General features: G+C 44.6%; 1 protein-coding gene across 2 annotated transcripts; it reads right to left on the bottom strand.

Annotated features, from left to right (window-relative positions):
- Nucleotides 1-67,301: 67,301 nt before the first annotated feature.
- Nucleotides 67,302-122,044, bottom strand: LOC141264368 (leukocyte elastase inhibitor-like). Of its 2 annotated transcripts, XM_073676652.1 has the most exons (8): nucleotides 121,921-121,952; nucleotides 97,182-97,290; nucleotides 94,661-94,843; nucleotides 92,975-93,109; nucleotides 89,990-90,107; nucleotides 87,325-87,467; nucleotides 83,708-83,866; nucleotides 67,302-67,820 (listed from the first exon to the last, which is right to left on the bottom strand). In XM_073676652.1, exons 3-8 carry the CDS (start codon nucleotides 94,823-94,825, stop codon nucleotides 67,422-67,424), a joined length of 1,119 nt encoding a protein of 372 aa, XP_073532753.1. In that variant the 5' UTR covers nucleotides 94,826-94,843; nucleotides 97,182-97,290; nucleotides 121,921-121,952; the 3' UTR covers nucleotides 67,302-67,421. The 2 variants fall into 2 exon arrangements, with proteins under 2 accessions (XP_073532753.1, XP_073532751.1); XM_073676650.1 differs by lacking the exon at nucleotides 97,182-97,290 and having other exon boundaries at nucleotides 121,921-122,044.
- Nucleotides 122,045-144,179: the final 22,135 nt, after the last annotated feature.

Genomic DNA, 144,179 nt, shown 5'->3' with positions numbered 1-144,179 from the left:
GGAGGACCTCCAGTTGTGTTTAGAACCCTTCGGGGTGCCACCTGGTGGTGAATGGACAGAGACTTTCCTATTTCCTGTACCTGATACCTCGCCTGCTTCCTCCAGTGAGTCCGACCTAGTGTTCTCCGAAGCAGAAGTTACTCCCGAGTCTCTACACCCCTCCGACCAGGCGGAGGACCTCCAGTTGTGTTTAGAACCCTTCGGGGTGCCACCTGGTGGTGAATGGACAGAGACTTTCCTATTTCCTGTACCTGATACCTCGCCGGCTTCCTCCAGTGAGTCCGACCTAGTGTACTCTGAAGCAGATGTTTTCTCTGAGCCTCTGTACTCTTCTGACCCGGCGGAGGACCTCCAGTTGTTTCCTGAATCCTCCGGGGTACCATCAGATCACAAAGAGACAGTGACTTTTCCTCATTATGTACCTGATAACCCGTCTATTTTTTCCTGTGAGCTTGACAAGATGTACCTCGAAGCAGAGATTACCCTCAAGTCTCTGTCCCCCTCCAACCCAGTGAACGACTGGTCCTCGAATTCCCTGCGGAAGATTCTGGCAGGCCTGAAGAAGAGGGGGCGTAAGGGGGGAGGTACTGTAACATACCTGGCGGCGTCCTTGCATAGTGGTCCATCTCCCACTGTGCAGGAGCGCGCACTTGATCTCCTGTCCAGAATGTCTCTCTGGCTTCCCTCCATGCTGTCTGTTTGTGTCTGTCTCTGCTGCTTAAGGGCGGCGCCCGATCACTTCCTGCTTTTTGTACCTGCTGTGGGTCACACCCCTTGTGCGTCCTCAGCCTATTGCTGTCTGACACTTGGTATATAGCTCAGCAGCTCCCTTCTATCCCTGCCTTAGCATAAGTGTTTCCTTCAGTGTGTGCTTGCACTCTGAAGGTGCCAGGTCCCGTTCTTTGTTTCCTTGTCTGCCTTTCCTGGAGGCTGTATTTCCAGGCCTGTCTGAACTGAGTCCTGTATGTCTTCTGCTTTGCGGTTTCAGCTCCCGTGTCTGAACTGAGTCCTGTATGTTTCCTGCTTTGCGGTATCAGCTCCCGTGTCTGAACTGAGTCCTGTATGTCTCCTGCTTTTCGGTATTAGTTCCCGTGTCTGAACTGAGTCCTTTCTGTGTTCTCTTGTCTGTCCTGTCTGAACACTCTCCTAGCCTGTTCCTCCCGCCTTCTAGGGGCCGATTACCTAGACCCGCTCCTGTATCTTGTCTGTCCTGTCTGAACACGCTCCTTGCCTGTTCGTCCCGCCTCTCTGGGGGCAGTATTCCCAGACCCGCTCCTGTATCCCGCTGCAGTGTCGGTCTCCTCCGTACACTCAGTTCCAGTCTGAACTCTCTCCTATCCTTTACCTGTTTTTGCCTCTATGTCCGTTCCCTTCCTTTTTCTGCAGAGTCTGAACTCGTACCTAACTCCTGCCAGTTGTCTCTGTACTCCCGTTTGTGGTCCACTCGCTACTTCACTGCAAGTACCCTGTGGGTGTCTGGCTCTGCCTTTCCCTTCCTGTCTGTTCCGTGTGAACAGAGCCCTGTCCTCCCTGCTCAGCCTTGTCTGCACTCTAGCCGTGCTTGCCTGTACCCCTCTGCCTGTATTGTTCCTGAATCCCGGTGTGTACTGGGTCCTATCCCGCCTGTGTTCCTACCTGCTAGTGCCTCCCTGTCTGCACTCTAGCTGTGCTTGCCTTTACCCCCCTGCCTGCATACCCGCCTGCCTGCATACCAGTCGTGCCTGCCTATACCCTCCAGTCTGTGTGCCAGCCTACCAGCCTGTTCCTGTATTCCCCTGTGTGGGTCAACAGCCGTGTCCGGGGTCTGTCCTGGAGTAGCACCTGGTCCCTCTGCTCGGTTCCTCCTTGGTGCACTGGCGTCGTATGCCGTCGTGCGACCCTGGTCGGATCGGGTGAATACTTAGTCACGCCCCTCCAGGCATACACTCTCCGGCACGGTCCAGTGGAATCACTACCAATCACACGCACACGCCGCTTAGCCCGGGCGTGTGCATAACATACGCTTCCTCATTTCGGCTGTTTTTTACTCTTCTCCTTATCCTCAGCCTCCACCACCACTATACCACCAGGGTGACCATGGTCCGTGTGACGCGCCCCCTGGGACATATTCCTTTTTGAGGGGAATACCCGGCACCGGATCAGATGGGGGGTTGTAGTCTCCGAGCGGCTGTGACCCGGTCCCGTGCCCAGGGCGTCAAGCTAAGTGTTATGTGGCAGTCCTTACTGATGTTATAAGAGTTCTTTTGTGTCGACTACGCCACCCGTTGTGATGCGGTCACTGTGGCCGCCGCTGCAGCAGGGTCCGCTGAGGCTGATGATGGATGTGCAGCTTGGTGGGATAACCCCCAACGGGAGGGGTATAGCCTCAGAGGGGACAGGCGCAGAGGATGGGGGTTGTGGTGGTGCGGTGCAGCCGGCAATGAAGACAGACTCGGGTTGTGCAGTTAAGGGAGTTTACTTACTGCTGATGTTTCGGTCACTCCAGCTGCTAGTGACCACCCGAGCCGTGCTGCGTCCACCAGGTCCTGGATCCGGCCAACCCCCAAACAAGTCCGGAGCGTGGCCCTGAGCTCTCCCTCTGTCCTTTCTTCAGCCGTCCCCACCAGTGATTCACCTAGGTCCAGCTCCCTCGGGCCTTCTTTTGGGACACCCTTGGCCCTGGGTTCCCTGACCCTTCATGTGGTGTGCCTTCAGGGTGAATGTGGTGGGTGACCGTGACAGACACTGCCCACGGTCTCCGGTCTCTGGCTGGGGAATGTCTTTGCCCCCACCAGCTTGGGTTCCGGTACCCTCTTGCTGACTCCTCACCCGGTGCTCTAATTTGGGTTCTTGGGTCCCTTCAGTCTTCCCCCTCTGGGTCTTTCTCTGCTCCACTCTCTCTCTCTCCAGGGCTGCTGTTTCCTTCTCTCTCCTCTCCAACTGACTTGTTCTCAGCGTCTGACCCTGATCTAAGTTGATACCCTCCTTATATATCCCTCTATGTGTGAGCTCAGGTGACCAGCACCCAATGAGCTCCTATCACTACCCAGACTGCTCCCCCTATCTGCCCCTACACTACATGGGATGTACCACCCCCCCTCCCACTCCAGCCAGGAACAGGCTCGGTTGTACCTGCACATTTCTAAGTGGGAGTACCGTCGGCCTGCTCCTCTGGAATGGGATGTATGTAGTGCATGCAGTCTATCTGAGCTCAGTTCCACACTCCTTCCTTACCCGGGAGTGGAATATCACACCTCTGGGTTGAGGTGCAATACCCCTGTAGCAGCCGAATCCTCAGGGTGCTACATTCCCCCCTGGTAAATCACAGCACGTCCTCGGGCTGCAAGACATAAACACCAAAACATACAAAATTTTTCATATAAACATAATAAAACATATAAAACATTATATATATATAAAACTTTTTATATAAACATTCTCGTAGACTTCTCTTGTCTCTGGTTCCTCCTCCGGACACTGTGCAACGTGTGTCCGGGAAAAGTGCGACAGTCTCTTAGAAAAATCTGGTTTTCTTATAAAACCGGTAGGGGGCGCCTTAGAAAGCGCAACTATGTACAGGGGAATTTGGCCGTTCTCAGTCCCCGGCCAAGTAAAGGGAAAGGAATGGCTGCTCACAGTCCTCAGCCTGTAGGATGAAGGGGTTAACGGGTAAACAGTTCCCTGGTCCCAACGGGGACTATTTTAGCAGCAACAGTTTCAGTTTCTATATACCCCGATTGGGTAACTATTTACAGCTCCTGCTCTGCCGCACTCAACGGCGTCTTCCTCCTGCTCTTTCTTGATATGATGTTTCTTCAGACCCGTCCGGGTCCTCTGGCTCCTCCTCCCCGTACCGCAACTCCTCCTCCGTCAAGCGGTGTACGTGGAGGGCGTATGGTCCTTTGGCACACTTGTGCCGGGTGAAAGTGACCTCGTCTCCGACGTAGAGGTCACGGCCTTTGTGACCTTCCGGCAGGTGGGACTCGACGTCTCTGCGGGTCACAAAAACGTCACCGCGGTTGTTACGGTCCCGAATAAAGCCCCACCCATGCTGCGGGTTGAACTTTATCACTGTCCCGATGGTGCGGGGACAATGCGCTGCACGGGGGTTCCTCCTAGTCCGGCTCTTCTGCTCCGCGCTCTGGATTTGGGCCTGTTGTTCTCTGACCCGCCTCTCCTCCCGTTCTCTCTTAAACTCTGCCAGCTGTTGACGGCAACACTCTGTACGTTCAGCTGCGGCTGCCCGAGTTTCTCCGGTGAACCCCATCAAATCTTCTCCCGTGGGGTCCCACACGAATTGGGCTTCTGCTAGAGGAGGCGAGACCCGAGCCACGGGCTTCGGAGCCGGGATTAGGGGCTCACACAAGGGCCCTAGTCTTTGCTGCCGCTCCAGCTCAGGGTACCCTTCGGGCCAGATGAAGGGCCGCCCGTCCGGCCATGTGAGCTGGCCGAAGAGGTCCTCCCCCAGGTGTGGCACCCTAGGTATTGCGGGCGCGGGCGCGGTGGTGGTGGCGCCCGGGTTGCCCAGGCCTTGCGGCCAGGCCTGGGGCACCTGGAAGGTGAAGGGCACCGTTAGGACGGCGGCGCCCTGGGCTACCTGGCCTTGCGGCCAGGCCGGAGGCTCCGCGGAGGTAGGGGGCGCTGTTGGTGGTGCGGCGCCCGGAGGTACTAGGCCTTGCGACCAGGCTGGTGGTACTTCCTGCTTTGTCACGCTCCGGGTCGGGGCGCGTGACGTCACAGGGGTCGCTGCGGCGGCTTCCGGTCGGGGCCTAGTCCATGGCGGTGACCTGGCGGCTACGGGCACAGCAGGGGGACTTTCGGGCTCTGCGACGGGGAGCTGGGGCAGGTGAGCGGTGTCACGGCTTGGGGTATAGGCGTCCCCTTTACCTGCCTCCATGCGTTCGGCTCCCTCCTCGGCGCCGTCTCCGGCCTTGGGTCCTCCTGCGCCATCCTCAGAGGCGGTCTGCTTCCTCTTCCAGGGTAGCGTGCTCCGCTGACTGGTCTCTGCGTGCTGAGCCATCTCCCGGCTCCACTCCGCCAGTATCTCCCGCTGTACCCGGGCCATCCTCCGTGCGAGGCCCTCCAGGGCTGTTTGTGCACACTCCCGGTCTCGGGGGAGCTGCGCTAGGATCTCCGCTAGACCTAGCGGGGTTGTGGACTCCAGCAGGCTCCTGACCATCGGGTCGGTGCTGCTCTGCTCGGCTTCCGGCAGGCTCCTGGCCAGCGGGCCGGTGCTGCTCTGCCCTCCTTCCTCGGTCTCTAGCAGACTCCTGGCCAGCGGGCCGGTGCTGTTCTGCTCTCTGGACATCTCCGGGTGAGCTTTTCTGCTGCTCCTTTCCAGGCTTCCTGCCTCCGGGTGCGCTCGCTCTAGACTGCTCCAAGCGACACCCATCTTTTCTCTTCTCTTTCGTCTCCTCCCACTTCGAGGGCGGTCCCGGGGCAACTCGGTAACTGTCAGCTCCAGGGGGAGTTCTTTCACGCTGACAGACACCTCCAGCATCACAGTCTCTGTTGGTGGGGGCGGTTTCCACTTTTGGCGCCATTTTCTGTCCTGGCCCACGATGGGAGGTGGCCTCTTGCCCTCCTTTGGCACGCCCATAATGGCGTCCGCTGCTCTTCCAAGGCGGGAAATCTGCGGTTTTGGCGGGAATCGTCGCCCAGTGGCGGGAAACTCTGCAGATGGCGGGAACAAGCTGGAAATGGCGGACAATCGGCGGGAAACGACTGGTGATGGAGTCCGATGGCGTGGACCCTCCGGAACCGGCAGGAGTCTTCTTTCTGAGGTAAACTTGCACTTTTCTTCAGGCACGCAGTACCCGGGTGTTGCGGGCACGTAATCCTGCCGACTACGCCAAAGTTGACGCGCCCCCTGGGACATATTCCTTTTTGAGGGGAATACCCGGCACCGGATCAGATGGGGGGTTGTAGTCTCCGAGCGGCTGTGACCCGGTCCCGTGCCCAGGGCGTCAAGCTAAGTGTTATGTGGCAGTCCTTACTGATGTTATAAGAGTTCTTTTGTGTCGACTACGCCACCCGTTGTGATGCGGTCACTGTGGCCGCCGCTGCAGCAGGGTCCGCTGAGGCTGATGATGGATGTGCAGCTTGGTGGGATAACCCCCAACGGGAGGGGTATAGCCTCAGAGGGGACAGGCGCAGAGGATGGGGGTTGTGGTGGTGCGGTGCAGCCGGCAATGAAGACAGACTCGGGTTGTGCAGTTAAGGGAGTTTACTTACTGCTGATGTTTCGGTCACTCCAGCTGCTAGTGACCACCCGAGCCGTGCTGCGTCCACCAGGTCCTGGATCCGGCCAACCCCCAAACAAGTCCGGAGCGTGGCCCTGAGCTCTCCCTCTGTCCTTTCTTCAGCCGTCCCCACCAGTGATTCACCTAGGTCCAGCTCCCTCGGGCCTTCTTTTGGGACACCCTTGGCCCTGGGTTCCCTGACCCTTCATGTGGTGTGCCTTCAGGGTGAATGTGGTGGGTGACCGTGACAGACACTGCCCACGGTCTCCGGTCTCTGGCTGGGGAATGTCTTTGCCCCCACCAGCTTGGGTTCCGGTACCCTCTTGCTGACTCCTCACCCGGTGCTCTAATTTGGGTTCTTGGGTCCCTTCAGTCTTCCCCCTCTGGGTCTTTCTCTGCTCCACTCTCTCTCTCTCCAGGGCTGCTGTTTCCTTCTCTCTCCTCTCCAACTGACTTGTTCTCAGCGTCTGACCCTGATCTAAGTTGATACCCTCCTTATATATCCCTCTATGTGTGAGCTCAGGTGACCAGCACCCAATGAGCTCCTATCACTACCCAGACTGCTCCCCCTATCTGCCCCTACACTACATGGGATGTACCACCCCCCCTCCCACTCCAGCCAGGAACAGGCTCGGTTGTACCTGCACATTTCTAAGTGGGAGTACCGTCGGCCTGCTCCTCTGGAATGGGATGTATGTAGTGCATGCAGTCTATCTGAGCTCAGTTCCACACTCCTTCCTTACCCGGGAGTGGAATATCACACCTCTGGGTTGAGGTGCAATACCCCTGTAGCAGCCGAATCCTCAGGGTGCTACACGTGTTTCCAGCATTGCAAGTTCCTCCGTCCTAATTTTTGGCAGCTTTTGCTTGGAAGGTATAGGCAAAGACTATGGGAGACCCACTCCCCAATAATGGGAATAATGTTTTTAATATGCTGTACTGCATGGCTCTTGTAAGGGGCATTGCAAGTAGAGATGAGCGTTGTTCTACTCGAACTGTTCGCCAATCTCAAATTCGAGCTGTTTTGGGCGGTGTTCGAGCCGGTCGGCGAACACGAACAATTTGAGAAAAATTCGGCTGTTCGAGGTTATGTTCGATAACTGTTCGTGCACCAAAATCATAACTGGATTTTTTCTCAGTAATGATGAAAATTAATGTTAATACGCAGTTTGAGTGTACAGCGGGGCGGGGGGAGGGGCAGGGGATGGATCTCTGCAGGAACAATGAAGATCTCCATTTTTTTTTCTCTTTCCCGCATTTGCAGTGGGGAGGTGCAATCTGTCAGCCTATCAGCAGCGCACACACGGAGCGAAGTGCTTTTTTTCACACAAGCAAGGGCATGTGTGATTGGCAGTGTATGTCACATGTCCTTGCCCTATAAGACCAAGCCATTTTCCCCGTCGCCACCATTTTCTCACTGCTGCAGCTGCGTGTTAGACGGCACCGCTGTTGCTGTGTGCGCTATACCTTGTTAATTTCAAGCCAATTTTCGCACAAATATACAGATAGCTTGGGAGTAGGGAATAGTTGTGATTGCAGTCCTTTTAAGGACTAGGTTACAGCATTTCCTACGACTTTTATCAGGCAGGTCTGTGCTCTTAAATAGATAGATTGTGGGAGTAAAGACTAATTGTAATTGGAGTCCTTTTCAGGACTAGGTTACATCAGTTCCTATCAGTTTTTGCCAGGCAGGTCTGTGCCAGTGCTGTGCAAGTTTTTTTCACAGCATTTGGCTGAATCTAGCAAAGCTAATCCTTTTTGGCCTATTGCAGAGTGTGTTAGTCAGTGGAGTAGCCTATCTGTGTTGCAAGATATACCACCTGTGTATAGAATACCAATTTTTTTACTGCACCTAGTGAAGTAAAATCTTTTGGGCATAGCATCATTCTATTAGTCCATCTATACTGACCTCCATCAGGTTGCAAACTGAATATAATTTTTTTCTGCATCTAGCTCTGAAAAAATATTTGGGCTTCTAGCAGTGTGTGGGACTTGGTCTATTAGTCCATCTATACTGACCTCCATCAGGTTGCAAATTAAAAATAATTTTTTTCTTCATTTAGCTCTGAAAAAATATTTGGGCTTCTAGCAGTGTGTGGGACTTGTTCTATTAGTCCTTCTATACTGACCTCCAGCAGGTTGCAAATTGAATATAATTTTTTTCTGCATCTAGCTCTGAAAAAATATTTGGGCTTCTAGCGGTGTGTGGGACTTGGTCTATTAGTCCATCTATACTGACCTCCATCAGGTTGCAAATTAAAAATAATTTTTTTCTGCATCTAGCTCTGAAAAAATATTTGGGCTTCTAGCAGTGTGTGGGACTTGGTCTATTAGTCCATCTATACTGACCTCCATCAGGTTGCAAATTAAAAATAATTTTTTTCTTCATTTATCTCTGAAAAAATATTTGGGCTTCTAGCAGCGTGTGGGACTTGTTCTATTAGTCCATCTATACTGACCTCCATCAGGTTGCAAATTAAAAATAATTTTTTTCTGCATCTAGCTCTGAAAAAATATTTGGGCTTCTAGCAGTGTGTGGGACTTGGTCTATTAGTCCATCTATACTGACCTCCATCAGGTTGCAAATTAAAAATAATTTTTTTCTGCATCTAGCTCTGAAAAAATATTTGGGCTTCTAGCAGTGTGTGGGACTTGGTCTATTAGTCCATCTATACTGACCTCCATCAGGTTGCAAATTGAATAAAAAAATTTTCTGCATCTAGCTCTGAAAAAATATTTGGGCTTCTAGCGGTGTGTGGGACTTGGTCTATTAGTCCATCTATACTGACCTCCATCAGGTTGCAAATTAAAAATAATTTTTTTCTGCATCTAGCTCTGAAAAAATATTTGGGCTTCTAGCAGTGTGTGGGACTTGGTCTATTAGTCCATCTATACTGACCTCCATCAGGTTGCAAATTAAAAATAATTTTTTTCTTCATTTAGCTCTGAAAAAATATTTGGGCTTCTAGCAGTGTGTGGGACTTGTTCTATTAGTCCTTCTATACTGACGTCCAGCAGGTTGCAAATTGAATATAATTTTTTTCTGCATCTAGCTCTGAAAAAATATTTGGGCTTCTAGCGGTGTGTGGGACTTGGTCTATTAGTCCATCTATACTGACCTCCATCAGGTTGCAAATTAAAAATAATTTTTTTCTGCATCTAGCTCTGAAAAAATATTTGGGCTTCTAGCGGTGTGTGGGACTTGGTCTATTAGTCCATCTATACTGACCTCCATCAGGTTGCAAATTAAAAATAATTTTTTTCTGCATCTAACCCAGCCAATAGTTTTGGCCTAATACCACAGTTTGGCCACTCAGCTCTGCTCGGTTACCATCCATTGTTTTTTTGTGCAAACAACTCCAGAGTTGTGAATTAGTTAACCACCAAAATGAGTGGAAAAAGGCCTGCTGCTGGTGGAAAGGGGAATAGGCGTGTTGGGAAGGGGAAAAAAGGTTGTGTCCGTGGGGTAGGTGCAGAAGAAAGACCATCTTCCAGCCAAACTAAAATGTCTACTTCTTTTAGCGGACAATGTGATAAGATCCCTTTCTTACGGCCACGCCAATCGCTACAAATTCCAGATGAGGCACAAAAACAGCAGGTGCTTCAACGGATATCAAGTGCTCCTTTAAGTGGGCTCTCCTCCACATCAACTTCAACATCACAAATACTCCAGTCCTCAAAGGTGTCACCCAAATCGCACTTGCTTCCTCACAGCTCCCAAATCTCCAGCTGCCCGTCTGAGTATGAGGTAGAACAGATGGTTGAGTCTGCAGAGCTGTTTACTCATACTATAGCCTGGGAATCAGAGGTCGACTCCAGCGCTTCTGTGAATCCAGACGAGGAAATGATCTGCACTGATGCCCAGAATCTTTATGAGTCGGATCCAGGACCAGACGCAGAAGGTTCTGACCATAATGTAGACCCTCATTCCCAAACTGTAACTCCTGTTGGTGGAGACAATGAGGAAGACGATGATAAGACTCAAATACCTGATTGGAGCGACAACTTTAGTTTTTTGTCAGGGCAGGAACAGGTTGGCTCTGAGGACGACGGGTGTGATAACGCACAGGGTGATGATGATGAGGTCGGAGATCCCACTTACTGTCAACCCAGTCAGCCAAGAGATGAGGTCAGCAGAGGAGGTGGAGGAAGATGCTAGTGACGACGAGGTCAGGTTGCGCCTTCCTGGACAGAGACGTAGTACTGGAAGCACGTCAACAACTGCATCCTCAAACACAACTCTGCCTCTCACCACAAGTCGTGGTGGCTCTTCAGGTCGCATGGGTGCTAAGCCTTGCATAGCCTGGGCATTTTTTCAGATCGATAAAGATGACCCAACTCGTGTTATCTGTAACATTTGTCAGCAAAAGCTAAGTAGAGGCCAAAAAATACATAGTTTGAGTACTTCATGCATGAACCGGCACATGGACATGAAGCATAAGTTGCAGTGGGAAGCTCAGTGTGCTACAATGCGGTCTAGCCGGCCGGGCCAACCAACGTCTGCCATATCTTGTGCATCCGCGGCCTCTTCATCCTCTGTGACTGGGGGGACAGCAGTCACACCTGTTTTGGGGCGCAGACCTGCCACCTCTTTACCCGCAACAGCCAGCGTGATTGGCAGGTCATCATTTTCTTTGGAGGTGGTAACACCAGCTGGTCTTGAGCGCTGTCCGACATCGATAGCACCACCTTTGGATCAAGCCAACCTAACATGTCCGCCTGCATCTTCCTCACAGACCGGCAGTTTGCCGGGGACACCCTTATCAACCCCGTCTAAGCACAATAGCCAGCCCTCGGTCCCTCAGATGTGGACAAGTAAAAGACCATTTCCTCCTAGCCATGAGAAAGCTAAGAGGTTGAATTTCACCATCTGCAAGCTCTTGGCTACAGAAATGCTGCCTTTCCGCCTGGTGGACACAGAGGATTTTCGAGACCTTATGTCCGTCGCAGTGCCCCAGTACCAGATGCCCAGTCGGCACTACTTCTCAAAGAAAGGTGTGCCTGCGCTCCACCAGCATGTCGCACACAACATCACCGCTTCTTTGAGAAACTCTGTGTGTGACAGGGTGCATTTCACCACAGACACTTGGACGAGTAGGCATGGACAGGGGCGTTACATGTCGCTGACTGGGCACTGGGTAACTATGGTGACAGCAGGACAAGGGGCTGCTGTCCAAGTCTTGCAGTCCCCACGAGTTGTGCGTCAATCCTCTTTATGTCATTTTTCCTCCACTGCTTCTGCCTCCTCAACCTCCTCTCGGTCTTCCACCTGCACCCAAAGCCTGTCTGGTCATGCCACAAGCTTTCTAACTGCGCAGAAGGGATCCTGCACACCTCCTTACTATGCTGGCAGTAGGGCTCAACGTCATCAGGCGGTTTTTACATTGAAATGTCTGGGAAATGTGAGTCACACAGCTGAGGAGTTGTGGTCAGCTCTGGAGAACCAATTTCATGAATGGTTGTCTCCACTGGACCTGAAACCAGGGAAGGCCGTGTGCGACAATGCTGCAAACCTGGGTGCGGCCCTTCGCCGGGGCAATGTCACACACGTGCCTTGTATGGCTCACGTGTTGAACCTGGTTGTCCAGCAATTTTTAGCCCACTATCCCAGACTAGATGGCCTTCTGCAGAGGGCACGGTCGCTGTGTGCTCACTTCCGCCGTTCGCATCCCGCAGCTCAGCGACTTACATCTCTACAGAAGTCGTTGGGCCTGCCACTTCACCGGCTAAAATGCGATGTGCCTACCCGGTGGAATTCAACTCTGCACATGTTGCAGCGACTGTGGCAGCACCGACAAGCCCTGGTGCAATACGTTCTGACGTATAGCCTGGGCCAACGAGATTCAGAGGTGGGGCAAATCACGCTGGAGGAGTGGTCTCAGATCAGGGACCTATGCACCCTTCTGCACAGTTTTGAAATGGTGACGAAGATGTTTAGTGCTGACGATGCCATTATCAGCATGACTATTCCGGTGATTTACATGCTGGAGCACATGTTAAACAGAATTCGGAGTCAGGTGGTGGCACAAGAGGAGGTGGAGGAAGTAGAGGAGGAGGAGTTGTATGCGGAAGGGCTAACATCTGCAAGGTCCAGACGGTCGGCAGCACCAGGGCGGCAGGCATGTGAGGGTGGGGGAGATGATTTTACCAGGGCGCATGGTAGCAGCCAAACTAGTGAGGAAGGTGCAGGAGCCCAGGAAGAAGTGGAGGACGAACTGATGGAAGACTCATCAGATGAGGGAGACCTTGATCACATTTCTGTTGTGCGAGGTTGGGGGGAGAGGACAGAGGAAGGAAGCATGATTGTTACCTCGCCACCAACACAACAGGGACTTGGTGCTCCTGGATGCGCAACACACATGAGTGCCTTGTTGCTGCACTACCTGCAACATGACCCTCGAATTGTGAGAATTAGAAATAATCCTGACTACTGGGTTGCCACACTGTTAGATCCCCGGTACAAAAGTAAATTTGCAGAAATTATTCCTGCCATAGAAAGGGATGCACGCATGCAGGAGTATCAGCAGAGACTGTTGCAGAATCTTACATGTGCTTTTCCACAAAATACCAGTGGTGCACGTAGTGAATCTCACAGTTCCAACTTGCCAACCGTGGGACCGTCAAGCGTTCAGCACTCAAACCGTAACAGAACCACAGTATCTGCTGGTAACATCAATTTTGCGGAATCATTTCACCACTTTTTTAGCCCATCCTTTGCAAGGCCACAGGAGACAAGAAGTCTGACACATAGTCAACGCCTAGAGACGATGGTACAGGAGTATCTCCAAGTAAACATTGAAGCCACGACTGTGTCACTGGACCCTTGCTCTTTTTGGGCATCCAATCTGGATAAATGGCCGGAGCTAGCCACTTACGCCTTGGAGATCTTGTCATACCCCGCAGCCAGCGTTCTGTCTGAACGTGTGTTCAGCGCTGCTGGTGGTGTGCTGACAGATAAGCGCACGCGGCTCTCCACTGATAATGTAGACAGACTCACGTTCATAAAGATGAACAAATCATGGATCCGAAACGACTTTTCTACCCCTGTGTCATCCTGGGGAGAGTAAAAGCTTGATGATTGGTTAAAATCACCCTACCAACCGTTTTAAGCTTTCAAATTACTAATCATGTTTATCTGTATCTTGACTGGAAAATAATTTGGGCTTTGTAGCAGTGTGCAGCACTGATCCTATTAGGCCATCTATAATAAGCTTCACCAGATTTAAAATTAAAAATAATTTTTAGCTGCATCTAGCCCGGAAAATAATTTTGGGGCTCCGAGATGCGCAAGACACATAAGTGCCTTCTTGCTGCACTACCTGCAGCATGACCCTCATATTGTCAGAATTCGAAGTAATCATGACTACTGGGTTGCCACACTCTTAGATCCCCCAAACTTTTCGATCAACCTTTTCATTTTAATAAAGACCAAAAAAATGGTCATTTTTGAAATTATAAGCATTAGCAGGTTGTTAGAAACTGAAATCAAACAGTTTTCAACTCAAAACTTTATTCTAGGTGATGTTACATTTTCACATAGGACCCCTTGTTCGAAAGGAGCTTCTGAACTCTCTCGTCCATTGAATTTGTCAGGTTTTGGATGGTTTCTGCTTCAATTGTTTTGCATGAGGACAGAATACCCTCCCAGAGCTGTTGCTTAGATGTGAACTGCCTCCCGCCATCATAGACACTCCTTTTAATGATGCTCCAAAGGTTCTGAATGGGGTAGAGGTCAGGGGAGCATGGGGGTCACACCATAAGTTTGTCCCCTTTTATGCCCATATCAGCCAGAGATGCAGATGTTTTATGTGCAGCATGAGATGGTGCATTATCATGCAGAAAAATGATCTTGCTGTGAAATACACGGTTCTTCTTCTTGAACCATGGCAGGAAGTGCTGTTTGAGAAAATCCACATACATTATGGAGTTCATCTTTAGCGCCTTCAGGGATCCTAAAGGGGCCGACAATCTCTCTCCCCATGATTCCAGCCCAAAACATTACTCCACCTCCTCCTTGTTGGCGCTGTAGCCGTGTTTGCGTGGGGTGTCCATCAACCAGCCATCCTCCACTCCATTCATCTGGACCATCGAGCGCTGCACGGCACTCATCCGTGAACAAAACAGTTTTGAAATCAGTCTTCATGTAATGTTTGGCCCACTGGAGCCGTTTCTGCTTGTGTGAAGTGGATAGAGGAGGTCGACAGGATGGCGTATGCACAGCTGCAAACCTCTGAAGGACCCTGCATCTTGTTGTTCGGGGGACGTTGGAGGCACAAGCAGCTTCAAAAACTTGTCTGCTGCTATGACAAGGCTTTTTTGCCGCTGCTCTTTCAACCTGACGTAATTGCCTGTAGGAAAGAGTCCTCAATTTGCCCTTATCAGCACGCACACGTGTGTTCTGTGAATCAGCTACATACTTCTTGATTGCCAAGACACTTCATCCTGATCATCGCACAATGTTGATTGTAGTCATGCCTTGACCTAAACACTCCACAATTTGTTGCTTCTCAGCAGCCGACACATCCTTTTTCTTTCCCATTTTGGCAGAAATTGTAGGCTGCTTAATAATGTGAGAGAGCCTTCTTAAGTAGTCTTGCCTTTCATTGGACACACCTGCCAAACTAATTAGCACAGGTGTCTGCAATTGCTTACAGTGATATAAAGAGCCCTGACACACATCACCATCAATGAGTTTAACTGACAAACAAACAAATTCTTCCCTTATCACTCCTAAACACTTTTTGCATAATAATTTGGAACGCGGTGTACATGTGCTTTTCCACAAAACACCAGTGGTTCACGTAGTGAATCTTACAGTTCTAACTTGCCAACCGTGGTCTGTATGGAATTGTTCAATAAAGGGCCCAAAATTAAGATAACATAGATGGGAGAGGTCTCTATGAATAGGAATTCCTAAGTATTTGATACCCTGTGAGGGCCAGGCAAAGGGAAAGTTGGACTGGATGGAATCCTATATGGATTTAGGGAGGGAGACATCGAGGGCCTCAGACTTCGCTGCATTGATTTTAAAATTTTACCATGTAACAAAGTGATCTATTTCAGCCATAACAGCAGGGATGGATATATGTGATTGAGTGATATATACTAGGACATCATCAGCAAATAGAGAGCACTTGTACTCGGTGCCTCCCACCTCAATCCACCTAATATTGGGGTTATGGCGAATTGATGAGAGCAGGTGCTCCGTCACTAGGATGTATAAGAGAGGGGACAGAGGACATCCCTGCCTTGTCCCATTGGTGATTGTGAAAGGTGATGAAAATGTTCTGACGCACCCCCTGGGCCTTGGGACACCCGGAGCCGGACCCTTTTTGGTGGATGCTGGTGGTTGTAGTCTTCGTGGCGGCGATCCGGTTCCGTGGCTCAGGGCGGTCAAACCAGTGGCGGAACTATTTATGTGGTTTTGATGTTTAAATGTCCGACTACGCCACCCGTGGATTGCGGTCAGAGTGAACCGCCGCTACAGGGCAGACCGCTAAGGCTGGTGTTGTGGGTGCAGCAGAGCGTAGCATAACTCCCCACGGGAGGAGTATAGCCTCAGGGCAGTGTATGCGGAGGATGGGGGTGATGGTGCAGGGCAGCAGCAGTAACGACACGGAGTCAGTGATGCAGTTCAGGGCCTTTACTCACAGTTCTTATTATCCAGACCACGTCTGCAGGTAACGGCTGCCCACGTCGTACTGTGCTCACCAGGTGAGGGGCTCAGACAACTCCCAGATAACTTTGGAGCGCTTCACAGGACCCCCTTTGTGTGTCCTTTGTCTGGCCTTTCTTACCAACACTTCTGTCCGGCTGCCTCGGGCCTCCTCTTGGTAAACTTGGCGCCAGTTTCCCTGACCCTATGTGGTGCCTTCCTAGCGGGTGGAGCAAGGGGCTGCGCCACATAAAATGTCAGAGCCTCCGGTTTCTAGCTGAGGGTCATTTCCTGCCTCCACTAGTTCGGGGACCGGTCTCCCCCTTTGGCCTGACCCCTCCATGCAGGTGGATTCGGGCGTGCGGTGGCGACTCGCCCGTCCGCACCCCTGGGATCCCTTCATTCCTCGTTCCTGGAGCCTTCTCCGCTCCTCTTCCTTCCTTCTCCCTCTTGCAGGCCTGGGCCTCTGTTACTAGGCCCGCCTCCGGAGCAGAGCTCATGCAGAGCCCCTGCTCCCTGCCACTTCTGCTCAGACTTCTCTGCACTGAACTAAGATGGTGCCCACCTTTTATACTCCCTTCTCAATGCACCCAGGAACTGCTTCCTCCCTGCTCCTGCACTGCAGGGTTCCCCTTCCTCAGTGTTCCCTCCCCCCACTCCAGCCAGGGACAGGGACTGTCGTGCCCATCTCAGGGGCATATTGGTCGCCCTGCCCCACGGCAATGTGGTGTAATGCATGCAGGTGTCGGGTCCTGATCCACACTCCATCCTTATCTGAGAGTGAGATATCACACCTCTGGGTGAGGTGCAATACGTCTGTAGCAACCGAGCCCTCGGTGCTACAGTTCCATTCATCTTCAGCCTAGGTGACGTATTGTGATACAGGGCCGTGATTTTGGCTATAAAAGGGTCCCCTAGACCCCTACCCCAAGCTTTTTAAGAGAATCATATATGGCGTGCCAGGAGACTCTATGGAATGCTTTCTCAGCATCCAACGAGAGTATCTACTTACAAATTTTTAACTGCATCTAGCCCAGGAAATACTTTGTGCCTAGTAGCAGTGTCTGCTAGTCAGCGGATTATCCCGGCTGTTAAGCAAGCTACACCACCTGTAGTTTGGACACTTAATTTTTTCAAAGGAAATGCTTCGGGACCACGGGATACTTAGTGAAGAGCATCAGGAGGCACCCCAAGGCATAGGGGCTGGGACTGGCACTAGGATGCCTTGCGGTGGACAGCCGAGCTCGATCCTTATAAAAGCTTTTTAACTGCAGCAGCTTTAGTGGACGCTACTGGAGCTGGAATTACGCGGCTGCTGGCATGAGACTTGCCCTCCAATAGATCCTTGTAAATGGATTTAAAGTGTATTCATTCAAATTAGAGGGACAATTTAAATTAAAAAGCTTAGAGCTGCCTCCACCACAGGGGGGCTCTCTCGACCCACCAGCGGACAGGCACCAGTATTGGGAGAAGGGGGCTGGCCGTCAGGGTTCACCGCGGCTCTGGCACAAACCCGGCGACACGGAGGTGGCACGGGCAGGAGCGGACTGGCCGTCTCGGATTCTCACTTTTTGGATTTTAGAAGGGCATGACATGCCTATATCTGTGTCTCCCCCTCCTTTTACTCCTCCACCTCTTTTCTTTTCGCATGACTATATGTACTTGTCACTTTTCCATGTGTTAGTTGTGTCTTCTGAGCAGTTTGTCAGCTTTTGGACACCTTTGAAGGTGTTTTCTATGTGTTTCTATTTGTTTTTGTTTGCCTGCCATTGGTTTTAACGGTGTTCGAAGGTGTTCGACGAACAGTTCGACGAACAGTTCGGCGAACACACGGGTGTTCGACGAACCGAACCGAACTCGAACACTACGGGGGTGGCTCAACACTAATTGCAAGTTCCTCCGTCCTAATTTTTGGCAGCTTTTGCTTTGAAGGCATAGGCAAAGACTATGGGAGACCCACTCCCCAATAATGGGAATAATGTTTTTAATATGCTGTACTGCATGGCTCTTGTAAGGGGCATTAAAATCATCTTGTTAAGCTACTGTGACTTCCACATCTCTTCCAAGGGTCATTGTTATTGTCTTTTTATTCCACTGGGACCTCCACGTCTCTTCCAAGGGGCATTGATATTGTCTTTTTATTCCACTGTGACCTTCATGTCTTTTCCAAGGGACATTAAAACCGTCTTGTTAAACCACTCTGAACTCCACGTCTCTTCCAAGGGGCATTGAAATGTTGTTTTTAATTACCTCTAACCTCCACAAGTCTTCCAATGGGCATTGCATTTCCTCCTAATTTTAGTCAGCTTTTGCTTTTCAATGCATAGGCGAACACTAAGGGAGACCCACTCCCCAATAATGGGTTGAAGGTTTTTAGTACGCTGTAATCCACGTCTGTTTCAAGGCGCATTGCAGTTCCTCATAACTTTTGGAAAGCCTTCCATTCACTGCTTAGGCCAACAGTGTACAGAAGACCCAGTTGCTATAAATGGAAAAAACGGTTTAGTTAAGGCCCTCTGACCTCCATGTCACTTCCAAGGGGCATTGGAGTGCCTCAAAATTTTTGGTAGGCATTGCACTCACTGTATGCCCTATAACTGTGTAGCCGAACCGCTTCTTTTGGTACAGAAACATATCCTACAAGATATGTGTGGTTGACTGGCCTGATATTGATGTGAATGGTCCCTGTTCCTACTGCTCTTTCTCGTTTGCCACCACCTCATCCATCATTCATCACCTCAAGCTTTGTTTTAACGGGAGTCATAGAACTGGGATAGTAGCAGGAAAACATCCAGCAATCCTTGGAGGAGGTAGGATATGCGCTAAAACACTGACCACCTCAGGCCTAGCCGCCACTACATAAATGCGCTTGCATTCCAAGGAACAGAAAGCTAAAGAGATAGATGGCTTCATGATCATGAATAATTTACTCTTTGTATAGGAGGCCGACCACTGCTGCTGTCTACCTTCTGAACTTTGTGTTGAAGCCTGATTGACCCAGCAATCCTCTATGTCTGGAGGACGTGTTGCATCCCAGTGTCCAACTGTGTCCCAGCTTCCACAATATTAACCCAGTGTGAAGGCGTCAGTGAGATGGACCATCCCTGGCCACATTCACTTGTCCACGTGTTTGTGGTTAGGCTGTCCTTCCCACTAAATGCACTGGGGAGGGCACAGGTAATGTTTTGTTATACGCGCTTGTGAATAAGGCGTACCGGGACAAATAGAGGCGGCTGGGGACCGAGTATGCACACCCGGCCGCTCCCTGGCGGCTGTGGACCAAGCGTGGACACCCGGCTGCCGGGCGCCTGGGGACGCAGCCATGACGTGGTGGCCAGATTCCGCCTCCACATGCCTAAAAGGCCCAATTTCAAGTGCAAGCAAGCAAGCAGTATGGTATTACAGCCTGGGGGTGGGTGGGTGGAAGGCTGAATACTTGCGGTTGCATTGCAAGGAATGGGGGGGGTACAATTGAACACTGCCCTGGGACAAGGACTTGCACGGGGATAATTGCAAGTCTGCATCTTCTGATGCGGCAAGGATCACTTTTGATGGACACACTTTTAGGCAGTGACGTGGGTGTCAGAGATGCTTCCAGGGGTTCCATGCTGTTCCCATGTCTTTTCAGCACTGTATGCATGTGTCACACAGCACATGGCCAGATAAGGTTGTAAAATGTTAAAATTACATTTCCCTGTGAATGCATTTATCACTGTTGAAAGCAATACAAAAGTGCAAAAATGCATAAAAAATGCTACTTGTGAACATAGCCCAAGGTGTGGAGGAGTATTTTTGTTTTTGGTTATTTATTTTACCTTATACACAAGTCTTTACCCTGGAAAGGATGTTCCTTAACATATTTCACGGGAAAACAGTTTCAGTTTCGTTTTTGAACGTTTTATTGTGAGCCCGTAAAAGTGGCTTAATACCTCTGACCACGTTGTTGACAGCTGTGACCTGGGGGTCATAAATGCTTCCTGGGGCGATCCCCATGCTGTCCCCATGTCATTTGAGCACTGTCATTATCGTTTTGGGCACTTTTTAGGCTTTCTACAGACTGCCAGGGGTGCCACCGCAAAAATGCTTGGGTCTCCCATAGGCTAACATTGGGCTCGTTGCTCGGGTCGAGCACCGAAGTATCACGGTGAGCTCGTCCCGAGCTTCGAGCACCCGAGCATTTTAGTGCTCGATCAGCACTAATAGTTAGCACTGACACTGATTCACCTGAGCCTGCAGTATAGCTTGAATTTCTTCACAACTAGATTAGGGCTGCTTATCCACCATCTGGACTATCCTGTGTTGCAACCTTTTAAATCAATTTTTCTCTGCCATCCACGCCATCAAAATATAACTGCAATAATTTTCTGGATAAAATACTTCATTTTCTGGAACAATTTCAAGGGTGCCATCACATTCGTCCATGACTATATATCTATATATGTATATACATACATTCTGGTAGAGAGGCTTGCTCGGCTTTACACGGAGGTAGACACGGAAAACTGTCTCTTCAGGGTTCAGATTGGTTTATTAAAAATCTCATAAACCAACCTACAGTTCATAAAATAAACACAGCCCATTTGGCAAAACGGCAAAGCAAAATAAAAGGTACAGCACAGTCCGTATATTGGCCGGGGTCCGGCTACTCAGGGTTAACAATAGCACATGGTCCAGTTTAGCACAAAAACACAAGCTCCTCTCTATCAGGAGCTAGCATCTCCATACATTGAACAACACCTGATTCAAAAGGCTGGCTATTTATAGCCCAGACCACACCCTGGGGTGGGGATATGGTGGAGATATGGTGAATGGCGTCCCACTCGCACTATAGCCATTCACAAAAACCAAGCCCTTTTAAATATGGTTGATTAACCCTCTCTGCACCTATCATGCTGGAGAAGACATCCAGGTTTCACATTGCTATAGCTAATAGCCTCAATAAAACATATCGCCCCTCCAGCACTCTGTCTGTGACTTTGTCACAATATGCTGTATATATATATATATTGTGGAGAAAATAAGTATTTGCTGATTCTGATTTTCCCACCTATAAAGAATGGAGAGGTCTGCAATTTTTATCGTAGGTACACTTCAACTGTGAGAGACAGAATCTAAAAATAAAAAACAGAAAATCACATTGTATGGTTCTTAAATAATTAAATTGCATTTAAATGCATACAATAAGTATTTGATCACTTACCAACCAGCAAGAATTTTGGCTCTCACAGACTTGTTAGTTCTTCTTTAAAAAACCCTCCTACTCTGCACCCATTACCTGAATTAGTTTCACTTGTTTAAACTTGTTACCTTCATAAAAGACACCTGTCCACACACTTAATCAATCATACCCCGACCTCTCCACCATAGCCAAGACCAAAGAGCAGTCTAAGGACACTAGGGACAAAACTGTAGACCTACACAAGGCTGGGATGGGCTACAGGACAATAGAGAAACAGTTTGGTGAGAAGTAGTGATGAGCGAGCACTAAAATGCTCGGTTGCTCGTTGCTCAGGTTGAGAAAATCGTAATGCTCGGGTGTTCGACCCGAGCAACGAGCCAAATATAATGCCCACACGGAGGTATGCAGGGGGCCTAAAATTGCATTTATCAAACAGTGGGAACAGTGCTCAAATAACATGGGAACAGCATGGTGAAGACCCCTGGAAGCATCTCTGACTCCCAGGTCAATGTTGTTAGAGAATTACTCAATTTTTACGAACTGACAATAAAACATACAAAAACTAAACCAAAATAGATTTTCCTTGGAAAAATGTTAAGGAACATTCTTTCCAGGGTAATGACTTCCATATAAGGCAAAATAAATAACCCCCACAAAAAATGCTCCTCCACACCTTGGACTATGTTCAGATGTAGTGTTTTTGATGCGTTTTTGCACTTTAAAATTGTTTTCAACTGTGAAAAATACCCTCACCGGTAAATGTCATTTTAACATTTTACTACCTTATCTGCCCATGTGGTGTGTGAGACATGATCAGACACATCCTGTTTCATTTATGAAGGAGGGACTCAGAAAGTCACAAAGCCTATTTTAATAGGGCCATCAGGTGGCCCTTACTATTGTTAGAGGGCCATCAGCTGGCTATGCTCTCATTATTAAAGACTGGTTATCCTATAGTGGTAATGCCCATGCAGTGACTGTAAGGCCTGACCAAAATTTAGAAAAACCCCAATACACCTTTGAAGAGACATAGAGGGCCTGATTTAAAAAAAAAAAATTGCCATTATTAAGGAGCGGTCTCCTATATTGTTATAGCATATGCAATGATTATAAGGCCTGCCCAAAATTTAGAAAAACCCCAATACACCTTTGAAGAGACATAGAGGGCCTAATTTAAAAAAATAATTTCCCATTATTACAATGGATACGGAAAGTATTCAGACCCCTTTCAATTTTTCACTCTTTGTTTCATTACAGCCATTTGGTAAATTCTAAAAAGTTCATTTTTTTTTCTCATTAAAGTTCACTCTGCACCCCATCTTGACTGAAAAAAAACAGAACAGGTTGGATGGTGAACATTGGTGGACAGCCATTTTCAGGTCTCTCCAGACATGCTCAATTGGGTTTAGGTCAGGGCTCTGGCTGGGCCAGTCAAGAATGGTCACAGAGTTGTTCTGAAGCCACTACTTTGTTATTTTAGCTTGTTGGAAGGTGAACCTTCGGTCAAGTCTGAGGTCCAGAGCACTCTGGAAGAGGTTTTCATCCAGGATATCTCTGCACTTGGCCGCATTCATGTTTCCTTCAATTGCAACCAGTTGTCCTGTCCCTGCAGCTGAAAAATGCCCCCATAGCATGATGCTGCCACCACCATGTTTCACTGTTGGGATTGTATTGGGCAGGTGATGAGCAGTGCCGGATTTTCTCCACACATAACTCTTAGAATTATCACCCAAAAGTTCTATCTTCGTCTCATCAGACCAGAGAATCTTATTTCTCATAGTCTGGGAGTCCTTCATGTGTTTTTGAGCAAACTCTATGCAGGCTTTCATATGTCTTACACTGAGAAGAGGCTTCCGTCGGGCTACTCTGCCATAAAGGTCCGACTAGTGGAGGGCAGCAGTGATAGTTGACTTTGTGGAACTTTCTCCCATCTTCCTACTGCATCTCTGGAGCTCAGCCACAGTGATCTTGGGGTTCTTCTTTACCTCTCTCACCAAGGCTCTTCTCCCACGATTTCTCAGTTTGGCTGTACTGCCAGGTCTAGGAAGACTTCCGGTGGTCCCAAACTTCTTCCATTTAAGGATTATGGAGGCCACTGTGCTCTTAGGAGCCTTGAGTAATGCAGAAATTCTTTTGTAACCTTGGCCAGATCTGTGCCTTTCTACAATTCTGTCTCTGAGCTCCTTGGGCAGTTCTTTTGAGCTCATGATTATCATTTGGTCTAACATGCACTGTGAGCTGTGAGGTCTTATATAGACAGGTGTGTGCCTTTCTAAATCAAGTCCTATGAGTTTAATTAAACACAGCTGGACTCCAATGAAGGAGTAGAACCATCTCAAGGAGGATCACTAGGAAATGCACAGTATGTGACTTAAATATGAGTGTCTGAGCAAAGGGTCTGAATACTTATGACCATGCAATATTTCAGTTTTTCTTTTTTTAATAAATTTGCAAAAAAAATCTACATTTCTGTTTTTTTCTGCCAAGATGGGGTACAGAGTGTACTTTATTGAGAAAAAAAATGAACTTTTTAAAATTTACCAAATGGCTGCAATGAAACAGAGTGAAAAATTTAAAGGGGTCTGAATACTTTCCATACCCATTGTAAGGAGCGGGTCTCCTATACTGTTATAGCATATGCAGTGACTGGATGGCCTACACAAAATTTAGAACAACCCCAATACACCTTTGAAGAGACATAGAGGGTCTGATTTAAAAAAAATAATTTCCCATTCTTAACGAGCGGGTCTCCTCTACTGTTATAGCGTATGCAGTAACTGAAAGGCCTGCCCAAAATTTAGGAGAACCCCGATACATCTTTGAAGAGCCATAGAGGGCCTGATTTAAAAAAATGATTTCCCATTATAAAGGAGCGAGTCTCCTATACTGGTATAGCATATGCAGTAACTGTAACGCCTGCCCAAAATTTAGGAAAAACCCCAATACACCTTTGAAGACACATAGAGGGCCTGATTTAAAAATTTGTTTCCCATTATTAAGGGGCGGGTCTCCTATACTATAGCATATGCAGTACCTGTAGGACTGCCAAACGTTAGAACGCACTCCAATATCCCTTTGAATACACATAGAGGAGGGCCTCAGTAAAAAAAATGTTCCCATTATAAAGGAGTGGGTCCCCTATACTGCTATAGTGTATGCAGTACCTGTAAGGGCTGCCAAAAATTAGGACTCTCTCCAATACCCCTTTGAAGAGACATAGAGGAGGGCCTCAGTAAAAAAATGTTCCCATTATAAAGGAGTGGGTCTCCCATACTGTTATAGCATATGCAGTGACTGCAAGGGCTGCCAAAAATTAGGATGAACTCCAATACCCCTTTGAAGAGATGTAGAGGAGGTCCTCATTAAAAAAAATTGTTATTATTGTTAAGGAATGGGTCTCCTATACTGGTAATGCCGATGCAGTGACTGCAAGGGCTGGCCAAAAATTGAACGCACTTCAAGACCCCTTTGAAGAGACTTAGAGGAGGTCCTCATTAAAAAAATTGTTACCATTCTTAAGGAATGGGTCTCCTGTACTAGTAATGCCCATGCACTAAGTGCATGGGCTGAAAAACATTTATCCCTGGGGGGTATACATGAACAGAACATACTGTATCACTTACAGAATGTTAGAGGTAGGCCTCTAAAACAATTTTCTATGGGCATCATAAACTCCCTTGCAAAAAAATTATGTGGGTGTTGCACCAAGGTCACCCTGGTGATATGGTGGTGGAGGATGAGGAGAAGGAGAAGGAGGAGGACAACAGAAAATAGAAAAAATCATGAAGCATATATCCATGTCTGGGTGTGAAGAGGTACATGGGAATAGACCCCCCCAAAATATGCCACTGGATTTGACTTTATGTTTCGCTGATATAATTCGGTGATGTTGAAAAGTCTGGTCCAACCCAGCCCTTGTTCATTTTTCTAAGAGTCAGCCTGTCAGCATTTTCAGTTGACAGGCAGATGTGCCTAGCAGATATAATTCCCCCGGCGGCACTAAAAACCCGCGCTGACAAAACGCTAGCGGGAGGGCAGGCCAGGACCTCCAAAGCATAGAGAGACAGTTCTTGCCATGTGTCCAGCTTGTATACCCAATAATTATAAGGCACAGAGGAATCACGGAGGACGTTGGTAATGTCGGCAGGGTACTCCTTCAGCATCTTCAAAAACTTTTCCCTCCTTGTCAGAGTACCCCGCACATCAGGAACTGGGCACTGGGAGGGTCTGAGAAAACTGTACCACACCTTTGACAGTGTTCCCCTGCCTCTGCTGCATCGTATTTGTGTCTCCCTCGCCTGTACTCCTTGGTTGTCCAAGGAACTGTAACCTTTGCCCCCAGTGTTTTCAGATTGGAATTATTGTAATAATTCCGCAACAAAGGCCTTCTGGTACTGCAACATTATACTAGACCTCTCCGCCATGGGAAGGAGAGATAGAAAGTTCTCTTTGTAGCATTGGTCTAGAAGTGTGACCAAACAGTAATTACTGTTGGCCAAAATGCATACAAAGCGAGGGTCACGGGAAAGGCAGCAGTCAGCCATGTGTGTCAACTGCCAACAGCCAAGACTTCCCTGTCCTCACCAAGAGAAAGACTGTCCATGCCGTCCTCCTCCTCATTCTCCCTTTCTTCAGGCCATCCACGCTGAACAGACGGTATGAATGTAGTGTGGGTAGTACCATCTGCAGTGCAGGAAACCTGCTCCTGTTCTTCCTCCTCCTCATTAGCACCCAATCTGCATTGGGATGAGATGAGGATGGGCTGTGTGGCATCACCCTGTATGGTTCTTTGCTCGATCTCATTGTGCTGCTCCTGCAATACCTCCTCTTTAATTATGAGCAGCAGGCGTTTCAGAAGACAATGAAGCGGGATGGTGACGCTAATTAGGGAGTCATCGCCACTCACCATCTTGGTGGAGTCCTCAAAGTTTTGGAGGAAGACACAGATGTCTGACATCCATGCCCACTCCTCAGTTCTTATGTAACATAGTAACATAGTTTTTAAGGTTCAAGGAAGACTAAGTCCAACTCATAGCCTAACATGTTGATCCAGAGGAAGGCAAAAAAAACACATGTGGCAAACACTAAGCTCCACATTGGGGAAAAAAATTCCTCCCTGACTCCACATACGGCAATCAGACTAGTTCCCTGGATCAACGCCCTATCAAGGAATCTAGTATATATAACCTGTAATATTATACTTTTTAATAAAGGCATCCAGGCCCTTCTTAAATTTTAGTAGTGAATCTCTCATTACAACATCAAGCGGCAGAGAGTTCCATAGTCTCACTACTCTTACAGTAAAGAATCAGAGTCTGTGATTATGATTAAACCTTCTTTCCTCCAGATGTAGAAGATGCCCCCTTCTCAGGTCTCAGAGTAAAAAGATCAGTAGAAAGGTCTTTATACTGTCCCTTCATATATTTGTACATAGTAATAAGATTACCCCTAAGCCTTCGTTTTTCCAAACTAAATAACCCCAAGTGTAATAACCTGTCTTGGCATTGCAGACCCCCCCAGTCCTCTAATAACCTTGGTCGCTCTTCTCTTCACCTGCTCTAGTTCAGCTATGTCTTTCTTATACAACACAACTTTTATTACGAAAAAGATATATAAAATACCACTTACAACAAATATGGAGAGAGTCACCAGGCCAACCTGATAATTTCTAGAATTATGGAAGAGAGACCACCCCAATATATAAAAAAACAGTTTTCTGATCAACCCTGCAGTATGGAGACCAAAACAACTTATTTGGATATATTTCTATAGCAGAGGGACAGTAGAACAACAGGGCTCAGCACAGCAGCCCTGTATCAACCAGATACCTTCTAACATATAGATTTTTTATAGACTTAATAATCAAGATTATCATTCAACATGGACCCATGGACCACATATTTACCCAGTGTCCAAGAGTACATGAAGTTGACATATGAATTGGATTATATATTATGTAGTCTGAGTGCAGAAAAAAACATAAAAATCACAATTCATTTATATAAAAGAAGAAAATGGAATTTTCTCACCCATTTGTCTTTGTTGTCAAGGGAGGAGACTGTTATCCAGAGGTACCTTCTGGATACAATGTGGGGACATGAGCTGACCTTGTTTAATCCCTGTCAGCTCACAATATTACTGACACCACGAAACTCCTGCCCTTACAAGGGCAGTCCACAGCTAGCCCTATATGGAGACCCTGCACTTTCCCTTTTTCATGTCCCAACGCGTTTCATCCAAGTAAAATCCTCAGGGGACTAACTTGTATCAAGGGAACTAAAGTGCTAAGTGGATATAATCAAACATGAGTCCCTCCACTCTCTGTCCTAACCTGCAGAGAATGGGATGTGAAGCAGGGTCTGTATATATACCTATCAGTATGAAAGATAGATTGCTGGTGTCAATTGGCTCACCTGGGGACACCCCCCTTATGATTATATCATCCCCATTCAATGTACCAGCACATGTCAGCGCTTCAGTGCTGTATCCGGTATTCTGGACCGCACGTGCGATCACTCCCTGTCTTCGTGGAACGCATGAAACTCCTCCCACAGCCGGTTTCGCGACCAACCGTTCTGCGTCACCCAGCTGCCTGACTCCAGGCCCTGCGCTCCTCCCACAACACCTCCGAGACAAGGGGCACAATATAACAATGCCCTTTATGCCCCCCCCCGTCACCGCCAAAGAGCAGAAATGCGCATATTGCGCTCAACATCCATACTCAATATCCATACACAGCCACTGCAGAATATAGGATCAACCACTCTGTATTTTAAGTTAACACTATATTGGGACAGTTGCAACTAGGTCCATCATGCAATAGACTGTGATTACTCATTACTTCATAGTAAGACAGGAAGAAGACAGGAAGTGATCGTGCGTGCTGTCCAGAATACCGGATACAGCGCTGAAGCGCTGACATGTGCTGGTACATTGAATGGGGATGATATAATCATAAGGGGGGTGTCCCCTGGTGAGCCAATTGACACCAGCAATCTATCTTTCATACTGATAGGTATATATACAGACCCTCCTTCACATCCCATTCTCTGCTGGTTAGGACAGAGAGTGGAGGGACTCATGTTTGATTATATGCACTTAGCACTTTAGTTCCCTGGATACAAGTTAGTCCCCTGAGGATTTTACTTGGATGAAACGCGTTGGGACATGAAAAAGGGAATGTGCAGAGTCTCCATATAGGGCAAGCTGTGGACTGCCCTTGTAAGGGCAGGAGTTTTGTGGGGTCAGTAATATTGTGAGCTGACAGGGATTAAACAGGGTCAGTTCATGTCCCCACATTGTATCCAGAAGGTACCTCTGGATAACAGTCTCCTCCCTTGACAACAAAGACAAATGGGTGACAAAATTCCATTTTCCTCTTTTATATAAATGAATTGTGATTTTTATGTTTTTTTCTGCACTCAGACTGCATAATATATAATCCAATTCATATGTCAACTTCATGTACTCTTGGACACTGGGTAAATATGTGGTCCATGGGTCCATGTTGAATAATTATCTTGATTACTATGTCTATAAAAAATCTATACGTTAGAAGGTATCTGGATGATACAGGGCTGCTGTGCTGAGCCCTGTTGTTCTACTGTCCCTCTGCTATAGAAATCTATCCAAATAAGTTGTTTTGGTCTCTATACTGCAGGGTTGATCAGAAAACTGTTTTTTTATATATTGGGGTGGTCTCTGTGCCATAATTCTGGAAATTATCTGGTTGGCCGGGTGACTCTCTCCATATTTGTTGTAAGTGGTATTTTATATATCTTTTTCGTAATAAAAGTTACGTTTTAGAATTCACAATTTTGCTGTCAAATCTTCTACATAGTGAAAAAATTGGGTTGAGTGGCAGCAGTACACTCCCACGTAATTGGTTATTAATGTCTTTCTTATACACCGGAGACCAGGACTTTACACAGTATTTTAAGTGTGGTCGCACTAATGACTTGTATAGAGGTAAAACTATGTTCTCCTCATGAGCATCTATGCCTCTTTTAAAGTATCCCATTATTTTATTTGCCTTTGCAACAGCTGCCTTACCCTGGCCACCAAACGTGAGCTTGTCGTCCACCAATACACCCAGGTCTTTTTCAGTGACAGTTTTGCCCAGTGTTTTACAATTAAGCATATAATTATACATTTTATTTCCTCTACCCAAGTGCATTACCTTACATTTATTCCCAGTAAAGCTCATTTGCCATTTATTAGCCCAAGCTTCTAGTTTACATAGATCCTCCTGTAATATAAAATTGTCCTCCTCTGTATTGATTACCCAGCAGAGTTTAGCGTCATCTGCAAATATTGAAATACTACTCTGTATGCCCCCTACAAGGTCATTAATAAATATGTTAAAAAGAAGCGGGCTCAATACTGACCTCTGTGGTACCCCACTGATAACTGAGACCCAGTCTGAGTGTGTTCCATTAATAACCACCCTTTGTTTCCTATCACTGAGCCAGTTGTTAACCCACTTACATATATTTTCCCTTATCCCAATTGTTCTCAATTTATGCATCAACTTTTTGTGTGGAACCATATAAAAAGCTTTTGAAAAGTCCATATACACAACATCCACTGCATTTCCTTGGTCCAGTCCAGAACTTACATCTTCATAAAAGCTGATCAGATTAGTTTGACAGGAACGGTCCCTCATAAACCCATGTTGATATTGGGTCATGAGTGGTGTTGAGCGAGCATGCTCGACACTGCTCGGTACTCGCCCGAGCATCTCACCACTTGGGATGTTCGGCGAGCACTGAGCATTTTCGGGTTATTCGGGCAGGAGCTCGGGTCTCCGCCCTGCATGTTTGGCGCTCTTTACAGAGCCAATGAACATGCAGGGATTGCCAGCCAGTCACTGTAATGCTGCAGACATGTTGGTTGTGGGCATTACAGTGATTGGCTGGCCGCATAGCATCACCTCGAGTATTTAAAACCGGGCGCCGCCATCTTGGACACAGTCGCTCCGGATCAGACAGTGTAGGGAGAGTGCTGCTGAGCTAGGGAGAGATTTATACTGCGAAATCGGTAGTGTAGGGTCTCTAAAGCCTGCAAAATCAAACAAACAGTCCTTCTGAGGACTAATATTCATCCCAGATATCAGGCAGGCAGGCAGGTTGTATAGGGGATGCAGTGGTTATACCAACAAACACTGCATTACAGTCCTGTGTGCTGCTTCTCAAATTGCTAGACTTAGCCCCAGGTCTCAGGAGCCAGGAAAAATCCTTTTTTTTTCATCTAAATCCTTCTTTTTTTTTTTCCTCAGGCAGACTGTACAAATACCCGTCTTGTTAACCTTTTGGTAATTTTTCCCCCCCAAAATAATAAGTGAGTGTGTCTGTGAGTGTTTAGACACAAATATATCTGTTTAAAAGAGTATGGTTTGGGCCAGACAACTAGAACTGTGGTTTTGCAGTTCCACGGTTCAAATCTCTGTATTATCCACTTTTTTGACTTTTTTCCATAAAAAAAACAAACAGCTTGAGTGTCTCGCTGAATGTTCAGACACAAATATATCTATTTAAAAAAGTCTGGTATACGCCAGGAAATTAGAACTGTGGTTTTCCTCTTCCATGGTTCAAATCTGGGTGTTATCCACCTTTTTGCCTTTTTCCATAAAAAAAAACAGTTTGAGTGTCTCGCTGACTGTCCAGACACAAATATATCTGTTTATAAGATTCTGGGGTAGGCCAGAGAAACAGAACTGTGGTTTTCCTCTTCCATGGTTCAAATCTGGATATAATCCACATTTTTGCCTTTTTTACATAAAAGAAAACAGTTTGAGCGTCTTGCTGACTGTTCAGACACAAATATATCTGTTTAAAAGATTCTGGGGTAGGCTAGATAACTAGAACTGTGGTTTTCCTCTTCCATGGTTCAAATCTGGGTGGTATCCACCGTTTTGCCTTATTTCAATAAAAAAAAAACTGTTTGGGCGTATCGGTGACTGTTCAGACACAAATATATCTATTTAAAAAAGTCTGGTATACGCCAGGAAATTAGAATTGTGGTTTTCCTCCTCCACGGTTCAAATCTGGGTGTTATCCCCTTTTTTGCCTTTTTCCATAAAAGAAACCAGTTTGAGTGTCTCGCTGACTGTTCAGACACAAATATATCTGTTTAAAAGATTCTGTTGTAGGCCAGAGAACTAGAACTGTGGTTTTCCTCTTCCACGGTTCAAATCTGGGTGTTATCCACTTTTTTGCCTTTTTTACATAAGAAAACAGCTTGAGTGTCTCGCTGACTGTTCAGACACAAATATATCTGTTTAAAAGATTCTGGGGTAGGCCAGAGAAACAGAACTGTGGTTTTCCTCTTCCATGGTTCAAATCTGTATACAATCCACCTTTTTGCCTTTTTTACATAAAAGAAAACAGTTTGAGTGTCTTGCTGACTGTTCAGACACAAATACATCTGTTTAAAAGATTCTGGGGTAGGCTAGATAACTAGAACTGTGGTTTTCCTCTTCCATGGTTCAAATCTGAGTGTTATCCACCGTTTTGGCTTATTTCCATAAAAAAAAAACTGTTTGGGCGTATCGGTGACTGTTCAGACACAAATATATCTATTTAAAAAAGTCTGGTATACGCCAGGAAATTAGAATTGTGATTTTCCTCCTCCATGGTTCAAATCTGGGTGTTATCCCCTTTTTTGACTTTTTCCATAAAAGAAACCAGTTTGAGTGTCTTGCTGACTGTTCAGACACAAATATATCTGTTTAAAAGATTCTGGGGTAGGCCAGAGAACTAGAACTGTGGTTTTTCTCTTCCATGGTTCAAATCTGGGTGTTATCCACTTTTTTGCCTTTTTTACATAAGAAAACAGTTTGAGTGTCTCGCTGACTGTTCAGGCACAAATATATCTGTTTAAAAGATTCTGGGGTAGGCCAGAGAAACAGAACTGTGGTTTTCCTCTTCCATGGTTCAAATCTGGATCTAATCCACCTTTTTGCCTTTTTTACATAAAAGAAAACAGTTTGAGTGTCTTGCTGACTGTTCAGACACAAATATATCTGTTTAAAAGATTCTAGGGTAGGCTAGATAACTAGAACTGTGGTTTTAATCTTCCATGGTTCAAATCTGGGTGTTATCCACCGTTTTGCCTTATTTCCATAAAAAAAAAACTGTTTGGGCGTATCGGTGACTGTTCAGACACAAATATATCTATTTAAAAAAGTCTGGTATACGCCAGGAAATTAGAATTGTGGTTTTCCTCCTCCACGGTTCAAATCTGGGTGTTATCCCCTTTTTTGACTTTTTCCATAAAAGAAACCAGTTTGAGTGTCTCGCTGACTGTTCAGACACAAATATATCTGTTTAAAAGATTCTGTTGTAGGCCAGAGAACTAGAACTGTGGTTTTCCTCTTCCACGGTTCAAATCTGGGTGTTATCCACTTTTTTGCCTTTTTTACATAAGAAAACAGTTTGAGTGTCTTGCTGACTGTTCAGACACAAATACATATGTTTAAAAGATTCTGGGGTAGGCTAGATAACTAGAACTGTGGTTTTCCTCTTCCATGGTTCAAATCTGGGTGTTATTCATCGTTTTGCCTTATTTCCATAAATAAAAAACTGTTTGGGCGTATCGGTGACTGTTCAGACACAAATATATCTATTTAAAAAAGTCTGGTATACGCCAGGAAATTAGAATTGTGGTTTTCCTCCTCCACGGTTCAAATCTGGGTGTTATCCCCTTTTTTGACTTTTTCCATAAAAGAAACCAGTTTGAGTGTCTTGCTGACTGTTCAGACACAAATATATCTGTTTAAAAGATTCTGTTGTAGGCCAGAGAACTAGAACTGTGGTTTTCCTCTTCCACGGTTCAAATCTGGGTGTAATCCAATTTTTTGCCTTTTTTACATAAGAAAACAGTTTGAGTGTCTTGCTGACTGTTCAGACACAAATACATCTGTTTAAAAGATTCTGGGGTAGGCTAGATAACTAGAACTGTGGTTTTCCTCTTCCATGGTTCAAATCTGAGTGTTATCAACCGTTTTGGCTTATTTCCATAAAAAAAAAACTGTTTGGGCGTATCGGTGACTGTTCAGACACAAATATATCTATTTAAAAAAGTCTGGCATACGCCAGGAAATTAGGATTGTGATTTTCCTCCTCCATGGTTCAAATCTGGGTGTTATCCCCTTTTTTGACTTTTTCCATAAAAGAAACCAGTTTGAGTGTCTTGCTGACTGTTCAGACACAAATATATCTGTTTAAAAGATTCTGTTGTAGGCCAGAGAACTAGAACTGTGGTTTTCCTCTTCCATGGTTCAAATCTGGGTGTAATCCAATTTTTTGCCTTTTTTACATAAGAAAACAGTTTGAGTGTCTTGCTGACTGTTCAGACACAAATACATATGTTTAAAAGATTCTGGGGTAGGCTAGATAACTAGAACTGTGGTTTTCCTCTTCCATGGTTCAAATCTGGGTGTTATTCACCGTTTTGCCTTATTTCCATAAAAAAAAAAAACTGTTTGGGCGTATCGGTGACTGTTCAGACACAAATATATCTATTTAAAAAAGTCTGGTATACGCCAGGAAATTAGAATTGTGGTTTTCCTCCTCCACTGTTCAAATCTGGGTGTTATCCCCTTTTTTGCCTTTTTTACATAAGAAAACAGTTTGAGTGTCTCGCTGACTGTTCAGACACAAATATATCTGTTTAAAAGATTCTGGGGTAGGCCAGAGAAACAGAACTGTGGTTTTCCTCTTCCATGGTTCAAATCTGGATCTAATCCACCTTTTTGCCTTTTTTACATAAAAGAAAACAGTTTGAGTGTCTTGCTGACTGTTCAGACACAAATATATCTGTTTAAAAGATTCTAGGGTAGGCTAGATAACTAGAACTGTGGTTTTAATCTTCCATGGTTCAAATCTGGGTGTTATCCACCGTTTTGCCTTATTTCCATAAAAAAAAAAACTGTTTGGGCATATCGGTGACTGTTCAGACACAAATATATCTATTTAAAAAAGTCTGGTATACGCCAGGAAATTAGAATTGTGGTTTTCCTCCTCCACGGTTCAAATCTGGGTGTTATCCCCTTTTTTGACTTTTTCCATAAAAGAAACCAGTTTGAGTGTCTCGCTGACTGTTCAGACACAAATATATCTGTTTAAAAGATTCTGGGGTAGGCCAGAGAAACAGAACTGTGGTTTTCCTCTTCCATGGTTCAATCTGGGTCTAATCCACCTTTTTGCCTTTTTTACATAAAAAAACAGTTTGAGTGTCTCGCTGACTGTTCAGACACAAATATATCTGTTTAAAAGATTCTGGGGTAGGCCAGAGAAACAGAACTGTGGTTTTCCTCTTCCATGGTTCAAATCTGGATATAATCCACCGTTTTGCCTTTTTTACATAAAAGAAAACAGTTTGAGTGTCTTGCTGACTGTTCAGACACAAATATATCTGTTTAAAAGAATCTGGGGTAGGCTAGATAACTAGAACTGTGGTTTTCCTCTTCCATTGTTCAAATCTGGGTGTTATCCACCGTTTTGCCTTATTTCCATAAAAAAAAACTGTTTGGGCGTATCGGTGACTGTTCAGACACAAATATATCTATTTAAAAAAGTCTGGTATACGCCAGGAAATTAGAATTGTGGTTTTCCTCCTCCACGGTTCAAATCTGGGTGTTATCCCCTTTTTTGACTTTTTCCATAAAAGAAACCAGTTTGAGTGTCTCGCTGATTGTTCAGACACAAATATATCTGTTTAAAAGATTCTGTTGTAGGCCAGAGAAACTGAACTGTGGTTTTCCTCTTCCACGGTTCAAATCTGGGTGTTATCCATTTTTTGCCTTTTTAACATAAGAAAACAGTTTGAGTGTCTCGCTGACTGTTCAGACACAAATATATCTGTTTAAAAGATTCTGGGGTAGGCCAGAGAAACAGAACTGTGGTTTTCCTCTTCCATGGTTCAAATCTGGATATAATCCACCTTTTTGCCTTTTTTACATAAAAAAACAGTTTGAGTGTCTCGCTGACTGTTCAGACACAAATATATCTGTTTAAAAGATTCTGGGGTAGGCCAGAGAAACAGAACTGTGGTTTTCCTCTTCCATGGTTCAAATCTGGATATAATCCACCTTTTTGCCTTTTTTACATAAAAGAAAACAGTTTGAGTGTCTTGCTGACTGTTCAGACACAAATACATATGTTTAAAAGATTCTGGGGTAGGCTAGATAACTAGAACTGTGGTTTTCCTCTTCCATGGTTCAAATCTGGGTGTTATCCACCGTTTTGCCTAATTTCCATAAAAAAAAACTGTTTGGGCGTATCGGTGACTGTTCAGACACAAATATATCTATTTAAAAAAGTCTGGTATACGCCAGGAAATTAGAATTGTGGTTTTCCTCCTCCACGGTTCAAATCTGGGTGTTATCCCCTTTTTTGACTTTTTCCATAAAAGAAACCAGTTTGAGTGTCTTGCTGACTGTTCAGACACAAATATATCTGTTTAAAAGATTCTGTTGTAGGCCAGAGAACTAGAAATGTGGTTTTCCTCTTCCACGGTTCAAATCTGGGTGTTATCCACTTTTTTGCCTTTTTTACATAAGAAAACAGTTTGAGTGTCTCGCTGACTGTTCAGACACAAATATATCTGTTTAAAAGATTCTGGGGTAGGCCAGAGAAACAGAACTGTGGTTTTCCTCTTCCATGGTTCAAATCTGGATATAATCCACCTTTTTGCCATTTTTACATAAAAAAAACAGTTTGAGTGTCTCGCTGACTGTTCAGACACAAATATAGTTGTTTAAAAGATTCTGGGGTAGGCCAGAGAAACAGAACTGTGGTTTTCCTCTTCCATGGTTCAAATCTGGATATAATCCACCTTTTTGCCTTTTTTACATAAAAGAAAACAGTTTGAGTGTCTTGCTGACTGTTCAGACACAAATATAGTTGTTTAAAAGATTCTGGGGTAGGCCAGAGAAACAGAACTGTGGTTTTCCTCTTCCATGGTTCAAATATGGATATAATCCACCTTTTTGCCTTTTTTACATAAAAGAAAACAGTTTGAGTGTCTCGCTTACTGTTCAGACACAAATATATCTGTTTAAAAGATTCTGGGGTAGGCCAGATAACTAGAACTGTGGTTTTCCTCTCCATGGTTCAAATCTGGGTGTTCTCCACCGTTTTGCCTTTTTTCCATAAAAAAAAAACTGTTTGAGTGTATCGGTGACTGTTCCGACACAACTATATCTATTTAAAAATGTCTGGTATACGCAAAGAAATTAGAATTGTGGTTTTCCTCTTCCACGGTTCAAATCTGGGTGTTATCCACCTTTTTGCCTTTTTTCCATAAAAAAAAAACAGTTTGAGTGTCTCGCTGACTGTTCAGACACAGATATATCTGTTTAAAAGATTCTAGTGTAGGCCAGAGAACTAGAACTGTGGTTTTCCTCTTCCACTGTTCAAATCTGGGTGTAATCCACCTTTTTGCCTTTTTTCCATAAAAAAAACAATTTGAGTGTCTCGCTGACTGTTCAGACACAAATATATCTGTTTAAAAGCTTCTGGTGTAGGCCAGAGAAATAGAACTGTGGTTTTCCTCTTCCACGGTTCTAAAATCCTTTTTATTACCCTTTTGCCATTGATAGTGCGAGTGTATGCTATTTTACTTCATTTACAATGGCCATCTGGTGATGGTGCGTGCAGAGGACAGGGCTGTGGCCAAGGTGAAAATGTGCCACAACCAACAGCTATATCTTTCCGCTTCCAGTTCTTGACCGAATTACTAGGGAAGCACACAACAACACCACTATTGCGAACTGATCAGTGTGAACAGGTTATTAATTGGATAGCAGATAATATTTCCAGTCACCTGGGCACCACCACCTCCGGTCTGTCTTCCACACGGTTAAGTCTTAGTAGCCGTGAGTCTCGACCGCATACTCCTCACCCTGATGCTCCTTCCTCCCACCATGCCGAGTGTCGTCAGACAGCAACTGATCCCACAATTGGACACTCTGAAGAGCTGTTCACTGGTCCATTTCCATATTTGGGCCCCTAGCCTGCTCCGCTTGACGTGGTGGAAGAGGAGATCCCATGTAGCGATGGCCAAATATTTGAACAGCCACGGCCACAGGAATGCGACGCTGGCAATTTGTCACAAGAGGTGGATGATGACGAGACACAATTGCCACAAAGTGAGGAGGATGACCGTGGTGCGGACGTGGTAGAGGAAGAGGTGGTGGATGATCTAGTAACTGACCCAACGTGGCAGGAGGACACGCAGAGCAAGGTCTCCCAGAGGGAGGGAGACAGAGTACCCCAACAGGCAGGAGGAAGCAGTGTGGTGGCCGCAGAAGGCGGGCAACCATTCCCCGAAACACCAGCACGAGGAACGTTGCCAGTACAACCGGTAGGTCTTTCAGAGTCTGGATTTTTTTTAAAGACTCTGCTGATAACCCCAAAAAGGCCATTTGTACCTGCTGCCAGGCCAGCATCAGCAGGGGTGACAAAACTACCAGCCTGACCACCACCAGCATGATCAGGCACATGTCAGCAAAGCACCCGACTTTGTGGGGCAAACCCCAGGGTCCATGACCAGTGTTAGAGGGTGTCATCACTGCTTCTCCCACTGTTGTGCATGTAAGAGAACCCCCTGCTGTGCGTGCAAGGCAATCCCCTGTCCAAACTGCATGCAAAGATGCCCCCTGCTCTCTGTCTTCACTTGTTATGGCAGTTTCTCAAGAAACAGCATCAACGTCCACGTCTATGTCCCACCGCAGCGTTCAGTTGTCCATATCCCAGACCTTTGAACGAAAGCGCAAATTCGCAGCCAACGCCCCACAGTACACAGTCCTAAATTTGCACATTTCACGACTGCTTGCATTGGAAATGCTGCCTTTTAGGCTGGTGGAGACAGAATCCTTCTGCAACCTTATGGTGGTGGCCATCCCTTGGTACTCGGTTCCCAGCCGACACTATTTTGCCCGATGTGCCATCCCCGCACTACACAAGCACGTGTCCCAAAACATCTGCCGTGCCCCCAACAACGCAGTTACTGGGAGAGTCCACCTGACAACGGACATGTGGACAAGTGCTTGTCGCCAGGGACGGTACATCTCCCTGATGGCACACTGGGTAAACATAGTGGAAGCCGGGACCCAGTCGGACCTTGGGACGGAACACATCCTCCCCACACCGAGGATTGCGGGCCCTATGTCAGTCAGAGTCCCCCACATGTACAGCTCCTGCACATCATCCTTCTCCTCCTCCTCATGTTCAGCCTCCATCTCAGATATCACCACATCAGTTACAAGCTGGAATCACTGCAGTACTGCCTCAGCCAAGCGGCAACAGGCTGTGCTGAAACTCATAAGCTTAGGTGATAAACCTCACACTGCTTGTGAGTTGTGGACAGCTGTGAAAGAGCAGGCAGATCTGTGGCTGAGACCGCTGAACCTACATCCAGGCATGGTCGTGTATGACAATGGCTGTAACCTGGTGGCGGCTCTGAGGCGAGGCGAGATCACGCACATACCATGCCTGGCTCATGTGCTTAACCTCGTGGTTCAGCGGTGTCTTAAATCGTACACCGAGTTGCCAGTTCTGCTCGTCAAAGTATGCCGTCTGTCAGCTCATTTTCGGAAGTCGGCTACAGCTTCCGCCGCCCTTGCTGTGTTGCCGCAGCGTTTGCAGCTTCCGACACACCGACTGGTGTCCCCACACGTTGGAACTCTACCCTCCACATGTTGCAAAGAATTTGTGAGCAGTAGAGAGCAGTTGTGGAGTACCAGCTGCAACAAGGCGGTCGATATTCAGGTCAGACTCCACACATAAGACCATAGGAGTGGACCTGGATGTCTGACATATGTACCATCCTGACAAACTTGGAGGAGGCCACCAAGATGGTGAGTGGCGATGATGCCATCATTAGCATCAGCATCCCACTTGTCTGTCTTTTGCAATGCTCTCTGGAGAGAATTAAAGAGGAGGCATAGCAGCCAGAGTATGATGAGATGGATCAAGAAGCTGTAGCGGGTGATTACACACAGCCCAGCCTCATCTCATCCCAACGTGCATTGGGGGACAATGAAGGAGAGGAGGAGGAGGAGGAAAAACAGTAGCTGGTATCATGCGCTGTAGACAGTAGTACCTGTACAACTGCCATACCGTCGGTTCAGTGTGGGTGGCCTGAGGACAGGGGGGAGGAGGAGGAGAGCATGGTCAGTCGTCATCTTGGTGAGGACATGGAAGTCTTGCCCGTTACCAGTCTGGCACGCATGGCTGACTTTATGTCAGCTGCCTTAACCGTGACCCTCTCGATGTCAAAATGTTGGGTGACAGTCATTACTGGTTGGGGACACTTTTAGACCCCCACTGCAAGGACGAACTTTCACTCTCTTATTCCTGAGGTGGAGAGGTCTACAAAAATGGGGCAGTACCAGAAGGCCCTTGCTGCAGAACTGTTAAAACAATTTCCATCTGAACATGCTAGCACCAAAGGTCACAGTTCGTTGCCCAACCAAGGCGTACAGGAGACAGAGACGGAACTCCAATCCAGACAGGGGAACACTGTCAATGTTCTGGGACAGTTTTCTGAGACCCACCCAGCTTACAGGCCCTGAGGCACGGGGTACTCTCACAAGGAGTGGAACGTTTCAAAAGATGGTGAGGGAGTACCTTGCTGACCGTATCAACGTCCTCCGTGATTCCTCTGTGCCTTTTAATTATTGGGCATCCAAGCTGGACACTTGGAATGAACTCGCTCTGTACGCCTTGGAGGTCCTGGCCTTCCCTGCCGCTAGCGTGTTATCGGCGCGTCTTTTTAGTGCCGCTGGGGGAATTATAACTGATAAGCGCACTCGCCTGTCAACTGACAATGCTGACAAGCTGACCCTTATGAAAATGAACAAGGATGGGATTGGGCCAGACTTCTCAACACCACCAAATGACAGGAAAGTAACATAAAGTCAAATCCACTGTGTTATTTAGGGAGGTGGATTCCCATGCAACGCTTCATACCCACACATGGGTATACGCTTCCTCATTTCGGCTGTTTTTCGCTCTTGTCCTTATCCTCAGCCTCCACCACCACTATACCACCATGGTGACCATGGTCCGTGTTGCCAGCATTGCAAGTTCCTCCATCCTAATTTTTGGCAGCTTTTGCTTGGAAGGCATAGGCAAAAACTATGGGAGACCCATTTCCCAATAATTGGAATAATGTTTTTAATATGCTGCACTGCATGGCTCTTGTAAGGGGCATTGCAAGTTCCTCCATCCTAAGTTTTGGCAGCTTTTGCTTGGAAGGCATAGTCAAAGACTATGGGAGACCCACTCCCCAATAATGGGAATAATGTTTTTAATATGCGTACTGCATGGCTCTTGTAAGGGGCATTAAAATCATCTTGTTAAGCTACTGTGACCTCCACGTCTCTTCCGAGGGGCATTAAAACCGTTTTGTTAAGCTACTGTGACCTCCACGTCTCTTCCAAGGGGCATTAAAACCGTCTTGTTAAACCACTCTGAACTCCAAGTCTCTTCCAAGGGGCATTAAAATCATCTTGTTATGCTACTGTGTCCTCCACGTCTCTTCCAAGGGTCATTGATATTGTCTTTTTATTCCACTGGGACCTCCACCACTCTTCCAAGGGGCATTGATATTGTCTTTTTATTCCACTGGCACTTCCACGTCTCTTCCAAGGGGCATTAAAACCATCTTGTTAAACCACTCTGAACTCCACGTCTCTTCCAAGGGGCATTAAAACCGTGTTGTTAAGCTACTATGACCTCCACGTCTCTTCCAAGGGGCATTAAAACCGTCTTGTTTAACCACTCTGAACTCCACGTCTCTTCCAAGGGGCATTAAAATCATCTTGTTAAGCTACTGTGACCTCCACGTCTCTTCCAAGGGTCATTGATATTGTCTTTTTATTCCACTGGGACCTCCACCACTCTTCCAAGGGGCATTGAAATTGTCTTTTTATTCCACTGTGACCTCCTTCCCTCTTCCAATGGGCATTGATATTGTCTTTTTATTCCACTGGGACCTCCACGTCTCTTCCAAGCAGCATTAAAACCATCTTGTTAAACCACTCTGAACTCCACGTCTCTTCCAAGGGGCATTAAAACCGTCTTGTTAAGCTACTGTGACCTCCACGTCTCTTCCAAGGGGCATTAAAACCATTTTGTTAAACCACTCTGAACTCCTCAGCTCTTCCAAGGGGCATTGAAATGTTGTTTTTAATTACCTCTAACCTCCACGACTCTTCCAACGGGCATTGCATTTCCTCCTAATTTTAGTCAACTTTTGCTTTTCTATGCATAGGCGAACACTAAGGGAGACCTACTACCTAATGGGTAGAAGGTTTTTAGTATACTGTAATCCTCGTCTGTTTCAAGGGGCATTGCAGTTCCTCATAATTTTTGGAAAGCCTTCCATTCACTGCTTAGGCCAACAGTGTACGGGAGACCCAGTTGCTATAAATGGAAAAAACAGTTTAGATAAGGCCCTCTGACCTCCATGTCACTTCCAAGGGGCATTGGAGTGCCTCGAAATTTTTGGTAGGCTTTGCACTCACTGTATGCCCTATAACTGTGTAGCCGAACCGCTCCTTTTGGTACAGAAACATATTCTACAAGACATGTGTGGTTCCTACTGCTCTTTCTCCTTTGCCACCACCTCATCCATCATTCATCACCTGAAGCTTTGTTTTAACGTGAGTCATAGAACTGGGATAGTAGCAGGAAAACATCCAGCAATCCTCGGAGGAGGTATGCTATGCGCTAAAACGCTGACCATCCCAGGCCTAGCCGCTACTACATACATGCACTTGCATTCCAAGGAACAGAAAGCTAAGGAGATGGATGGCCTCATGATCATGAATAATTTACTCGTTGTGTAGGAGACCGACCACTGCTGCTGTCTACCTTCTGAACTTTGTGTTGAAGCCTGATTGACCCAGGACCCGCCATCCTCTATGTCTGGAGGACGTGTTGCATCCCAGTGTCCAACTGTGTCCCGGCTTCCACAATATTAACCCAGTGTGAAGGCGTCAGTGAGATGGACCATCCCTGGCCACATTCACTTGTCCACGTGTTTGTGGTTAGGCTGTCCTTCCCACTAAATGCACTGGGGTGGCACAGGTAATGTTTTGCTATGCGCGCTTGTGTATAAAGCGCACCAGGACAAATAGGGGCAGCTGGGGAAAGAGTATGGACACCCGGCTGCCCCCTGGCAGCTGGGGACCGAGTGTGGACACCCGGCCGCCGGGCGGCAGTGGATTGAGTAAGTATACCTGCCCGCCGACGCAGCCATGACATGGTGGCCGGCGTCTGCTTTCACAAGCCTAAAAGGCCTCATTTCAAGTGCAAGCAAGCTACCAGTATGGTATTGCAGCCTGGGGGTGGGTGGGTGGCAGGCTGCACACTTACGCTTGCATTCCAAGAAAACAAAGCAGATGCTAACTTCTATCATCATCATGCTCCTCACCTTGGCACTCTCAACTCCACTGATGCAGAAGTCAGGGCCCACCAGAGGAGTCTCTGGTTGTCTGGTGGGCTCATCCAATGCTGCCCTAAAGCAGGTCAGGCTAAGAAAAGTGTAGGGAAGGTTCCCGGGACAAATAGTGGCGGCTGGGGACTGAGTATGGAGACCTTGCCACCGATGCAGCCATGAGGCAGTGGCCAGCTTCGGCCTCCTCCAAACTAAAAGGCCCCATTTCAAATGCAAGCTAGCAGTATAGCATTGCAGCCTGCGGGTGGGTGGGTGGAAGGCTGCATATTTGCGCTAGCATTGCAAGAAATGGGGGAGGTACTATTGAACACTGCCCTGGGACAAGAACTTGCACGGGGATAGTTGCAAGTCTGCATCTTCTGATGCGGCAAGGATCACTTCTGATGGGCACACTTTTAGGTAGTGACCTGGGTGTCAGAGATGCTTCCAGAGGTCTTCCCCATGCTGTTCCCATGTCTTTTCAGCACTGTATGCATGTGTCACACAGCACATGGCCAGATAAGGTTGTAAAATGTTAAATTTACGTTTCCCAGTGAATGTATTTGTCACGGTTGAAAGCAATACAAAAGTGCAAAAACGCATAAAAAATGCTACTTGTAAACATAGCCCAAGGTGTGGAGGAGTATTTTTGTTTTTGGTTATTTATTTTGCCTTCTATACAAGTCATTACCCTGGAAAGGATGTTCCTTAACATATTTTCCAGGAAAATCCATTTTGGTTTTATTTTTGTATGTTTTATTGTGAGTCCATAAAAGTGGCGTAATACTCTGACAACGTTGTTGACAGCAGTGACCTGGGAGTCAGAAATGCTTCCAGAAGTCTTCCCCATGCTGTCCCCATATCATTTCAGCACTGTTCCCATCGATTTGGGCAATTTTTGACCTTCTGCAGACCACTGGGGGGGACTGCCAGAAAAATGCTCGAGTTTCCCATAGACTTACATTAGGCTCGTTGCTCGGGTCGAGCACCCGAGTATTCCAATGTGCTTGACCCGAGCTTCGAGCACCCGAGCATTTTAGTGCTCGCTCATCACTAGTCATGAGGTTATTCTTCATCAGATACTCTAATATAGCATCTCTTAGGAAACCCTCCAGGATTTTACCCACAGTAGAGGTTAAGCTTACTGGCCCATAATTTCCAAGTTCGTTTTTTGTCCCTTTTTTGAATATTGGCACTACATTTGCTATACGCCAGTCCTGTGGTACAGACCCTGCTATTATGGAATCTTTAAAGATTAAAAATAATGGTCTATTTATGACTTTACTTAATTCCTGCAGTACTCACGGGTGTATCCCATCCGGGCCTGGGGATTTGTCAACTTTAGTGATTTTTAGATGCCGCCGTACTTCCTGCTGGGTTAAGCAAGTCACATTTAATGGAGAATTCTTGTTATCACTGATCATGTTTTCTGTCATGTGATTTTCTTGTGTAAATACTGTTGAAAAAAAATCATTTAGCATATTGACTTTTTCCTCGTCTTTATCCACTATTTCACCCAGACTATTTTTTAATTTCTTACTATTTATGTAGTTAAAGAATATTTTGGGATTATTTTTACTTTCTCTGGCAATGAGTCTCTCTGTCTCAATCTTTGCTGCCTTGATTTGTTTTTTACAGAATTTTTTACATTTTCTGTATTTATTTAATGCCTCATCACTACCTACTTGCTTTAGTTTTCTAAATGCTTTCTCTATTTAGCCATAGTGGTTTCCTCCTATTTCTAGCATGTTTATTCCCATAGGGTATATATTGTGCACAGGTCCTATTCAGGATGCTAATAAATGTCTCCCATTTGCTTTGTGTAGTTTTAAGTCTCAGGATATCGTCCCAGTTTATTGCACAAAGATCATCTCTCAACAGTTGGAAATTTGCCTTCCTGAAGTTTAGTGTCCTTGTAACCCCTCTACTACACATCATATTAAAGGATACATGAAAACTTATTATTTTGTGATCACTATTACCCAAGTGACCCCCAACTCGTATATTTGATATGCGGTCTGGCCTGTTGGTTAATATTAGGTCTAGCAGTGCCCGCCTTCTTGTTGAGTCCTGAACCAGTTGTGAAAGGTAATTGTCTCTCATAGTTGTCAAAAAACTATTACCTTCGCTGGAATTACAGGTTTCTGTTCCCCAATGTATTTCAGGGTAGCTAAAGTCCCCCATAATAATGACTTCTCCTTGAGTCGCTGCTTCATCTATTTGCTTTATGAGGATATTATCCACTGCTTCCAGTATTTTTGGAGTCTTATAACAAATCCCTAGCAGTAATTTATTATTTTTTCCCCCTCCTTTTATCTCCACACACAGGGACTCTACATTTTCATTAGATTCACATATATTCTCACGCAAGATGGGTTTTAAGGATGATTTTACATATAAACACACACCCTCCCTCGCTTGTTTGTACGGTCATTTCTGAACAGAGTATAGCCCTGTAAATTAACTGCCCAGTCATGGCTCTCGTCCAGCCATGTCTCAAATATCCCCACCATGTCATAATTATTTTCCAACAAAATTAATTCTAATTCCTCCATTTTGTTGGTGAGGCTTCTGGCATTAGTGTACATGCATTTTATGTATCTCTCTGTACCTCTATTCCTTATTACTATATTGACAGTTCTATCCCCACCCCCAATTTCTTTATTTATGTGTGGAGGCTGACCTGAATGTCAACGGGCGTGTTGAAACTGATACTCAACAACTGCCCTCTGCTGCTCACAAACATCGGCAAGATTGATTTCCAATGCATGGTGACATTGCACACCAGTAGGTGAGCTGGAAGCTGCAAATGCTGCTGAAGCATTGTGAGGGTGGCGGAAGCTGTAGGTGACTTTCTAAAATGGACACACATGCGGAGTACTTTGACAAGCAGCTCAGGCAGATCCGGGTAGGTTTTGAGAAACCACTGAACCACTAGGTTGAGCACATGGGCCAGGCATGGTATGATTGTGAAGTTGCCTAGATTCAGAGCCACCACCAGGTTCCAACAGTGGTCACACACCACCATGCCTGGCTGTAGGTTCAGCGGTAACAGCCACAGATCTGCCTGCTCTGTTCCAGCTATCAACAATTCTTCAGAGGTATGCGGTTTGTCCCCTAAGCTTATTAGCTTCAGCAGTGCCTGTTGCCGCTTGGTCGAGGCAGTTCTGCAGTGCTTCCAGCTTGCGACTGATGTGTTAATTTCAGAGATGGAGGCTGAGGAGGCTGAGGAAGAGGTGGAGCAGCTGTAGAATGTGGGGGCAACCCTGATTGACCCAGGACCCACAATCCTCGGCGTTGGGAGGACGTGTTCCATCCCAGGGTCCGACTGGGTTCCGACTTCCACTATATTAACCTAGTGTGCTATCAGCGAGATGTACCGTCCATGGCCACAAGCACTTGTCCACATGTCCATGGTTAGGTGGACCTTCCCAGTAATTGTGTTGTTGAGGTTCAACTAATGTTCTGGGACATGTGCTTGTGTAATGCAGGGACGACACACTAGGAGAAATAGTGGCAGCTGGGGAGTGAGTACCGAGGGATGGCCTCCGCCATCAGGTTGCGGAAAGGAAACATTTCAAGTGCAAGCATTCAAGAAATGTGTGAGTTTACTAGTGTGGCCTGTGGGTGGTTGGCTGTGTATTTGCACTTGCGTTCAAAGGACTGGGGTAGGGACAACTGAATGATGCGTTGGGACAAGGACGTGAACAGTGATGGTGATGGTTGCAAATGTGCAATGACAGGTACAGGGCGGGAGGCATCTTCAACTGCACCATGGACAGGGGATTGGTGTGCACGCACAACAGTGGAACAGGCAGTGGTGTCACCCGCAAACACTGTTTCTGGACCCTGGGTTTCGGCCCACCTAGTCAGGTGCTTTTCTGTCATGTGCCTGAGCATGCTGGTGATGGTCAGGCTGGTAGCCTTGCTACCCCTGCTGAGGCTGGCCTGGCAGATGTTGAAAATGACCTTTTTGGGGTTATCTGGACAGTCTTTAAAAAAGAACCTGACTCGGGAAGACCTAACAGTTGGGCTGGCAACTTCCGTTGTGTTGGTGTTCTGGGGAACTGTTGCCAGACTTGTGTCTGTGGCCACCACACTGCTTGTTTCTGCCTGTTGTGGTACTATGCCTCTCTCCCCCTGTGTGCTGCTGTCCTCGCTTTGCATGTCACCTTGCCAGGTTGGGTAAGTGACTTAATCGTTTACCACCTCGTCTTACACATACGCACCCTGGACCCCCTCCTGACTTGGTGGAAATTGTGTTATCATTATCATCCACTTCTTGTGACAGTTTCCCACCATCACCTTCATGTGACTGTGGCTGCTCAAATATTTGGGCATCACTACATGCGATCTCCTCTTGCCCCGCTTGAAGCTGGTCAGGCGAGAGGCCTGAATCTATAAATGGAAAAGTGAACAGCTCTTCGGAATGTCCAAGTGTGGGATAAGTTGCCTATGGGCACTCGGCATGGTGGGAGGAAGGAGGATCAGGGTGAGGAATATGTGGTCCAGACTAGAGATGAGCGTTGTTCTACTCGAACTGTTCGCCAATCTCAAATTCGAGCTGTTTTGGGCGGTGTTCGAGCCGTTCGGCGAACACGAACAATTTGAGAAAAATTCGGCTGTTCGAGGTTATGTTCGATAACTGTTCGTGCACCAAAATCATAACTGGATTTTTTCTCAGTAATGATGAAAATTAATGTTAATACGCAGTTTGAGTGTACAGCGGGGTGGGGGGAGGGGCAGGGGATGGATCTCTGCAGGAACAATGAAGATCTCCATTTTTTTTTCTCTTTCCCGCATTTGCAGTGGGGAGGTGCAATCTGTCAGCCTATCAGCAGCGCACACACGGAGCGAAGTGCTTTTTTTCACACAAGCAAGGGCATGTGTCATTGGCAGTGTATGTCACATGTCCTTGCCCTATAAGACCAAGCCATTTTCCCCGTCGCCACCATTTTCTCACTGCTGCAGCTGCGTGTTAGACGGCACCGCTGTTGCTGTGTGCGCTATACCTTGTTAATTTCAAGCCAATTTTCGCACAAATCTACAGATAGCTTGGGAGTAGGGAATAGTTGTGATTGCAGTCCTTTTAAGGACTAGGTTACAGCATTTCCTACGACTTTTATCAGGCAGGTCTGTGCTCTTAAATAGATAGATTGTGGGAGTAAAGACTAATTGTAATTGGAGTCCTTTTCAGGACTAGGTTACATCAGTTCCTATCAGTTTTTGCCAGGCAGGTCTGTGCCAGTGCTGTGCAAGTTTTTTTCACAGCATTTGGCTGAATCTAGCAAAGCTAATCCTTTTTGGCCTATTGCAGAGTGTGTAAGGCTATGTGCCCACGTTGCATTTATGAAGCAGAAAATTTCTGCTGCATAAATGCAAGTCCTCTCCCGGAAAAACGCATGCGGAATTCCGCACGCGTTTATCGCGCATTTTTCGCGCGTTTATCACGCGTTTTCCACATGCGGAATTGCCTTGCGTTTTTTATGCATTGGACAAAGGTAATTCCGCTTGCGGAAACGCAAAATTAAATGACATGCTGCGGATTTTTGAACGCGGCATAAACGCTGCGGAAAAATCCGCAGCATGTGCATAGAACTTGCGGAATCCCATTGGGGACCATGGGGTGCGGATATACATGCGTTTTTCAAGCGTTTACGCTGCGGAAATTCCGCAGCATATACGCTTGAAAAATGCTACGTGGGCACACAGCCTTAGTCAGTGGAGTAGCCTATCTGTGTTGCAAGATATACCACCTGTGTTTAGAATACCAATTTTTTTACTGCACCTAGTGAAGTAAAATCTTTTGGGCATAGCATCATTCTATTAGTCCATCTATACTGACCTCCATCAGGTTGCAAATTGAATATAATTTTTTTCTGCATCTAGCTCTGAAAAAATATTGGGCTTCTAGCTGTGTGTGGGACTTGTTGTATTAGTCCATCTATACTGACCTCCATCAGGTTGCAAACTGAATATATTTTTTTCTGCATCTACCTCTGAAAAAATATTGGGCTTCTAGCTGTGTGTGGGACTTGTTCTATTAATCCATCTATACAGAACTCCATCAGGTTGCAAACTGAATATATTTTTTTTCTGCATCTACCTCTGAAAAAATATTGGGCTTCTAGCTTTGTGTGGGACTTGTTCTATTAATCCATCTATACAGACCTCCATCAGGTTGCAAACTGAATATATTTTTTTCTGCATCTACCTCTGAAAAAATATTGGGCTTCTAGCTGTGTGTGGGACTTGTTCTATTAATCCATCTATACAGACCTCCATCAGGTTGCAAACTGAATATATTTTTTTCTGCATCTACCTCTGAAAAAATATTGGGCTTCTAGCTGTGTGTGGGACTTGTTGTATTAGTCCATCTATACTGACCTCCATCAGGTTGCAAACTGAATATATTTTTTCTGCATCTACCTCTGAAAAAATATTGGGCTTCTAGCTGTGTGTGGGACTTGTTCTATTAATCCATCTATACAGACCTCCATCAGGTTGCAAATTGAATATAATTTTTTTCTGCATCTAACCCAGCCAATAGTTTTGGCCTAATACCACAGTTTGGCCACTCAGCTCTGCTCGGTTCCCATCCATTGTTTTTTTGTGCAAACAACTCCAGAGTTGTGAATTAGTTAACCACCAAAATGAGTGGAAAAAGGCCTGCTGCTGGTGGAAAGGAGAATAGGCGTGTTGGGAAGGGGAAAAAAGGTTGTGTCCGTGGGGTAGGTGTTAAAGCAACAGTAACATCTGCAGAAGAAAGACCATCTTCCAGCCAAACTAAAATGTCTACTTCTTTTAGCGGACAATGTGATAAGATCCCTTTCTTACGGCCACGCCAATCGCTACAAATTCCAGATGAGGCACAAAAACAGCAGGTGCTTCAACGGATATCAAGTGCTCCTTTAAGTGGGCTCTCCTCCACATCAACTTCAACATCACAAATACTCCAGTCCTCAAAGGTGTCACCCCAATCGCACTTGCTTCCTCACAGCTCCCAAATCTCCAGCTGCCCGTCTGAGTATGAGGTAGAACAGATGGTTGAGTCTGCAGAGCTGTTTACTCATACTATAGCCTGGGAATCAGAGGTCGACTCAAGCACTTCTGTGAATCCAGACGAGGAAATGATCTGCACTGATGCCCAGAATCTTTATGAGTCGGATCCAGGACCAGACGCAGAAGGTTCTGACCATAATGTAGACCCTCATTCCCAAACTGTAACTCCTGTTGGTGGAGACAATGAGGAAGACGATGATAAGACTCAAATACCTGATTGGAGCGACAACTTTAGTTTTTTGTCAGGGCAGGAACAGGTTGGCTCTGAGGACGACGGGTGTGATAACGCACAGGGTGATGATGATGAGGTTGGAGATCCCACTTACTGTCAACCCACAGTCAGCCAAGAGATGAGGTCAGCAGAGGAGGTGGAGGAAGATGCTAGTGACGACGAGGTCAGGTTGCGCCTTCCTGGACAGAGACGTAGCACTGGAAGCACGTCAACAACTGCATCCTCAAACACAACTCTGCCTCTCACCACAAGTCGTGGTGGCTCTTCAGGTCGCATGGGTGCTAAGCCTTGCATAGCCTGGGCATTTTTTCAGATCGATAAAGATGACCCAACTCGTGTTATCTGTAACATTTGTCAGCAAAAGCTAAGTAGAGGCCAAAAAATACATAGTTTGAGTACTTCATGCATGAACCGGCACATGGACATGAAGCATAAGTTGCAGTGGGAAGCTCAGTGTGCTACAATGCGGCCTAGCCAGCCGGGCCAACCACCGTCTGCCATATCTTGTGCATCCGCGGCCTCTTCATCCTCTGTGACTGCTGTTTTGGGGCCCAGACCTGCCACCTCTTTACCCGCAACAGCCAGCGTGATTGGCAGGTCATCATTTTCTTTGGAGGTGGTAACACCAGCTGGTGTTGAGCGCTGTCCGACATCGATAGCACCACCTTTGGGTCAAGGCAACCTAACATGTCCGCCTGCATCTTCCTCACAGACCGGCAGTTTGCCAGGGACACCCTTATCAACCCCGTCTAAGCACAATAGCCAGCCCTCGGTCCCTCAGATGTGGACAAGTAAAAGACCATTTCCTCCTAGCCATGAGAAAGCTAAGAGGTTGAATTTCACCATCTGCAAGCTCTTGGGTACAGAAATGCTGCCTTTCCGCCTGGTGGACACAGAGGATTTTCGAGACCTTATGTCCGTCGCAGTGCCCCAGTACCAGATGCCCAGTCGGCACTACTTCTCAAAGAAAGGTGTGCCTGCGCTCCACCAGCATGTCGCACACAACATCACCGCTTCTTTGAGAAACTCTGTGTGTGACAGGGTGCATTTCACCACAGACACTTGGACAAGTAGGCATGGACAGGGGCGTTACATGTCGCTGACTGGGCACTGGGTAACTATGGTGACAGCAGGACAAGGGGCTGCTGTCCAAGTCTTGCCGTCCCCACGAGTTGTGCGTCAATCCTCTTTATGTCAAAGTTCCTCCACTGCTTCTGCCTCCTCAACCTCCTCTCGGTCTTCCACCTGCACCCAAAGCCTGTCTGGTCATGCCACAAGCTTTCTAACTGCGCAGAAGGGATCCTGCACACCTCCTTACTATGCTGGCAGTAGGGCTCAACGTCATCAGGCGGTTTTTACATTGAAATGTCTGGGAAATGTGAGTCACACAGCTGAGGAGTTGTGGTCAGCTCTGGAGAACCAATTTCATGAATGGTTGTCTCCACTGGACCTGAAACCAGGGAAGGCCGTGTGCGACAATGCTGCAAACCTGGGTGCGGCCCTTCGCCGGGGCAATGTCACACACGTGCCTTGTATGGCTCACGTGTTGAACCTGGTTGTCCAGCAATTTTTAGCCCACTATCCCAGAATAGATGGCCTTCTGCAGAGGGCACGGTCGCTGTTTGCTCACTTCCGCCGTTCGCATCCCGCAGCTCAGCGACTTACATATCTACAGAAGTCGTTGGGCCTGCCACTTCACCGGCTAAAATGCGATGTGCCTACCTGGTGGAATTCAACTCTGCACATGTTGCAGCGACTGTGGCAGCACCGACAAGCCCTGGTGCAATACGTTCTGACGTATAGCCTGGGCCAACGAGATTCAGAGGTGGGGCAAATCACGCTGGAGGAGTGGTCTCAGATCAGGGACCTATGCACCCTTCTGCACAGTTTTGAAATGGCGACGAAGATGTTTAGTGCTGACGATGCCATTATCAGCATGACTATTCCGGTGATTAACATGCTGGAGCACATGTTAAACAGAATTCGGAGTCAGGTGGTGGCACAAGAGGAAGTGGAGGAAGTAGAGGAGGAGGAGTTGTATGCGGAAGGGCTAACATCTGCAAGGTCCAGACGGTCGGCAGCACCAAGGCGGCAGGCATGTGAGGGTGGGGGAGATGGTTTTACCAGGGCGCATGGTAGCAGCCAAACTAGTGAGGAAGGTGCAGGAGCCCAGGAAGAAGTGGAGGACGAACTGATGGAAGACTCATCAGATGAGGGAGACCTTGATCACATTTCTGTTGTGCGAGGTTGGGGGGAGAGGACAGAGGAAGGAAGCATGATTGTTACCTCGCCACCAACACAACAGGGACTTGGTGCTCCTGGATGCGCAACACACATGAGTGCCTTCTTGCTGCACTACCTGCAACATGACCCTCGAATTGTGAGAATTAGAAATAATCCTGACTATTGGGTTGCCACACTGTTAGATCCCCGGTACAAAAGTAAATTTGCAGAAATTATTCCTGCCATAGAAAGGGATGCACGCATGCAGGAGTATCAGCAGAGACTGTTGCAGAATCTTACATGTGCTTTTCCACAAAATACCAGTGGTGCACGTAGTGAATCTCACAGTTCCAACTTGCCAACCGTGGGACCGTCAAGTGTTCAGCACTCAAACCGTAACAGAACCACAGTATCTGCTGGTAACATCAATTTTGCGGAATCATTTCACCACTTTTTTAGCCCATCCTTTGCAAGGCCACAGGAGACAAGAAGTCTGACACATAGTCAACGCCTAGAGACGATGGTACAGGAGTATCTCCAAGTAAACATTGAAGCCACGGCTGTGTCACTGGACCCTTGCTCTTTTTGGGCTTCCAATCTGGATAAATGGCCGGAGCTAGCCACTTACGCCTTGGAGATCTTGTCATGCCCCGCAGCCAGCGTTCTGTCTGAACGTGTGTTCAGCGCTACTGGTGGTGTGCTGACAGATAAGCGCACGCGGCTCTCCACTGATAATGTAGACAGACTCACGTTCATAAAGATGAACAAATCATGGATCCGAAACGACTTTTCTACCCCTGTGTCATCCTGGGGAGAGTAAAAGCTTGATGATTGGTTAAAATCACCCTACCAACCATTTTAAGCTTTCAAATTACTAATCATGTTTATCTGTATCTTGGCTGGAAAATAATTTGGGCTTTGTAGCAGTGTGCAGCACTGATCCTATTAGGCCATCTATACTAAAGCTTCACCAGATTTAAAATTAATAATAATTTTTAGCTGCATCTAGCCCGGAAAATAATTTTGGGGCTCCGAGATGCGCAAGACACATAATTGCCTTCTTGCTGCACTACCTGCAGCATGACCCTCATATTGTCAGAATTCGAAGTAATCATGACTACTGGGTTGCCACACTCTTAGATCCCCCAAACTTTTCGATCAACCTTTTCATTTTAATAAAGACCAAAAAAATGGTCATTTTTGAAATTATAAGCATTAGCAGGTTGTTAGAAACTGAAATCAAACAGTTTTCAACTCAAAACTTTATTCTAGGTGATGTTACATTTTCACATAGGACCCCTTGTTCGAAAGGAGCTTCTGAACTCTCTCGTCCATTGAATTTGTCAGGTTTTGGATGGTTTCTGCTTCAATTGTTTTGCATGAGGACAGAATACCCTCCCAGAGCTGTTGCTTAGATGTGAACTGCCTCCCGCCATCATAGACACTCCTTTTAATGATGCTCCAAAGGTTCTGAATGGGGTACAGGTCAGGGGAGCATGGGGGTCACACCATAAGTTTGTCCCCTTTTATGCCCATATCAGCCAGAGATGCAGATGTTTTATGTGCAGCATGAGATGGTGCATTATCATGCAGAAAAATGATCTTGCTGTGAAATACACGGTTCTTCTTCTTGAACCATGGCAGGAAGTGCTGTTTGAGAAAATCCACATACATTATGGAGTTCATCTTTAGCGCCTTCAGGGATCCTAAAGGGGCCGACAATCTCTCTCCCCATGATTCCAGCCCAAAACATTACTCTACCTCCTCCTTGTTGGCGCTGTAGCCGTGTTTGTGTGGGGTGTCCATCAACCAGCCATCCTCCACTCCATCCATCTGGACCATCGAGCGCTGCACGGCACTCATCCGTGAACAAAACAGTTTTGAAATCAGTCTTCATGTAATGTTTGGCCCACTGGAGCCGTTTCTGCTTGTGTGAAGTGGATAGAGGAGGTCGACAGGATGGCGTATGCACAGCTGCAAACCTCTGAAGGACCCTGCATTTTGTTGTTCGGGGGACGTTGGAGGCACAAGCAGCTTCAAAAACTTGTCTGCTGCTATGACAAGGCTTTTTTGCCGCTGCTCTTTCAACCTGACGTAATTGCCTGTAGGAAAGAGTCCTCAATTTGCCCTTATCAGCACGCACACGTGTGTACTGTGAATCAGCTACATACTTCTTGATTGCCAAGACACTTCATCCTGATCATCGCACAATGTTGATTGTAGTCATGCCTTGACCTAAACACTCCACAATTTGTTGCTTCTCAGCAGCCGACACATCCTTTTTCTTTCCCATTTTGGCAGAAAATGTAGGCTGCTTAATAATGTGAGACAGCCTTCTTAAGTAGTCTTGCCTTTCATTGGACACACCTGCCAAACTAATTAGCACAGGTGTCTGCAATTGCTTACAGTGATATAAAGAGCCCTGACACACATCACCATCAATGAGTTTAACTGACAAACAAACAAATTCTTCCCTTATCACTCCTAAACACTTTTTGCATAATAATTTGGAACGCAGTGTACATGTGCTTTTCCACAAAACACCAGTGGTTCACGTAGTGAATCTTACAGTTCTAACTTGCCAACCGTGGTCTGTATGGAGTTGTTCAATAAAGGGCCCAAAATTAAGATAACATAGATGGGAGAGGTCTCTATGAATAGGAATTCCTAAGTATTTGATACCCTGTGAGGGCCAGGCAAAGGGAAAGTTGGACTGGATGGAATCCTATATGGATTTGGGGAGGGAGACATCGAGGGCCTCAGACTTCGCTGCATTGATTTTAAAATTTGACCATGTAACAAAGTGATCTATTTCAGCCATAACAGCATGGATGGATATATGTGATTGAGTGATATATACTAGGACATCATCAGCAAATAGAGAGCACTTGTACTCGGTGCCTCCCACCTCAATCCACCTAATATTGGGGTTATGGCGAATTGATGAGAGCAGGTGCTCCGTCACTAGGATGTATAAGAGAGGGGACAGAGGACATCCCTGCCTTGTCCCATTGGTGATTGTGAAAGGTGATGAAAATGTTCTGATGCACCCCCTGGGCCTTGGGACACCCGGAGCCGGACCCTTTTTGGTGGATGCTGGTGGTTGTAGTCTTCGTGGCGGCGACCCGGTTCCGTGGCTCAGGGTGGTCAAACCAGTGGCGGAACTATTTATGTGGTTTTGATGTTTAAATGTCCGACTACGCCACCCGTGGATTGCGGTCAGAGTGAACCGCCGCTGCAGGGCAGACCGCTGAGGCTGGTGCTGTGGGTGCAGCAGAGCGTAGTATAACTCCCCACGGGAGGAGTATAGCCTCAGGGCAGTGTATGCGGAGGATGGGGGTGATGGTGCAGGGCAGCAGCAGTAACGACACGGAGTCAGTGATGCAGTCCAGGGCCTTTACTCACAGTTCTTATTATCCAGACCACGTCTGCAGGTAACGGCTGCCCACGTCGTACTGTGCTCACCAGGTGAGGGGCTCAGACAACTCCCAGATAACTTTGGAGCGCTTCACAGGACCCCCTTTGTGTGTCCTTTGTCTGGCCTTTCTTACCAACCCTTCTGTCCGGCTGCCTCGGGCCTCCTCTTGGTAAACTTGGCGCCAGTTTCCCTGACCCTATGTGGTGCCTTCCTAGCGGGTGTAGCGAGGGGCTTCGCCACATAAAATGTCACAGCCTCCGGTTTCTAGCTGAGGGTCGTTTCCTGCCTCCACTAGTTTCGGGGACCGGTCTCCCCCTTTGGCCTGACCCCTCCACGCAGGTGGATTCGGGCGTGCGGTGGCGACTCGCCCATCCGCACCCCTGGGATCCCTTCATTCCTCGTTCCTGGAGCCTTCTCCGCTCCTCTTCCTTCCTTCTCCCTCTTCCAGGCCTGGACCTCTGTTACTAGGCCCGCCTCCGGAGCAGAGCTCATGCAGAGCCCCTGCTCCCTGCCACTTCTGCTCAGACTTCTCTGCACTGAACTAAGATGGTGCCCACCTTTTATACTCCCTTCTCAATGCACCCAGGAACTGCTTCCTCCCTGCTCCTGCACTACAGGGTTCCCCTTCCCCAGTGTTCCCTCCCCCCACTCCAGCCAGGGACAGGGACTGTCGTGCCCATCTCAGAGGCATATTGGTCGCCCTGCCCCATGGCTATGTGGTGTAATGCATGCAGGTGTCGGGTCCTGATCCACACTCCATCCTTACCTGAGAGTGAGATATCACACCTCTGGGTGAGGTGCAATACCTCTGTAGCAACCGAGCCCTCAGGGTGCTACAGTTCCATTTATCTTCAGCCTAGGTGACGTATTGTGATACAGGGCCGTGATTTTGGCTATAAAAGGGTCCCCTAGACCCCTACCCCAAGCTTTTTAAGAGAATCATATATGGCGTGCCAGGAGACTCTATGGAATGCTTTCTCAGCATCCAACGAGAGTATCTAATTACAATTTTTTAACTGCATCTAGCCCAGGAAATACTTTGTGCCTAGTAGCAGTGTCTGCTAGTCAGCGGATTATCCCGGCTGTTAAGCAAGCTACACCACCTGTAGTTTAGACACTTAATTTTTTCAAAGGAAATGCTTCGGGACCATGGGATACTCAGTGAAGAGCATCAGGAGGCACCCCAAGGCATAGGGGCTGGGACTGGCAGTAGGATGCCTTGCGGTGGACAGCCGAGCTCGATCCTTATAAAAGCTTTTTAACTGCAGCAGCTTTAGTGGACGCTACTGGAGCTGGAATTACGCGGCTGCTGGCATGAGACTTGCCCTCCAATAGATCCTTGTAAATGGATTTAAAGTGTATTCATTCAAATTAGAGAGACAATTTAAATTAAAAAGCTTAGAGCTGCCTCCACCACAGGGGGGCTCGCTCGACCCACCAGCGGACAGGCACCAGTATTGGGAGAGGGGGGCTGGCCATCAGGGTTCCCCGCGGCTCTGGCACAAACCCGGCGACACGGAGGTGGCACGGGCAGGAGCGGACTGGCCGTGTCGGCTTCTCACTTTTTGGATTTTAGAAGGGCATGACATGCCTATATCTGTGTCTCCCCCTCCTTTTACTCCTCCACCTCTTTTATTTTCGCATGACTATATGTACTTGTCACTTTTCCATGTGTTAGTTATGTCTTCTGAGCAGTTTGTCAGCTTTTGGACACCTTTGAAGGTGTTTTCTATGTGTTTCTATGTGTTTCTGTTTGCCTGCCATTGGTTTTAATGGTGTTCGAAGGTGTTCGACGAACAGTTCGACGAACAGTTCGGCGAACACACGGGTGTTCGACGAACCGAACCGAACTCGAACACTACGGGGGTGGCTCAACACTAGTCCAGACTCACTGCTACTGAGATTTGACAGTGTGGAAGACAGGGTGGTGGTGGTAATGGCAAACTGGAAGCATTATCTGCTATCCAACCAACAACCTTTTCACATTGCTCTGGCTTCTAGAGTAGTGTTCCTCGGCCCCCTAGTAATTGGGACAGGAATGTAGTTTGACATGATGTGTTTGTTGTGCTCCCTCAACAGGCACAGTTTAATCTTGCCCACGGCCTCGGCCTCTGTGTCTACCATCACATCCACTTCCCCGTCCCTTGCCACTGCCTTTACCATTTTAAATTGAGTGTAACATTTATCCTGCTCCACAAAATGTCTATATTATTACCTCAGTAATATGCGATCACGTGTGACTACCATGGTTTTAGGCTGTGGCCTTGTAGTATAGTACTGGTCAGCGACCAAGTTTGAATAGGTTCAACAAAACACAGATGGCTGACTGTAAATGAAGTGGAATATTCGGCACACTCCACAAAATGTCACAATTTTTACCGCAGTAATATCCTATCACGTGTGACGATCACAGTTTTGCGCTGTGGCCTTGTAGTATAGTATTGGTCAGCAACCAAGTGTGAATAGGTTCAAGAAAACACAGATGGCTGACTTTAAATGGAGTATATTTGGCACGCTCCACAAAATGTCTGTATTATTACTGCAGTAATATGCGATCAGGTGTGATGACCACGGTTTTAGGCGGTGGCCTTGTAGTATAGAATTGGTCAGTGACCAAGTATGAATAGGTTCAACAAAACATGGATGGCTGACTTTAAATGGAGTGGAATATTTGGCACGCTCCACAAAATGTCATAATTATTGCTGCAGTAATATGCGATCACGTGTGACTACCATGGTTTTAGGCTGTGGCCTTGTAGTATAGTACTGGTCAGCGACCAAGTTTGAATAGGTTCAACAAAACACAGATGGCTGACTGTAAAGGAAGTGGAATATTTGGCACGCTCCACAAAATGTCACGATTTTTACCACAGTAATATCCTATCACGTGTGACGACCACAGTTTTAGGCTGTGGCCTTGTAGTATAGTATTGGTCAGCAACCAAGTGTGAATAGGTTCAAGAAAACACAGATGGCTGACTTTAAATGGAGTATATTTGGCACGCTCCACAAAATGTCTGTATTATTACTGCAGTAATATGCGATCAGGTGTGATGACCACGGTTTTAGGCTGTGGCCTTGTAGTATAGAATTGGTCAGTGACCAAGAGTGAATAGGTTCAACAAAACATGGATGGCTGACTGTAAATGAAGTGGAATATTTGGCACACTCCACAAAATGTCATGATTATTACTGCAGTAATATGCGATCACCTGTGATGACCACAGTTTTAGGCTGTGGCCTTGTAGAATAGTATTGATCAGCGACCAAGTGTGAATAGGTTCAACAAAACATGGATGGCTGACTTTAAATGGAGTGGAATATTTGGCACGCTCCACAAAATGTCATAATTATTACTGCAGTAATATGCGATCACGTGTGACTACCATGGTTTTTGGCTGCAGCCTTGTAGTATAGTACTGGTCAGCGATCAAGTTTGAATAGGTTCAACAAAACACAGATGGCTGACTGTAAATGAAGTGGAATATTTGGCACCCTCAACAAAATGTCACGATTTTTACCGCAGTAATATCCTATCACGTGTGACGACCACAGTTTTAGGCTGTGGCCTTGTAGTATAGTATTGGTCAGCAACCAAGTGTGAATAGGTTCAAGAAAACACAGATGGCTGACTTTAAATGGAGTATATTTGGCATGCTCCACAAAATGTCTGTATTATTACCGCAGTAATATGCGATCAGGTGTGATGACCACGGTTTTAGGCTGTGGCCTTGTAGTATAGAATTGGTCAGTGACCAAGAGTGAATAGGTTCAACAAAACATGGATGGCTGACTGTAAATGAAGTGGAATATTTGGCACACTCCACAAAATGTCATGATTATTACTGCAGTAATATGCGATCACGTATGATGACCACAGTTTTAGGCTGTGGCCTTGTAGAATAGTATTGATCAGCGACCAAGTGTGAATAGGTTCAACAAAACACAGATGACTGACGTTAAGTATATTTGGCTAAGTATATTTCATCTAAATAGCGCCAAACATGCAGTGAGGGGACAAGAGTTCCCACCCGAGCATCCCGGAAATAATCGAGGAGCGCTGAGCATCTCAAGCAGTGAGATGCTCAGGTGAGTACAAAGCAGTTGCGAGCACGCTCGCTCATCACTAGTGAGAAGGCAACAACTGTTGGCACAATTATTACAAAATAGAAGAAAAACAAGACGACTGTCAATCTTCCTCTGCCTGGGATTCCATGTAAGATCTCGCCTCGTGGGGTAAGTATGATTCTGAGAAAAGTCAACAATCAGCCCAGAACTACACGGAAGAACCTGGTCAATGACCTGAAGAGAGCTGGGACCACAGTCTCAAACATTACTGTAACACACTACACCGTCATGGATAAAAATCCTGCAGGGCACGCAAGGTCCCTCTGCTCACGCCAGCACATGTCTCGGCCCATTTGAATTTCACCAATGACCATCTGGATGATCCAGAGGAATTATGGGAGAAAGTCATGTGGTCAGAGGAGATCAAAATAAAATTTTTTGGTATCAACTCCATTCGCCGTGTTTGGAGGAAGAAGAAGGATGAGTACACTATCTTTAAAATGTGTTGAATGAACTTTGACTACCAGGGCCACCCATAGATGGTGACCAGTAGGCAGTTGTTCTAATTGGCATCAACTTTGCTGAATGCCACTACCAATAGACCTTTTTGGTATCAACTCCACTCGCCATGTTTGGAGGAAGACGAAGGATGAGTACAACCCCAAGAACACCATCCTAACCGTGAAGCATGGTGGAAGAAACATTATATTTTGGGGGTGATTTTCTGCAAAGGGGACAGGGCGACTGCACCATATTGTGTGATTGGGTCATGTATCACAAGATTTTGGCCAACAAACCTCCTTCCCTCAGTAAGAGCATTGAAGATGGGTCATGGCTGGGTCTTCCAGCATAACAATGACACAGGCAGGACAACTAAGGAGTGGCTCCATAAGAAGCATTTCAATGTCTTGGGGTGGTCTAGCCAGTATTCAAACCTGAACCTAATAGTAAATATTTGGAGGAAACTGAAACTCAATGTTGCCCAGCAACAGTCCTGAAACATGAAAGATCTGGAGAAGTGGGCAAAAATTCCTGCTGCACTGTGTGCAAACTTGATCAAGAACTACAGGAAACGTCTTACCTCTGTAATTGAAAAAAAGGTTTCTGTACCAAATATTAAAGGGGGTGTCCACTACTTTATATGATCTCCCAATATAAAATTATATGAGGCCCCAGGGCCCATAAGTGTTTCTCTAAATACCTTGTGGTGCCTTTTCTGCCTGTGAGCGGTGCTATCTCTTGCCGCTCACAGGCATCAAGTGACCCCCGGCTGCAGCCGGCTCTGACATTCGCTGATGTCACGACAAGTCCAGGCTGATGCTGAGGGTCCCTCTTCCGTGTTCCACCAGTGGCTGCTGGGTTGTAGGCGGGGTTACCCCACGCGTCACACCCGGAATCCACCGCGCACTCTCCCTCTCCTCATTCACTGGGAAAACGCGCGGTGGATGCTGGGTTTGACACACGGGGTAACCCCGCCCACAGCCCAGCGTTCACTGCGGGGAGCGCATCACTGATGTCTTGCCTCACTTCACGTGACATCAGTGATGGGTCACGTTATGCCTCTGAGCGCCCAGCAATAGCACCGCTTAGAGGCAGAAAAGGCACTGCAAGGTATTTACAAAAACACTTCTGGGCCCCGGGGGGATACATTGGGGGGTTCATATAAAGTAGTGGACAACTTCTTTAAGTTCTGTTTTTCTATTGTATCAAATACTTATTTCATGCAATAAAATAAATGCTAATTAATTATGTAAAAATCATACAATGTGATTTTCTGGATTTTTTATGTAGTTATATAGATGACTTCTTCCAGGCTTTAGGGATGACACTGCCTGGAAGATAACTCAGCCTTCAGAGCTTATTTTACATGAACAGGGAGTCACCAATGTGATGTGTAATGGCTGCTCTCTGCTCTCCTGATCTCACTGCAGAGCTGTGTGTGATTATACCTGACACATCTGCAGGTTCCTCTCAGCTTCCATATCACAGGCAGACAGGGGTGCAATATTGTTGCAATACAGCAGAGCTCAGAGAGAAGCATAAAATATGTTTGCTAGTGATGAGCGAGCATACTCGCCCGAGCATCTCAGTGCTCGAGATGCTTGGACCTTGCCGAATACTTCCGAGAAGCTCAGGCGGATGCTCGGTTCCCCTCCCTGCATGTTTAGCGCTCTTTAGAGTGCCTATCAACATGCAGAGATTGTCTGTCTCACACTGTAATGCCGCAGCCATGTTGATTGTGGCTTTACTGTGATTGGCTGGCCGCACAACATCACCAGGTCTATATCACATCTGGAACCGCCGTGCTCGTCAGTCTACTCTGCAATCAGGCAGTGTAGGGAGAGGTGATGCTGAGCTAGGGAGAGATTTGATTATTAGTTAGTGTAGGTATTCCACAAGATTCTCTACATATCTATCTCAACTAACAGTCCTTCTGAGGAGTAATCCAGCTGCAGAGATATCAGTGCTAGGCAGGCTGGCAGGGTATATAGCAGACTTCAGTGCATATAGCAAGAGGGTCTATTCCAGTTCTGTCTGCTGGTGCTTTTACAGATATTTGTAGAAATAGCCCCAGGTATCATGGGCCTGGAATAAATTTTTTTGAGATCTTAATCCTGATTATTTGCTTAAAAATCAATCAAGAGAACACTGTTTTTCTGCGCCATTTGCTTGTTGGAACTGCAGAATACAGCCAGGTTCTTTCCATATTACAGTGCTAAAAGTCCAGCTATTTAAAACTGTGGTTTGTCCACCACACGGATCACATATAATTACACAGAAAATACTGCCATTTCTGGCCTCCATTAAAAACTTTTTCAGTGTGTCAGTGAAGCAATTGACATGAGGTCGATGTTAAAAATAGTTGCCTATAGGCCAGATATTTAAAACTGTGGTTTGTCCGTCACACGGATCACATATAATTGTGCTTAAAATTCTGCCATTTCTGGCCTCCATTGAAATTTTCTTGCAGTGTGTCAGCGAAGTTATTGACATGAGGTCGCTGTTAAGAATAATTACCTACAGGCCAGCTATTCAAAACTGTAGTTTGTCTGTCAAACGGATCACATGTAATAGCACTGAAAATTCTGCCATTTCTGGCCTCCCTTAAAATTTTGTTTCAGTGTGTCAGCGAAGTTATTGACACCAGTTTACTGTTAAAAATAGTTACCTACAGGCCAGCTATTTAAAACTGTGGTTTATCCATCACACGGATTACATATAAGTTCACTGAAAATTCAGCCATTTCTGGTCTCTATTAAAATTTTGTGGCAGTGTATCAGCAAAGTTATTGACACCAGTTTGCTGTTCAAAATAGTTACCTACAAGCCAGCTATTTAAAACGGTGGTTTGTCCGTCACACGGATCACATATAAGTTCGCTGAAAATTCAGCAATTTCTGGCCACCATTAAAATTTTGTTGCAGTGTGTCAGCAAAGTTATTGACATGAGGTCGCTGTTAAAAATAGTTGCCTACAGGCCAGCTATTTAAAACTGTGGTTTGTCCGTCACACGGATCACATATAAGCTTGCTGCCATTTCTGGCCTTCTTTAAAATTTTGTTCCAGTGTGTCAGCGAAGTTAATCACACCAGTTTGCTGTTAAAATTAGTTACCTACAGGCCAGCTATTTAAAACTGTGGTTTGTCCATCACACGGGTCACATATAAGTTCGCTGAAAATTCTGCCATTTCTGGTCTCCATTAAAAAAAATTTTCAGTGTGTCAGCGAAGTTATTGACACCAGTTTACTGTTAAAAATAGTTACCTACAGTCCAGCTATTTAAAACAGTGGTTTGTCCGTCACACGTATCACATATAAGTTCACTGAAAATTCTGCCATTTCTGGCCTCCCTTAAAATTTTGTTTCAGTGTGTCAGCAAAGTTATTGACACCAGTTTGCTGTTCAAAATAGTTACCTACAGGCCAGCTATTTAAAATTGTGGTTTGTCCGTCACACGGATCACATATAAGTTTGCTGCCATTTCTGGCCTCCCTTAAAATTTTGTTTCAGTGTGTCAGCAAAGTTAATCACACCAGTTTGCTATTAAAATTAGTTACCTACAGGCCAGCTATTTAAAACTGCGGTTTGTCCGTCACACGTATCAAATATAAGTTCACTGAAAATGTTGCCATTTCTGGCTTCCATTAAAGTTTTGTTGCAGTGTGTCAGCAAAGTTATTGACACCAGTTTGCTGTTAAAAATAGTTACCTACAGGCCAGCTATTTAAAACTGTGGTTTGTCTGTCACACGGATCACATATAAGTTCGCTCCAAATTCAGCCACTTGTAGTGAGCGTGGAAGATAATGTCCTCCATTTAACCCTGTAAACTACAAGGCCAGTATTTAAAACCGTGGGCGTTCGTCAGACATATCCCATATAACGGTGGTACAAATCCAGCCATTTGTAAAGATCATGCAAAATATTTTCCTCTTTTTACAGTTAGACAGCAGAATGTTGGTGAAGCTATTTACACGTGGTCGCTGCCAATAATAGGAAACTACAAGGCTGGTATTTAAAACCGTGGGCGTCTGTCAGACGTTTCCCATATAACTGCAGTACAAATCCAGACATTTGTAGGGATTGTGCAAAATATTATCCTCCTTTTGCAGTTAGCCAGCAGTCTGTCAGTGAAGCTATTCACACATAGTCGCTGCCAATAATAGGAAACTGCGATGCCGGTTTTTAAAATCGTGGGTGTCCTTCAGACGAATCCCATATAACTGCGGTACAAATCCAGCCATTTGTAGGGACTATGTAAAATATTATCCTCCATTTAAAATGGGCAAGGCTCATGGCAAGGGACGGAGAAGTGGACGTGATGGTGATGGTGCATGCCGAGGCCGTGGGCAAGCTGAAATTGTGCCACAACAAGCACCCACATCTTGTTGTCTGACCTTCCAGTCCCAAATGCTAGGGGACTGCAGCGCACCACTATTAAACCCAGAGCAGTGTGAAAAGGTTGTTGGTTGGATAGCAGATAATGCTTCCAGTCACTTTGCCACCACCACCCTGCCACCATGGTCAAGTCTTAGTAGCCGTGAGTTTGGACCGCATATTCCTCTTCCTTGTCCTCCTTCCTTTCAATATGCTGAGTGCCAGGAGACAACTGATCCCACACTTAGACACTCCAAAGAGCTGTTCACTTTTCCATTTATAGTTTCTGGCCTCTCGCCCGGCCAGCTTCAAGTCTGGCAAGAGGGGATAGTGTGTAGCAATGCCCAGTCCTTGGAACAGAAGCGCAAATAGGCAGCTTACACCCCCACTGGCCACACTACTAAACTCACACATTTTGCAAATGCTTGCTCTCAGAATGTTGTCTTTTTGTGGAGACGGAAGCTTTTCGCAACCTGATAGCGGCTGCCACAAGATATTGGTTCTTGCACTCGAAATGTTGCCTTTTAGGCTCATGGAGACGTAAGCTTTCCGCAACCTGATGGCGGTGGCCATCCCTTGATACTCGGTCCCCAGTCGCCACTATTTCTCCATTTGCCATCCTCGCATTAGACAAGCACGTGTCCCACAACATTAGCCGTGCCCTCAACAACGCAGTTACTGGGAAGGTCCATCTAACCACGGACAGGTGGACAAGTGTTTGTGGGCAGGGATGGTACATCTCACTGATGGCACACTGGGTTAATATAGTGGAAGCCGGGACCCAGTCGGACCTTGGGACGGAACACATCCTCCCTATGCCAAGGATTGCAGGCCCTGGGTCAATCAGGGTTGCCCCCATATTCTACAGCTCCTGAACCTCCACCTCCTCCTCTTCAGCCTTTATCTCCAAAATGACCACATCAGTCGCAAGCTAGAAGCACTGCAGCACTGCATTGGCCAAGCGGCAACAGGCTGTGCTGAAGCTAATATGCTTAGGTGACAAACTGCACACCGCTGAAGATTTGTTGACAGCCCTAAAAGAGCAGGCAGATCTTTGGCTGTCACCTCTGAACCTACAGCCAGGTATGGTCGTGTGTTACAATGGCCAGAACCTGGTGGTGGCTCTGAAGCGAGGCGAGCTCACATATGTACCATTCCTGGCCCATGTGCTGAACCTGGCGGTTCAACGGTTTCTCAAAATGTACCGGTATCTGCTTGTAAAAGTACGTCATGTGTGTGCACATTTTAGAATGCCAGCTACAGATTCCGCCGCCCTAGCCGTGCCTCAGCAGCGTTTGCAGCTTCTAGCTCACCGACTGATCTGCGATGCCCCCACGCATTAGAACTCAACGTTGCATATGTTAGGAATGATTTCTGAGCAGCACAGAAAAGTTGTTGAGTACCAACTTCAAAACATCCTTCGTTATGCAGGTCAGCCTCCACCCATAAGACCTCAGGAGTGAGCATGGATGTCTGACATCTGTGCCATCCTCCAAAACTTTGAGGACTCCACCAAAATGGTGAGTGACAATGGTGCCATAATTAGCGTCACCATCCCACTTCTCTGTCTTCTGAAAAGATCGCTGGTCACAATTAAAGAGGAGGCATTGCAGGCTGAGTACGATGAGATGGAACAAGGAACCATACAGGGTGATTCCACACAGCCCAGCCTCCTCTCATCCCAACATGGATTCGGTGACAATGAGGAAGAGGAGGAAGAGGAAGAAAAGGAGCTAATTTCCTGCGCTATAGACAGTACTACGTGCACAATTGTCATACCGTCTGTTCAGCGTAGATGGCCTGAGGAGAGGGAAGAGGTGGAGGATGAGGAAGAGAGCATGGTCAGTCATCCTCTTGGTGAGGACATGGAAGTCTTGCCTGTTAGCAGTCTGGCACACATGGCTGAGAATATGTTATGCTGCCTTTCCCGTGACCCTTGCGTTCTCCAAATTTTGGGAAGCAGTCATTACTGGTTGGTGACACTTCTAGACCTCCGCTACAAGGAGAACTTTCTATCTCTCATTCCCACGGCAGACAGGTCTACTAAAATGGTGCAGTACCAGAAGGCCCTTGTTGCAGAGCAATGCAAAAGTGCAAAAACACATCAAAAACGCTACGTGTGAACATAGGCCAAGGTGTGGAGGAGCATTTTTGGTTTTGGTTATTTATTTTGCCTTATATGCAAGTCATTACCCTGGAAAGAATGCTCCTTAACGTTTTTCCCAGGAAATTGTGAGTCCGTAAAAGTGGCGTAATACCTCTGACAACATTGTTCACCGTAGTGACCTGGGAGTCAGATATGCTTCCAGGGGTCTTCCCCATGCTGTTCCCATGTCATTTGAGCACTGTTCCCATCAATTTGAGCAATTTTTAGGCCCCCTGCAGACGTCTGGGAGGGGCCGCCTGTAAATTGCTCGAGTTTCCCATAGACTTACATTGGGCTCGAGCAACAAGCACTAGAGCATTTTAGTTCTCGCTCATCACTACAAGTGAACCTTAGCTTGCAATTCTCCAAATGAGAGTAGTTTTTAAATCGACTGTATCAGCACAGTGTCACATACCTTTTTGAAACCAGGAGATCAGATAACAGAATATAAAAAAGGCAGGACAACATTGGTAAGCGTGAATAGGAAAGAAGTGTTTGAAACATTGTTCTTACATATGAAAAGAATGTACATAAAATATTAGCTAAAAGGAGAGCTGAAAGAATACAGCAGAATTATAGTTATGAGCTTTGAATGATAGGAGTATGGGTCTATGGCATTAATCTGCTGATCTTAGATAAGGCAGCATATTCTGCTAACACATCCGTTTTAATATATCTGTATGTATACTAGTGGTAAACTTACTGGCTAAGTAAATTTACAGGCTATCCTTATTTAGATTAAATAAAAAAGGATATGAACACTAAATTGTGATAAAATTTTATTCCAGTTAAAAAGTAGAAAATATCTCTGAATAAATTATACATTACATATACATTACATACGAGCTGCTCAAGATTTACAAGTGATAACATCAAAAACACATTTCTTTTGTTAGGGATCATTTAATATTCCACATAGTATTATATAGTTAGACTTCTTGTGTTTTATGAAAAAGTAGAAGGGATGATCACACTTTACCTCTTCACCAGGAAAGCTGCGAACAGACATGACAGATGCTGTACTACTGGCAGCCTCAGTTCCTTTTTCATTGAGCTCTAGGACTGTTTGGTGATAAACCTCAGACACAAACATATCGCCCTGCTTTGTCATTCCTGAGAAATCTGCTTTGGTCTGACTGAACGCATCGGAAATTCCAAGAGATGAAAGCATACTTTTCATGGAGAAGCTTTTCTCTATTCTGAACTTTGGCAGATGTACTAAGACATTCATCATCTTCATTTCTGAATTGTCCATCAATTTGTTTACTTCTTCTGCTGACATCTCTTTTACCTGCATCAAAAATAGACAGTAAAATTATCTACAAGACAATCTTTTCTCAAGCAAACTCAAATTGGAGATGTAATGTGGCGCATGTAAATTCATTGAGCACACTTAACTGTGCAAACATTTTTCAGGTATAAACCCCACTCTCAGATTCTGTGGTCATGATGCCGCAAGTAAAGGGCACAGGGTACCTGGGGAAAGTGCCCACTTAAAGTCATGGTTGGTGCATCCTGACCCTTCACTTTCGTTAATAACAAATAATTTTTTTGTGCAAGATGAGATCACTAAAGTCCACCATTACAATGACACCAAATTTGTTAGTTTTTTTTTTGTACAATATATGTAATTTGAGAAAAAAAAAAATTGTGTTGGCATTATTCTAAGACCCATAAATTGTACATTTATCTGAGGAGCTATATGAAGGCCCAGTTTTTACAAGTCAATATGTAGCTTTCATTTGTATCATTTTCTTGAACATGTGACTTTTTGTTCACTTTTCATTCCACTTACTACAGTTTTCACTGATGCTATTTTGTGGTACATTGAACCTTCTGATCAGTTTTTATTACATTTTTTAGGAGCTGGGATAAACAAAAACAACAATTCTAGCACACGTTCACTGTGTGGTGAATAGCGTTGAGCGAATTTGTTCGGCGAATGTTCGAAAGTTTCAAATTTGGCACGAATATGGCACATTCGGATTCGTGATCGCAAAGGCGAGCAAATTTTCTTAAAATCGGAAAAGTTTGACGAATTTGCGCGGGACCGAGAATACTGGGCAATCACGGCGTTTTGAACAATTTTGTTAGCATAGTGCAAGTGTATGATGAGCGGTGACATGTGCCAGGTGAGTGTGGGGGCTGTGGAGAGCTTAGAACAGGTCAGATCAGCGGCGCACTGTTTTTTTTTTTTCTGTGGGCAGTAACTTTAACTGAGGAAAGCGCGGCCAGCCAATCATAGTGCAGGAAGCATCTACACCGTCCAGACATAAGGGTTTCTGCAATTGGCTGCAGAAATTACATGCCCTCTCAATATAAAAAGCGGCCATGTTCCCTCAGCGCCATTATATCCATGTCACTGCTGGAGACAGACGCAGCTCAGTGTTCTCCTGTGTAATGAGAGATATTAGCTAGATAGATGGGCACTTGTGTGATAGTCAGATAGTGTAGATAATTCCTGGCCTGTGTACCTCTGCAACCACTGGTGCAGCACATTTTTGGTGTTCTTGTGGAAGTACTGAGATTCTGACAGAAACAGAGGGCCCATACCATACAATAGTGCTGTGCACCGCTGGTATAGAGCTCCATGTCTCAGTATACCTTGAATCTTTTTTTGCACTTGCTAATGTGATCAAGCAAGCGCAGTGCACTTTTTTATTTAGTGGGGTTGAAATTGTGCTCTGCACAGTCTGCAGAGCTTCTTATTGCAAAGCACAAAATCTGTTTTTTTTCTGTTATTGTGATATTGAAAGCTGTGTGCACTAAAGTTTTTTTTTGTGTCAGATACTATTTTAGTGGAGTTGAACTTCAGTTGGTTTCAGAGTAAAAAAATACATTTTTCTCCTGCTACGCCCAGTCCAATAAATATTTTTTCCTGTGCCAAAAGTCATACAATGCTATAAGCCAGCTACTACGTCAGTGGCGGTCAAATTTAGCTTGTACACACAGTCAAACCTATATATATTTTTGGTAGACAGGAAGAGTGAGGTTAAGTTGATCCAGTCTGCAAAAAGGCAGATCCTATTTTAGTGGTGTTGAACTTGTCCTGGATTCACAATGAAAAAAAACAAACTTCTCTTACTAGGCCCAGTCCAAAAAATATTTTTCCCTGTGCCAAAAGTCATACAGTGCTATAAGCCAGCTACTATGTCAGTAGCGGTCAAATTCAGCTTGTACACACAGTCAAACCTATATACACTGCTCAAAAAAATAAAGGGAACACTCAAATAACACATCCTAGATCTGAATGAATGAAATATTCTCATTGAATACTTTGTTCTGTACAAAGTTGAATGTGCTGACAACAAAATCACACAAAAATTATCAATGGAAATCAAATTTATTTACCAATGGAGGCCTGGATTTGGAGTCACCCCCAAAATTAAAGTGGAAAAACACACTAAAGGCTGATCCAACTTTGATGTAATGTCCTTAAAACAAGTCATAATGAGGCTCACTATTGTGTGTGGCCTCCACGTGCCTGTTTGACCTCTCTACAACTCCTGGGCATGCTCCTGATAAGGTTGCGGATGGTCTCCCCTGGGATCTTCTCCCACACCTGGACTGAAACATCCGCCAACTCCTGGACAGTCTGTGGTGCAACGTGACATTGGTGGATGGAGCGAGACATGATGTCCCAGATGTGCTCAATCGGATTCAGGTCTTGGGAACAGGCGGGCCAGTCCATAGCTTCACTGCCTTCATCTTGCAGGAACTGCTGACACACTCCAGCCACATGAGGTCTGGCATTGTCCTGCATTAGGAGGAACCCAAGACCAACCGCACCAGCATATGGTCTCACAAGAGGTCTGAGGATCTCAGCTCGGTACCTAATGGCAGTCAGGCTACCTCTGGTGAGCAAATGGAGGGCTGTGCAGCCCACCAAAGAAATTCCACCCCACACCATTACTGACCCACTGCCAAACCGATCATGCTGAAGGATGTTGCAGGCAGCAGATCGCACTCCACGGCGTCTCCAGGCTTTCATCTGTGAAATTGATTGTCAATCAGTGTTGCTTCCTAAGTGCACAGTTTGATTTCACAGAAGTTTGATTTACTTGGAGTTATATTCTGTTGTTTAAGTGTTCCCTTTATTTTTTTGAGCAGTGTATATTTTAGCGGCGTTGAACTTGTCCTGGTTTCAGAGTAAAAAAAAAAAAAAAAACTTCTCTTACTAGGCCCAGTCCAAAAAATATTTTTTTCTGTGCCAAAAGTCATACAGTGCTATAAGCCAGCTACTACATCAGTGGTGGTCAAAGTCAGCTGGACTCAGAGCTTATGCAGAGTAACCCAAAAATATTTTTTGCTCTGAGTAAAGTGATACTGCTGGCTAGATCTGAGTTTGAAATATTTTGGAGCATATATTCTATGTCATACTGGCCTCATCCACATTAAACAAAAAATATTTCTTCTGTTCCTAAAGTAATACAGCATGGGACATCTCAGTTTGAAACTGTTTGGAGAATATCTAGTAGGTTTAATCGGCCTCATGCACACTAACAAATTTCTTTTGTCTGTTAGTAACGTTATACGGCAGGCCATATCTTACCTTGTTATTTAGTGCCGCTGAAATTCAGGTGTGTGCTGAGCTATTGCACAGGAAAAAACTTATTTTTCTTTAGTTAATTGCGTGCTCCTACCACTGTATCTGACCAACATGAGTGGGAAAATGAGTGGGCGTGGTGGAAGGGGGAATAGGCTTGGTGTTCAAGATGTACGTGGGGTACGTGGTAGTGTTAGTGAAAGCACTAGTGAACCAACACAAACCGGTCCTATCCAAAGACAACGGACAACTTATGTTAGTGAACGGCCTACTGCACTCCCTTCCTTTGGCAGCCGCACAGTGATACGCCTTGTTGATAAGGCCCAGAAAGAGCAGGTGCTCCAGTAGATCACAAGCTCCGCTTTCAGTGTCTTTTCCTCTTCTTCCTGCACCTCAACATCACACGCAGTACAGTCCACAGAAGTGGCTCTCAAATACCCATGCTTCCCCCCGCGTCACAACTGGCCAACTGCCCAACTGACTGTAGCAAACCACAGTCTGTAGAACTCTTCACCCATTCTACACCATGGGCATCAGAAGTGTACTCCAAACAGTCACAAAGTCAAGGGGAGGAAAGCATCTGCACCGATGCCAAAATTTTTGTTTTGCTTGGATTCAGGGCAGGACGAAGTAGAGTTCGAGCAGGTTCCTGACCCTTATCACCAGACGTTAACCGCAGGGGAGAGAGGTGATCCCAATGAGACTCAGATACCTGAGGCTCATGCGGACTGTACTGTGCTGTCAGGACAACAAGAGGAGAGGGGTCACTCTGAGGGCGAGGAATGGGATAACACATTGTATGATGATGAGGTTGAAGATCCTAGTTGGTGTGAATCCAGAGTCACGCAGCCGAGTAGCTCATCTGAGGAGGTAGAGGAGGAAGACGAGGAGATTACATTTCGCCCTACGGCGCAGACACGGAGTGATACAAGCACGAGGAGCATTGCATCATTAGCCACAACTGTGGCTGTGGCCAGCAGCCGTCACGGGTCTGCAGCTCGCAGGGACAGCAAGGGTTGCCTAGCATGGGGATTTTTTGTCACTGCAAAGGATGAGCCAACTCACCTTATCTGCAAACTTTTGCGATAAAAAACTCCATAGCGGGAAAAACTGCAATAATTTGACTACTACATGCGTGAATGTTCACATGCTCAAACAACATTCTTTACGCTGGGAATCTTATAGCGCTGAAATGTGGACCAGCACACCTCAACAACCATCAGCTGCCCCATCAAAAGCATCCGCTGCTTCTTCCTCCTCCTCTGTTACCGTGCCAAGTATTGTCACGCAGGTCTCCCATTGCAGATACTCCAGTTCTTTACCCGCTCCAGTCAAGCTGAGTGACAGCCCGTCAGCTGTAACGGAAGCGGACACACCTGCTGTGCTTGTTTCACCGAGTACACCACATGTTTCTCAATCCACCGTAACATCTGCACCTCACTCACACTCCACCAGTTTTTCCGGTTCACTATACTCCACCCTCTCTCAGCACCTTAGCCAGAGCTTGGTCCCGCTGTTGTGGTCACGTAAAAGATTGCTTCATCCTACGCATGACAAAGCTAACAGGTTGAACTCCACCATCTCAAATCTGTTGGCCACGGAAATGCTGCCCTTCTGCCTGGTAGATACAGACGGTTTCCGAAAACTGATGGCCATCACAGTATCCCAGTACCAGTTGCCCAGTCTCCATTACTTCTCTAAGAAAGCTGTGCCTGCCATAAACCAGCATGTCACAGACAACATCACCCGTTCCTTGTCTAAATCTATGTGTGCCAGGGTGCATTTCACCACAGACACCTGGACAAGTAAGCATGGCCAAGGGTGTTGCATCTCGCTGACTGGGCACTGGGTGACTCTGGTGGCTGTGGGGTCAGGCAGGCAAGGGGCTGCTTCACAAATCTTGGAATCCCCAAGGCTTGCAGCAGAAACCTCTGTACTTCCTACTTCCTCCGCTGCTTCTGCGTCCTCCACCTCCTCTAGGGCCTCTATCTTCACACTCAACCTCTGCCTTAAAGAGACACACGTTCCAAGGGTGCGGAACGAATACACACCACCTCCGTACTGCGCAGTCAGGGCTCACCGTAATCAGGCATTCTTCAAATTAATATGTCTTGGAGATCGCAGTCATACAGGTGAAGAGTTGTGGGCAGCTCTCCAGGCTCAGTTTGAGCAATGGCTGTCTCCGCTGAACCTAGAGCCAGGGAAGGCCGTGTGCGATAATGGTGCAAACCTGTTAGTGGCCCTAGCCGAGGCAAGCTCGCACACGTGCCTTGCATGGCTCACGTCCTCAAACTGACGGTACAGCGATTTGCCACTATCCTGACCTGGATTAGTTGCTTCACAAAGTACAGAAGCTGTGTGCTCACTTCCGCCGTTCGCACCCCTCATGTCATCGACTTGCATCAATACAGAGGTCTTTGTCTGTACCAGTTAACAGGTTGATCTGTGATGTGCCGACGCGGTGGAATTCCACTCTGCACATGTTGCAGTGACTGTGCCAGCAGCAACGAGCTCTGACACAGTATGTCATGATGTATAGCTTGGGGCAAAGCAGTATGGACTTAGGGCATATCACGTTTGCGGAGTGGGAACAGATTAAGGACCTCTGCACCCTTCTGCACAGTTTTGAAATGGCTACTAAACTGGTTAGTGCTGACGATGCCATCATCAGCATCACTATTCCGGTCATAAACATGCTGGAGCAAACTTTGAATAACCTGCGGCAGGAGGTGGTGGCCCCAGAAGAAGAGGAGGATGCAGAAGGGATACCAATGTCTCAAATTTCCAGACTGTCGTCACACAGGCGGATGCCAAGTGACGGTGGATTACAGCGATCGAGGGGGTTTGGTGATACCAGGTAAACTGTTAGTGAAGGTGCAAGAGCCGAGGAATTAATGGAGGAGGAAGAGGTGATGGGCGAAAAGCTGTCAGAGGATGAAGAAGATAATCATCCCCTCTCGTTTGAACGTGGTTGGCAGGAGGGGACGGAGGAAACAAGCATCAGTGTTACGCAGCCCATAATACAGCCTGGCTTTGGACCTCCTGGAAGAGCTCGACATATGAGTGCCTGCTTGATGCATTATCTGCAACATGATCCCCATATAGTTAGGATTCAAAATAATGCTGACTACTGGGTGGCCACTCTGTTAGATCCACGTTATAAGAGTCAATTTTGCCAGATGCTTCCCGCTCTGTAAAGGGACCCGCTTATGTTGGAGTATCGCAAACAAGCTTTTAAGCAACCTTAATAGAGGTTTTCCCCAAGATAAAAGTGAGACACACAGTGTGCATCGCAGATGTAGTCTTTCAACCTCCAGCACGTCAGTTCGTCAACACCAAAACATTAGCAGCAGCAGCAGCAGAGTAAGTGGCAGAAGCAATTTCTGGGAGTCCTTTCACACATTTTTTTGCACCAAGCTCATGCACCAGCACAACAAAGTACAAGTCTGACATGTGGTGAACGACTGGAAAGGATGGTGGAGGAGTATCTAGAGCTTAACATGAATACCATCAGGGAAGATTTTGGCCCTTTTACATTTTGGTTTTCAAAAATGGATGAATGTCCTGAGCTCGCCTCTCACGCCTTGGAGGGTTTATCATGCCCGGCAGCCAGCGTTCTCTCTGAATGTGTCTTCAGTGCTGCTGCTAGTGTCTTGACAGATACGCACACCTGGCTGCCCCCTGAAAGTGTAGACCGCCTAACTTTCAACAAGATGAACAAGTCATAGATCTCCAAGGACTTTTGCACCCCAATTGCAAACTGTACAGAGTAGGCGATGTTGTCGTTTTGAGTGTGCTGCATTGATCTCTTGAAATTGCAGCCTGTGATATGGCTTCTGTGCCTGCTCTTGCTGCTGCTGCGGGTTTTAGGCCCTAATTTTGGGAAATGTGGAGAATTCTGATTGTGTCTCCATCCATTGGGTTGGCTGTAGTGGGACAGGTTTGGGTCTGCGTTAAACTACTTGTAGTCTGATGATATTGATGCCACTTCGGTGGTGTTAGGCCCTCATTTAGGGCAATGTGAACACTCCTGGTTAGGTTTCCATCTGCTGGGTTAGCTGTATTGGAAGAGGTGTAGGTCTTATTTACACAATTTCTACTGTAGTGAAATTGATTAGACATTGCTAGTGTCCGCCACTAATTTTTTGAAATGTGGAGAATCATGATTGGGTCTCTATTAGTGTTGAGCGAGTATTTTCTGTTCCGAGTATGCTCGGGCGAGCACCGAGTATTTACAGCTGCTCGGTGATATGTTTGAATCGCTCCCATGTGCATGATTTGCAACTGTTTGACAGCTTTATTACATGTCAGGAATGTGTAAGAAATAGACATTCCTCACATGTAATAAAGCTGTCAAACAGTCGCAAATCATGCACACGGGAGCAATTCAAACATATCACCGAGCAGCTGTAAATACTCGGAGCTCGGCCCGAGCATACTCACCGAAAGGGTTAACAGAACATACTCGCTCAACACTAGTCTCCATCTATTGGGTTGGCTGCAGAGGAACTGGTTTTGGCCTCCTTTGCAATACTTATACTCTAGTGAAATTGATGCCACTTTGGTGGTGATAGGCCCTCATTTAGGGCAATGAGAACACTCCTGGTTAAGTCTCCATCTCTTGGGTTGTCTGTACTGGGAGAGATGTGGGTCTCATTTACACTATTTCAACTGTAGTGAAATTGATTACACTTTGCTGGCGTCTGCCGCTAATTTTTGGAAATGTGGGGAATCCTGAATGGGTCTCCATCCATTGGGTTGACTGTAGTGGAAGAGGTTTTGGTCTCCATGCATTTCTATAGTTATACTGTAGTGAAATTGAGCATTTGGTGCAGATATTGTTCTCCCCAAATGGGTACGCAAACATGATAAACTCTAAATTGATTTTTCAATAAACAACCATCAGCAGCCCCATCAAACACCTCTGCTGCTTCTTCCTCCTCTTCTGTTACTGTGCCAAGTTGTGTCAAGCAGGTGTCCAACAGAACCAGCTGTATACCCACTGCAGTTAGGCTGAGTGATGAGTGACAGCCCGTCAGCTGTAAGTGAAACTGACATGCCTGCTGTGTTTGTTACTCTGAGCACACCACATGTTTCTCAATCCACCGTAACATCTCCGTCTGCACCTCACTCACGGTCTATCGGTTTCTCCATTTCACCGTACTCTTCTCTCTCTCAGCACTGCAGCCAGCCCTCAATCCCGCTGTTGTAGTCATGCGGCGCCTCTGAGGGTTCAGTCACCACAGAGGTACTGCATCTCACCCAGAGGTGTGGTATCTCACTCTCAGGTAAGGATGGAGTACTGCCCGGGACCCAACCACTTGCATACATTACACTCCACTTCTGAGGGCAGGGCGAGATTGCTCCTAAGGGAGAGCACAGTCCCTGGTCCCTAGCTGGAGGGCGGAACCATGTAGTGGGTGTGGGTGGAGGAAGGAGTTTAGGGGAGCACTTCAGGAGTAGTATAAAAAGGGGTGCAACCATCTAGAAGGGGTTCAGTCAGAGGAGAGAGAGTTGGGAGCAGGAGCTCTGTTGGAGCTCTGCTCAGAGGATCGGGTCTAGAGAGAGAGGCCCAGGAGGATTGGCAGGACGAGGAAGGGAGCAGGGATGGCTCCAGGAGGAACAGAAGGGATCCTAGGGGCATGGGAAGTGCGGATGCCACCCGTGCGCCGGAATCTACATGGACGGGGAGGGATCAAGTCGCAGAGGGGACTGGCCCCTAAACTAGTGGAGAACTACAAGGCTCAGCTAGATAACCGGAGGCTGCTGTACTTGCAAGGTGCAGCTGCCACCACCACAATTACATTGCCGAAAAGGTGGCCACAGAGGATCCAGGGGACTGCAGGTCGCCCGACAGGATCCGAGGCTATCGGCTTGGGACACTGATTGTGAGGCGCAGGGCAGGAGGGTGAGAGCCAGCGCAGGAAGACGACCGAGGAAGGCACATAAAATGGGGTCCCATTTAAGTACTCCTGAGTTACTTGAGAGATTGCTGAACCCCTTCCTTGGTGAGTGCAGGACGACGTGGGAGGTTACTCTAGTACTGGTAACCTAAAATTCAACAACTGTGAGTAAACCTTGAAGACTGCACCCCACTGTGTCCTGGAATTATTAATTGCGCCATCCCCTGCACTACACTGCACAGCAACATCTATAACATCACCATCTACACTGCCCTGGAGCTAAGCTCTGCCTGTGGAGAGCCGAACCAATTCTGCTGCGTCACCATCAGCTCCAGACGATCTGTACCGCGGTGGCGGCTCCATATAGCCGCATACCACAGGTGGCGTCACGAACATTAAACTATAAAAACTTTATTCCCCTGTCACCAGAATCCCCTTTTTATTGACTGCCCTGGGTCACAGACCGGGTCACCGCCACTGTGACATCCTGCAGCACCGACTGGCCCGGCTACAGAGTACCCCACGGCCCAGGGGGCGCGTCAGTCACGTAAAAGAATATTTCATCCTACACATGACAAAGCTAAGAGGTTGATCTCCACCATCTCCAATCTGTTGGCCACGGAAATGTTGGCCTTAGGCCCTATTTTTTTAAATGTAAACACTTCCGATTGAGTCTGCATCTCCTGGGTTGGCTGTAGTGGGACAGGTATGGATCTTCGTTAAACTACTTGTAGTCTGATGACATTGATGCCACTTTGGTGGTGTTAGACCCTCATTTAGGGCAATGTGAACACTCATGGTTAAGTCTCCATCTCCTGGGTTGGCTGTACTGGAAGAGGTGTGGGTCTTATTTACACTATTTCTACTGTAATGAAATTGATTAGACATTGCTAGTGTCTGCCACTAATTTTTTTAAATTTGGGGAATCCTGATTGGGTCTCCAGCTATTGGGTTAGCTGTAGTGGAACCTTCCTGTTCTGCAGTCTAAGTTGTGTAAGGTTGCTTACCAGTCCTTGCTACACTCCTGATAGAAACTCTGCCTGCTGCACTCCTGATACAGACTTTGCCTGCTGCACTTCTGATAGAAACTCTGCCTGCTGCACTCCTGATACAGACTCTGCCTGCTACACTCTGATACAGACTCTTCCTGCTGCACTCTGATACAGACTCTGCCTGCTGCACTCTGATACAGACTCTGCCTGCTGCACTCTGATACAGACTCTGCCTGCTGCACTCCTGATACAGACTCTGCCTGCTGCACTACTGATAGAAACTCTGCCTGCTGCACTCCTGATACAGACTCTGCCTGCTACACTCTGATACAGACTCTTCCTGCTGCACTCTGATACAGACTCTGCCGGCTGCACTCTGATACAGACTCTGCCTGCGGCACTCTGATACAGACTCAGCCTGCTGCACTCCTGATTCAGACTCTGCCTGCTGCACTACTAATAAAGACTCTGCCTGCTGCATTCTGATACAGACTCTGCCTGCTGCACTCCTGATACAGACTCTACCTGCTGCACTCCTGATACAGACTTTGCCTACTTTACTCCTGATACAGACTCTGCCTGCTTCACTCCTGATACAGACTCTGCCTGCTGCACTCCTGATACAGACTCTGCCTGCTGCACTCTGATGCAGACTCTGCTTGCTGCACTTTGATACAGACTCAGCCTGCTGCATCATCTAGTCTGTCCTACTGGGTTCAGCTGCTGCGCGTCCATTGGTCTGTCCTGGAGTGTCACCTGGCGTTCATCGGGAGCAAAGTATAACCTCACCATCAGAGGCTCTAGTGAACAGTCCGATGCTCGCTTAGTTACGCCCCTGCAAGGTCTTCAGGGTCCGTGGCACAGTGGTTCCACAAACCACGTCCGTGACAGTGCACCCTCGCAGGCAGGGGTCTCTCTCCTGTTGTATCAGTCGGTGACCCCTTTTGACATGTAAAACGCAACTGAATAAATGTCGCTGTCACAGTAATAATAATTATAGTACTTGTACTCTGGGTCAATTGATGGCACTTTCCTGGTGTCTACACCTAATTTGATGTGTTTTGACAGCTTTTGGTCCCGTTTCTAGGTGTTGTCTATGCATTTTTTTGGTCCCCCATTGACTCCTATGGGATTCGGAAATGTTGGGCGAACATTCGGCGAACAGATTCGGCGAATATCAATTTGTTTGGCGAACTTTTCTGAACCGAACATTGAAATGTTCACTCATGCCTAGTGGTGAATGACAGTTTTATAGTATTGGAGGATTCAATTACAGTGATATATATATATATATATATATATATATATATATATATATTTATATTTATGTTTTACTTCTTTTTCAAATGAAAATCTCTTTTAAAATAAAACATTTTTTCCAGGGGGTGTAACTTTCTGCGAAGATTAAGGCCACGTTCACACGTTTAGTATTTGGCCAATATAGTACATTAGTATTTGTAAGTCAAAACCAGGAGCGGGTGAAGAATCCAGTGGTGCAAGTGTTTCCATTACAGTGGTGGCCAAAAGTATTGGCACTCCTGCAATTCTGTCAGATAATACTCAGTTTCTTCCTGAAAATGATTGCAATCACAAATTCTTTGGTATTATTATCTTCAATGAAAAAACACAAAAAGAATTGTCCTAAAGCCAAATTGGATACAATTCCACACCAAACCTAAAAAAGGGGGTGGACAAAAGTATTGGCACTGTTTGAAAAATCATGTGATGCTTCTCTAATTCGTGTAATTAACAGCACCTGTAACTTACCTGTGGCACCTAACAGGTGTTGGCAATAACTAAATCACACTTGCAGCCAGTTAACATGGATTAAAGTTGACTTAACCTCTGTCCTGTGTCCTTGCGTGTACCACATTGAGCATGGAGAAAAGAAAGAAGACCAAAGAACTGTCTGAGGACTTGAGAAACCAAATTGTGAGGAAGCATGAGCAATCTCAAGGCTACAAGTCCATCTCCAAAGACCTGAATGTTCCTGTGTCTTCCGTGCGCAGTGTCATCATGAAGTTTAAAGCCCATGGCACTGTGGCTAACCTCCCTAGATGTGGACGGAAAAGAAAAATTGACGAGAGATTTCAACGCAAGATAGTGCGGATGGTGGATAAAGAACCTCGACTAACATCCAAACAAGTTCAAGCTGCCCTGCAGTCCGAGGGTACAACAGTGTCAACCCATACTATCCGTCGGCGTCTGAATGAAAAGGGACTATATGGTAGGATACCCAGGAAGACCCCACTTCTTACCCCGAGACATAAAAAAGCCAGGCTGGAGTTTGCCAAAACTTACCTGAGAAAGCCTAAAACGTTTTGGAAGAATGTTCTCTGGTCAGATGAGACAAAAGTAGAGCTTTTTGGGAAAAAGCATCAACATAGAGTGTATAGGAAAAAAAAAGAGGCATTCAAAGAAAAGAACACGGTCCCTACAGTCAAACATGGCGGAGGTTCCCTGATGTTTTGGGGTTGCTTTGCTGCCTCTGGCACTGGACTGCTTGACCGTGTGCATGGCATTATGAAGTCTGAAGACTACCAACAAACTTTGCAGCATAATGTAGGGCCCAGTGTGAGAAAGCTGGGTCTCCCTCAGAGGTCATGGGTCTTTCAGCAGGACAATGACCCAAAACACACTTCCAAAAGCACTATAAAATGGTTGGAGAGAAAGCACTGGAGACTTCTAAGGTGGCCAGCAATGAGTCCAGACCCGAATCCCATAGAACACCTGTGGAGAGATCTCAAAATGGCAGTTTGGAGAAGGCACCCTTCAAATATTAGGGACCTGGAGCAGTTTGCCAAAGAAGATTGGTCTACAATTCCAGCAGAGCATTGTAAGAAACTCATTGATGGTTACCGGAAGCGATTGTTCGCAATTATTTTGGCTAAAGGTTGTGCAACCAAGTATTAGGCTGAGGGTGCCAATACTTTTGTCTGGCCCATTTTTGGAGTTTTGTGTGAAATGATCAATGATTTGATTTTTGCTTCATTCTCTTTTGTGTTTTTTCCTTGCAAGCAAATTAAATGAAGATAATAATACCAAAGAATTTGTGATTGCAATCATTTTCAGGAAGAAACTGAGTATTATCTGACAGAATTGCAGGGGTGCCAATACTTTTGGCCACCACTGTATATGTTTCCTCTGATTTTTCCACTACTGATTTTGGTTTATAAATAAGGACCACATACTGATAGTACAAACCTGGCATAACTATTTCATTTTTTTTTATTACAGAGCATTCTGAATGATCAATTTTTGTACAACAAACTGTAATTATTATTGACAATAATTTAGGATGCAGACAACTTATTGAATAAAATACACAGTATATATAAAATACACTGCACTACTTATGTGGTATAGTGCATTATTTTTACCTAATTAATGAGCTTTTTAACAACGCAGAATCAGAGCCCTTATTTTAGACGTCCAGTTGACATGGCAACCAGCCAGCAATCCATGATCGTTTTGCAATGATGGAGAAGGCTCTACAATGGGAGTGCTTTCTCTCTGTTAAACTGTTGGCATCAGAGCTACAATGCAGCTACAACTGCATATTACAGCCACCACAGCTTCAAATGACAAGGACACAACACTTCTGCCTCTGTCATCTCTGGACTGTATATATACATCCTGCTGTGGTAAGTTATTGGTACTGCTCCCCTGATTCTGGAACAGTTTTCCTTTTTCTTTTGTTCCAAAGTTGTGCACCCAGTAATAAAGGTGCAAATTTTCCCTTCAATACAACTCTCTGAGCATGGATATGTTTCGATTGGCCATTGTCTGAGGAAAAGAAGCAAACACCCTTTGAGAAGTTTTATGGTATATGCCCAAATGGTTGAAGGGGAAATTTAAAAAAGGGGGCATAACTTTGGAACAGAGGGTCACAGAAGAAAAAAAAAGATCCAGAATAAGTGGAGCAGCATAAGTTGGAGGAGGTTATTATTTTAGATTAAAAAATCCAGTTAAAAGTCTTTTCTAAGGGATGAATGTAATTAAAGGGGTTGTCAGTCCAAATTGATGTCTGCAGTCATTCCATGTGACTGAAGACTTATGAATCCCCCCAGTGCATGCACTGTGCCCTGTGGGGATTTGCCAGTTTCTGAGCCGAGACCAGAGGGTATGTATGGATGGCTGCATTACTAGTCAGGGCGTGGCCTCACTCAATACAAGTGTATGAAGTAAGGCCGTGCCCACTGGATGGTCACTGGCCAGGAGTATGTATAACCTATACATACCCTCCAGTCTCGGCTCGGAAAACGGTGAATCCCAGCAGCACACAGTGCGTGCGATAGGGGGATTCATAAGTCTGCAGTCACTCAGAGTGACTGCAGACTTATCGATTTGGACCAGACAACCCCTTTAAAGCACCTCTGTATCTAGAGAGACTTCATACTATAAGGCAAATAGAGTATGTTCAGCTTCTTTAAAATATAGCCATGTTGGCTCAATATATTGCCAAGAAAGCTGTAATGAACATGTATACAGAGATAATCTACTTTAGAGTCAGTTAAGAATATCTTTGTGGGCAGCGCTTGCGCAGATTGCGAGAGTCACTTGCCGATAAATGCTACTGCGCATGTGCTGGCGCCATTTTGTTGGAGCCAAATTAATTATTTTTTTAAGACCACAATATTAAATGCACAGGCACACTATTTAGAATAGGAGGCAGGTCACTGAAGGTTCAGTGACCTGTCATTTAAACCCAGAATGATGATGATGAGGCCAGAGCACCAAAAAAAGACCCGCCCACAGGCCCATTCTGGAACACGAGCATCTCATTAACTCAAAATTGGAAATACAGATTAAACAAGAACCGCAAGACACATTTCTTCAACCCAAGTATCATTTTAATCAGAGTAACAGCATCAACCTGACAATGTCTGTAGTTTACTTAGCAAAATCCTGATGACAGGTTTCTTTTAAGGGTATGTGCCTACGATCAGGAAATAGCATAGTTTTGGAAGCAGCGTATTTTAGCTGCTTCCAAAATGCTGCGTTCTAATCATGCAGCTAAATCCACAAGTGTTCATTGAACCATGCGGATTTAACGCATCTAATGAATGGCTATGGATTTAGCTACACATCAGAGACTAGCGTCTCCGCTGCAGATAATTGACATGCTGCGGCTCGAAATCCCGCACTGTGGATGAGTTTACGCAGCATCAAGTAGAAGCACAGAGGGCATGGAATTTCTATAAATCCCATCCACTGTGCTTGTAATGTGAACACAGCGTCTTGGACACAGCGCAGGTTAGCTACGTCCAAAACGCTGCTATTCCTGATCATGGGCACATACCCTAAAGATGTAGTAAATGCCCTGATTGCCTTAAAAATATTGTGAGATTATTAGTTTTCAGTGCAATGGAAACATAAGGTTATGCTAGCACACATTCAAAGCCGCCTAGGCAGCTGCAGCTTGGCTTCACCAGCTCTAGTCAGGTTGTTAAGTATATCCAGCATAAAGGATGATATAATCTTTCGTAACCCTTTCTGTAATGTATCTAGGTATGTCTAGTCAATGATTAGTTAGAATTCATAATAAATTATAACACGTTAAACCCACCTCCATTTTTACTTCTATAAATCCAAGAAACAGCAGGGGTGTACCTAAGTGAGGAGTACCTTCTTTGGCTATCTAGTTGAAATGTAATAAACATTTATACCCACTAAAATATAAATTAGTAAAGAATGTTGACTAAATTGATTCATTTCTGTCTCATCTCAAACTTACCTGTTTAAACACAGAATTATTATCAGGAAGAAATATCATCATAGTGTAGTCTTGATCCACACCGTAAGGAAGCTCCAACAATTTTATGCCAGGATTCTTTATGTATTTTACTTTGAAGTAATTTGTGATGTGCATCATATTCACCATCACTTTTTCATTCTGAGAAACAGTCAAAAACACAAAATAATAACCTGATTATTTTTGCGAATAACATACAGAAATAACAGTTCAGTTCACTATTATTTTTATTTACATAGCGCCATTAATTTCCACAACATTTTATAGACATTATCATCACTGTCCCCACTGGGGCTCACAATCTAAATTCCCTATCAGTATGTCTTTGGAGTGTGGGAGAAAACTGGATTACCCAGAGAAAGCATATGCAAGTATTTGTTTTACTCTAAGTACATCTATCATCAATGCTACCTTATACATATAAACAGCCAACATAAAACTATTCAAGTTTACATGTTCTACAGAAGCACAAGGTGATAATCAATGGCGACTGTGATGAAAAAATGTTTATTATTAATTATGCCAGACGTTTTGTTCATTAAGTCAAGGGACATGAGCCATTGTTCAAATGAGCAAGTATGTTGACTCTTGTTGCATGTTGACTTGATGCTTGTTAATTTGTTGAATACCTGCTTATTACCTATTGTATCAGCCCCTGCAGTTTATTGCTCTATAAACCTTGGAGAACAAAGACACAGGTTAATTGAACAATCGATGTTTGTTAATTTGTTGAATGCCTGCTTATTACCAATTGTATCAACCCCTGCAGTTATTTATTCTATAAACCTTGGAAGACAAACTATTCAGATTAATTGAACAATCGAACAATGAGGGATTACCTCTTCCCACCTTCCCCTAAAACTTGTGGATAATGCCCTAAAAGACAGCTGTGGGTACAAAAGGGACCTCTCTGCTTTTCCAGAGAGACTCTACATGGCAGCAGCCAAGGCACCATGGCAATAACTGGAGAAATACAGATTTGCTCCACTGCCCTTCACTGAACCCATGGAGACTGTAAGAGAACCCAGGTTGGGACAATCAGGTCACCTGGCTACATACCTCAATGTGCTCTGTCAGCTTTCTAAGTTGCCACTACCTCTTCACTGTGGGTGCCTGCCAAAAGTGGGATGCTAGTGATTGGGGTAGTTGGCCCTGGAAACCCCGAAGTTGCAGATGTTCTAATTCCCGGCATGCCAGTGGAATGGTGAGACTCTGTAATTTCCACCATCTTGTGTATTTGCTGGGATTGAACTTTATGTTACTGATTGTTGGTGATCCAATAAAGTATCACCCCAATGTGTTACCCTCACCCTGTGTTGTCTGAGTGGTATTCTGCCCACGGAGTAGGATAATGGGCATTCAGTGGGATGAGCCCTAGTCCATGTGGTCTTTCTAAAGAGAATCAGGCCAGTGGACGAGAGCACCCACTTACCATCGTGTCTCCACAGCAATGAAATTAAATAATCTGTTTTAGGCCAGGTTCAAATGGATGTGTGAAAAAATGAGCTGGTTATTGTCTGCAGATTGCAGCTTTGTATGAAGCTCCATATGCAGATCTGCATTGTTGAAAAATGCAGTTGCTGCTAGTATTTACATGCACTATATTGCTCTGCTCAAAGGACCAGACAAGTGCATGCTGAGATATTTTTTCACATGGGCCACTGGTCCACATGAAAGGTCACTGGTGCGTAAAGGCAAATTCATTATTACTGGAACATTATGCTGTCTGATGAGAATACTGACAATACACTGACCAAATACAGCCTTCTGGAGTAGGCTTTAGGCCTAATTCAGACGTCCATAAAATACTGTCCTTGTACGGACCATGATCTACTGTATGTACTAGCCGTGGGTTACTCAACAGCCTTATATATATCTATGAGGCTATAAAGTTTGAGTCAGGAGAAAGGTGTACAGTCCATGCACTGCAGCTCATCTTCGGACTGTGTTTCACGAACGTCTGAATAAATACTTAATATATCGTATATACTCGTGTTTAAGCCAACTTTTTCAGCACATTTTTTTATGCTGAAAAATCCCCCCTCGGCTTATACTCAAGTATATACTTACATTCCAGCTCTGGATGGTGGGGTGGAGGGTGGGAGTGGCGGCAGAAGATCGGGCACAGGCAGTTGCAGTAGCCGGCTGCTGCAGCAATCCTGTGTGCCCACTATTAAAGAGAATGAATATTCACTCCTCTCCACACCCATGGGAGGAGTGAATATTCATTCTCCTTAATAGCACACAATGTCACTCGCAGCCACCGGCTCCTGCAGCGGCTCAGCGATCCTATGTGCCCCCTATTAGCGAGTATTAATATTCACTCCTCCCCACTCCCATGGACATGGAGAGGAATGAATATTCATTGTCTTTAGTAGTGGGCACATAGGATTGTTGAGCAGCAGCAGTAAGCCGGCGTCAGCAACGGAAAGTGTGCGCTATTAAAGAAAATGAATATTCACTCCTCTCCACGCCCATAGTCCCAGCATGAAGAAGAGTAAATATCCCCGCAGCTCACCTCAGCATCTGAGGGCACATGGCAATGATGTCATGCGCTGCTCAGATGCTGACATCAGCTGCTGGCAGAATATGACGCAGCGCTGGAGCAGAGGGAAGGAAGGTGAGTAGAATTGTTTATTTTTTTCATGTGTGCATTGATGAGGTGGCCGTGCATGCCAGGATTGGGATGAGGAGGCCATGCATACCAGGATTGGTGATGAGCGGGCCATGTATTCCAGGATTGGGGATGAGGGGGCCATGCATACAAGGATTGGTGATGAGGGGACCATGCATTCCAGGATTGGTGATGAGGGGGCCATGCATTCCAGGATTGGGGATGAGATGGCCATGAATACCAGGATTGGTGATGAAGGTTCCATGCATACCAGGATTGGGGATGAGGGGGCCATGCATACCAGGATTGGTGATGAAAGTTCCATGCATACCAGGATTGGGGATGAGGGGGCCATACATACCAGGAATGGTGATGAGGGGGCAATGCTTACCAAGATGGGCAGATTTACCAGTAGCTGCTGCATTTCCCACCCTAGGCTTATACTCGAGTCAATACGTTTTCCCAGTTTTTGTGGTAAAATTTGGTGCCTCGACTTATATTCGGGTCGGCTTATACTCGAGTATAAACGGTAAGTAAAAACATAGGGTAAAATATAAATAGAACACTCTGGCTAAAACAACATATATTATGTTATGCCTGGGGGGTGGTATATGATATTATTGAATAGAGCTTGTATTCCACTGTCTCCACATCTATTGTAGGTAGGAGATGCACAGCTTGAGGGAACTGCTTTATAGGCTCTGGGCACAGTGTTCTGCATTGTGCATGAGACTACATTGAAAAAGTCTAAGAAAATTATGATTCGATTTTTAAAGTACACTATTTGTTTTATTGTGAAACATTTAGAGAAATAATAATTAAAAAAAAACAGTAAAACAGTATTTACAGCTGCTATTCTCAATCAATAGAATTTACCAAATTCATCATGTAATTTTCAAATTCCTTCACTGTAGAAATGTATTATCTTTATTTACTTCTAACTCCAACCATTGCTTTAAGTGGACAAAATGTAAATAAGACATACCGACAGTCTTGTGAAGGGAGCCTTAGAAGTCTTCATTTCACTAAATGGTTTTGTCCAGTTTGCAGCAAAATATAATGTATTTGCAATTACTAACTTTGTGGTTGTAGAAATTGATTGATCTGGTAACAGTTGTTGAATTTTCCCTGCAGAGGAGAAATTAGTAATTTTGATATTAATGATAGTGTGCTGATCAGTAGCTAGAAGCACTGAATAATGTACGGATTCAATAGAAAGTCAATTAGCTTGTACTCAGAGTGAAGAAAAGGCTTATAGTCTTTCTATTAAAAGTAACCTGTGATGTCAAAAAATGCTATTAACCTGCAGTTATGGAGTTAATCTGCAGATTAATAGCATTCTAAAGCCGTGCGATCATCACACTGTAAACACGGCTACCGCGAGGAAATTAACTTTATTCCTCCCGGCAGCCTTCGGCTTTCAATCATGAAGGAGCAGCCTGCGTAGCTTCAGTCACCAGTACATAGTGAGTGATGGCTGTAACCACGCCCTGGCACTGACTGACAACCGACTCAATATTAATATACTGCTAAGTCAGCTGTCTGTTAGTCCCAGGGCATGGTTACAGATGCTGCTCACTATGTATTGAGCAGTGAATGATGCTGCACCAGGTACGCTCTATGACTGAAAGCTGGAGGCTCCCGAGTGGAAAAAAGTTAATTTCCTCACTGCAACCGAGCTTTCAGTATGGTGGTCTGGCATCCTTTAAGCCTGTGTGCATAGTCAGGGTAAGCTGAGTTCATGGGCTTGGTGAACAGTGTGCTGCAGAGCTGCTTTCTGAGTTATTGGTGGGGGCCTCAGTACCAAGACCCCACCAATCTGCTGCAAATGTTAAGTAGTAGCTATCATTAATAAAAATAAATACTCTTGAAATAACCCATGACGTATATTTACGTATATTTTTCCAGGTAATTACTTATTTATGGTTATGTTTGTGTGCATATAGTCCATCTGTATGAACACAATAGCAATATTTACGATGTACTGTAATATCATGATAATTTCAATAAATATACTTAAAAAAATCTTTTGCTTTTGTCCCCCATGTTTTTGTGTTCTGAGAGTTATAAATGTTACAATGCTACATTGACAGAGCTTGTGAGTAATTATTTTTTGTGGGGCAATCTACACTTTTTGCTGGTACAATTTTTGGGTAGATACAACTTTTCCATCATTTTTTATTCCATTGCTTGGCACCTGAGATAAAGAAAACAGTATTTTCTAGAATAGTGGTTACATTTTTTTTCTTTATGGTGTGTACTGCACAGTATAGTTCACATTTTCCCTTTATTCTACAGGTAACAATTACGGTGAAGCCCAATTTATAAAATTTATATAATTTTTATGTTCTATTGATTTTGCACAAGAAAAATACATACTCTTGCTTTTTTGTGTTGCCATATTCTGAAAGTCAAGAACTTTTTCTTTTTATTGGGTGAGCTTTTATCAACAAAATGATTTTTAGATACATATGACTTATTGATTACTCCAATCTGGTTTCTTATGAGGTGAAATGAAAAAACCCTAGAAATGTTGGCTTTTTTTGTTCCATTTTTTTCCTTACTGTGTTTGTCAGATAGATGACATGATAGTTTTATAGTTCTGGTATTTACAATCATGGCAAAATCAATAATTTATAGATTTTTTGTTTATTTTTTTTTAGAATAAAGCATTTTCCAATGTCTAAAAGTGATTGTGTTTTTAACACTGTTTCTTTTTTTATTAATACTTCTAAGTCGTTTTTCAAGGAGACTTGAACATGCAACTTTTTGATCACTTACATAATGCACTGCTTTACCTTTGTAGTGCAGTGTATTATGCTTGCCTATGTATCATATTTATATAATGGGAGGCAGCCTATAACACAGGGCTTGATAGGCTTCCACAGCTGGCAGACCTAAAGGCATTCAGTAAAGTTGCAAACGTTTAATTTTTTTTTGGACAGATCATCAAAAAATAATTGACTGACAATAATTTTTACCTAAATTTTGGAAAACCATAATAAATCATTGATTATAAGTGATACATGTCTATAAATCATAATTCTGATATGAAGACATGAGCTGCATTCACTTGTATCTGTAAAATAATGATAATTACAATCATAATAATCTGTATAAGTTTCTTCACCTTCAAAGAAATCACAAACACCTTACATTTTTTTAAGGAGAGGGCACAAAGGTGCCCGGTTTTTATGAACTGTCCTGTATTTCTGAATGGTTGGCACCCCTGGCCTTCAGTTGCTAATGCAAGATATCAACAATGGAATGGGAGTTTTCTTTGAGCCTGCCTGTTACAGCAAGAACCCTATTGCCAAGTGCCTTAACTGAAGGTATTCCTTAAGAGATTAACCTCTGCACATAGACAAGAGCATGTTGAGGTAAAAAATATTGAGCAATTGAACCAAAGTATGTTAGAACATTGTTTAATGTTTTATTTCACAAAAAAATTATTTACATAGAAATTGAAGACCCCTTTAAGAATTTGGTAACTGGAATTAAGAGAACAAGAAAGATGTACGTAATGTACATCTTTTTTTTTTTTTTCATTTTATTTTGGATGAAACTTTAAGCTTTTGAGCTGATAAATGTAGAGGGATAAATATGTATCAGATATAATCTTAATGCTATGAATAAAATGTTAATCACACCTTGTGTCTGTTGAGTAATCCAGTCATTAATGTACTTCCTTGATGTTTCTGGGTTACTCAGAAAATCCAGTTGTTCCAAACCAGCATCACATACATTTTTAGTGTCATCCAAAAACGTCTGAGAAAAGATGTGATCTGAGTTAGAAATAGTGAAAATGGATAGATAAAAGTAGTCCTACTTTGTAAATACACAGCAAGCTCTATAATTGGGGACAGGATAAGCTCCCTTGATGCCCAAGTTTGGGGGCTACAGAAAGATTTCTCCTACCCTCAGTTCTCAAATTTCAGCATAATAATTTTAAGATGCACAATCATTCAATTATTTACCCTCTGTTATTGTCCTTCCCATTAATCCTAAACCATCAGTGGTGTAACTTGTGGGCCCCCCACGCAAAATTTCCAAAAGAATCACCAATTAAATTCTAAAACCAGTAAAATTGTGAACCCTCCCCTCACAATTCTTCTATTGATTTTTGGGTTATGTTCTACGCCATTCATTGTGCAGTAAAAATGACCTGGTAACATAATTCCTCAGGTCAGTACAATTACGCAATGCCAAACTTGTTCATTTTTTTCCTAATTTTAGTTGTGAAAACAATTCTGAAATTTAAAAAAATAAATAAATGTGTTTCCTTGCCATTTTCTGAGACCTGTAACTTTTTAAAATTTTCTATCCACAGTGCTCTATAAGGGCTTGTTTTAAGCAAGCTGAGCCTCTGTTTTTATTCATACCATCTTGTCATAAATGAGATGCTTCGGTCACTTTCTATTGTATTTTATTTGCTTTGCACGCCAACCAAAAACTAAATTCTGTTTTTTTGTTTTTCTTTCTTTTCAGCGTTTAATGTATGTAGGCGTAGACTGGACTTTTTGGGACAAGACAATATAAATAGGTTTTTTATTTCTTTATTTTTAATGAGAGAAAATGGGGTGATTTATTTATTTTAAAGCTTACTTTTTTAGACCTTTCAGGGTACTTGAACTTACGATCACATGATCACTTATAATATATAATGCAATCCCTCACTATTGCAGTATCTATGGAAATCAAGGACTTTTTGTGGAGCTGTGCCTGTAGCTGAACTTCGTGAGAGGACTAACATGGAAGTTACTGGGTCTTCAGCAAGCTACTGGCTGTTCAGGTTACCAATCATTTCCCCACTACTGTGTTGGCTCCAGCACTGACATCATTTAAATCCTGTTGTCAGAGACTGACAGCAGTTGAACCACAGCTATTAGAGCACCATGGGGCGACTGAATTTAGAGGTGTAGGTGTGTCACAGCTGGCATCTGCCTGGTATAAAGCAGTCTCAGCTCCTGCGACTGTTTCATATATTCCTTATTGATCTATGATGAAAATGTATGTTTAGGTCATTAAAAGGTTAAAAGATGTACATGGCTTAATAACCTTGGATAAGTTTTAGGTTGTATAAGGCTGTGTGCCCACGTAGCATTTTTCAAGCGTATATGCTGCGGAATTTCCGCAGCGTAAACGCTTGAAAAACGCATGTATATCCGCACCCCATGTTCCCCAATGGGATTCCGCAAGTTCTATGCACATGCTGCGGATTTTTCCGCAGCGTTTATGCCGCGTTCAAAAATCCGCAGCATGTCATTTAATTTTGCGTTTCCGCAAGCGGAATTGCCTTTGTCCAATGCATAAAAAACGCAAGGCAATTCCGCATGTGGAAAACGCGTGATAAACGCGCGAAAAATGCGCGATAAACGCGTGCGGAATTCCGCATGCGTTTTTCCGGGAGAGGTCTTGCATTTATGCAGCAGAAATTTTCTGCTTCATAAATGCAACGTGGGCACATAGCCTAAGGCGGACCTGAAGCATATTTTTTACACTTCTCCCTGGCGGGAAAATCGCATGCGGATATTACATGCGGTTTTCCCGCCAGGTAGAAGCATTTGTGAGGCGTCTTTGCATGCATTTCCGCATGCGGGTTATCAAGCACTTCTCCAAGCATCACTTGGAAAAGTGCTTGACAACTTGTTCAGAATGGTAAAAAATAAAAAAATAAACTTTATACTCACCTTCTGATGCATTCTCTGCCCCGTCCGGAGGCTTGAGCGGCTCACGCTGTTGTGTGCAGGACCTGCGGTGACGTCATTGAGTCATGTGGTGGGTCACATGACTCAATGACGTGGCAGGTCCTTCAGACAACAGCGCGACGGAGGGAAAACATCAGAAGATAAGTATAAACTTTATTTTATTCTTTTTTTTACAGGTTCTTTGGTACCCAGGTCTGGATGAGAGTCTCCTCTCCTCCAGACTTGGGTACCATCCGCACATTGATTCCGCTGCGCTTCCGCAAAATTAATGAACATGCTGCGGATTTTTGACCGCAGCATATACGCTGCGGAAAAATCCGCAGCATGGGCATTGACATTGCGGAATGCCATTGGGGACCATGGGGTGCGGATATACATGCGTTTTTCAAGCGTTTACGCTGCGGAAATTCCGCAGCATATACGCTTGAAAAACGCTACGTGGGCACACAGCCTAAAAGTCAGAAAATTTAAACAACTCCTCCTATGAGCAGGTGCAGGTTTGCACTAAAATATAATATAATTAGTCACATAATTGGTATTAACACTATATGAATAATTCATTCAAATTTACTTTATTAATGCTTTCTGTACTTCCACACAACTTGTCCCATACAGGTTGTACTGACCAGCAAAACTGCCAATCATATTATTTACTGAAAATAAAGGTTTTTTTGTGTGGAATTTTACCAAATGTTAACCCCTTCTGGTAATCCATCTTGGCCATCAAGACAAGTTTGGAGGAACTGAGACCCTTAGTGGTCTGCACTATGGAAATAAAAATATCCTTCTCAGTAAATTCAATGATTCACAGTTTTGTTAGGCATCACATCGGCTTTCATTGAAGCAAAAGGTGTTTCAAATTATAGTGACATTTAATTAGGTAGCATATATTGTAGATTTAATCAAAAGGTCAATAGGTTTTCTTACGGGAAGAAATTGAAAAGTCTTTTCCCCAAATAACTTGTTGACATTCAGCAGTACATAGTCATCTTTATTTTCCACTAGTTCGCGTAAAAGATTTGAGCTACTGGAACGGACTTTCTTATCACTAAAATGCAGTGTCTGAAATAATAATATAATCGATTAGTAATGGTTATTATTATTATTATTACAAATGTGTACTGAGTAAATAAGGAAGTTAATAGAAGTTAAGTTACTCTGGAAGGAATCTTGGAACTACAAAGTTTTAATTAAAGAATAAAGCTGCAGTGAATGTGCTGTTCAGAACAACTCCTTGTATCACCTTGTATTATGATATTTTACTGCAGGTAACTAGGCTTTTTGTTTGTAATTTATAAAAACAAGTAGTAATAATCACTGTATTTTCAATTTATAGTGGATCTAAAGAGGACGTGCCATTTGCTAAAAAATTACTAGTTTAAATGGCAGTATTTTCCTGAATCTGATGGGTTTCTTTTGTTTTGTTTTGTTCCTGTGCCTAACAGGTCCTGAGATATGGTCCCCTCTTCACTGAATGTAAATCTAGTCTAGCCAAGGTGGAGTGATTTTCTACTCTTCTCTGTGCTCATCTTCTTCAGGACCACACCTCCTGAAGGTATCAAGACCATAATGCAATCAGGAGGAGGCCAAGAACAAAAAAAGCCCCATGATGCCAGATTCCGGAGAACGACTACATATAGATCAGGTAAAACAATTAAATATGAGTGGCAAGTGACAGGTCCTCTTTAAAGCCCTGTTAAGGCATTTAGGCATCATGAATAAGAGTCCACATTCCCCCTTTTCCATTTTGGACTGGTTACTAAGTGTCAGAACAAAGAGCAACTCTCTAGATTGGCCCATGCTCTGGCAGACCTGGCTCATTCATTCGTTATATGGAGCTTATAACGAATTAAAGGGAATCTGTCATCAGGTTTTTGCTACCCCATCTGAGAGCAGCAAAATAAAGGAGCAGAGACCATGATTTCACTGATGTATCAATTACTGGGCTGCTTGCTGCAGTTTTAATAAAATCACCGTTTTATCTTCTGCAGATCTACCAGTTTTCTGAATGCTGTATAAACCCACATACATCACTGGTTGACAACATTCTGTGTACACTGTGCATAGGCAGAAGGCTGCCAATCAGTGGTGGAATACACGAATACAGAGGACTAACTGGCAGAAAGTTTACAAGTACTGTAGTGATAATCTCTGCTGATAAAACAGTGATTTTATCAAAACTACATCAAGCAGCCAAGTAATTGATACAGTACATTCTCTCTACATCGTGCTGCATTAAAAATGTGGTGGCAAAAACCTGGTGACAGATTCCCTTCAAATGTTGTAGCTTTTTGTTTTTCTTGTTGAACTCAGTTCAGTACTAGCTGTAAAAAATTGTAAGTATGGAGTTATCCCTAGCACAAAGAAACACAATTTCATTCAAGTGTATAAGTATTAGGGTCACCCTGAAGTTGGACCCTACTGATTAAGAAATGAATGAGCATCCCAGTGATGTCATGACTTCATTCCCTCCTATAAGAAGGTTAGAAGTGTATTGTCACTACAGTTTTGTCTTTTTTTGGTATTAAAAAAAACAATGTAAGGCTGATGTGTAATTTTAATAGATAACTTGAAATGACTTTAATAAATATTGATATACATTGTATGACCTACCTTGCTCATCTGTGCAGCAGTGCTACCTCTAGCTCCTAGAAATACCATTGAAAGCGCAGTTATTATGCTCAAAGGAGCAATAACAACATTTTGACCCACATCGCTTGCACCAATCGCCTTTAAAGCATTAAAGGCAAATTGGTTGTTTGCATCACTTATGTCCATCTTCAACAACTTCTAGACCTGTGGATGAAGCACAGATTTTACTAAACTTGATTGTTATATACATTTTCCAACAGTAAATTCAGATCATCAAAGTAACATAAAATATTAAGACTTTTCATAACTTAAAGTGTGTTTTCGTAATTATAGGATAGGGTATAACTTATTGATGACACTGGGAACATTGCTGGGATCCACAATAAGATATAGGACTACAAGAGGAATCTCCAGCAGTCCCATAGGCAATGAATGGAGCTGAGTTGCAAATGCTCAAACTCCACTCTACTCTGTTGGGGATCTGCAGACTGCTGGCAGTCCCAGTGGATTAAGGATAACTTTCAATCATGGGATGACCCCTTTAAATACAGTATTATACAAGATCCAGGGTAATTTCCCCCAAATAGTACAGCTATGTATATTCATAATGTTTGGTAGCATTGCTAATGCCCACATTTATTAATCCACAAGTGTCAGTAAAAGGATAAGCATTTATTTACTTTCTACTGTGAATGTTTGCCCATGTACCTATTTTTACTGTCTTTGCTCGTATAAATGTATTTTCTCCCATGTTAATGTTTCTATGTAGTCCTATGTAATAGAATTTCTACTGTAATACTAGCTGTTATAACTAGATGGCTAAGGCTACACTCACATGTCCAGTAATCATCCAATGAAATGGATCAGGCAGCAATTCGATGACAAAACAGTTGTGCAGAAATGCAGACACAACTTTTTTGGCCAGCTGAAAAAAACTAATTTCATCTGGATGGAAACTAAATCCATTAAATATCCATCTGTTTTTCCTCTATGGAACCACTCACTACCTCTTGACCTCTTTTCCGGCGGTGTCGCATCATTTTAGGCATGTTTTAGCACACAAGTATGGTCACATTTTTGTAGGATTTACATATAAGCTCCATCGTAAGTGCTCAGCGTAGAACATAAAAATGTGATCCCAGCCTTATACTGAAACCGCTAACTTATCCAGCCTAAAACCTGCCCCATTTTTGTGTTTTTTCTGCTGTTCTGGCACCTTAAGGGGTTGCAAATGTCACCCTCAAACTATTCTAGTAAAATCTGTGCTCCAAAAGCCAAATAGCAATCCTGCCTTTTCAGCCCTGATGTGCGGCGAAATGGTAGTTCCTGACAAACATATAGGGCATCACTGCATTTGGGAGAAATTGCACAATAAATTGTTGTGTCCAGTTTCACATATTAACCCTTGTGTAATTGATAAATTTGCAGATAATGATAAAAAATTTAATTTTGACCATTAAAATATTATATTTCCACTTCCCAATTGAATAAAATTCTGTGAGGCAGCTCTAGACACTCGCTCTACCACTAGTTGAATTCCTTAAACAGGTAAGTTTCCTATATAGTGTCACTTGTGGGGGTTTCTGCTGACCTGGCACCTCAGGTGCTCAGCTAATGGAGCCCACAATCTATTCAAACAGAATCTGCATTCTAAAAGCCAAGTATCGCTCCTTCCCATCCATTCCATGTACAACAACATATCAGAAGTGTACAACTACATATAGGGTACTGCGACAATAAGTAAAAATTGCATAACGAATTATCCCGTCCATTTTCTTCTATTATCCTGTTGTGTAAATTTAAACTTTGAGGCTAAAGCTAAATTTTACCAGAAAACCCTACATTTTTAATTTTAACTGCCAAATCTTATAAAATTCTGTGATGTAGTTTGTATGTTAAAAATGCTCACCACACCAATAGATTAATTCCTTATAGGGTTTAGTTTTCCAAATAGGGTCACTTGGGGGTGTTTCTGCTCTTTTGTCATCTCAAGACTTTGCAAATGCAACCTCATATCCAAATTTGTGTTCCAAAAATTTAATAGTGCTCTTTGCTTTCCGAGTTTTGCAATGTGCACACATGGAGTATCACTGTGTATCAGGAGAAATTGCATAACAAATTATGGGGTCCATTTTCCCCTATTTCCCATCATGTAAATTATAAATTTGGTGTTACAACAGTATTTTAGTAATTTTTTGCTTTTACATCTAAATGTTTTAAAGTTTTGTGAATCAACTGTAGCTTAAATATGCTCATTATATGCCTAGAGTAATTTCTTGAGGAGTCTAGTTTCCAAAATGGGGTAAAAAATCAAAATAACGCACTTTCATTTCCAAGCCCTGCCATGTGCCCAAACAGAAGTTTTTGATCACATATATAGGGTATCATCACGTTCGTGAGAAATTGTGTAGCAAATTATGGGGTCCGTTTTCTCCTATTATACATTGTGACAATTATGAAATTGAGGCTAAAACAACATTTTAGCAGAAAAAAAAATAATTTTGATTTTCACATCCACATTTTAAAAAATTCTGTAAATCACCTATGTGCTCAAAATGCTCAATGCACTCCTAGATAAATTCATTGAAGAGTCTAGTCTCCAAAATGGGGTCACTTGTGGAGATTTCTGCTGTTTTGGTACTTCAGGAGCTCTGCAAATGAGAAATGGTATTTGCAATCTATTTCAGTCAAATTTATGCTCCAAATATCTCTGCTTTCCTTCCGAGCCCTCGCATGTGTTTTAACCACATATAAGATATTTATACTCCTATATAAATAAATCCTTGTGGCCAAGTAGGAAATATGAACAGCAAAAAATAAAGCAAAAAATAACTAGATGGCCCAAGTTAAAATTTGCAAAATACTTTATTTAAATGCATAAAAAGAGAATAAGCATAAAAAGAAAGAAATTACCACAGATGAGAAAAAACGGTGGGTAAGCCTGGACATAAACAATGTAAATAGAATGCAAACTCAGAAAACATTCAAGAAGTCACTCAGAAAATAATATCAGGTGGGTATATCAGTATAAACATGACACATATTTGACTTCACTAAGCTGCCTCCTATTTTACCTAGCCCCGCACTACTAGATGCATTATGTAAAATAGGAGGCAGATCAGTGAACGATCAGTGAGCTGTCATAAGAGCCTACAAATGAATATGTAAGCAGAGCACCAGATAGAGCGCCTCCCACAGTCCCGCCCCGAAGCACGAGCATATCATTATCTCCAAACTGAAAGTAAAGATTATACAAAAACCACAGGTCGGATTTCATCAACCAAGGTATCATTTTAATCAGGGTAACGGCGCCAACCTGACAGTGTATGTAGTTTACTGAGCACAATTCAGCTGACAGGGGCGTTTTAAGTATTCAGTGCCAATATAGTATAAATATCAAAAGAGAAAAATGTAAGTCCTTTAAAAAGGAATATATTAATTGGTCACGCTATGTCCAGGGGACATTTCAATGCGAAACGTGCATCTGGTGTGGTGGGTGCCAGGACTCCATACTCCCTAAGGTAATACTCCTACAGGTCTTTCTCAGTAACCATGTTATATATATGATTTACCCGGGTGGCTCTTCAATTGTATTTCACGTATCATGATGTGCCTATTACCATTAGTGGTGCGCTCTTGCACAATGGGCATGCATGGAGTGACCAATTAATATATTTCTTTTTATAGGGCTTACATTTTTCCCTTTTGATATTTAAACTATATTGGCACTGGATACTTAACTTTTTTATAGGTCTAGATCATCTGATCCCTCCTTGTATGCCCCATCTAGAATACATCTTTATATCATCATATGCTACATATTTGTTAATGTTATGCACAAGCACTTTTTAAGAATATGCGTCATGTTTATACTAATATACCCACCTGATATTATCCTCTGAGTGACTTCTTGCATGTTTTCTGAGATTGCCTTCTACACTGTGTTCCAAATTATTATGCAAATAATATTTTCTCAGATTTTCCCAAATTACCTATATGAATTGCAGTCATTGTAATTTTCCAGTCAAATAACTATTAGAGTACAATTGAAAGGTTTTTGTACAAACTGCCTATGATAACAGTATATTTTTAAAAAAATAAAAAACTCAAACTGCACTCAAAATGCATGTTCCAAATTATTATGCACAGCAGAGTTTTCAACCTTTTCATTTTAATAAAGAACAAAAAAATGGTCATTTTTGAAATTATAAGCATTAGTAGGTTATTACAAACTGAAATCAAACAGTTTTCAACTCAAAACTTTATTCTAGGTGATGTTACATTTGCACATAGGACCCCTTGTTCGAAAGGAGCTTCTGAACTCTCTCCTCCATTGAATTTATCAGGTTTTGGATGGTTTCTACTTCAATTGTTTTGCATGAGGACAGAATACCCTCCCAGAGCTGTTGCTTATATATGAACTGCCTCCCGCCATCATAGGCACTCCTTTTGATGATGCTCCAGAGGTTCTCAATGGGGTTGAGGTCAGGGGAGCATGGGTGCCACACCATAAGTTTGTCCCCTTTTATGCCCATAGCAGCCAGAGATGCAGATGTGTTATGTGCAGCAAAAGGGCCAGACAAAGGGCCATTATCAGGAGGCATGTGCAGTTTGATGGTATGGCAGTAAAGGTAATCCTGTCAATTGTGGCTGAGTACCCACTTGCCCACTGTCCCTCTTTTTTAAAACTCTGCTGACCCAAACATGCAAAATAGTATTTACATTTAGTGTGTGAACATGCATTGACTAGCTTTTTGTTACAGGTGTCTTATAAAAAAAAAAACTGTACCAAAAATACTCTGCCATGTGACAACTATTGTGTAACAGTCAGACGAAGAACCACATTTTCAAAGCTGTTTCATTAAAGGTGAATCCTAGAATATTTACAAGAATTACTCCAATAAGTATAGCACTAAAACAACTTCCCTGGAAGCACAAAACAAAAATGATATATCGTAAAGGGAATCTATCACCCCCTAGCACTTATCAGACCTCTAATATGGGCATACAGGTGATAGAAATGTAAATCTATATATACCAGTACCTGTATGCCCCATATTAGAGCCCTATGACGAGCAGTCTTCTGTTCCAGATCCCGCACATGCACAAATCACCTATAACGCAAGGCGTGCTTTTTTTCCTCCCAGCTATATTTTTTCCAGTAGTGCTCTTGTGCGCAGGCGCCGGGGAGTCACGGATAATACGTGGGATCTGGAAGAGAAGACTGCACGTCACAGGGCCCTGTGACGTGCAGGGAAGGGGGGGTATATTGAAATTCACTAAGTAGGTGGGGATTTATTCCCATCCCCCAGACCGCAAGCATAAGAAAACAGATTTAATAAAAAGACTTTTCAAAGCAATCAAACCTCTAATATGGGGCATACAGGTATGTATAGATTTACATTTCTATCACCTGCATGCCCATATTAGAGGTCTGATAAGTCCCAGGGGGTGACAGATTCCTTTTAAAGGGAATGAGTCAATAAAAAATGAGGTATTATTTAAATAAGGTTTTTATGCAGAATGCATTTTTAAAAGGGAATTGATATTTTTTCTGTTTTTCATAAAAAATCAGAACTCCTTGAATATTTCCTTGAATTTTCACATTAGCCACTAGGTATAATAATGAACTCATACTTCCTTTTCTTCAAAACTCAATGTGAGGAGAGGAGCAACAAGTGAGCTGTAACTATCACCTATTGCAAATGGTGGATCCTGTCTTGTCTACTGTATATAGAGGAATTACTTTTTCACTGTCTGTGATAACAATGAGCCTGCCGAAAAGTGTTCTGTAAAGAACAGGAAGTATAAGTCTAATAGCAGCTAGTGTAAAAAATTGGATGAAAACAAACTATACAGGTCATGCCAGAAAAGAAGGAATCCAGATGACATTCTCTCTCTCTCTCTCTATACAGGTGCTTCTCACAAAATTAGAATATCATCAAAAAGTTAATTTATTTCAGTTCTTCAATACAAAAAGCGAAACTCATATATTAGATAGAGTCAATACAAACAGAGTGATCTATTTTAAGTGTTTAGTTTTGTTAATGTTAATGATAATGTTAGAACCCTCCTGTTTGTTTTTGTTTCTATCTTGTGTTTTCTGGTCACGTGACCATCTTCCTATATATTCCAGCTCCGCCCTTCTGGCTTTGCTGGACTTCAGTGTTGTTTTGACTGTCTCTCTAGCCAGGTGCTTTTGTGCCTATCTATCTCTAGTTTGCTTGGTCCTCTGGGACCTCTAGTGCTTTTTGTCAGTTTGTCTTTTTGCTCTGCAACAACTTCTGTTAGGAGGTGTCCCATTTTTGTCCCAGTCCTTAGTTCTTTTAGGGACCCCTCCCTTTCTCTATAGGTCTCCGTTCAGACTAGCCAAGGACGAAGGCGGGTCTGTTCACAAGGAACAGGTTGCCCGCTACAACGTAGGGACTCAGTTTAGTCTTACTGTAGGGACAGCTCTCCCCATCTTTCCCTAGTTTATGTTGCAGATCATAACTAGTGTTGAGCCACCCCCGTAGTGTTCGAGTTCGGTTCGGTTCGTCGAACACCCGTGTGTTCGCCGAACTGTTCGTCGAACTGTTCGTCGAACACCTTCGAACACCGTTAAAACCAATGGCAGGCAAACAAAAACACATAGAAACACATAGAAAACACCTTCAAAGGTGTCCAAAAGCTGACAAACTGCTCAGAAGACACAACTAACACATGGAAAAGTGACAAGTACATATAGTCATGCGAAAAGAAAAGAGGTGGAGGAGTAAAAGGAGGGGGAGACACAGATATAGGCATGTCATGCCCTTCTAAAATCCAAAAAGTGAGAAGCCGAGACGGCCAGTCCGCTCCTGCCCGTGCCACCTCCGTGTCGCCGGGTTTGTGCCAGAGCCGCGGTGAACCCTGACGGCCAGCCCCCCTCTCCCAATACTGGTGCCTGTCCGCTGGTGGGTCGAGAGAGCCCCCCTGTGGTGGAGGCAGCTCTAAGCTTTTTAATTTAAATTGTCCCTCTAATTTGAATGAATACACTTTAAATCCATTTACAAGGATCTATTGGAGGGCAAGTCTCATGCCAGCAGCCGCGTAATTCCAGCTCCAGTAGCGTCCACTAAAGCTGCTGCAGTTAAAAAGCTTTTATAAGGATCGAGCTCGGCTGTCCACCGCAAGGCATCCTACTGCCAGTCCCAGCCCCTATGCCTTGGGGTGCCTCCTGATGCTCTTCACTAAGTATCCCGTGGTCCCGAAGCATTTCCTTTGAAAAAATTAAGTGTCCAAACTACAGGTGGTGTAGCTTGCTTAACAGCCGGGATAATCCGCTGACTAGCAGACACTGCTACTAGGCACAAAGTATTTCCTGGGCTAGATGCAGTTAAAAATTTGAAAGTAGATACTCTCGTTGGATGCTGAGAAAGCATTCCATAGAGTCTCCTGGCACGCCATATATGATTCCCTTAAAAAGCTTGGGGTAGGGGTCTAGGGGACCCTTTTATAGCCAAAATCACGGCCCTGTATCACAATACGTCACCTAGGCTGAAGATAAATGGAACTGTAGCACCGAGGGCTCGGTTGCTACAGACGTATTGCACCTCACCCAGAGGTGTGATATCTCACTCTCAGATAAGGATGGAGTGTGGATCAGGACCCGACACCTGCATGCATTACACCACATTGCCGTGGGGCAGGGCGACCAATATGCCCCTGAGATGGGCACGACAGTCCCTGTCCCTGGCTGGAGTGGGGGGAGGGAACACTGAGGAAGGGGAACCCTGCAGTGCAGGAGCAGGGAGGAAGCAGTTCCTGGGTGCATTGAGAAGGGAGTATAAAAGGTGGGCACCATCTTAGTTCAGTGCAGAGAAGTCTGAGCAGAAGTGGCAGGGAGCAGGGGCTCTGCATGAGCTCTGCTCCGGAGGCGGGCCTAGTAACAGAGGCCCAGGCCTGCAAGAGGGAGAAGGAAGGAAGAGGAGCGGAGAAGGCTCCAGGAACGAGGAATGAAGGGATCCCAGGGGTGCGGACGGGCGAGTCGCCACCGCACGCCCGAATCCACCTGCGTGGAGGGGTCAGGCCAAAGGGGGAGACCGGTCCCCGAACTAGTGGAGGCAGGAAACGACCCTCAGCTAGAAACCGGAGGCTCTGACATTTTATGTGGCGCAGCCCCTTGCTCCACCCGCTAGGAAGGCACCACATAGGGTCAGGGAAACTGGCGCCAAGTTTACCAAGAGGAGGCCCGAGGCAGCCGGACAGAAGTGTTGGTAAGAAAGGCCAGACAAAGGACACACAAAGGGGGTCCTGTGAAGCGCTCCAAAGTTATCTGGGAGTTGTCTGAGCCCCTCACCTGGTGAGCACAGTACGACGTGGGCAGCCGTTACCTGCAGACGTGGTCTGGATAATAAGAACTGTGAGTAAAGGCCCTGAACTGCATCACTGACTCCGTGTCGTTACTGCTGCTGCCCTGCACCATCACCCCCATCCTCCGCATACACTGCCCTGAGGCTATACTCCTCCCGTGGGGAGTTATGCTACGCTCTGCTGCACCCACAATACCAGCCTTAGCGGTCTGCCCTGTAGCGGCGGTTCACTCTGACCGCAATCCACGGGTGGCGTAGTCGGACACTTAAACATCAAAACCACATAAATAGTTCCGCCACTGGTTTGACCGCCCTGAGCCACGGAACCGGATCGCCGCCACGAAGACTACAACCACCAGCATCCACCAAAAAGGGTCCGGCTCCGGGTGTAGCAAGGCCCAGGGGGTGCGTCAGAACATTTTCATCACCTTTCACAATCACCAATGGGACAAGGCAGGGATGTCCTCTGTCCCCTCTCTTATACATCCTAGTGACGGAGCACCTGCTCTCATCAATTCGCCATAACCCCAATATTAGGTGGATTGAGGTGGGAGGCACCGAGTACAAGTGCTCTCTATTTGCTGATGATGTCCTAGTATATATCACTCAATCACATATATCCATCCCTGCTGTTATGGCTGAAATAGATCACTTTGTTACATGGTAAAATTTTAAAATCAATGCAGCGAAGTCTGAGGCCCTCGATGTCTCCCTCCCTAAATCCATATAGGATTCCATCCAGTCCAACTTTCCCTTTGCCTGGCCCTCACAGGGTATCAAATACTTAGGAATTCCTATTCATAGAGACCTCTCCCATCTATGTTATCTTAATTTTGGGCCCTTTATTGAACAATTCCATACAGACCACGGTTGGCAAGTTGGAACTGTGAGATTCACTACGTGCACCACTGGTATTTTGTGGAAAAGCACATGTAAGATTCTGCAACAGTCTCTGCTGATACTCCTGCATGCGTGCATCCCTTTCTATGGCAGGAATAATTTCTGCAAATTTACTTTTGTACCGGGGATCTAACATTGTGGCAACCCAGTAGTCAGGATTATTTCTAATTCTCACAATTCGAGGGTCATGTTGCAGGTAGTGCAGCAAGAAGGCACTCATGTGTGTTGCGCATCCAGGAGCACCAAGTCCCTGTTGTGTTGGTGGCGAGGTAACAATCATGCTTCCTTCCTCTGTCCTCTCCCCCCAACCTCGCACAACAGAAATGTGATCAAGGTCTCCCTCATCTGATGAGTCTTCCATCAGTTCGTCCTCCACTTCTTCCTGGGCTCCTGCACCTTCCTCACTAGTTTGGTTGCTACCATGCGCCCTGGTAAAATCATCTCCCCCACCCTCACATGCCTGCCGCCCTGGTGCTGCCGACCGTCTGGACCTTGCAGATGTTAGCCCTTCCGCATACAACTCCTCCTCCTCTACTTCCTCCACCTCCTCTTGTGCCACCACCTGACTCCGAATTCTGTTTAACATGTGCTCCAGCATGTAAATCACCGGAATAGTCATGCTGATAATGGCATCGTCAGCACTAAACATCTTCGTCGCCATTTCAAAACTGTGCAGAAGGGTGCATAGGTCCCTGATCTGAGACCACTCCTCCAGCGTGATTTGCCCCACCTCTGAATCTCGTTGGCCCAGGCTATACGTCAGAACGTATTGCACCAGGGCTTGTCGGTGCTGCCACAGTCGCTGCAACATGTGCAGAGTTGAATTCCACCGGGTAGGCACATCGCATTTTAGCCGGTGAAGTGGCAGGCCCAACGACTTCTGTAGAGATGTAAGTCGCTGAGCTGCGGGATGCAAACGGCGGAAGTGAGCACACAGCGACCGTGCCCTCTGCAGAAGGCCATCTAGTCTGGGATAGTGGGCTAAAAATTGCTGGACAACCAGGTTCAACACGTGAGCCATACAAGGCACGTGTGTGACATTGCCCCGGCGAAGGGCCGCACCCAGGTTTGCAGCATTGTCGCACACGGCCTTCCCTGGTTTCAGGTCCAGTGGAGACAACCATTCATGAAATTGGTTCTCCAGAGCTGACCACAACTCCTCAGCTGTGTGACTCACATTTCCCAGACATTTCAATGTAAAAACCGCCTGATGACGTTGAGCCCTACTGCCAGCATAGTAAGGAGGTGTGCAGGATCCCTTCTGCGCAGTTAGAAAGCTTGTGGCATGACCAGACAGGCTTTGGGTGCAGGTGGAAGACCGAGAGGAGGTTGAGGAGGCAGAAGCAGTGGAGGAAAAATGACATAAAGAGGATTGACGCACAACTCGTGGGGACGGCAAGACTTGGACAGCAGCCCCTTGTCCTGCTGTCACCATAGTTACCCAGTGCCCAGTCAGCGACATGTAACGCCCCTGTCCATGCCTACTCGTCCAAGTGTCTGTGGTGAAATGCACCCTGTCACACACAGAGTTTCTCAAAGAAGCGGTGATGTTGTGTGCGACATGCTGGTGGAGCGCAGGCACACCTTTCTTTGAGAAGTAGTGCCGACTGGGCATCTGGTACTGGGGCACTGCGACGGACATAAGGTCTCGAAAATCCTCTGTGTCCACCAGGCGGAAAGGCAGCATTTCTGTACCCAAGAGCTTGCAGATGGTGAAATTCAACCTCTTAGCTTTCTCATGGCTAGGAGGAAATGGTCTTTTACTTGTCCACATCTGAGGGACCGAGGGCTGGCTATTGTGCTTAGACGGGGTTGATAAGGGTGTCCCCGGCAAACTGCCGGTCTGTGAGGAAGATGCAGGCGGACATGTTAGGTTGCCTTGATCCAAAGGTGGTGCTATCGATGTCGGACAGCGCTCAAGACCAGCTGGTGTTACCACCTCCAAAGAAAATGATGACCTGCCAATCACGCTGGCTGTTGCGGGTAAAGAGGTGGCAGGTCTGCGCCCCAAAACAGGTGTGACTGCTGTCCCCCCAGTCACAGAGGATGAAGAGGCCGCGGATGCACAAGATATGGCAGACGGTGGTTGGCCCGGCCGGCTAGACCGCATTGTAGCACACTGAGCTTCCCACTGCAACTTATGCTTCATGTCCATGTGCCGGTTCATGCATGAAGTACTCAAACTATGTATTTTTTGGCCTCTACTTAGCTTTTGCTGACAAATGTTACAGATAACACGAGTTGGGTCATCTTTATCGATCTGAAAAAATGCCCAGGCTATGCAAGGCTTAGCACCCATGCGACCTGAAGAGCCACCACGACTTGTGGTGAGAGGCAGAGTTGTGTTTGAGGATGCAGTTGTTGACGTGCTTCCAGTACTACGTCTCTGTCCAGGAAGGCGCAACCTGACCTCGTCGTCACTAGCATCTTCCTCCACCTCCTCTGCTGACCTCATCTCTTGGCTGACTGTGGGTTGACAGTAAGTGGGATCTCCGACCTCATCATCATCACCCTGTGCGTTATCACACCCGTCGTCCTCAGAGCCAACCTGTTCCTGCCCTGACAAAAAACTAAAGTTGTCGCTCCAATCAGGTATTTGAGTCTTATCATCGTCTTCCTCATTGTCTCCACCAACAGGAGTTACAGTTTGGGAATGAGGTTCTACATTATGGTCAGAACCTTCTGCGTCTGGTCCTGGATCCGACTCATAAAGATTCTGGGCATCAGTGCAGATCATTTCCTCGTCTGGATTCACAGAAGCGCTGGAGTCGACCTCTGATTCCCAGGCTATAGTATGAGTAAACAGCTCTGCAGACTCAACCATCTGTTCTACCTCATACTCAGACGGGCAGCTGGAGATTTGGGAGCTGTGAGGAAGCAAGTGCGATTTGGGTGACACCTTTGAGGACTGGAGTATTTGTGATGTTGAAGTTGATGTGGAGGAGAGCCCACTTAAAGGAGCACTTGATATCCGTTGAAGCACCTGCTGTTTTTGTGCCTCATCTGGAATTTGTAGCGATTGGCGTGGCCGTAAGAAAGGGATCTTATCACATTGTCCGCTAAAAGAAGTAGACATTTTAGTTTGGCTGGAAGATGGTCTTTCTTCTGCACCTACCCCACGGACACAACCTTTTTTCCCCTTCCCAACACGCCTATTCCCCTTTCCACCAGCAGCAGGCCTTTTTCCACTCATTTTGGTGGTTAACTAATTCACAACTCTGGAGTTGTTTGCACAAAAAAACAATGGATGGTAACCGAGCAGAGCTGAGTGGCCAAACTGTGGTATTAGGCCAAAACTATTGGCTGGGTTAGATGCAGAAAAAAATTATTTTTAATTTGCAACCTGATGGAGGTCAGTATAGATGGACTAATAGACCAAGTCCCACACACCGCTAGAAGCCCAAATATTTTTTCAGAGCTAGATGCAGAAAATTTTTTTATTCAATTTGCAACCTGATGGAGGTCAGTATAGATGGACTAATAGACCAAGTCCCACACACTGCTAGAAGCCCAAATATTTTTTCGAGCTAGATGCAGAAAAAAATTATTTTTAATTTGCAACCTGATGGAGGTCAGTATAGATGGACTAATAGACCAAGTCCCACACACCGCTAGAAGCCCAAATATTTTTTCAGAGCTAGATGCAGAAAAAAATTATTTTTAATTTGCAACCTGATGGAGGTCAGTATAGATGGACTAATAGACCAAGTCCCACACACCACTAGAAGCCCAAATATTTTTTCAGAGCTAGATGCAGAAAAAAATTATATTCAATTTGCAACCTGCTGGAGGTCAGTATAGAAGGACTAATAGAACAAGTCCCAGACACTGCTAGAAGCCCAAATATTTTTTCAGAGCTAAATGAAGAAAAAAATTATTTTTAATTTGCAACCTGATGGAGGTCAGTATAGATGGACTAATAGACCAAGTCCCACACACTGCTAGAAGCCCAAATATTTTTTCAGAGCTAGATGCAGAAAAAAATTATTTTTAATTTGCAACCTGATGGAGTTCAGTATAGATGGACTAATAGACCAAGTCCCACACACCGCTAGAAGCCCAAATATTTTTTCAGAGCTAGATGCAGAAAAAAATTATATTCAATTTGCAACCTGCTGGAGGTCAGTATAGAAGGACTAATAGAACAAGTCCCACACACTGCTAGAAGCCCAAATATTTTTTCAGAGCTAAATGAAGAAAAAAATTATTTTTAATTTGCAACCTGATGGAGGTCAGTATAGATGGACTAATAGACCAAGTCCCACACACTGCTAGAAGCCCAAATATTTTTTCAGAGCTAGATGCAGAAAAAAATTATTTTTAATTTGCAACCTGATGGAGGTCAGTATAGATGGACTAATAGACCAAGTCCCACACACCGCTAGAAGCCCAAATATTTTTTCAGAGCTAGATGCAGAAAATTTTTTTATTCAATTTGCAACCTGATGGAGGTCAGTATAGATGGACTAATAGACCAAGTCCCACACACTGCTAGAAGCCCAAATATTTTTTCAGAGCTAGATGCAGAAAAAAATTATTTTTAATTTGCAACCTGATGGAGGTCAGTATAGATGGACTAATACACCAAGTCCCACACACTGCTAGAAGCCCAAATATTTTTTCAGAGCTAGATGCAGAAAAAAATTATTTTTAATTTGCAACCTGATGGAGGTCAGTATAGATGGACTAATAGAACAAGTCCCACACGCTGCTAGAAGCCCAAATATTTTTTCAGAGATAAATGAAGAAAAAAATTATTTTTAATTTTCAACCTGATGGAGGTCAGTATAGATGGACTAATAGACCAAGTCCCACACACTGCTAGAAGCCCAAATATTTTTTCAGAGCTAGATGCAGAAAAAAATTATTTTTAATTTGCAACCTGATGGAGGTCAGTATAGATGGACTAATAGACCAAGTCCCACACACCGCTAGAAGCCCAAATATTTTTTCAGAGCTAGATGCAGAAAAAAATTATATTCAATTTGCAACCTGCTGGAGGTCAGTATAGAAGGACTAATAGAACAAGTCCCACACACTGCTAGAAGCCCAAATATTTTTTCAGAGCTAAATGAAGAAAAAAATTATTTTTAATTTGCAACCTGATGGAGGTCAGTATAGATGGACTAATAGACCAAGTCCCACACACTGCTAGAAGCCCAAATATTTTTTCAGAGCTAGATGCAGAAAAAAATTATATTCAGTTTGCAACCTGATGGAGGTCAGTATAGATGGACTAATAGAATGATGCTATGCCCAAAAGATTTTACTTCACTAGGTGCAGTAAAAAAATTGGTATTCTATACACAGGTGGTATATCTTGCAACACAGATAGGCTACTCCACTGACTAGCACACTCTGCAATAGGCCAAAAAGGATTAGCTTTGCTAGATTCAGCCAAATGCTGTGAAAAAAACTTGCACAGCACTGGCACAGACCTGCCTGGCAAAAACTGATAGGAACTGATGTAACCTAGTCCTGAAAAGGACTCCAATTACAATTAGTCTTTACTCCCACAATCTATCTATTTAAGAGCACAGACCTGCCTGATAAAAGTCGTAGGAAATGCTGTAACCTAGTCCTTAAAAGGACTGCAATCACAACTATTCCCTACTCCCAAGCTATCTGTATATTTGTGCGAAAATTGGCTTGAAATTAACAAGGTATAGCGCACACAGCAACAGCGGTGCCGTCTAACACGCAGCTGCAGCAGTGAGAAAATGGTGGCGACGGGGTAAATGGCTTGGTCTTATAGGGCAAGGACATGTGACATACACTGCCAATCACACATGCCCTTGCTTGTGTGAAAAAAAGCACTTCGCTCCGTGTGTGCGCTGCTGATAGGCTGACAGATTGTACCTCCCCACTGCAAATGCGGGAAAGAGAAAAAAAAATGGAGATCTTCATTGTTCCTGCAGAGATCCATCCCCTGCCCCTCCCCCCGCCCCGCTGTACACTCAAACTGCGTATTAACATTAATTTTCATCATTACTGAGAAAAAATCCAGTTATGATTTTGGTGCACGAACAGTTATCGAACATAACCTCGAACAGCCGAATTTTTCTCAAATTGTTCGTGTTCGCCGACCGGCTCGAACACCGCCCAAAACAGCTCGAATTTGAGATTGGCGAACAGTTCGAGTAGAACAACGCTCATCTCTAATCATAACAGATAATGGTTTACAGCCAATGAAAACACAAAAGTCATTATCTCAGTAAATTAGAATAATTAACAAAAAACACCTGCAAAGGCTTCCTTTAAAAATCATTTAAAAAGGTCCTTAGTCTGTTTCAGTAGGCTCCACTGCATTGAAGAACTGAATTAAATTAACTTTTTGATGATATTCTAATTTAGTGAAATGCATCTTTATATCTTCAGTTCTGGCAAGGGATAGCACGCGTGCTTGCCACGCGTGTAATAGATTTTAAGTGCAATAGTTTAAAGTGCTTTTAGCAGTTATACATGGCAGTTGGACAGGGCAGGAGATATGTAAGGTGCATAAGACATTCAAACAAACATGCTTCTTGGTCAGTTGTACTGAATTATGTATTGGTCATATCATGCTGCTTGTATGTTTTAACTTCTGCTTTCTCACAACTCGCTCGCCCTTTAACACATTCTGTGCATTCTCTCCATATCAACCCCTCCCTTCTCCCCTCTCCTATGTATAACTCTGAGGCTCTACTGACACTTTTCACCCACTCAAAATTATCCACTACCTCTATACAGCACTCAAAATGTTCATACAAATCATTGCACCACCTGCTCTTTCTCTTTTTTCTCCTCCTAGTCATTGGCGACATCTCCCCCCAAACCCTGGGCCTCCCTCCTATAGCATACATTACTCTCCTCCAGCTGCATATAGAAACCCTGCTAATCTTATTAACATTCAGTGCCTGCCCTCTCCTATCGCTTTCCATTGTGCTCTCTGGAACGCACGGTCTGTGTGTAACAAACTAACTTACATTCACGATTTTTTCCTCTCTAATTCCCTTAACCTTCTGGCTATTACAGAAACCTGGATCCAGCAGTCAGACACCACTGTTGCTACTGCTCTCTCTCTGGTGGGCTGAAGTTTTCACATGCCACCAGACCTGAGAACAGACAGGGTGGAGATGTTGGTTTGCTCCTTTCATCACAATGTGCTTTCCAGGTCACCCCCCCCCCTAGTTCCCTCACTTATGTTTCCTTCCTTGGAAGTCCACACAGTCAGACTATTCAAACCTTTCTTCTTGCGAGAGGTGGTTGTGTATCGCCCTCCAGGCTCCTCCCACCAGTTCCTGGATCACTTTGCCACCTGGCTTCCTCACTTTCTATCCTGTGACATCCCCACCCTCATCATGGAAGACTTTAACATCCCCCTCAATAATCCCCTCTCCCAATCTGCCTCTCATCTACTTTCTCTAACCGCCTCATTCGGCCTCTCACAGTTTAATAACTCTCCTTCGCATGAAGATGGGAATACTCTGGACCTGGTCTTCGCCCGTCTCTGTGGGCTGCGTGACTTTACTAACTCCCCTCTCCCACACTCGGACCACAACCTTCTTTCCTTCTCTGTCAAGACCTGTCCCCTCACCCGAGACACCCCCACTTACCACACTTATAGGAATACACATACCATTAATACCCAGCTGCTTATGGACAATCTTCACACATCTTTAGCTCCCATCTCCTCCCTCTCCTGTACAGACTTAGCATTGTCACACTACAATAATACACTGAAGAGTGCCCTAGATGAAGCAGCACCTTCTACACACAGAAAGACCTGACACAGACAATGGCAGCCCTGGCACATAATGCAAACACGTTTTCTTCAGCTTTTCTCAAGGTGTGCTGAGCGTCAGTGGAGAAAATCACTTTTAGCAGAACACTTCATCCACTATAAATTCATGCTCAAAACCCATAAATCTGCCCTTCATCTGGCTAAACAATCCTACTTCACCACCCTCATAACTTCACTATCCAACAATCCAAAACAACTTTTTGAAACCTTAAACTCCCTTCTGAACCCTAAAGCACAGTCCCCCATCACCAACCTCAGCGGTGAGGATCTGGCCATTTATTTCCTAGAAAAAATCAACCACATCCATCAGAACATCTCAGCCCAATCTCTCCAGTGCCTGGATCCCCTTCCCTGCCACACTTCAAGCTCACTTGCCTTCTTTGAGCTTGTCACAGAAGAAGAAGTTACCCATGTCCTCGCTTCTTCTTGGCCTACAACCTGCAACAGTGACCCTATTCCCTCACATCTCCTGCAGTCTCTCTCACCAGTGGTCACCACTCACCTGACTAAAATATTTAACCTCTCTCTTTCTTCAGGTATCTTTCCCTCCTCATTTAAACATGCCATCATAACCCCTTTATTTAAAAAGCCATCCCTGGACCTGAACTACACTGCTAACTACAAACCTGTCTCTAATCTTCCATTCATCTCTAAACTCCGGGAATGCTTGGTCCACTTCCGTCTAATCTGCTATCTCTCAGATAACTCTCTCATCGACCCTCTACAATCTGGTTTCCGCTCTTTACACTGCACTGAAACTGCCCTCACTAAAGTTTCTAATGGTCTACTAACAGTTAAACCCAAAGGTCATTGCTCCCTGCTGATTCTCCTGGATCTCTCTGCCGTATTTGACACTGTGGATCACCAGCTCCTTCTCATTATGCTCCGCTCTATAGGCCTCGAGGAAACTGTTCTCTCATGGTTCTCCTCCTACCTCTCTGCCTGCTCCTTCACTGTATCTTTTCCCGGCTCCTCTTCCTCTCTTCGTCCCCTTACTATCGGGGTTCCACAGGGCTAAGTCCTAGGCCCCTCTTCTTCTCTCTATACACTGCCCCTATTGGACAAACAATCAGCAGATTTGGGCTCCAGTATCATCTCTATGCTGATGACACTCAATTATACCCTTCTTCTACTGACATAACCCCTATCCTAATACAAAATACCAAGGATTGTCTGTCTGCTGTCTCTAACATCATGTCTTCCCTCTATCTTAAACTGAATCTCTCCAAAACTGAACTTTTTGTGTTTCTCCCCTCTACTAACCTAACGCTACCAAACATTGAAATTACCTTGGAGGGTTCAACCATAGCTCCTAAGCAGCACACCTGCTGCCTTGGGGTCATATTCGACACTACACTTTCCTTTACTCCCTATATCCGATCACTCACCCGCTCTTGTCACCTGCATCTTAAAAACATCTCCAGAATTTGACCTTTTCTCATCTTTCAAACTGCTAAAACTCTTACTATCGCTCTTATTCACTCTTGTCTGGACTACTGCAACTCTCATCTGATCGGTCTCCCTCTTACCAAACTTTCTCCTCTCCAATCTGTCCTGAATGCGGCAGCCAGGGTCGTAATTCTGTCCAGCCGCTTCACCGATGCCTCCATCTTGTGCCAGTCATTACACTGGTTACCCTTTGGCTACAGGGTCCAATATAAACTCATCGCTCTCACCCACAAAGCTCTCCACAGTTCTGCACCACCTTATATCTCCTCTCTCATCTCTGTCTATTGCCCTACACGTGCCCTCTGTTCTACAAATGACCTAAGACTAATTTCCCCCATAATCCGAACCTCGCAATTCCATCTCCAAGACTTCTATTATGCTGCACCAGTTCTCTGGAATGCACTACCCTAGATGATCCGACTGATGCCTAGCCCCCACGTCTTCAAGCGCGCTTTAAAAATGTATCTCTTTAAACAAGCCTACCACTTCAACTCAGTAAAATAACTTTCCCCTGTTCCCTCCTTCTAAATATTATTCAGAATCTGTTCCCTACTATTCATCTGTCTTCACACCCTCTATGCACATGATAACTGCACTCGATACTTGATTATTGCACTTAACTATATGGGCTGACGACCGGATCATGCAGCCTTATATGAAAATCTCTATTTATTATAATTGCTAGACCTGAAATAACAAGCACTTTTCACCTAATGTCCCACCATTTCCTTTTAGACTGTAAGCTTGTGAGCAGGGACCTCACTCCTAATGTAATTGTTTAAACTGTCTTACCTTGTATTGAATTTATTGTCTGTACATCTCTCCGCTTAATTGTAAAGTGCTGCGGAATATGTTGGCGCTATATAAATAAAAATTATTATTATTATAACACGCTTACTGAAATATATTCAGTACTTTGTACAAAAGCCTTCGGTGGTGATGACAACAGCTTCAAGACACTTCATCGATGGAGAAACTAGTTGCATGCATTGCTCAGGTGTGATTTTGGTCCATTCTTCCACACACTCTTCAAATCCTGAAGGTTCTATGAGATCCTTCTATGAACTCTGAACTTTAGTTCCTTCCATAAATTTTCTATTGGATCCAGGCTAGGTGATTGGCTAGTCCATTCTAGCAGCTTTATTTTCTTTTTCTGAAACCTATTGAAAGTTTCCTTGGCTGTGTGTTTGGAATCATTGTCTTGCTGAAATATTCACCCTCATTTCATCTTCATCATCCTGGTAGAAGGCAGCAGATATTTTTCAAGAATGTCTTAGTACATTTGTCTCTTCATTCTTCCTTCAATTATATGAAGTTTGACAGTTTGACAGTGGCATATGTATACTGAAAAACAGCCCCACATCGTGATGTTCCCACCTCGAAAATTCACTGTTGATATGTTTTTTAACATGGTGTTTATTATGGCTTTCAAAGAGTTAAACTTTGGTCACATCTGACCAAACTATATTCTTGCAGTATTTCAGAGGCTTGTCTAAATACTGTTGACTAAACTTTAAACATGGTCAAACATGCCTATTGTTCAGCAATGGAATCTTGTGTGGTGAGCGTGCATATAGACCATGGAGGTTGAGTGCATTACTTATTGTTTTTTTTTAAACAATTGTATCTGCTGATTCCACGTGTTTCTGTAGCTCTCCACAGGTGGTTTGTGGCTCTTTAACAAATCTTCTGATAATTCTTTTCACTCCTCTGTCTGAAATCTTGCAGGGAGCACCTTGTGGTGGCCGGTTTATGGCATCCTTAGAAAGCTCTTCGGTCTTGCCCATGTTGTAAAGGTTAGAGTCTGACTGATTAACTAAGTCTGTGGACAGGAGTCTTTTATACAGGTGACTATGTAAGAAAGCTGTCTTTAATGCAAGTAACGCATTAAAGTAGTAGTAATGCTACTGGTCTGTAGGAGCCAGAACTCATAATGGTTTGTAAGGGATCAAATACTTAATTATCACTGAAAAATGCAAAAAAATGTATCTAATTCATACAGTGTGATTTTCTTGATTTTTTGGGGGGATATTCTATCTCTCAATGTTAAAATTAACCTACCCTTAAAATTATAGACTGTTCTTGTCTTTGTCAGTGGGCAAACTTAAAAAAACAGCAAGGGATCAAATACTTCTTTCCCCCATTGTATATATATATATATATATATATATATATATATATATATATATATATATATATATATACTGTGTTAAGACGACTCACTCGGCCGCTTTCGGAAGTAGACTCAGGAACCAGGTTTTCTCTGCAGGCTTTATTGTATGGCATAAAGCCCCGCAGCTCCAGCAAAATAAACACGGCCTTACTTGCAAAAGAACAAAACAAAAGATAAACAATAGCACAGTCCATAGGAGTGTGGGGTTCGCTCACACAGGTTGTAGCCCAGCCTTCAGCTCTTTCCTGAGCTATGGCTGTCCAGTCTGGAGACCTTGCCTTTCCAAACACAACAGAAAAAAAATAGTGACTGAGCATTTAAGCTTGCTCAGCTGCATCCTGAGGGGAGGTAGGGTGAATGACTTCCTACTCACATAAAACCACACCCTTAAGGGAGTTAACCCCCTACATATAACATGCTGGAGGAAAGTTTGTAGGTTTCAGTTCACACAGGCTAGCAGCTGGAGTGACACATACCTCCCCTTGCATATAACATATAACACCAGTGACTCTGTCACAATATATATACAAATATTTATTCCAACTAGCAGGTTTTAAAATGCAGTAGAGCAGTAGAGTTTGTTTTATGAGTATATGCATGCTCTGTACCAATGTTATTTTTACCAATTTTGGTAGGTTTCTACTACAGTGACATGTAAAAGTTTGGGCACCCCTGGTCAAAATGACTGTTATTGTGAACAGTTAAGCAAGTTGAAGATGAAATGATCTCTAGAAGGCCTTTAGTTAAAAATGACACATTTTCTTTGTATTTTAGGCAAAAAGTATATATAATTTATTTTTTAATATTTTAAAAATTACAAAAAGGTGAATGAGCAGATGCAAAAGTTTGGGCACCCTTGGAGATTTGTGTGTCAGATAACTTTAACCAAGGTTTCAGACCTTAATTAGCTTGTTAGGATTGTGACTTGTTCACTATCATCGTTGTGAAAGTGCAGGTGATGCAAATTTCCCAGCTTTATTTAAAACCCAGCCTCCTCTAACCTTGTGCCATAAAAACAGCAGCCATACGTTCTCCTAAGCTACTGCTTAGCACTCTGAAAAAGAAAATGGTGGAGGCCCACAAAGCAGGAGAAGGCTATAAGAAGATAGCAAAGCGTTTTCAAGTTGTCCTTTCCTCAGTTTGAAATGTAATTAAGAAATGACAGCTAATAGGAACAGTTTGTTATACTGTTCAGAGACACTTGCACAAATATGGCCTTCATGGAAGAGTCATCAGAAGAAAACCTCTCCTGCAGCCTCACCATAACATTCAGTGTCAGAGGTATGCAAAAGAACATCTAAACAAGCCTGATGCATTTTGAAAACAAGTCCTGTGGACCAATGAGGTTGAAATAGAATTCTTTGGCCACAATGATCATAGGTATGTGTGGAGAAAAAAGGGCACAGAATTTCAAGAAAAGAACATATCATCAACCATTAAGTAGGGGGTGGATCAATCCTGCTTTGAGGTTGTTTAAGTGAAATTTCAACAAATTCTTCATGCAAACATAATACCATCTGTAAAAAAGCTGATAATGAAAAGAGGATGGCTAAAAATGTATAATGATCCTAAACAAACGTCAAAATCTACTGTACAATATATTACCTCAGAAGGATCAAACTGAAGGTTTCACAGTCTCCTGATCTAAACATCATTGAAAATCTGTGGCTAGATCTCAAAATAGCAGTGCATGCAAGACGACCCAGGAATTTCACAGAAGTTAAAGAATTTTCCAAGGAAGAATGGATGAAAATCCCTCAAATAAGAATTGAAAGTCTCTTAGCTGGCTACAAACAGCTTGTACAAGCTGTGATACTTTCAAAAGGAGGTGCTACTAAGTACTAACCTGTAGAGATGAGCGGTGTTCAACTAGAACTGTTCGCCAATCTCAAATTCAAGCTGTTTTGGGCGGTGTTTGAGTCGTTCGACGAACTCAAATGATTTGCGAAAAATTCGGCTGTTCGAGGTTATGTTCGATAACTGTTCGTGCACCAAAATCATAACTGGATTTTTTGACATCATGCAGGGATTGTCTGCCACTCACTGTAATGTAACAGCCATGGTGGTTGTGGCATTACAGTGGTTGCTCAAATCGATGGGAACAGTGCTCACAGTGAAACATGAAAAGCCGGCAATTCAGCAGCGGCATACACCGGTACCCGACAATTTAGAATGGAAAGAATAGAGCATCACACATAGATTAGATAGATAGAAACATGTCAGTCACATATATAAGAAGTACAGTGACAGTGTTGGTTACTGTACTTGTCATTTAGTGTTAAAGGATTTATAAAAAAAAATAATAGTATTTTCATGCACCTGTCCCTTTAATAAAGCCGGCCGGCAATTCAGCATCGGTACCAACAATTTAGAGCAGAAAAAATAAGAGCATCACACATAGATTAGATAGATAGAATACTATGGAAATGTGTCATCTTTAACTTTAGGACTTTTAGAGATCATTTCATCTTCAACTTGCTTAACTGCTCACAATAAGAGTAATTTTGACCATGGGTGTCCAAACTTTTACATGCCAGTGTATACATGTATACATCTCCAATTCATGCACTACCCCTATACTTTACTGTTGAAACATATTGTATGATATGACATTCTTTCCTGCTGTCAATCTCGCTATTATACTGTTATGTTCCTTCCCCTGACCTGTAATATGTCTTTATTAGTAATGAGCGAGTATGCCTCATTAACCCTTTCGGCAATCACGCTGGGGTGCACGCCGAGTATTTTGGCGTGCTCAGCATTTCATTCATTGTTGCCGCACCTGCAAGTGTCACGGCTGTTTGACAGCTGTGACACATGCAGAGATAGCGTGGCGAAAAGGTTATCTCTGCATGTGTCACAGCTGTCAAACAGACGTGACACTTGCAGTCCTTTTATAAATTTACCCATTTTACTAGTCACTTGATTATAGCATCATAGTCACTTTTAGGGCGCAGTGAGACGACCGTATAACACGGATGATCGCATCGCAATGCTTTTACTGGCTGTTGGCTTTACTAACCCAAGTGACTAGCCCAGGAGGATGGGGACGTCTCGGTACCTGGGCCTTTGCCTGGCCTTTGGGGATGTCGCGGTGGTTGGCTCCCGGGCCCGTACCCTGGGGTCAGCTTTTAAAAGGGGATTATTTGTAAACTCTATGAAAGTTTGTGACGCCACCTGTGGTGTCTGGTGAGGATCACCAGTGCTGCAGCAGTCCACTGAGGCCGGTGTTGTGGCAGCTTAGATGGTATCGCTCCCCACAGGTGGAGCAGGGCCTCAGGGCAGGGTAGGAGGGGGGATGCAGGACAGAGGGGACCCAGCCGGGTCAGAGCAACAATAGGAGCACACACGAATGTCACTTCAGTACCTTTTACTGATGGAAATTCAGGCACATCCCGGAGCACTGTAGGGTGAGGGGTGCACGTCCGGATTCTCCCCAGTGAGCGGGTGTAGGGCCTCCTGTTTCTTGCCTCTCTGTAGTAAGTTTCTGACCTGCCTGGAGCTAGGCCTAACTTGGTTTCTGTTTTGCACCTGCTGACTTGGTGATTGGGCCTTCTGTTGGAGATCACTCTCCCTATTCTCTGGGGTCTCCGTGATTCCTGACCCTGGTACATATCAGCTTTTGGTGATCCTGGGACATGTAGTTCTCCAGGGGTTCCGGTTGCTTTCTACTGGTCATGAAGATCCATGTAGACTCGGACCCGGTGTCCGGTATATGCTTGTGGGGTGAGCTTGTAAAGCTCCTCTGCCCCCTATGTTACTCTCTTCCACTAGCCTTCGGCCCCGCTCGGGCCCTCACTAGGCTACACACACTGTAGCCGGGACGCTGCTCTTCTTCGCCGCTCTCAGAGTGTCGGCACACTCCTAGCTCTCTATCCTGAGCTCTGTGAGTTCTAGTCTGGACTCACTCTACAGACTATACTGAACTCTTTCTGCAGGAACAGCTAGGCTCTGGCTCGACTGCACTGACTCCTTCTGTGTCTGAGCAGGAACTCCCTAGCTGCTCTGTACTCTAGCAGGCTAGGAACTGAACTGCCTAGCTCCACCTTCCCTATTTATATCCCTAACGGGCTCCTTCTGGTAGTCTGAGGTGGAAGGTGGAGGTGTGCGTATGCTGTGGGGGCCTCTTGTGGAGAAATCCTTCTATGCAACCCTCTAGGATCTGTGGTACCAAGCGCAGCTGGGCGCCACACAAGCATGACAGCTGTATAGAAATACAAGCTGTCACTCTTGGGTCTGGAGACCCTCTGGCCAGTATAAGCATTGGAATGCAATCGTTGTCTGTGTTATATGGCCGTTTGACTGCACCCTTAGTGAGATCATTTGATTTATCTTAAAACCTTATATAAAGCTCATGATGTTTTTAAATGTTAGGGCTCACTTACACGTGCAAATAAATCGGACGAATGCAATCGGATTGCATTCGGACCAGTGTTATTCTATGATTCTGTGCTCATCTGCATTTTTTTCAGCTCGGATCAGATCGAGATCGGACTGAAAAAAAACGCAGCATGCTGCGATTGCATGCAAAATTCAGATGACACTTGACTGCAGTGCGATTCCTGCGGACGCCAGCAATGGAGAAGATGGAGAACTTACTTTGTTTGTCTCCCCCGAATCTGTGCTCAGATTCTTTGATACAAGAGGATTGGACCACAGAGCACTGACATTCGGCTCACCCTCGCAGCAGAGTTTGAGCTGAGTGTCATTAGCATATTGCATCCGATGCTCTCGCACCAGATGCTTTACGCTAATGTTACTCCAGCTTTAGAAAATTAAACGCTATAAAAAAAAACTGTAAAGGAAGTATTGGGTATGTGCACACGGGGTTTTTTTAGTAGTTTTGGGGGCAGAAAGTAAACAGAAACTCTCCAAATCCTCCTCAAAGATACACAACTCATCAAAAACTTCTGCTCAGTTTCTGCTCTGAAAGCTCTGCAAAAATACTCCATGTACACAAAGCCTAGAATGTGTTACAACCTGTTAGTTGGATCCCCTGTCAATTTTTTAGCCAGTAATCTTCAGTAAGGCAGTGTACATGAATATGAATTCATAATTTTGCAATCACCAACAATACACATCAAGAAACTGTGGTAAAGCGCTGCAGCACCACATAACTACTACAAAAATATTTTCTATAAATTCAATCTCATATCACTTTCATATGGCAGTATTATGGTTAGTATTGTGGTTAGTATTTTACGACGGTAAGAGAAAAGTTTAAGTAGGTTTCAGAACTCTCAAGAGGTAAGAGGCAAAATACTTAGCAATAGGCTTTTATCTCTAAATCACTTTTAGAGGTAGTTTATTGCACCCATATTACAGACACAACACCTGAATCTCCCACCATTCATAGGAAAGGCTTTAATGGGCTTTATTGGTGTTATACAGGAGAACAAATAGTTATGTTACAACCATCTGAAAGTGATATAAAGCTTAATTCACATGGCCATATTTGCTCAGTAACGTACATTAGTGTTTGTTGGGCCCCATTCACACAATCGTATTTCACGTATTTGTTCTATGCATTTTCTTCACTGACTGAAAACCATAGACATTATAGTCCATGGGCTGTTCACATGTCACATTTTTTTTTAGAAGAACAAGATTCGATTTGCTGGTCAAACATGCAAATTTCTGCTAGCGATATGTAAGCAACCTAAAATCTGTGTGTCACTGTGCTTCTGATTTTTTACTGTCTAATTAGGTAGGATAAATGGATTCTACACTGCTAGTGAAAATGGACACATAGACCAAAGATGGATGAAAGTCAGATTGAGTATACTAATGAAAAATAATCTGTTATTTCTAATATGCAAAAGAATTAAGCCTAAGACAAAACTAGCAGTGGAGCCACAACAAAGTACAGGCGCAAGTCTTTACATTATGTTTTTTTCTCACTTTGTCCCACTCCTTATTTTGGCTTTAAAATTCTAACCTTTAGGCCAGTATCAGACAAGTGTATAAAAATAGCCTTATTTTCATCCTTTTTGTCATCTGTGTGCCATATGTGTGTCCTTATTTTATATCTATGTGATATCCCTGTGGCATCCATATTTAGACTTTATCATTTTAAAATGAAAATGATCAAATACATTTTCCTAAATTAATAATAGCAATCTATCTGTACAAATCAGATGCTATACAAATGATCCACATGGGATCCAATTTTTTTTGCGTACTCATAGACTTGAATAGACTGGTCTCATCAGTAATATGGAAGAGAATAGTGCATGCTGTCATCTGAACAGCCCTTTTGAATTACATTGGTCAGTGTACTGTCCAATATTTACTCAGACAGCACGTCTTTATAATACGCTCCTCTGAATAAGCCCTAGGAGGAAACACTAATAGTTGTTAATTTATGAATAACTTGTACTTTAAAATGCAGACACATCTAGGCACATTGTAGTTCTACTCAATTATATTTCCATTGTACATTCGCCCCCAAAATTATATCTTTCTGTAAATCATTGGTTTCAAAGTAGCCCCTCACTAAACTTACAGATTTTCTACTTAAATTTGTAGTGTTGTAAACTCCAGTGTTCTACTGGAAATCTCAATTCTAATATCACTAGAGTACTACAAAGTAATCCAACAGTTTAGAAATTAGCTAAAATAAGTAGCAGAAAAGGTTAGATACCTTGTTTCCTGATATTTGCAGGGTTCCTGGCAAGAGCTGTGCAGTACACCTTCATATATAAGCACCTCGCCACTCCCCTGGAAATGTTCCAAAACTATGCTTGAGCAATCCTATTATTTGCTGTAAGAATCATATAATACATTATGATGAGAAACAGAAGCTAAATTTGGTTTTACAGTCTAGGTGTGGTGTCAGGTTGGTTTTGGAATAATATGTGTCTGCTTTCTCCATTAAATCTTGTGCCACCATGATAGTCTTTCATCTGTATTGTGTTACTTAGGTCTCATACACATATCTCTGGCCTTGTGTTGTATATTCTATCTGTTGGTTAACTAACACACCGAATAGAGACTAATGAAGGAACTGATGCCATAATTTTCAATAGGATTGTTGTGGTCTGTCCAACACATCAGTTGTTGCGCCTGGTTCAGGCGACAGTCTGACACAGGATCACAACATTGCACCAAACATTTTGTTCTGGCTCCCGGTCTGGCACCTGGGAGGGAAGGGGCAAATAGCTTGATGACAAGTAATGCATTTTTGCATGAGTTGTGATCAGTTGATTTTCAGGAAACTGAGTCTGATACAACTGATATTTGTAAACCCATATTTACACAAGTGATACAAGGGTTTGTAGGCTTCCAGGTTCCTATGTGGCATTATTAGTCTTGTTCATTATTTTTTAATGGATGATGTGAAAAGAATAATGAATCCACACAATACAACTGTACATGATGCTGTTTTTCTGCTGCAACATCAATCAACAAGTTGTTCAGTTCCGTCATTCCTTACACTGAACATATATACTAACTCTTTGGAGGCAATGGGAGATGGAAGACATTTCAGCCACCTTTGGTGTCACTGTCATCTATTGGGAAACAGGCGAAAGGGACAAATATTCTTATAGTAAAATCTTTTTTGTTGATATCATATATCAAATAAGAGTGGATCGATCTGTGGAGGAACGAGTTTGGGTTGAATTTCATGAAAAGAAATAAAAAATGAGGACCGGCACACCTGTTTATATAGGTGTAATCTACAGGTGCATATATACGCTGTGGCGATTAACAACCAAAACCTAGAATAAAAACATAAGGTGCAGTGACACTGCAGTATGTGAAAAGTATCAACACAAGAAAAACACATAGGGTATTTAGTTAACACTCTTTTGTTAAAAAAGATGTAAAGCCATCATGCAGTGACAATGGGTACCCCATCAGGATTGTCCCTTATCTCAGTATATGAAAACCAGACCTCAAAGGAGACAGGGGGTAGAGGAGGACCATTGCCTGACTCTATTGGGTCCTGTCTGTGAATGGCTAAATATACAGTACAGACCAAAAGTTTGGACACACCTTCTCATTTTAAGATTTTTCTGTATTTTCATGGTTATGAAAATTGTAAATTCACACTGAAGGCATCAAAACTATGAATTAACACATGTGGAATTATATACTTAACAAAAAAGTGTGAAACAACTAAAAATATGTATTATATATTAGGTTCTTCAAAGTAGCCACCTTTTGCTTTGATGACTGCTTTGCACACTCTTGGCATTCTCTTGATGAGCTTCAAGAGGTAGTCACCGGAAATGGTCTTCCAACAATCTTGAAGGAGTTCCCAGAGATGCTTAGCACTTCTTGGCCCTTTTGCCTTCACTCTGCGGTCCAGCTCACCCCAAACCATCTCGATTGGGTTCAGGTCTGGTGACTGTGGAGGCCAGGTCATCTGGCGTAGCACCCCATCACTCTCCTTCTTGGTCAAATAGCCCTTACACAGACTGGAGGTGTGTTTGGGGTCATTGTCCTGTTGAAAAATAAATGATAGTCCAACGAAACGCAAACCGGATGGAATAGCATGCCGCTGCAAGGTGCTGTGGTAGCCATGCTGGTTCAGTATGCCTTTAATTTTGAATAAATCCCCAACAGTGTCACCAGCAAAGCACTCCTACACCATCACACCTTCTCCTCCATGCTTCACGGTGGGAACCAGGCATGTAGAGTCCATCCGTTCACCTTTTCTGCGTCGCACAAAGACACGGTGGTTGGAACCAATGATCTCAAATTTGGACTCATCAGAACAAAGCACAGATTTCCACTGGTCTAATGTCCATTCCTTGTGTTCTTTAGCCCAAACAAGTCTCTTCTGCTTGTTGCCTGTCCTTAGCAGTGGTTTCCTAGCAGCTATTTTACCATGAAGGCCTGCTGCACAAAGTCTCCTCTTAACAGTTGTTGTAAAGATGTGTGTAACCTGCGATTTCTGAGGCTGGTGACTCGGATAAACTTATCCTCAGAAGCAGAGGTGACTCTTGGTCTTCCTTTCCTGGGGCGGTCCTCATGTGAGCCAGTTTCTTTGTAGCGCTTGGTGGTTTTTGCAACTGCACTTGGGGACACTTTCAAAGTTTGCCCAATTTTTTGGACTGACTGACCTTCATTTCTTAAAGTAATGATGGCCACTCGTTTTTCTTTACTTAGCTGCTTTTTTCTTGCCATAACACAAATTCTAACAGTCTATTCAGTAGGACTATCAGATGTGTATCCACCAGACTTCTGCACAACACAACTGATGGTCCCAACCCCATTTATAAGGCAAGAAATCCCACTTATTAAACCTGACAGGGCACACCTGTGAAGTGAAAACCATTTCCGATGACTACCTCTTGAAGTTCATCAAGAGAATGCCAAGAGTGTGCAAAGCAGTCATTAAAGCAAAAGGTGGCTACTTTGAAGAACCAAGAATATAAGACATATTTTCAGTTGTTTCACACTTTTTTGTTAAGTATATAATTCCACATGTGTTAATTCATAGTTTTGATGCCTTCAGTGTGAATGTACAATTTTCAAGTCATGAAAATACAGAAAAATCTTAAAATGAGAAGGCGTGTCCAAACTTTTGGTCTATACTGTATAATGGAGCCCCCAAATTCTAATTTAAAAAGATCCACTCATCTCTATATTGATAACTACGCTCTTCTGCCCATCTGAAAAGAAGAACACCTCTACAAAGCAGCACCAAAGATGTTCATTTGAACTCTTTTTGTCTTATTATGGTGTGCCCATACAGAATCATACACACTATCAGTAGTAATCGAACAGGGTCAGCATATAAAGGATGCAGTCTATTAATTAGGGGAATGGGAAGCACCATTTGTTTATATATTTCCAGGAGTAAGAACACTGGAATAGAATAATGCATAGGGTTCAACATAATGAGCCTGATTCATTAAGTCTGGTACTATACATGTTAGTGTTAAATGGAGTCTGTCAGCACAGAATGACTGTTCAAATCAAGTACAGGCACTTGGTGCACCCTTGGCATGACCGAAGATTTCAGTGCATCTTTCTACCTACTTGGTTCCCTCTTTCTCTGCTCTTCTATGGTCCTATAAAGTCAAAGCAGTTAATCAAAGAAGAGGGGTGGAAATGGAGGGAAAACAAATAGGTGGGAAGGTGCTCTTAAATGTTTGGCCATGCCATGGATGCACCGAGTACTCGCTTTAAACAGTCATTCTGTCCTGACATGCAAAAAAAGAGACGAAAAGAGAGGTGCTCCTGTGTATACCCAGTGATCTTTGAAGGGAGGAAAACAGGAAATAGAAATTTACTAAACTTGAAAACCGCGCCAATTTTGTACTTTGTATTCTGTCTTGACAGACTCCCTTTAATGATGGGCGTGCTGGAGTAAGAAGCATCTAGTTCATTAAGACAGAACAAGATTCCAGCGGAAAAAAATGTAAATAAAATCTGTTTTTTATTCAAATTTTTTTTAAAAAAAGATGATGACACTACATATCCAGCAGGCACTTAAGCCTTACTCATGGTTAGAATTTTTTTTTCTAATGAAAAAACTGATTTTATTTACTATTTTTTCCTCAGGAATCTTCTTTTCTAATTTGCTATGTGACGCCTGGTTGGATCCCTGACCACTCCATGCAAAATCATCACCTGTGTCCAGTCTTCACATCTCCAGTAAGCTGACTCTCCCTCTCCCCCCTCACCTTCTCTCTGCATTACCTAATTTATTAAGAGTCCACGTAATGAGTTACATGCATCTTACAACTGGCGCACACCTCCTTGCACCTTTACCAAAATTGTTACTCCAGTCAGTCCCTAAGTAACATTCCTGAAGTAAAGTAGGCCACAACATTTCATGAATTTTTTTAGGTGGGCTAAGCTTGTTATACTGTAGCCAAGAGTTGCAAAATTTTTGCAAACTTAACAACATTTGAAGGTGTTGTATGCCACAAAAATGGTGAAACCTCTTCATGAATCAAACCCATTGTATTCAACAAAAGAGTGCTTAAACATGCTATGCACGTTGTCTCTTCAGAGAAGAAGAGGACTAGAACTCTAGTGCCACCTACAGGAAGTAGCAATCCTAAAAGTTAATAGTGACCCTTTAATGAGCCTTATCACATTACTTAGGATAAAAGCCAATACCAGAAACTCAATTTGCAGACACTGTGTTTCAGGGTACTGCCCCTCGTCAGTGCAAAGTGTGAGTTCTGGTTTGGCTGGATGAGAGGCATCAGACCTGTATCTAGGGGTAACATTTCTCCTTGCGGAGAGTGACATGCTAAGCATGTCAGGTGAGGAGACTTTTAAAGCCGCAATCCTCCTCTGGGAAATATGCAAATTGTCTCTTCAAAGAGGAAGAGGACTAGAACTCTAGTGCCACCTACAGGAAGTAGCAATCCTAAAAGTCAATAGTGACCCTTTAACGAGCTTTATCACATGGCTTAGGATAAAAGCCAATACCAGAAACTCAATTTGCAGACACTGTGTTTCGGGGTACTGCCCCTCGTCAGTGCAAAGTGTGAGTTCTTGATTGGCTGGATGAAAGGCTTCAGACCGGTATCTAGGGGTATTATTTCCCCTTGCAGAGAGTGACGTGTTAAAGAAGTTGGCCACATCTTTTTTTTATGCCCCCAATGTATCACCCCGGGGCCCATAAGTGTCTTTGTAATTACCTTCTGTTGCAGGTTCTGCCTGTGAGCGGCGCTATCTCTGGCCGCTCACAGGCATCACGTGACCCCGCACTGACGTCACGACAAGTGAGGCGTGACTCAGCGCTGGGGTCCCCACAGTGGCTGCTGGGTTGTGGGCGGAGTTACCCCGCACGTCACACCCAGCATCCTCCGCGCTCTTTCCCGATGAATGAGGAGAGGGAGAGTGTGCGGTGGATGCTGGGTGTGACATGCGGGGTAACTCCGCCCACAACCCAGCATCCACCGGTGGAACGCGGAAGTGGGACCCTCGGATGCAGCCTGGACTTGTCGTGACGTCAGCGGAAGTCAGAGTCGGCTGCAGCCGGGGGTTACGTGATGCCTGTGAGCAGGAAGCAATAGCGCCACTCACAGGCAGTAACTGCAACAGAAGGTAATTTCAAAAACACTTATGGTACCCGGGGGGATATATTGGAGGGGTAATAAGTAGTGGACAACCCCTTTAAGCACCTCAGGTGAGGAGACTTTTAAAACTGCCATGCTCCACTGGGAAATATGCAAATTGTCTCTTCAGAGAGGAAGAGGACTAGAACTCTAGTGCCACCTACAGGAAGTAGCAATCCTAAAAATCAATAGTGACCCTTTAACGCGCCTTATCACTTGACTTAGGATAAAAGCCAAAATTTCAGGTGTAAAGTCTAATGTACCTCGTGTGCTTACGTTAAATTTAAAGGGGTATTCCCATCTCCAAGATCCTATCCCAATACGTAGTAGGTGTAATAATAATAATATTAGCAAATATCTCCAATTAGAAATGTAGTATAGTATTTTTGATTCACTATGTCTCTTTCCTCATGTGCAGGCATCGCAGGACCTTAGGTATCCATGGTTATGACAACTAGCAGCTAGCTAAGTAACTGTGATTTTATCAGTGGACGTAACTGTGGATACCTAAGGTCCTGCGATGCCTGCACATGAGGTAAGTGGCATAGCGAATCAAAAATACTATACTACATTTCTAATTGGAGGTATTTGCTAATATTATTATTATTACACCTACTACATATTGGGATAGGATCTTGGAGATGGGAATACCCCTTTAAGCTTCTTTAAAGAGAATGTTCAGTGAAAGCAAGTCATTAGCTATCCAAGGATAGGTGATAACTTGCTGAAGATGGGTGTCCCATGACTGGAACCAATACTGATAGGCAGATTGGGGAATGTTTATCCCACAGTGGACTTTTATTCCTATTAAAAAAAAGTGGTAGGTCACATACCTGACTGCTGCTCCATTCATTCTAAATAGGGCTGCCGTAACTGAAAGGAGAATGAATGCAGTGCTGTTCCATTCTAAGAAAAATAAAAGTTCTCTTCTCAATTCAGGTCTAAGCAGTCAGTCCCCCAGTGATCAACAAGATATCACTTATGCTTTGGATGAGTGATGATTTGTTTTCATCGGATAACCCTTTTAATCATTTAAACAAGTAGACAATATGTCTGAAATATATGTATTTAAAAAGCAAATTGCTCCTGACTGAGCTCTAATTTTTAGGGGAAATTCCTGCTGTAGTATAGATAGTGTATGCAGTTATTATTGCTGTTGGCCTTGTTGACCTAATTACAATGTTATTTTAACTTCATAGGTGGATAGGGAGGTTGAGGTGGAAATACTTCTATTGTATGCAAATTATGACTCTTGGAATGGAACAATATGACCTGGATTCTTCAAGGCCAGGGACATTCACGTCAGTCTTAACAAGGGGCCTTGCTAAGGGGATGTGCTAGTCAGACAATCCTGATTTATTAAGAAATGCATGCATCTTGATGAATCTGGCATAACTGACAACCTAGCGTTCATCAGAGACTAGTATAGGATTTATGGTGTAAGGAATGCCACAGTTCATTATGAATTAGAAGAATCCTGGTGTCATGTCCTCATCTCTACCATTTTAGTGGAGGCGGCAAAACTGACACGAAAATGCCAAAACTCGCAAAATTTTATGATTTATGTAATTGCTGTGATAAATCAGGGTGTATCTGTTTGTCTGTTTGTTGTTTGCAGCCATTTTGGAGTGGAACCACATGTATAAATCCAGAGAAGTCCGAGGCACCATAGGATGAATCTTATAAAACTTCAATCTTTATTCCAATCAATAAAAAGACATTTTGTTTCCTCACTATGTGAGATAGGGCAACATTTCGGCCATATTGGCCTTTCTCAAGCCGAAAAAAATGCAGTGAAAGGCTAGAGAAAGTTCAATATGGCTAAACTGTTGCCCTATTTTGTTTCCTCACGATGCGTGATGTCTTTTTAATGATTGAAATAAAAATGTAAGTTTTATAAGATTCATATGGTGCATCAGACGTCTCTGGATTTCTACTATTTGTGGAGCAAGTTGCACCTACTGAGCAAGCACAAATCTATCAATGGTGCATGGGAACAATATACACTGCTCAAAAAAATAAAGGGAACACTTAAACAACAGAATATAACTCCGAGTAGATCAAACTTCTGTGAAATCAAACTGTCCACTTAGGAAGCAACACTGATTGACAATCAATTTCACATGCTGTTGTGCAAATGGAATAGACAATAGATGGAAATTATTGCCAATTATCAAGACACCCTCAATAAAGGAGTGGTTCTGCAAGTGGGGACCACAGACCACATCTCAGTACCAATGCTTTCTGGCTTTTGTTTTGGTCACTTTTGAATGTTGGTTGTGCTTTCACACTCCTGGTAGCATCAGACGGACTCTACAACCCACAGAAGTTGCTCAGGTAGTGCAGCTCATCCAGGATGGCACATCAATGCGAGCTGTGGCAAAAAGGTTTGCTGTGTCTGTCAGCATAGTGTCCTTAGGGGCTGGAGGCGCTACCAGGAGACAGGACAGTACACCAGGAGATGTGGAGGGGGCCGTAGGAGGGCAACAACCCAGCAGCAGGACCGCTACCTTTGCCTTTGTGCAAGGAGGAACAGGATGAGCACTGCCAGAGCCCTGCAAAATGACCTCCAGCAGGCCACAAATGTGCATGTGTGTAACATACCTGGCGGCGTCCTTGCATAGTGGTCCATCTCCCACTGTGCAAGAGCGCGCACTTGATCTCCAATCCAGAATGTCTCTCTGGCTTCCCTCCATGCTGTCTGTTTGCTTCTGTTTCTGCTGCTTAAGGGCGGCGCCCGATCACTTCCTGCTTTTTGTACCTGCTGCAGGCACACCCCTTGTGCGTCCTCAGCCTATTGCTGTCTGTCACCTGGTATTTAAACCAGCTGCTCCAATTAACCCATGCCTGAGCATTGTGTTTCATTCAGTGTGCGCTTTCACTCTGAATGTGCCAGGTCCCCTTCTGTGTTTGCTTGCCTGCCCTTCCTGGAGGCTGTATTTCCAGGCGTGTCTGAACACGCTCCTTGCCTGTTCGTTCCGCCTTCTAGGGGTCGCACACCTAGACCCGCTCCTGTATCTTGTCTGTCCTGTCTGAACACGCTCCTAGCCTGTTCCTCCCACCTTCTAGGGGCTGCATACCTAGACCCGCTCATGTATCTTGCTACTGTGTCTGTTCTTGTCTGTATTCTCTTCTAGCCTGTTTCCTGTGTTTCTCTATGTCCGTACCTTTCCTTTTTCTGCAGAGTCTGAACTCGTACCTAACTCCTGCTTGTTGTCACTGTACTTCCGTTTGTCAGTTAGTGGTTCACTCGCTACTTCACTGTAAGTATCCTGTGGGTATCTGGTTCTGCCTTTCCCTTCCTGCCTGTTCCGTGTGTACAGAGCCCTGTCCCCTCTGCTCTGCCTTGCTCACCGCTCCGGCGGTTCTAGCCTGCTCTGCCTTGCTCACCGCTCTGGCGGTTCTAGCCTGCTCTGCCTTGCTCACCGCTCCGGCAGTTCTAGCCTGCTCTGCCTTGCTCACAGCTCTGGCGGTTCTAGCCTGCTCTGCCTTGCTCACCGCTCTGGCGGTTCTAGCCTGCTCTGCCTTTGCTCACCACTCTGGCAGTTCTGGCCTGCTCTGACCCTTTGCTCACTGCTCCGGCAGTCTTGCTCCGCTCTGACCCTTTGCTCACTGCTCCGGCAGTCTCGCTCCGCTCTGACCCTTTGCTCACTGCTCTGGCAGTCTCGCTCCACTCTGACCCTTTGCTCACTGCTCCGGCAGTCTCACTCCGCTCTGACCCTTTGCTCACTGCTCCGGCAGTCTCGCTCCGCTCTGACCCTTTGCTCACTGCTCCGGCAGTTTCGCTCTGCTCTGACCCTTTGCTCACTGCTCCGGCAGTCTCGCTCTGCTCTGACTACTCTTGCTCACCTCTCCAGGCGGCCTCGTCCTGCTCTACTCACGCTCACCGCTCTAGGCAGTCTCGTCTTGCCCTGCTCTCGCTCACCACTCTGGGCAGCCTTACTCTGCTGTGTTTGTCCGTCACATCTGTGGTTCTGTTCCTGAGTCCCAGTGTGTACTGGGTCCTATCCCGCCTGTGTTCCTACCTGCTAGTGCCTCCCTGTCTGCACTCTAGCCGTTCTTGCCTGTACCCCCCTGCCTGCATACCCGCCTGCCTGTATACCAGTCATGCCTGCCTATACCCACCAGTCTGTGTGCCAGCCTAACCTGTCTGTTCCTATATTCCCCTGTGTGGGTCAACAGCCGTGTCCGGGGTCTGTCCTGGAGTAGCACCTGATCCCTCTGCTCGGTTCCTCCTTGGTGCACTGGCGTCGTATGCCGTGGTGCGACCCTGGTCGGATCGGGTGAATACCTAGTTACGCCCCTCCAGGCATTCACTCTCTGGCACGGTCCAGTGGAATCACACGCACATGCCGCTCAGCCCGGGCGTGTGCATTACAATGTGTCTGCACAAACGGTTAGAAACTGACTCCATGAGGGTGGTATGAGGGCCCGACGTCCACAGATGGGGATGTGCTCACAGCCCAACACCGTGCATTTGCCACAGAACACCAGGATTGGCAAAGTCGCCATTGGTGCCCTGTGCTCTTCACAGATGAAAGCAGGTTGACACTGAGCACATGTGACAGATGGGACAGAGTCTGGAGACGCTGTAGGCCGCGATCTGCTGCCTGTAACATCCTTCAGCATAACCGGTTTGGCAGTGGGTCAGTAATGGTGTGGGGTGGCATTTCTTTGGAGGACCGCACAGCCCTCCATGTGCTCGCCAGAGGCAGCCTGACTGCCATTAGGTACCAAGATGAGATCCTCAGACCCCTTGTGAGACCATATGCTAGTGCAGTTGGCCCTGGGTTCCTCCTAATGCAGGACAATGCCAGACCTCATGTGGCTGGAGTGTGTCAGCAATTCCTGCAAGATGAAGACATTGAAGCTATGGACTGGCCCGCCCCTTCCCCAGACCTGAATCCGATTGAGCACATCTGGGAAAGCATGTCTCGCTCAATCCACCAACGTCACGTTGCACCACAGACTGTCCAGGAGTTGGCGGATGCTTTAGTCCAGGTCTGGGAGGAGATCCCACAGGAGACCATCCGCAACCTCATCAGGAGCATGCCCAGGTGTTGTAGGGAGGTTATACAGGCACGTGGAGGCCACACACAATACTGAGCCTTATTTTGACTTGTTTTAAGGACATTACATCAAAGTTGGATCATCCTGTAGTGTGTTTTTCCACTTTAATTTTGGGGGTGACTCCAAATCCAGGCCTCCATTGGTTAATAAATTTGATTTCCATTGATGATTTTTGTGTGATTTTGTTGTCAGCACATTCAACTTTGTACAGAACAAAGTATTCAATGAAAATATTTCATTCATTCAGATCTAGGATGTGTTATTTCAGTGTTCCCTTTATTTTTTTGAGCAGTGTATTAGAGTGAGTATGCAATCACATATATTTCGTAACTCCGGACATTTTGGAGCAGAATAACATATGATCAGTATTTGTGGTCATTTTGGAATAGTGCAATTTATGCCAGCTGATAGCAACAATCTTGATAAAGTTTTATGCCTGCTTAGAGGTCACACACATTTTGGAGTGGACTAATGTGTACTTTATCATTGCAACCATTTTGGAACAGAACAATATAAACTTGATTATTGAGGCCATCTTGGAGCAACATACAGAGCCGGTTTTAGACAAAGTGGGGCCTAAATGCTCACATATTGCACCATCACACGCAAAAACTTAGATATGATTTACATGGGCTAAGTTCAGCCATTAAATGAGTGCAATTGACAATAATGAAGTTGTTTTGCGCGTGTTTACCTGCCTCTTGACACAGGCTGATGGAGAATGATGGGTAGAGATGAGCGGTGTTCGAATCGAACTGTTCGCCAATCTCAAATTCGAGCTGTTTTGGGCGGTGTTCAAGCCGTTCGACGAACCCGAACGATTTGAAAAAAATACGGCTGTTCGAGGTTATGTTCGATAACTGTTCGTGCACCAAAATCGTAACTGGATTTTTTCACAGTAATGCTGATAATCAATGTTAATACACAGTTTGAGTGTACAGCGGGGTGGGGGAAGGGGCATGGGATGGATCTCTGCAGAAATAATGAAGATCTCCATTTTTTTTCTCTTTCCCGCATTTACAGTGGGGAGATGCAGTCTGTCAGCCTATCTGCAGCGCACACACGGAGCGAAGTGCTTTTTTTCACACAAGCAAGGGCATGTGTCATTGGCTGTGTATGTCACATGTCCTATAAGACCCAGCCATTTTCCCCGTCACCACCATTTTCTCACTGCTGCAGCTGAGTGTTAGACGGCACCGCTGCTGCTGTGTGCGCGTTATACAGTATAACTGTGTGAATTGCAAGCGAATTTTATCTGAAATAGACAGATAGCTTTGGAGTAGGGGCTAGTTCTAATTGCAGCCCTATTGAGGGCTCGGTTACATCATTTCCTACGACTTTTAGCAGGTAGGTCTGTGCTCTTAAATAGACAGATAGGTTGGGAGTAGTGACTAGTTGTAATTGCAGCCCTTTTGAGGGCTAGGTTACATCAGTTCCTATCACTTTTTGCCAGGCAGGTCTGTTTTAGTGCTGTGCAAGTGTTTTTCACAGCATTTGGCTAAATCTAGCTAAGCAAATCCTTTTGGGCCTCTTGCAGTGTGTGTTAGTCAGTGGAGTAGCCTATCTGTGTTGCAAGCTACACCACCTGTGTATGTAATACAAATTTTTTACTGCAATTAGCCGAGTAAAACCTTTTGGGCATATTAGCAGTGTGTGTTATTCAGTGGAGTAGCCTATCTGTGTTGCAAGCTACACCACCTGTGTATGTAATACAAATTTTTTACTGCACCTAGCCAAGTAAAACCTTTTGGGCATATTAGCAGTGTGTGGTACTCATTCTATTAGGCCATCTATACTAAGCTCCACCAGCTTTCAAATTACTAATAATTTTAGCTGCATCTTGCCTGGAAAATAATTTTGGGCATAGTAGCAGTGTGTGGTACTCATTCTATTAGGCCATCTATACTAAGCTCCACCAGCTTTCAAATTACTAATAATTTTTAGCTGCATCTTGGCTGTAAAATAATTTTGGGCATATTAGCAGTGTGTGGTACTCATTCTATTAGGCCATCTATACTAAGCTCCACCAGCTTTCAAATTACTAATAATTTTTAGCTGCATCTTGCCTGTAAAATAATTTTGGGCATAGTAGCAGTGTGTGGTACTCATTCTATTAGGCCATCTATACTAAGCTCCACCAGCTTTCAAATTACTAATAATTGTTAGCTGCATCTTGCCTGGAAAATATTTTTTGTCATATTAGCAGTGTGTGGTACTCATTCTATTAGGCCATCTATACTAAGCCCCACCAGCTTTCAAATAACTAATAATTTTTAGCTGCATCTTTCCTGTAAAATAATTTTGGGCATATTAGCAGTGTGTGGTACTCATTCTATTAGGCCATCTATACTAAGCTCCACCAGCTTTCAAATTACTTATAATTTCTAGCTGCATCTTGCCTGTAAAATAATTTTGGGCATAGTAGTAGTGTGTGGTATTCATTCTATTAGGCCATCTATACTAAGCTCCACCAGCTTTCAAATTACTAATAATTTATAGCTGCATCTTGCCTGGAAAATAATATTGGGCCTGTAGCAGTGTGTGGTACTCATTCTATTAGGCCATCTATACTAAGCTCCACCAGCTTTCAAATTGCTAATAATTTTTAGCTGCATCTTGCCTGGAAAATAATTTTGGGCATAGTAGCAGTGTGTGGTACTCATTCTATTAGGCCATCTATACTAAGCTCCACCAGCTTTCAAATTGCTAATAATTTTTAGCTGCATCTTGGCTGGAAAATAATTTTGGGCCTGTAGCAGTGTGTGGTACTCATTCTATTAGGCCATCTATACTAAGCTCCACTGGCTTTCAAATTACTAATAATTTTAAGCTGCGTCTTGCCTGGAGAATAATTTTGGATCTGTAGCAGTGTGTGGTAATCATTCTATTAGGCCATCTAAACTAAGCTCCACCAGCTTTCAAATTACTAATAATTTTTAGCTGCATGTTGCCTGGAAAATAATTTTGGGCCTGTAGTAGTGTGTGGTACTCATTCTATTACGCCATCTATACTAAGCTCCACCAGCTTTCAAATTACTAATATTTTTTAGCTGCATCTTGCCTGGAAGATAATTTTGGGCCTGTTGCAGTGTGTGGTACTCATTCTATTACGCCATCTATACTAAGCTCCACCAGCTTTCAAATTACTAATAATTTTAGCTGCATCTTGCCTGGAAAATAATTTTGGGCATAGTAGCAGTGTGTGGTACTCATTCTATTAGGCCATCTATGCTAAGCCCCACCAGCTTTCAAATAACTAATAATTTTTAGCTGCATCTTTCCTGTAAAATAATTTTGGGCATATTAGCAGTGTGTGGTACTCATTCTATTAGGCCATCTATACTAAGCTCCACCAGCTTTCAAATTACTTATAATTTTTAGCTGCATCTTGCCTGTAAAATAATTTTGGGCATAGTACTAGTGTGTGGTACTCATTCTATTAGGCCATGTATACTAAGCTCCACCAGCTTTCAAATTACTGATAATTTATAGCTGCATCTTGCCTGGAAAATAATATTGGGCCTGTAGCAGTGTGTAGTACTCATGCTATTAGGCCATCTATACTAAGCTCCACCAGCTTTCAAATTGCTAATAATTTTTAGCTGCATCTTGCCTGGAAAATAATTTTGGGCATAGTAGCAGTGTGTGGTACTCATTCTATTAGGCCATCTATACTAAGCTCCACCAGCTTTCAAACTGCTAATAATTTTTAGCTGCATCTTGGCTGGAAAATAATTTTGGGCCTGTAGCAGTGTGTGGTACTCATTCTATTAGGCCATCTATACTAAGCTCCACTGGCTTTCAAATTACTAATAATTTTAAGCTGCGTCTTGCCTGGAAAATAATTTTGGGCCTGTAGCAGTGTGTGGTGCTCATTCTATTAGGCCATCTAAACTAAGCTCCACCAGCTTTCAAATTACTAATAATTTTTAGCTGCATGTTGCCTGGAAAATAATTTTGGGCCTGTAGCAGTGTGTGGTACTCATTCTATTACGTCGTCTATACTAAGCTCCACCAGCTTTCAAATTACTAATATTTTTTAGCTGCATCTTGCCTGGAAGATAATTTTGGGCCTGTTGCAGTGTGTGGTACTCATTCTATTACGCCATCTTTACTAAGCTCCACCAGCTTTTAAATTACTAATAATTTTAAGCTGCATCTTGCCTGGAAAATAATTTTGGGCCTGTAGCAGTGTTTGGTACTCATTCTGTTAGGCCATCTATACCAAGCTCCACCACCTGTGTATCTAATAAAATTGTTTTACTGCTTCTAACCCAGCCAATCTTTTTGGGCTAGTACCACAATTTGGCCACTCAGCTTTGCTCGGCTTCCATCCATCGTTTTTTGTGCAAACAACTCCATAGTTGTCAATTAGTTAACCACCAAAATGAGTGGCAAAAGGCCTGCTGCTGGTGGAAAGGGGAATGGGCATGTTGGGAAGAGAAAAAAAGGTTGTGTCCGTGGGGTAGGTGTTAAAGCAACGGTAACATCTGCAGAAGAAAGACCATCTTCCAGCCAAACTAAGATGTCTACTTCTTTTAGTGGACAATGTGATACGATCCCTTTATTACGGCCATGCCCATTGCAAAAAGTTCCAGATGAGGCACAAAAACAGCAGGTGCTTCAACGGATATCAAGTGCTCCTTTAAGTGGGCTCTCCTCCACCTCAACTTCAGCATCACAAATACTCCAGTCCTCAGAGGTGTCACCCCAATCGCATTTGCTTCCTCACAGCTCCCAAGTCTCCAGCTGCCCGTCTGAGTATCGGGTAGAACAGATGGTTGAGTCTGCAGAGCTGTTTACTCATACTATAGCCTGGGAATCAGAGGTCGGCTCCAGAGCTTCTGTGAATCCAGACGAGGAAATGATCTGCACTGATGCCCAGAATCTTTATGAGTCAGATCCAGGACCAGATGAACAAGGTTCTGACCATAATGTAGACCCTTGTTCCCAAACTGTAACTCCTGTTGGTGGAGACAATGAGGAAGACGATGATGAGACTCAAATACCTGATTGGAGCGACAACTTGAGTTTTTTGTCAGGGCAGGAAGAGGTTGGCTCTGAGGACGACGGGTGTGAGAACACACAGGGTGATGATGACGAGGTTGCAGATCCCACTTACTGTCAACCCACAGTCAGCCAGTCGATGAGGTCAGCAGAGGAGGTGGAGGAGGATGCTAGTGACTACGAGGTCAGGTTGCGCCTTACTGGATGGAGACATAGTACTGGAAGCACGTCAACAACTGAATCCTCAAACACAACTCTGCCTCTGACCACAAGTCGTGGTGGCTCTTCAGGTCGCATGGGTTCTAAGCCTTGCATAGTCTGGGCATTTTTTCAGATCGATAAGAATGACCCAACTCATGTTATCTGTATTATTTGTCTCCAAAAGCTAAGTAGAGGCCAAAAATCCATAGTTTGAGTACTTCATGCATGAACCATCACATGGATATGAAGCATAAGTTGCAGTGGGAAGCTCACTGTGCTACAATGCGGCCTAGCGGGCCGGGCCAACCACCGTCTGCCCCATCTTGTGCATCCGCGGCCTCTTCATCCTCTGTGACTGGGGGGACAGCAGTCACACCTGTTTTGGGACCAGACCTGCCACCTCTTTACCCGCAACAGCCAGCGTGATTGGCAGGTCATCATTTAATTTGGAAGAGGAAACACCAGCTGGTGTTGAGCGCTCTCCGACATCAAGAGCACCATCTTTGGATCAAGGCAACCTAACATGTCCGCCTGCATCTTCCTCACAGACCGGCAGTTTGCTGGGGACACCATACTCCACCCCGTCTAAGCACAACAGCCAGCCCTCGGTCCCTCAGATGTGGACAAGTAAAAGACCATTTCCTCCTAGCCATGAGAAAGCTAAGAGGTTGAATTTCACCATCTGCAAGCTCTTGGCTACAGAAATGCTGTCTTTCTGCCTGGTGGACACAGAGGATTTTCGAGACCTTATGTCCGTCGCAGTGCCCCAGTACCAGATACCCAGTCGGCACTACTTCTCAAAGAAAGGTGTGCCTGCGCTCCACCAGCATGTCACACACAACATCACCGTTTCTTTGAGAAACTCTGAGTGTGACAGGGTGCATTTCACCACAGACACTTAGACGAGTAGGCATGGACAGGGGCGTTACATGTCGCTGACTGGCCACTGGGTAACAATGGTGACAGCAGGACAAGGGGCTGCTGTCCAAGTCTTGCCGTTCCCACGAGTTGTGCATCAATCCTCTTTATCTCGAAGTTCCTCCACTGCTTCTGCCTCATCAACCTCCTCTCGGTCCTCCACCTGCACCCAAAGCCTGTCTGGTCATGCCACCCGCTTTCTAACTGCGCAGAAGGGATCCTGCACACCTCCTTACTATGCTGGCAGCAGGGCTCAACGTCATCAGGCGGTTTTTACTTTGAAATGTCTGGGAAATGTGAGTCACACAGCTGAGGAGTTGTGGTCAGCTCTGGAGAACCAGTTTCATGAATAGTTGTCTCCACTGGACCTGCAACCAGGGAAGGTCGTGTGCGACAATGCTGCAAACCTGGGTGCGGCCCTTCGCCGGGGCAATGTCACACGTGCCTTGTATGGCTCACGTGTTGAACCTGGTTGTACAGCAATTTTTAGCCCACTATCCCGGACCAGATGGCCTTCTGCAGAGGGCACGGTCGCTGTGTGCTCACTTCCGCCATTCGCATCCCGCAGCTCAGCGACTTACATCGCTACAGAAGTCGTTGGGCCTGCCACTTCACCGGCTAAAATACCATGTGCTAACATGGTGGAATTCAACTCTGCCCACGTTGCAGTGACTGTGGCAGCACCGACAAGCCATGGTGCAAAACGTTCTGACTTATAGCCTGGGCCAACGAGATCCAGAGGTGGGGCAAATCACGCTGGAGGAGTGGTCTCAGATCAGGGAAATATGCACCCTTCTGCACAGTTTTGAAATGGCGACAAAGATGTTTAGTGCTGACGATGCCATTATCAGCATGACTATTCCGGTAATTTACATGCTGGAGCACATGTTAAACAGAATTCGGAGTGAGGTGGTGGGACAAGAGAAGGTGGAGGAAGTAGAGGAGGAGGAGTTGTATGTGGAAGGGCTAACATCTGCAAGGTCCAGACGGTCGGCAGCACCAAGGCGGCAGGCATGTGAGGGTGGGGGAGAGGGATTAACCAGGGCGCATGGTAGCAGCCAAACGAGTGAGGAAGGTGCAGGAGCTCAGGAAGAGGTGGAGGACGAACTGGCGATGACCTTGATCACATTTCTGTTGTGCGAGGTTGGGGGGAGAGGGCAGAGGAAGGAAGCATGATCCTTACCTCGCCACCAACACAACAGGGTCTTGGTGCTCCTGGATGCGCAAGACACATGAGTGCCTTCTTGCTGCACTACCTGCAACATGACCCTCGAATTGTCAGAATTCGAAATAATCCTGACTACTGGGTTGCCACACTCTTAGATCCCCAGTACAAAATTAAATTTGCCGAAATAATTCCTGCCATATAAAGGGATTCATGCTTGCAGGAGTATCAGCAGAGACTGTTGCAGAATCTTACATGTACTTTTCCACAAAACACCAGTGGTGCACGTAGTGAATCTCACAGTTCTAACTTGCCAACCGTGGGACTGTCGAGTCTTCAGCACTCAAACCGTAACAGAAACACAGTATCTGCTGGTAACAGCAATTTTGCGGAATCCTGTCACCACTTTTTCAGCCCATCCTTTGCAAGGCCACAGGAGACAAGAAGTCAGACACATAGTAAACGCCTAGAGACGATGGTACAGGAGTATCTCCAAGTGAACATCGAAGCCATGACTGTGTCACTGTACCCTTGCTCTTTTTGGGTTTCCAATCTGGATAAATGGCCGGAGCTCGCCACTCACGCCTTGGAGATCTTGTCATACCCCGCAGCCAGCGTTCTCTCTGAACGTGTGTTCAGCGCTGCTGGTGGTGTGCTGACAGATAAGCGCACGCGGCTGTCCACTGACATTGTAGACAGACTCACGTTCATAAAGATGAACAAATAAAGGATCCGCAAGGACTTTTCTAACCCTGTGTCATCCTGGGGAAAGTAAAAGCTTGAGGATTTGTTAAAATCACCTCACCAACCGTTTTAAGTTTTCAAATTAATCATAATTTTTAGCTGCATCTTGCCCAGAAAATAATTTTGGGCCTGTAGCAGTGTGTGCTACTCATTCTATTAGGCCATCTATACTAAGCTCCACCAGCTTTCAAATTACTTATAATTTTTAGCTGCATCTTGCCTGGAAAATAATTTTGGGCCTGTAGCAGTGTGTGGTACTCATTCTATTAGGCCATCTATACTAAGTTCCACCAGCTTTCAAATTAATAATAATTTTTGTTCTCTCTGAACGTGTGTTCAGTGCTGCTGGTGGTGTGCTGACAGATAAGCGCACGCGGCTGTCCACTGACAATGTAGACAAACATGAAAGATGAACAAATCATGGATCCGCATGGACTTTTCTACCCCTGTGTCATCCTGGGGAGAGTAGAAGCTTGAGGATTTGTTAAAATCACCTCACCAACCATTTTAAGCAACTCTGGGGCAATTGATGCCATTTAAGTGGTGTCTGTGCCCCAAATTTTTGGAAAAAATGGAGACTCTTTTTGGAGTCCCCTTGCTGTGTTTTACGTGACGTTGGCATCGTCAATTACAGGTGGTTGGGTCTCCCCCCCCCCCCTTTTAACCGTAAGAAACTACATACACTATGGCTTCGGGTAACACAGATGGTTAAGTCTGAAGAGCTGTTTACTCAGAGGTCTGCTCCAAAGCTTCAGCGTCTGCTAGTCAGTGTAGTAACCCAGCTGCGAACCAAGCTGCACCACCTGTGCATCTAATAATGATTTTTAACTGCATCTAGCCTAGGCAGACTGTGGTGACCCCCAACCAAACCCAGACTCTCAGTCCCCTACCGCCCCCCTTTCATTGACAATACAATCATGTAACTCTTACAACTGGATGGGTGAGGATCGGTCACAGCTTTATTAACTGTTTATACTCATTACATTAGAAAGGCATTTTATTTCTAAAATAATTCAGCTTGTTGCAGCATGCCCTGTGTCTCCAATCTCCACAACGGCAAGTTGGCCAACAAGTGTAACTCTCCAACATGTCCTTTCTATTTCCAAGCCACGGAGGATCCTGCATACTCATATGCAGGACTCTGACCCCCATCCATCACTCTTAATGCTTGTTCCACTCCGTCCTGGATTCTTGACAGGAATATGTCCAGTCCAATATCCATTAAGTGAACACAGTCGGGCCGTATGAGGCCTGCTTTATCTCCTTCCAGTTGTCCGCCTCTGTCTCTTATAAATTTTGGCATCCAAATATTTATTAGCCGCCTTGTCCGCTCGATGGCCGTGATGTCTCGGGCACCTTGCCATACCGCGCTATCGGCACAATCTCTAACTATTTTTGTGAAAAATTCTCTGAAGCGCTCAGTGTCTAGTTTCATTATTGCCATTAGTTATGCACTCTTGTGATAACCTAGGTCGTTTCCCCCGGCCTGTATAACTAAGATGACCGGACCTCTTGCCTCTCTCCCTACCTTGATTACCTCCATTAGTACCTGTGGCCATTGCAGGCCTCTAATACCTCTCCAGTTCAAATATGTGTTATGAAACTCTAATTTCCTCCCGCCTGGGCAGACTTTTGTCCTTGTTTCTGCCCAATATATATACGAGTGGCCTATCACCCACACTGTTGGCTTAGCGTCACCTGTAAAAGAAACAAACCACGTTAGGATAACAAGTCCGGTCTTATGTATCTCGCCAAACACGTGGATCGCCATCTCCCTATCCTCTGAACTTCCGTTTGTGACAGTCCTGCTCTTGCTGCTTCCGTGGCAGCGCCTATGCGGAATGAGTGTGTCCCATAATCTTTGGGGTGGTTCCCTGCCAATGTTATGCATTTATTAAATATAGCTTGGAACAGGTATCTTGATAATGGCGTTCCATCAATGTGTGATAGGAAGAAATTACTTTGTGATCTGATGGTTATATATGTTTTTACTATTGTTACCCGACTCAGCGTACCATATGTGGGTTGTAGAAGTACCCAAGTGCCCCTGCCCGCTGGAACCATTTTCGATTTGCGTATGCGTAGACGTATTGCATTATTGGCTATGACTACGTCCTGGTGTAATAAGCCTCCACTGGTGTTAATTTTGGATTGAGGGACTAATTCGCTTATGCATAGCGCCCCGAAGAAGGCGATCGCAAATACAGTATTAAATTAAAGATGTGTCTGACAGGATATCAAGACTCTTCAGACCTACAGATCACTACCCATTCCTGCTAATACATGTGGGGACAAATGACACCGCAAGAAAGGACCTGGAAACCATCTGCAGTGACGTTGAAGACTTAGGCAAGAAAGTGAAAGAATTGGGAGCGCAGGTGGTCTTCTCATCCATCCTCCCAGTGGATGGCCATGGAACAATGAGGTGGAATAAGATTCTACAGGTGAACAACTGGCTACGTCGATGGTGCCGTCAACAAGGATTTGGATTTCTGGATCACGGAATGAATTACCTATACGATGGACTACTTGCTAGAGATGGGGTGCACCTTACGAAGACTGGAAAACATGTATTTGGAAGTCGCCTTGCTACACTCATCAGAAGAGCTTTAAACTAGAACAATGTGGGAAGGGAAGCAAAAGGCCAGAAAAAGCCATACAGCTGACAAATACTATTGAGATCTCTGCTACTGGAAGTGGAAAGGAAGAACAAAGACAAAACAATTTAAATAATAAAAATATGGGAGGAAGACAAACCAATCACAAACTAAAATGTTTTTATACAAATGCACAAAGCATGGGCAACAAACAAGGAGAATTGGAACTACTAATGCAGGAAAAGGAATATGATGTCATTGGAATCACTGAAATTTGGTGGGACGATACACATGATTGGAATAAAAGGCTAAAAGGATACAACTTATTTGCAAGAAACAGACTTGATAAACGAGGAGGAGGTGTTGCATTGTATGTTAGAAAAGCGTATATCTGCACAGAGATTGAAGCTTCAGAGACTGGGAGTTCTGTGGAAACTGTTTGGGTAAGAATACAAGGAGAGAACAACGGAAAGGACACCATTGTAGGCATTTACTACAGGCCACCTGGGCAAGCTGAAGATATGGATGAACTCTTTATGTATCAAATGACCAAGTTCTCCAAAAAATATGACGTAGTGGTCATGGGAGATTTCAACTATCCAGACATTTGTTGGGAATCTCTCTCAAGTAAAACTAACAGGTCAAGCAAATTCTTATCCTCTCTTGCTGACAACTTTATCTTCCAAAAGGTAGGGGAGAAAACAAGGGGATCTGCTACTTTGGATCTAATCCTTATAAACAGGGAGGAAATGGTTGAGGAGGTAAAGGTGGCTGGGACCCTAGGAGGCAGCGATCATGCTATTATAGAATTTTGGATAACTAGAGGAGGAAGACATGTGAAGACTCAAACTTCAAGGTTAGATTTTAGAAAGGCAGATTTTAAGAGACTCAGAAAGAAAATAGGAGGGATCCAATGGCTAGATGTCCTTAAGGACAAAAATGTCCAGGAAGGATGGGAAATTTTTAAAAATGAGATTCTCAAAGCACAATCGTTAACAATCCCGAAAAGTAGGAAGAATGGGAAGCATTTAAGGAAACCAGGATGGATGAACACAGAACTTAAACACATGCTAAAAAGAAAGAAAGAAATGTTTATTAAATGGAAAGAGGGAGGCATATCTAAAGAAGATTATAATGCAGTCTGCAGATCCTGCAGGGCACGTATCAG

Source organism: Phyllobates terribilis, unplaced genomic scaffold, assembly GCF_046119375.1.
Source record: "Phyllobates terribilis strain yellow unplaced genomic scaffold, ASM4611937v1 Scaffold_4__5_contigs__length_816908805, whole genome shotgun sequence".
NCBI classification, from domain to species: Eukaryota; Metazoa; Chordata; class Amphibia; order Anura; family Dendrobatidae; genus Phyllobates; species Phyllobates terribilis.
The sequence above is the reverse complement of the archived record's forward strand: the minus strand, read 5'-3'. Positions and strand labels throughout refer to the sequence as shown.

Excerpts from the sequence above, each read along its gene's own strand:
- LOC141264368 (XM_073676650.1), bottom strand. The coding sequence starts at position 94,825 with ATGGACATAAGTGATGCAAACAACCAATTTGCCTTTAATGCTTTAAAG. Across the intron at positions 93,110-94,660 it reads CTGCTGCACAGATGAGCAAG|ACACTGCATTTTAGTGATAA; the intron begins GTAGGTCATACA and ends TTATTATTTCAG. Across the intron at positions 67,821-83,707 it reads ATAATTCTGTGTTTAAACAG|GTAAAAGAGATGTCAGCAGA; the intron begins GTAAGTTTGAGA and ends TTTTTGATGCAG.